General features: G+C 39.0%; 3 protein-coding genes, 1 long non-coding RNA gene and 1 other non-coding gene across 15 annotated transcripts; 3 read left to right on the plus strand and 2 right to left on the minus strand.

Annotated features, from left to right (window-relative positions):
- The first annotated feature begins 1223 nt into the window (after positions 1-1223).
- Positions 1224-34802, plus strand: SGCE (sarcoglycan epsilon). Of its 11 annotated transcripts, none has more exons than XM_032695022.1 (13): positions 1254-1423; positions 10090-10194; positions 14033-14155; positions 16681-16838; positions 19699-19771; positions 20589-20787; positions 22452-22614; positions 25885-26096; positions 26849-26875; positions 27589-27777; positions 29366-29409; positions 30249-30283; positions 32011-34801. In XM_032695022.1, exons 1-13 carry the CDS (start codon positions 1315-1317, stop codon positions 32059-32061), a joined length of 1488 nt encoding a protein of 495 aa, XP_032550913.1. In that variant the 5' UTR covers positions 1254-1314; the 3' UTR covers positions 32062-34801. The 11 variants fall into 11 exon arrangements, with proteins under 11 accessions (XP_032550996.1, XP_032550987.1, XP_032550935.1 ...); XM_032695028.1 differs by having other exon boundaries at positions 1256-1423; positions 33277-34802; XM_032695044.1 differs by lacking the exon at positions 30249-30283 and having other exon boundaries at positions 1253-1423; positions 33277-34802.
- A 728-nt stretch (positions 34803-35530) lies between these two features.
- Positions 35531-64306, minus strand: CASD1 (CAS1 domain containing 1). Its single transcript, XM_032695012.1, has 18 exons — positions 64071-64306; positions 59073-59169; positions 58262-58382; positions 56677-56721; positions 54395-54457; positions 53161-53205; positions 49981-50104; positions 48110-48324; positions 46719-47144; positions 46231-46320; positions 45542-45661; positions 44422-44578; positions 42814-42893; positions 41868-41969; positions 40443-40583; positions 39846-39923; positions 38781-38873; positions 35531-37928 (listed from the first exon to the last, which is right to left on the minus strand). Exons 1-18 carry the CDS (start codon positions 64201-64203, stop codon positions 37662-37664), a joined length of 2397 nt encoding a protein of 798 aa, XP_032550903.1. The 5' UTR covers positions 64204-64306; the 3' UTR covers positions 35531-37661.
- Positions 63366-86648, plus strand: LOC116790289. The gene is made up of 3 exons (XR_004358301.1): positions 63366-63627; positions 84929-85095; positions 85547-86648. It is a non-coding gene; the product is annotated as an uncharacterized LOC116790289 (long non-coding RNA).
- TRNAN-GUU lies at positions 69016-69089 on the plus strand. Its single transcript has one exon. It is a non-coding gene; the product is annotated as a tRNA-Asn (tRNA).
- COL1A2 (collagen type I alpha 2 chain) lies at positions 78077-117081 on the minus strand. Its single transcript, XM_032694999.1, has 52 exons — positions 116843-117081; positions 114679-114689; positions 114047-114064; positions 113338-113373; positions 111943-112026; positions 110583-110639; positions 108597-108641; positions 108447-108500; positions 108103-108156; positions 107665-107718; positions 107094-107147; positions 106764-106817; positions 105103-105147; positions 104845-104898; positions 104695-104739; positions 102635-102688; positions 101147-101245; positions 101017-101061; positions 100809-100907; positions 100222-100275; positions 100015-100122; positions 99120-99173; positions 98916-99014; positions 98008-98061; positions 97523-97621; positions 96684-96737; positions 95991-96044; positions 95811-95864; positions 95652-95705; positions 94784-94828; positions 92495-92593; positions 91671-91778; positions 90276-90329; positions 89643-89696; positions 89045-89098; positions 88883-88936; positions 88674-88781; positions 87619-87672; positions 87472-87525; positions 86392-86553; positions 85536-85643; positions 84971-85078; positions 83447-83500; positions 83236-83343; positions 82997-83050; positions 82588-82695; positions 81870-81923; positions 81630-81737; positions 81007-81253; positions 80431-80621; positions 79101-79343; positions 78077-78500 (listed from the first exon to the last, which is right to left on the minus strand). The coding sequence occupies exons 1-52, from the start codon at positions 116910-116912 to the stop codon at positions 78354-78356; spliced, it is 4092 nt and encodes a 1363-aa protein (XP_032550890.1). The 5' UTR covers positions 116913-117081; the 3' UTR covers positions 78077-78353.
- Between the last annotated feature and the right edge of the window lie 27098 nt (positions 117082-144179).

The raw sequence follows: 144179 nt of genomic DNA on the forward strand, positions 1-144179 counted from the left end.
ACAGTAAATGGCAGTCAAAAATCAGCAATTAGTCCAAAAAGCATAATGCAGACAGTGTGAAGTGAGGCAGCATGGAATGGTTGGACCTGACATAGGAAATTGGGTACAACGCATGGGGGAGCCTGGAGCTGACCCCCTGACCATTCCCTCCAGACACCTGACAACTCCACCAGCTGCAGGGGCTGCTGCTGAACCATGAAAAAACCAAACCACCTTGGATTTACATGTAGAATAGGGATCTAGGCTTAACATGGGGTGAGATATTCAGAAAAATGCTGTTGCAAGGGCTTTTGTCACAATGCCCTCCAAGAGCACACCCACATCTACACGCACCAGGCAAGCCTGCCAGGTGTCCTATCTTACTTTACTGCTGGTCTCACAGAATCACAGAATTGTTAGGGTTGGAAGGGACCTCTGGAGTTCATTTTATCCAACTGCCCTGCCAGGAGAAGGTCACCTAAAGCACGTTATATAGGAATGCGCCCAGGTGGATTTTTAATGTCTCCAGAGAGGCTGACTCCCCGACCTCCCTGGGCAGCCTGTTCCAGTCCTCTACCACTCCCAGTGTGATGTTCTTCATCAAGTAGAGGTGAAACTTCTTGTGGTTTAGTTTATGGCCATTGCTTCTTGTCCTGTCTCTGGGCACCACTGAAAAGAGGTGGGCACTGTCCTCTTACACCTGCCTTTGAGATATTTACATGCATTAATGAGATCCCCTCTCGGTCTTCTCTAGACTGAACAGACCCAGCTCCCACAGTCTCTCCTCATAAGAGATGCTCCAGACCTGTAATCATCTTGTGACCCTCCGCTGGACCCTTTCCAGTAAGATGGGGTAAGATGTTCAGAAACCTGATATTGCAAGAGCTTTCGCCACGACGTCCTCCCCTACTGCTGGTGTCGCGGCTCCAAGGGAGAGCATGGGGCCGGGCGAGGGGAGCAGCGAGGTGCCTCAGCCGCTGCCTTGCCTTGCCTTCCCCTTCCGACCCGGCGCACCACGGCTTCGTCCCGCCACATCTGCCCCGCGGGACGGGAGGGGACAGCCCCCAACCCCACTAGAAGCCCACGGGAGCACCGTGTCCCGCGAGCCCCGCTGCCCGGGAAGCCCTCACAAACCATCCCTCCTCCCGCGCCCACCCCTCCCCGGCGGCGGGCGGCTCCTCCCGGCATGCCCGGCACGTCCCGGCCGCGCTGCCAGGAGACGGCCGGAGGGGCGGGGCGGGGCGGAGCGGGGCGGGAGGGGGAGGATGCTGCGGCCGCCGCGGGGCGAGGCAGGGGTGGCAGTGGCGGCGGTGGTGGCACTTCGCGGCACGGAGGATGCGGCGGCGGTGGTGTCGGCAGCAGCAGGCGGAGGAGCGGGGAGCGATGCGGTGCTGCGCGGCGGGGCCGTGGCCGCACAGCGCCCTCACCACCCTCCTGCTGACAGGTCGGTCCCGGCGCGTCTCCCCGGGGCGAGCGGGATAGGGCCTCGCCGGCAGCCGCCGGCCTGCGCCGCGGTGCCCCCTCGCCCCGGGCTTCTCATCCCCTCCCGCCGGCGCCGCTGCCCCCCGCCTTGCCCTTCGGCTGCGGCTCGCTGCGCGCCCCATTCCCCCCGCCCTGTGCCTCCCGGCGGTGCGGGGTCCGAGCTGCCTCGGCACTCCCCATCCCGTGGCTCCCGGCTCCCGCGGGCGCTCTGCGGGCGGCGCAGGGATGGCGGCTTGCGCGCCCCCGCCTCTCACCCGCCGCAGCCCCTCCTGGCGCGGCGGCAGCGCCCGAGGCCGACGGGGCCCTGGGCTGAGGGAGCCCTGGGGCGGCCGGCCAGGGTGGAGCGGGATTGCCGGCAGGGCTTGGAAGCCAGGCCTGGCTCAGAGCCGCTGGGTGGCGCGGACGGCTGCGCTCCTGGGCACTGGGCCTGGCCCGCTGCGCTTCTCCGCTCCCTCGACCCGGTGCCTGACCTCAGGGATGGGCTGTTGTGGGTGCGGGGTTGGCTTTCATATTGCCCCTCTTCCCCCTCATGTCTCATCTGACCATTTAATCCAGCTGTGTCAGAATTACGACTGCAGAAAAAAGCCTGGATCTTGGTCCATAATGCATGTAAATAATGGCTTTCATGCGGTAGGCAGGTTTCACACCCACAAAGTTCTTTACGTTGAAATACAGATACGTCTGTCTTGAAATACAGCTGCAGAAGTGCCTTTGTGAGACTTGTTACACCAAGAGCAAGCCAACAGCAAGAAATCCTATTTCTTTTGCTTATTTTGACGTCTGAGAGGTTGGTGGTGTGTCATCTGCAAGCAGTCTGCTCCATATCCTCTCAAATACTGTCTGGGTACGCTTTTAGTGCTTCTTTAAGTGTATGGCCATGCTTGTCATAGGATATTGACATCAGAATTGACATGAAGCATTGGTTACGTTTAAGATGTGGTAAGAACCTAAGCGTGAAGTTGTTCAATGTGAGGATAAAACTTTGCATTTGTTAAATGCAAGGTACTGCTTACTCCTTAAGTGGAAATTATTCCTGCCTCTTCTGCCTCCCCCTCCATGGCTGGTTGTGGGATAGCAACCAAGAAAGAACTAGGAGAAGTTGATAAACTTTCTGTGTCAACTGAAATAATGGCTTTTAAAAAGTTCAACAGAAAGAAGCTGAGTTGTGAGCTTAATCCACATGTCCTTTCCAGGCTACATCAAAAGGGAAGAGTTCTTAAGGTTTTTTAGTGATAATTTTTCCACTTCAAATTCAGACCTTTCTAAGCTCGGTTCAGTTGGATTTCATTAGTTAAAACAGAAGAATACATGGTTTGAAACTGATGTAAAGAAGGAGGCATGAACTTTAGTTCTGCTACATTCTTTTAAGAGATATTTATACAAAATTTATTCTTCATCAAGGTGGAGATGTGTAGTATGTTCCTGATCTGAATGATGCAAAATGTCCCAGGAGCTCACCTGAGCTCCCCTCCATTCTCCTTAAGCAAAGAACTTCCAGCCTTGTCTGCTGGCTCTGGGATGAGCCATAGCCCAGCATTAAAATCTGTTCTTTTGAATCCTGGTCTTCAGTAGTCTACAGTACAGCAGCATTACTTAACGAGGCAAAAGACATCTTGCAGACAAAATGGAACATGAGAAGTAGCACAAGATTTGTAAATAGATTTTTTTTTTTTTAGTACTCCTCAACTAATACAGATTAGTTTTTCCCATTTCTTTTGTGCAACTTGATCTACAGAAGAAACTTATGCTTTTTACATTTCTTAAAAATACATGAAACATAAAGGCTTTTTGGAAGCAGGTAGCTGCTGTCAGAAGTCTGGGTTGTCCTCCCCTTAATGCTCCCCTATCCTCCTCGTAGCAAAACATTATTTCAAAATGCAGAGATTTCAAGATTTAACAGTTTAAGGGTGTAAGAGGATTTCAGAAGCTCAACAGTTGCTCCAAGGGGGCTAGTATAGTACTCAAATTGAAGATACTGACTCTCAAATGCTAGCTGATGATCATTTTCCTCCACTGCTAGGAAAAAATGGGACTTTGTTGTGGGAAGTGACATTTAGGATTAAGCATTTCTAATGCAAACTAGTTAGTTGTCTGGCTTCATAATAACAGACTCCATAGAAGTTTACTAGATTACACTAGTAGAGATGTCTGTCACATTAGTTTGGCAGAGCAATGAATTACCCTCATATTCTGCTTCCGCAGAGAGGGTGGTCATCAAAATGTTTGAAATTATTGTGGCCAGTGGTTTTGCCCTGTATTTCTGCACTTAAAGACTTAGTTGTCAGTGCCCATGTTGTCCCTGGAACCCCTCTTTCATCCCAGAAATAGGGAGTTTTAGAGTGATGGAGTCATCTTCCTTCTTCCCTGTTATAAAGGGGTCAAAAAGGGGAAGGATCTCATTAGTTCCCACCTTGGAAGCTGTGGTTATGTGGTCATGGTAATCTATCACAGCTGCATTGCTGCCAGAAAACATTCTTCTGCCCTTCCACGGCTAGGGATTTTCACTGCTTTCCTTGGCACTGAGTAACTTGTACACTGATAATGTGAATTGGGTCATCAGCTGAAAACTAATGCACTCACAAAATTTGTTCACTGAAATCTGTGTATCCCTACACTTGTCCCACTGTTGACAGGACAAGGGCTGTTGGCAACACTCTGCTGCTCAGCCACACCCTGCATGAGGAGGCAGAACATTTCACAGATGATGGGTGTTTTCAGACTAAAGCCATGGCAAACCTGCCCTTTTTGCTTTGGGGATGCAAACGTAAGGACAAAGAAAGAGGTTTCCTTCAGAGAACCTCTAGATGTCTGCCTGAGAAGATGTTGCCCGTCAAGTCTTTGTACTAATCTGACCCAGATCAATAAATAAAAGCTATTATCAGTGAGTACTTGCTCAAATAAGTAATTACACGAGGGGAAGGGTAGCCATTCCATTAGTGTGCTTTTCATTACAGAAGCACATTATTTATAGGCAGTATAGCTTACAGAGAGACATCTTAGAGGTCCCAAAGCCAGTAAGAAGTGAGCTTTATAGCAGAAATTCACGTCTAGATGTAACTGTTCAGTGTGTAGAGAGGCTTAGTTTTGCTCCATAGTGTTTTTAGATTTGGGTAGAAGTTCATTAAAGTACCTCAGAAGTTGCAGTCACCAAAGTAAAACCCTTTCTTTAGAAGAAAGATTGTTTCCAAGCAAACTAAGAAAAAATAATTTAAAACCTGGACAAGAATATCTATATTGGTGTAGCTGTTGAGCTCTTCTCGAATAGATACTGATAAATTTACAGCAGAAACTGTCAGTGTGAAGTGCCCTCCTTTGGCAGACCTATAGAGGAAAAGAGGGAGTTGCTAGTTTTGATTACTTCCGTAAGAATTTGAAGGAAACAGAGGAGAAGAGACAAGAAACCAGAGAATGCAAATATTAATCTCCCTCCTAATCAGCTGAACTGCTTTTCAAGCAAGTAGTAGCAAGAAGTAGTAGAACTAAGAAGTGCTCTAACCTGACAGGTATTTTTGCATAGGTATCTTGCTGAAGCATTTTCAGTAGGAAACAAAGTGCAACAGATTGAGAGCTGAAGGCATGGTGTCAGTATTCACTGGCAACTATCTTTGTGTTGAAATTAACGTGAACATATTACATAGGTTGAAATGATACACTGTTTTGTTAATAGCACTGTTATGGCGCTCATCATGTAAGGCCAAAAAAAGAAGGTTTATGTAAACATGATCTGTGACTAAATGTTGTAACAATTGCAACACAAACAGCCAAAATGCCTTTTAAATGTAGGTTATTTTTAGTGACAGTCCAAGCCATGAAGATGAGAAGTTAGAAAGAACAACCTACTGAGCAGACAGAAATCTTAGCGTCTTGAGATCGATGACTTTTCTGAATTCCTTAGTCTTTCAGATCAATTGCCACCTTAGAAATTTGGAATGTAATTGCAGGGATACTCTGATAATTCATATCAAAAGATGATAGAAATGTAGGAGGCATCCTGGAATAGCAGGCTTACAGGGTTGCTTGGTCATACTTCATGGTTACACCATGGGCCTCGGGCAGGAACCGCAGGAACTGACAGTGTTTTCCTCACCTTCATGGAAATGCTAACTCAGTTCAGTTCTCTTGTCAGGCCTGCAGTAGGAAGGAGAATGCTGGTGGGTAAATGCTTCTATTAGTAAATAATGAGGTTTTTGTTCTCCCAGTACTTAATTTGCAGCATTCCCAAGAATGCAAGTGCTGAAGTTTCACAGTGAGACTGGCAAAATGCTTTATTCAGTTACTTTTCTTGAATGGTTTTGGAGAAATTTTCAGATGTTACAGTAATCAACAAATAGCATAGGAACAGGTAGAAAACCATTGCCTACTGAACAAAGATAGTATAGAGCTGAGAAACGTATCTGGTGTTGATTTGGACTTTTACACGGTTCAAATAAATGGAGTGCAGAGGAACCTGAACAATCCGCAGTGGAGGACTAACACAAATTAATTCTTATTTCTTATGTAGTAGCTGTCATTGAAGAGGATTTTATCTGTTAGAAAATATCCACTCTCAATGTGAATTTCCACTGAGAGAATCCACTTTCATTCATAGTAAGTTTCTCCCATGTACTGTGTATTAGGTAAGAGGAAGGTGCATGGAGGTTGGAAGAGGAGGGAGAGTAGGTGGTGCTGCAACTTTGTGCCTCCTGTGATGGACAGTGTGACCTACTGGGCGAGTATCTCAGTGTGGACACCAGTGGATCCTCATGAACTGCCTGGGTACAGGCTCTGATTTGGACTGTGGGCCAAACACCTCGATGCAGAGAGTTCCCTCTTTCCAGATGTTTTGTTTCAACCCAGAGGTGTCAGTTTCTGAGTGTTCTGCTCCGTGGTTCTTGGCAGCCCATCAGAAATCTGTACTGTGGATAGACCTGTGCTTCCAGCTCAGGATGCAGGAAGGAAGACTGAGCCAGATGGGATATGCACTAGAGGAGTACAAAGGTAGTTTTTTGGAGCAGAGTTCTGCTGTAAAAGAGTAAGGGGCAGTGTAAGCATGGCCTGAGGTCCTTGTCTGTGGCATGAAAGTAGCAAGCACATGTTTATATCAGGTCCCAGGTGAAGGTGGAGGTGTAGGAGAGAAGGAAAGAGCCAGCTTTTGAGAGCTGGAGCAGCATGCTGCTTTAATAGTGGGAGAGATGGGCTTGAGATCCTACTTCAAAGAAGCAATAAGAGGATAGGTTAGGTGTAGGATGCTGTATGGATGTCAGAGTGCAGTAAAGAAATGGGGAAGGTGAAGTTGGTCCATGATACTTAGGTCCTTTTGTGCTTGTTAGCTGGGCAGAAATTGTTGTGGGTATCTTCTCTGTTAAATACTCTGTTGGTAAATATTAATACTTAAAACCTTTGTATAAACCATATGCAAATAAAATTAAAGGGAAAAATAGTATAAAGTGATATACTTTATATAATACTATAATTTATAGTTATAAATTGATGCAATTATAATTTAAGAAAAAAGGAAAATAAAATTAAAATATTAATTACAAAAAAATATAATTGAAGTAAAGAAAAATGAAAACACTGTGATGTGCTTCACCTGGGCTTGTTTGAGTACCAGGCACAGAGTTATTCCTGCTGTTAGAGACCGTGGTGGTTCTCCAGCAACCGTGGCAATGTGTGCAACAAACTGAAAAGCCTGACACTATTAACATTTTTTTAGGAGTGAGTACAAGGCTGATTAAATTAATTCTAAACTATCTCTTTGATAAAATGCATGGTTTGAATCCCTGCATTCTGTAGTATAAGGCCTCTTTTGTCATCCTTTAATCACATTCAGATCATCCCAGAGCCTTCGTGTTGTCACTGTGCTTCTTGAAGGCTCTGCTAGACAGAGTATTTGAACAGTGATCATATCTGTGTCAAGTACAAAAATAAAATTTCCCTGTTCCTCCTTGATGTTGCCGTTTATGTGTCAGCTGTTCTAACCAGTCTTCTGCTGAAAGCCTCTGTTCAACCAGTTACTTCCTGACTTACATCTCTAGGTTGTTGTCAAAGCTGAGCATCCCTGAATTGCGTGCTCTGTGGTGTGCATGGCATGCTGCTGCCTTTGTTCTTGGTGTGCAGTTACATTTTATTCTATTGAAGTGCACATCACTGATCACTTTTTTACCAGAGAATGCAGACTGTTCTCTGTTAGGAGCATGTCATCTCTATTATATGTCAGCCTCCTAACCTTTGTTTTTATCTGCAAATTCTGTTCAGTGTATTTTATACATTGAAGTCATTCTCTCTCTCCCCCACTCCTCCCCCCCACTCCAACTGCATAATGCTAATGCCAGAACCTTGTGAGGCCCACTAGAAATCTCATATAACAAATTAACTTTTTAGTAGCCGTGTTCTCTTGCTTCTCACACCTGTCATTTGAAATGAAATAGGTGGTGATATATGTGCAAATACCACATCGTAAACTGGCACACTGATTTGAAAACAGGCACACTGGCTGCTTTTCCAGTTCCTCTGTAAAATGCAGCATGACATGGAGAAGTAAACAGGTAACTTCTTCAATCCCCACAGGTAAACATAGCACAACTTCTGAACCCAAATCAAAGACACTTACTGATCATTTCTGTTTAAAAATACACGTGGAACTTGTCTTTCTTCTTTTTTTTCAATTCCATTTACATATGGTAAAATTATTTTGTATCTACTTTCTCAATCAAAATGTTAGGTGATTAGCTGCATAGCTAAGTGTAATGTGTCAATATTGCTATCTTTATCAGGAAAACCTTGTGGGCTCATCAAAAGCGTCTAAAAAGAGGCATAAAATCCTTAATAACAATTAAATAAGGATGGTGATAAGTATAATACTTTTGACAAGGACTGTGATGACTATAATACTATTTTTCATTTAGTAATTCAGTCATCTAATCTTGTATTAGTTGTTTTGTCTGGTATTGGTGCTGATTTGTAGCTGACAAGCCTCTGATTGCTCAGCTCATCCTGTTGAAATATTGGAACAGCTTTATTTTACCTTTTTTGGAATTTCCTTAGCGTTTCAAGAATTACTAACATTTACAATGAAGGTCCTATGCAGTACTGAATTTCATAATCCCTAGAATGGTATTATATTAAGATTTTCAGTATATGCGGATCAATTCAGTAGAGAAGTTGTCTGTCTTGCCAGACATATGTAAACCAGTGGACATAAATAATAGCTTTTTGTTAAATCAGATCCTTTGTGTATATTAAAAACCTAAAGAAATTTAACAGAAATGTATAATTTAGAAATGTTATTGTGTTGGTATGTTAATTATTGCATTAATTAAATTATTAAATTTAGTAAATAAATAAAATTAAAAATTCATTAAAAGTGCATTATTTTTTTATTAAACTTCATCCTCAGTTCAGTTTTTGGCGTTTTGTGTAACTTATCATTAATAAGTCTCTATCTTACATGCATAGATTAAGTATTGTATATCTTCATTACTTCTTACGCTGGATCTGTTTGGCTTCCTAAATTCTGTTTGGAGAATGCAATATCACTAATGTCATAGCTGACTGGTGTAGCAGGTCAGAAGTTTCCCCAGATGTTTAAGCTTCTAGTGTAAATGATATTCACATGCTTGGAGTATTTGCCAAGTATTTGCCAAGAAGTGTTCATTTCTTCCTGCAAACCAGTGTGTACACAAGTACTGCTACGTGATGTTTCTGGTATTGCTGTTTTTACAAGGAAATTAGGATGCTAATCCAATAACATCTTTGAACTGGGGTTTGACATGAGTTCTCACTCCCAAAATATTTGAAAATAAAGACTACTTACTATGGCTACTTTCCCTTTCCTGACTGCATTTCCTTCCCTCTGCATTTTCAGTTGGCCTGTAACTGTACAAACAGCTGATATATCTATTATTCATCACAGAATAACAGAAACAAAAAAGTGAGGAGGGAGCTTTCTCAGGCAGTTCTGCTACTGGCGAAATGGAGTCTTTTTGTCAGCTCCACAGCTGCTTGTTTTCTCCTGTAATCATTTGCTCCTCACCACATTCAGAACTTCTTCCTCCTTCAGCAGCACGGATCCAGCTGATTTCAGGCTGTGTTCTTACTATATGGAATATAGACAACCATTTTTAATGGGTCCTTTTTTCAAAATTGATTATTGGTTATGCCCACAAGGCAAGGCAATCAGCCCCATGTGTCTTTTGTATAAACATTGTTATACAAGCAAAGCTGTGCTCTTGGTTATATTACTTTCCCTTCTTTGGCCAAAATATACTGTGCCTGTGAAAGTTACTTTATATATGTTTTTGCCTCTATGTGAGATTTTGCCAGTGCAAATACATTTATCAGAGAATGCTCTTTGTCATCTTTATTAGTAGTACAATTATGTCAGCAGAAGCGTCTGCAGAGGTTTAAGCATTTAGTGTAAACTTATAGCTTATTTGGAAAAATGGGTGTCAAAAAGGTGACTGTCAGAAAGATTATTATATGTTTATATATTCAAATCAAACACCACCGTTTTTTTTAACCTGTGATTCCTAAACTCTGACTAAAACCAAAACGTGGTTTAGAAGGCATCTGATCCCATCTGATCAGATTGTTTATGGAATTCTGTTGATCTAATTTTATTTTTTGCATTTGTTTTATTCTGAAAAGCTTTTTTGCTAAGCTCTGCTGATGGCAATAATGGAACTGTTAACTGGACGACTAAGCGAGCCCACAGTTATATTATCAGCAGAATAAAGGCTGTTCAGAAGAATGGTGAGTTTAGGTTGAAAATTTAAATCCCATGTTGGTTCAGTCAAACCTGCTTTTAATATTACTCTTGTTTATTCAGTCATGTCCATGTTTTACGAATAGGGTGCTGTTTTAAGGTAAGTAGTTTGGAAAACTTAACATTTCCTCAATCTTCAAACGTTCACAGACCTCTGTGTCCTTGTGAGTCTTCTCTGACTTTTCCTGTTCCTGTAGCTTTGCTTGAAGTAATGGCAATGTGTATATCTAATACTGCACATTTTCTTATCATGGCTGGTTGCTTGGAGATACCTTTGCAGTTCGCTTAATACAATAACTTTTCTGTAACAATTTAAAAAAAATCTTCTCACATATAAATGTAAAAGATTTTACTGTCATTTATGCAAGTACACACAGAATATCGTAGCTGGTGCACGCTAGCTGAGAAAAAGCTTTGCACTGATTGCCCATCCAGGCAGACAGTCTGAATTGCCCTCCAGATCAAGTTATTTCTGGGATTATGCTTCATCTGCTAAATATCAATGGGGAGAGGACCCATTGAAATTCCCAGAAAAAAATTCCAGATGGATTTTTTTCTGAAGATTATCCACGTACAGGCTTCAAACAACATGGTGAACCTTCTGAAATTTCTGGAGATGGGGGTCTTCTGTATCTGATAACAGGCTCTGGGATGCAGGCTGATATAATCCTGGCTGAAGTCCTGGCTGTGCCCATGTTCAAGACCAACAAAAAAACCCTTGAGATCTACAGAAAGGCCTCCAAAGGGATTTGGAAACAAGAAAGAAGAAAACAGTGCTGTCAATGTAGCTGATACTGTCTTTTTTTCTAGCAGGGATCTGGTATGATCCTATGTAGTGGAGATTTTCAATTTCCCATATTAGTTTTACAGAAGCCTTTCACAATCTCACTGAGATTTTTGTCTACCACAGGGAATTTGCCCAGGCAATTCACAGCTGGCAGTCTGCTGTATTAGATTAGCATCTAGAAGTTGTTAAGCATAATCACTTTCATCCCAAGATCACCTAAGATGATTACACATTCATCTCCATTCTCAGGAAATCTTATGAAAAGACTTATGAAGAAAATAGCGTTTCACTTGTTTCATTATTGAAAAGCTGGAGTGATAGAGGTAGTGGGCTGAAGACTCATCATTTTCCTTCTAATTTTGAAGAAACTTCGTAGGGGAAAAAGAAGAGGGCTTCTCTTACAAGGGGAGCAAGAACTTTTGAATTCTTAATCTCTGTACTTGTGTCATTACAATGTGTTTGTCATTCCAAGATAAAATAGATCTGTGGGTTTTTCTCTTCTGAGAGATGTTCCTAGAATTCCACCAAGATCAGTGTTTTATATCTGCCTCAAATCCTTATTGGCATACTTAGTTCAGCAGCTGGGGATGTTTCATTGCTAGGGGTGGGTAGGCATTTATTGGTGGCAATAGGTTTCCTATAACAGACAAAATAAATGTTATATGAGGTTTTCCAGTAACTGCTATTATCCTTCCTTTTTTCTGAAACTATTCGTCATGGAGAAAATTATGCTTATGGTACATTACTTTTTCACTGTTCTTCCTGTTTGAAATGGATTTTCATTGTTGAGGCAAAGCATCAGAAATGGAAAAATAGATTTTTCTAGGTATATGATGCATTTTCAACCAGCCACCATGTTTTTGTCAGCTTTTCTGCTCTATTAATGTTATTGTACTTTTTCAGCTTTTCTTGAAAATACGTTAAAGGAAATTAATTAGTTTCCTTCTGTTTTTTACAGCTCATTTACATAATTGAATGAAAAGGTTTTTTGGATCATCATTTACTAATTTTAAGTAAATAAATCAAAGAGCAATGTTACTGTACTTAAGTTTATATAATGAAAATTATTAACCACACAGAATTGTAATAAATTTAAATTTCAGGATTGTTTTAATTTTATCACTAAGATAAAATTATTAGAAAAATGCTCTGTTCAGAACTATGTTAAAAGCAGTTTTCAAAAATGGGAAAAAGCAAATGCTGTGGAATTTGATGACTAGTATATCCAGAACTTGAGACTATTAATTCTGCAATATTAAGCTTGAAGAGCGGGAAGTATGTAACTAAATGTGGAGGTCTACATTACAGATGTCTGCATCTCCTCTCAGGTGCCTCTGCAGTCCATGGAGATCTGGTCACCATAACCTGGAATATAGGACATGATTAATCTCATTTTACAAGAGAAATCAAATTAATCAACCCCTAGAAGCGTCTGTGTCTTCTCCACTGACTATAAAAGGAGCCTGACTAACTCAGTGGTGGATGTTTTTTCTGTAGGCATCTAAAATTAGGTGAGATAGATTCCATACAGAGTACGTGGTGAGAGGGCTAGAATGCCTGTGATTAATGCCTAATTAGCTGTGTCTTTTTAAGCAAATCTCCAGTAAGAAGGTTGATATAAGGCTGGGGAAATTATACAAGGATTAAAAAATTACACCTGCATGAAAAAATTACATGAGCTTGATCCATATTTCAAATATGTCGTGCTTATTGATCGAAGTGTTGCAATTAGCCCTTTATCTTCTAGAACTTAGGAGTTTGTTCCTAGGAGTTTGTTGCAATAACTCTAAAGTCTCTTTTGGATTCACTCTTCCCAGTGACAGCATCTCCATGCTGTATGGCTTATAGTCTTTGTTCAGACATGTCATTTCTCATAAAGTTTCTTTCAGTTCAGCAAGCAAGGCAGGTAGCTGTGTGTGTCTTTCTGTGACTTACGATCTTTATTTACCACTTTTGTGGTCCTCATGTCCCTGGCAAAATTTATTAGCAATGATCGATTCTTTCAGGGCATTGACATAAAATTCAGTAGTAATAAAAATATTAATATTATATCTTATTAAGATAGTATGAGAAACACCTATTAGATCAGTATTCTCCATTTATACTTAAATTTTGAAACTTGTCATTAGTGGTTTCTTATCCAATTTATCATAATAATTTCTTTTTTCTTCTAATTCATTAAAATGTGTATGTAGTACAGCCTTGAATATGTTATACCTAAAAAAAAGGTATACCTTTATCAACTAATTTTGTACTAAATAAAAAATAACATATTGCTTTTACATATTCTGGTTGTTCTTAATTAATTTCCCTTTAGGCTTTTAATTCTTACTCTTGTAAAACAGGGCTTCATTTTTTTTGTTTGAAATTAGTTTCATCTGACTAGCCTATAATTATCCATGTCCTTCTATTTTATCCTTCAATACAAGCACAATATCTTCAGTAATGAACTCTCTAACCAAAGTTTTAGATGTATATTATCTGAACCTGCTGGTCTGAGAAATTCTAGCTTTAAGAACTCAGAGAAGTCAGCTGAAGTGAATTGCTTTGTCCTTTTCTGCATAAGAACTGAAAAATCTGCTGTTTCCAGTCAGTGGGGAATCAGTACCATGAATTGGTAAGGTTTCTGTGTATTCCTCATGTTCCTTTTTTATGTAAAACCCAAGGAAACATGTTTGTGTCATAATTTAATGTATTTTTATTCATGTAATACTACAAATAAACGAACTATAAAATTACAGTAGCCTTCCTCTTTTTTATAACAATAAAATTAAAGAGCTTGTATAACTTCTGAAATCTTAACATAGACAGGTTTATTTACTGCAGTCTTGGAAAGGATCCTGTTGGGCAAAGAAAAGGTTTGCTCTGCATTCTGTTCTTAAATCTCTGTAACCTTTTAAAAAACTAATAAACAGGTGTCTAATATTTGTTGCTTTCCTTTCCCAATGCCCGCATTGCTGTTGAAATGCATGGAGTTCCCTAGAGCATGTCTCATTTTTGCCTTTTTTCTGTCTCTTATCTCTCCTTCTGCTTTTCAGTGTACACGATTCTGTCTAGGGTGCACTCTGATCGGAATGTATACCCTTCTGCTGGAGTCCTGTTTGTTCATGTTTTGGAGAGAGAGTACTTTAAGGGGGAATTTCCTCCTTACCCAAAGCCTGGTATGGGATGCTAAGATCTTCTGTATTATATACAAATGTAGAAAAATTACTGTTTTAAGAAATTGAAGTCTACTTGGTGTACCTTAGAGTTCAACATATAACATAAAAAGGACAGGTTTTAGTTTCTATTGAAATATATTCAAATGAAATAAAATATGTGGTCCTACACTTTTAAAATATTCTGGTTTGTGATAATTTGTGAAAAGATGCATATAACTCTGTGTTGTGAAAAAATGTAGTTAATTTGGAAGGCGTAATAATACATTATATATATGTATGATATTAGGAAGTGTTCCTTTTATTCACTTTTGCATTAAATATGAAATTGTGGAAGTTTAATAATTATGTCTGTTAAAATTGCCATTTCTCTGATCACTGTCTCAGACATAGCATCCGTTAGTCTATATGAAGGCGGACTTTGAAAGCATATAGTAAACATGAGACAAAATAGGAGATTAAAACAAATGTGAGACTACATAGTAATGTTTAATTTAAAACAAATATTCCTTTGGATTCAGCCTTTTTCCTACATTTAGGAACATTTTAATGTTAGTAAGCGTTTGTTTTTAGAGAAGGACCTGTGATTTCTTAAGTATGGTATTTTGGTGTACACCAAAGCTAAAAGATTGATCATTGGCAGGTTAGAATATGTGTAAGCAATCTGGAGGGTGGGAAGAGAAAGAGAAACCATTCAGAAACCCTACATATTTATCTATGATAAAAAGGTATAATAAATATATAAATATATCCAATTTATATAAATGTGGCTACCGTATTTTCCTATAAAATGTGAAAAACCTGTGTTACATGTACAGTGCACACATGATCAAAACCTGTTTCATTAATAAGCTCTTGAATTGATTTGAGAGTGCTGTTATCAAGACTCACTTTAAAGAAAAAATAAGCTTCTGTTAGCATTGGTTAAATTTTGTCATGAATAAATCCAAATGTTTTAAAAATTTCTTCTCTTTGAAAAATTTATGTTTTTTCTGACATGAATATCTGAGTCTTCATTTATGTCATGGTGAATGGCAGAGTGAAGTTTGCCTCTGTCCCAGTTTCCTCCCAGATTGGGCACACAGATGGAAGGAACCTGGAAATTTTACTAATGATGGATTGCCCTTACAGCTGCAACCTCTCTCAACATTCCTGGCAATAGGAATCTGATTTCAGATCCTACTGAAATTGCTGTCCCCGTAGATGACTGTGATCATATCATTCACTGTAAGGCCAGATGTTACCATGGTCCTTTTATTTTTGGCTGCTGGATAATTAGCATAATTCCTTGATGAGGGAAGGGCTAACCAGAATGTCTCTCAGGTGGCTTTCAGAATTTTCCCTGAATCATTTGTGGTGCTGGGAATTTTGTTATGAATGCGATAGATTAGGTTACTGAGATGTCCTGAGGGAATTGCGAGGGAAGTTGTGTTACACACCCGGGTGCTGGTTTGGTCTGGTTCTGGTTAATTTTACTCATAACCAGATGTGTAAATGTGTACCTGAAGACTAATCTGGCACAGGTCTCAGTCTTCTTGTTCCTCTCTGGAGGAGATGACAGCTGTTCATTCCTCAGTGGGCTCAGTTTCTGCCTTCTGTGCCAGCCTGCTTGTTTTCTTCTCTCAAAATTTGTCCTACAGTGCCTGCTGTTGCCATCTGAAAGCTGAGTTGGAGCATGAGGCAGAGGTGTCTGCAGACTCAGAATGGATTTGACTGAGTTCTGTGCCTCAGCTGGATGCTGCCTCAGCAGTGAGGATCTGGTAGTGTTCAGCCATGCTTGATTTCATTTACAAAAGCTAAAATAAACAAGTCAAACTCAGGCATTTTTAAGAGTATCAATGAGAACCACAAGAATGGAGGTAGTGGTTTGACTTGAGGGACTTTTACAGATTGCAGCTGGACCATTGTATTTAGTAGCCATCAGTGGATCCATTTCACAGGAGTGTCTGGCCCTTCATTGAATCAATGTGTTTGCTGAAGAAAAATGACTACCAGGCTGTTGGTGCTGAAGACTCGTGTGTATGTCCTGATGCTAACAGAAGCTTTCAGGCATTGGTGATTACACAGCCACTCTTTACAGTAAGCCCTCCCAGGTACATTGAGTACCTGGAGCCATCATTAAAAACATAAAAGAAACGTGGGACAGGGAGAGAATTAAAGGACTGAAACCTTTGTGCTTTTGTCTGTGAGGAGGTGAGATGCTTCAATTCTACGTGAAACTGAGCTCTAAAAATCACACCCACTAGTTACTGAACACGAGCACTCAGTTGGCCAGGACTCTAGGAAGTGCCAGTATATTATCTCTGCAGTTGGTTACACTTTTCATGTGTGAATTTCTTAATACTTAAAAGTGCTAAGTTGGACTTCACATACTTCTGATATAGTAAAGGTTAGCAATTTTTTTTTTCATTTTGGAAAGGTTCAGAAAACATAACTGGAAGCCAGAATAAGACTTTCTAGTGGAAACATCAAAATCAAAGCATATAGCATTTTCTTGTAAATATTCTAATATAATTTTTCTTATCTAGGTGAAATAAGTAATGATCCTATAACATTTAATACCAATTTAATGGGTTACCCTGACAGACCTGGATGGCTCCGCTATATACAAAGGACACCATACAGTGATGGAGTGTTATATGGCTCACCAACTGTTGAAAATGTGGGCAAACCAACCATCATTGAGGTATTTTCTTTCAAATGTTCAAAAAATTTTAGAGTGTAGGATTCAGAACTGTCAACAAATATTGCCCCTTATTTTTGAAAAGTTAATTACAATAATTATATAGAAGATTGTAAGGCAGGGACAGACTTGTGACATTAACATTTTCTCTTAGGTACCATTTTATCCTCTTTTGAGAGAAAGACAGATTGTATGACGTTTTATAGTTTACTTTTAAGGTGTAACAAATAAGTAGCAATAACTAGTTAAGCTTAATACTTCTACATGCTATACTTTTTGATTTTTGTCTTTTTAACTTTCCAAGAGGCATTCAGTAAATGATGACTATATAAAAGTTTTATTTAAAATACAGGACAAAAAATCCTTGTAAACAACTGTACTTGAAGAATAACTGAATTCTGAACTTTGTAACATTCTAAATATGGGACAGACTTCTCCCCACTGGAAAATAGGTTTGAGTCAATAAACAGTTGTGGGGCTTTATGTTAGTTTTGGTTTGTTGGGTTTTTTTTAATTCCTTTTCATCAAGTATTCCCTTGTTCATTATTCATGTTTATTGTTACATTTTAGTTAGCACTTACATGTATAATTCTGTTCATAAAAGTGTTAACCATGCTAAAACTTTATTTTTGACAATTAGCTATCCAAATGTTTAAAAGTGCTACTTATTCATTGAGCAGCAATTGAAAGGGAAAAAGGAGTATATTTTCTGCCATGTATTTCATAGACAGCAGACTGAATCAGACACTGTGTGGTTCAGTGTTTAAGAAATCTGCACATTGTCTTGCTCCAGCCATTTTGCTGCAGCAGCAGTACGTTTGTCTTAGACCTTTAATGGTGGGGTTTTTTCTAAATTGCATTTGATATAGTTTTTCTTCCTCAAGAATGGCACCTCTGGATGTTAAGTTATAATGTAGATAATTTCACCCATGGTTAATTTTATATACATGATTCAGTTTTGATTTCAGCAGGACTAAAGACATCTGAGAATTAATCATGTGCAGAAGCTCTTACAGACTCTGCTTAGCTTTCTGTAGAGGAAGCCATTATTTAAAATTGCCAGTTTTTAAATGGCACGTGCTTTTAGATTCTAGGATCTATATCAAGACCTCCATTCTAAGCATGACCCCAAGCTTATATCTGAACTGAATGTTGCCTACCATACAAGTTAATTCTTTGCAGTCCTAGTGTCAGATGTGGCTTTTGAATTAATTCTATGGTACGTGAGGAGGGCAGATGGCATTTGATCCACTTCCTAGTGCCATCTGAGTGGTTGCATATTCCTGGCCTGAGTATAACTTCCATCGTGTCCTGAGGGGATGTCATGGGTAGGTCAATTAATTGGAGGAGACCTCATGATTAGAAGAGCCTAACATTATGCACAGCACTGCAGTACAGCAGGTAACATTCTTGAGCTCAGCTCCTATGAAAGCTGTGCAAAGACAGTTTGTGTTTGAATGAATATTCAGGACAGGGCAATCTCTGCTGCTGTTGCTAGTCCTTGGTGCTGGGGCATGGCCACACTGGCAGCTCCCACTGCTGGAATGCAGGCTCAAAGTGGGTACTGTTGTGCTCCTGTATAGAGCTTGTACAACCAGGGGATTTGTAACTTCTGTTACAACCCTTTGAAAAATTAACAGAATTGAGGATTGGAAAAATCTCAGAAATATATTTTCTGTTAATTTTGTAATGAAATTGTTACGTTACACAAGATCTAATTGTGTCAGGTAAGCTTTTCCCTCTCCACTTAAATGAACCTGCAGAAGATATTCCACAGCATTTTTCCTTTTCATTCAAATACCTTAAAAAAGTACAACATCTGCTACTTTGTTTAATAGTCAGTGTCACAATAGTTTGTAGCTGTTTGCTGAGAAGCAACATTGTTCTGTCACTATTATCACTCCTCTCCCTCTCCTTTGTCTCTGAAATGAGTGAAATAAAGTCTAAAATTAGAGTGAAGATTAGTTTTTGTAAGTTTGTTTCATAAAAGATTTATCAACTTTCAGGGGAAAAAAAGTAGAAAAAATAGTACATATTTACACTGATATCCCGCCTCATTCAGTGTTTCTTATGAATGAGCACTTGATATAGTACAACTTTGGAGTACAGTCACCACTGGGAGGTAACCACTTGCACACATTTCAGGCATCCTAGATATTTAAACTTTAAGATTGGTGTACTTGCATATTTTAATCATGAAAGTGTATGTTTCCAAAAATAAGATGCAAGAATGTTGCATCTACCCCCTAGTTTTCACTTCCCCTATAGTTACAGATTTCAAGATTTTTTTAAAACTACTTATGTTGGAGCAACATTTGTGAATCCGTTCATGGAGTATGACTTTACTGGGTCTAGAGCTAAAACTAAACCCCAGTCTCAGAGATGAGAATCCCAACACTTTTTCCTGTTAAAAAAAAAAAATCTCTATCTAGTTTAGTTCTCTAGGAGCTATTAATGAATGTAGATCTTACAGTATTGATGGAGGGGTTTGGAGGGAAAATGGTTGCTTATAGTTGTTCTTAAAGAAAACAGAAAAGAAAGAATACACGTGTGGTAGAACACTTCTGTCAGGGCCAAAATATTATTTTCACATACATTTCTTGGATAATTGTATTTGGCTACAGACTGGTCAAGAAAACTCTAGTATTCTGACTTGAAGGTAGTACTGCATTAAATAAATTGACCTTACCTTTCAAATTTTATTTTATATTAGCAAATGAATGTTCATACATTTCAAAATAAGGAGGCAAAGCATTTAAAAGGTGATAGGTATTTCTGAATTACCAGTTTAATTTTCACGGATGTTTCATTTACCTAATTTTTATTTTTGCATTGTTTTGCAATCATATCTTTTTCACTCCAGATCACTGCGTACAACAGGCGTACCTTTGAGACAGCAAGGCATAATTTGATCATTAATATAATGTCAGCAGAAGGTATGTACAGAAAATAGCTGCTTGTGTTTTGAACTGAATAAGCAAAGCCATCTCACAGGCTTTGGTTTTTCAAGATAAAAAATACTGTAAAATAGTTGTCTGGTGTTCAAGCCAAATGCTGGGACACAAGGGAGAAGTAAGAGAATTTTTCCTGCTTTAATTCATTTTGTTAATTTAATATGGATTATTTCTGTCGTACAGGACTGTTTTTCCTCACTTGTAAAAAAAAAAGTTAGCTTTTTTGTTTTTAATTAAACTGGTTTTAATTTTAAATTTCTCCCTGTCTTTTCAAATGGACTTTACTTGAAGGATTTCCCTCTCTTTCTGCATGTTATTTAGTTTTCTTAGTTCTGCATGTGCCTTATGCAAAGAACACTTATGTAGGCAGATTCAGAAAAAAACAGGTTAAGGCATATATACACATTTAGTCCTTAAAATTAGTTGTTTGCATCATATTTACCTATTTACATTATGGAGTGTTGTGGGTTGGAATCCATTGTTGCTGCAGATCAGTTTTGACCCCCAAATTAACATGAATGTAATTTTATCTGTTTCATGAGGTTTTACCAGCTGAGACTCTTTTCCTCCAGTCGACTTCTTCAGTCCCAGCTGCTTTATAAATAACTGAAGATTTTCAGCTCGAGTAACAGCTAATGGTACTCACTATTGAATTAAATATAATCACATTAGGTTCAAAATGAACTAATTCAAATACAAGACTTTTGGAAAGCTGTATAATCTTAAAGTAGTATTACATTAATCATTACTTCAGATATTGGAGCCTTTGTTTAATGCAACACTCTTTCATCACAACTAGATTTTCCTTTACCGTATCAAGCGGAATTCTTCATAAGGAATATGAATGTAGAAGAAATGTTAGCAAGTGAAGTTCTTGGTGACTTCCTCGGAGCAGTGAAAAATGTATGGCAGCCAGAGCGCTTGAATGCTATAAACATCACTTCAGCCCTTGACAGGGGAGGGAGAGTTCCACTTCCTATTAATGACATGAAAGAGGGGTAAGCACATGTGTCAGTCTGATGTTTTTGTTTTACACTTCGTTTTCTTACTGAAAAGCTTAATATTTTTTCAGGTTTTCTAGAAACTTTGCAATTGCTGTTTTATATTTTGGAATTAGATATAGTAAGTTTACTGGTGTTCTGAGCCCTAATTATAGTACAGGTTTACTATGATGGATACCATTACAACAGGTAACAGCTCCTGTTTGATGTTACAGTCCAAGGAATACTAACAAATTCCATTAATTATGAACCAGTTGGTAGTAAATATGCTTATTTTGTAATTCCAGTTTTACTTCTGAGCAGTCATTTGGCATGCTTTTCAAGATTTTAATGGTTTCCAATTCATGAAACTCAAAATTTTGAAGCAAGTTGTGATAGAGCATAGGTTACAGGGACACTTAAATTTCTAAAAGCATTTAACATGTAACGGTGTAATTTCTAGCTGTACTCTTACTTAATGTCAGTTAGTTATGTGATTCAGGAGCACTGTGGACTTTTTTTCTGAAAGTCATAAGCTGAGGTACCTGGGGAGCTCAGGTCACTTAGTGTAAACTTCAGGAATGCACTATTTCTAGTTCTGATTCGTAACCATAAATTCTGTTCTGAAATACTGTACTTCTCTTGGAAACTAATAAGGATTCAGTCTTTTCAAAGTCTGATTGTGATAGGGCTTTTCCAGGATGAAAATAAAGATGCCTATTTATTTTTAGATAATTTAGATATTTTGGTGTCAAATAATATCTGAGAAAGGGCTGAAGGTTCAAAATTTGAGATGGGTGCAGAAAATCTTGTTTCAGAGCCTTTTTGTGTATCTGGAGGTTTTAAGCACATTTAAAGGAGGGAATTAATTTCTATATTAGCCAGAGTAATAGCAGAACCACTTAATACAAGTGGCTGCACTTCAAATATTTAGTTAGATAATGCCTGATATACCAAGTGGCAACCAGGACCTAATTTCTGTTTCAGGGTCCATTGGTACATTATTATCCAGTGCAGCAGACTGTATTTTCCAGCACCATTCTATATATCTAAATATGACAATTAGTGTAGTAGCTCTTATTTTATGTATGGTAATGCTAAATTATTAAGTTTACATTCAGCTTTCAGTGTTCTGAAGCAAATTTTGTTGGCAGAGCATAGCTACAGTATGGAATCTTTTAGGAAAAGCTGGGGATTTGGCAGATTCATATTAGTATTAGGTTTAGAAATAACTAGTCATCGTGAATTTAGTTTGAAAACATGGGAGGAAACTCTTCAGAAGTACTATGATGAGCAAGACTAAAGATTTCCTTAAGATAAAATGACACTATTTTAATCCAATTTTCAAAAGTAGTACTGATTTACTTATATGAGGAAACTCCTCCTGGAGCTCTGTGCCTGCATGGAAATTGACACTTCTGCTGGTAAGCAAATATTTGCATTATGTGGGAAAACAGAGTATGTTGTAATGTGCAGCTAGAAAAATCCTTTTAATTTCAGTCAGTTTTTCGTATGCTTAGATAAAGTATACTATGAAGAAAAATAATTTTTAAAAGTAACTTCAGTCTTTAAAGAACAGCTGAATGTTGCTGTAAACAGCAGTAATGTTTGGAAGAGTATATAATTGTGCTTTGGGGATTTGTGAGACATCCTGCTGGTCTGTCACTCCTCTTTTTCTGCAGTGTGTATGTGATGGTTGGGGCAGATGTTCCATTCTCTTCCTGTTTACGAGAAGTGGAAAACCCACAAAATCAGCTGAGGTGCAGTCAAGAAATGGAGCCTGTAATAACCTGTGATAAAAAATTTCGTACTCAATTCCATATTGACTGGTGTAAAATCTCTCTGGTGAGTTATTTTATTATTGCATAAAAATGATGTTTATAGAAGTACAGGTGTGAGTTTTGCCAGCCTGGCCAGACAACTTTGCCAGTTGCACTTTATTGTGACTGACTTTTTTTTCCATCTACCAGACACGCTTAAGGTTATGAAAAGATTTTGCTATGTAGGCTAAATTCTATTAGGGGTGAGCCCCAGTGAAACCACCATATTTGTTTTCACTAGCAGTGAATGCTATAAATGGCCAGAGAACTCCAGGCCTTACAGAATAAAAGTAATGAGATAATTATTTAGGTACATGTAGTTCATTAATTTAGAATGCTAATACTGCTAGTTACACTTGCTTTCCTAAAAAAACGTGTGTGTCTATATATATGTATGTTTTCTCAGATATTGATTCTACAGCACTGACCAGTTAAATAGCATTTTTATGCTGTTAAAAAACTGTTTCTGGAAATGGTCTACAACATATTTCATGTTAAAAATGAAATTAAAAGAAAATAATGTTGATGAATTAAATGAAAATAAATGGGAACATTTTTCTCAAACACAAGAAAAATGATAACCAAACAGTAGACTATTTGCCATGGAAGGAGTATAACTCCTAAAGAGGCTTTTTAAGATAATTTTTTTTTAAGTTCCAGTAAGGAAAATCAAGAAATAATACAGTATTGGAAGAGAATGTTGCAAAGTTTGAACAATGATGGTGAAGGTACATAAAGTAAACTTAGATAATTGTTGAGCTGCTTCACACGTTACTGAGAAGGAAGCCGAAAGGGAGATATTAAATGCTTTTTATAGTGGGAAAAACATATTGAGTATGAGAAAAGGTATTCGTACACAAAATGGATTGAATAACTTCAAGTCGTTTCTTCCTATACACTATAAATTAGGAAAGCTGCTAGAAAACTCGGAAATACTTGTTTTCAAAAGAATATCCAGGTTATTTACATTTTATTGGCCTTCTGTTGAGAAATTGCAAAAGGCACAAGTGTACACAGCAATACTTACCAGCACCTGAAAAACAGCAGAAGGTTGCTAGTCTTTGTGAAGAGCAAACTATGTCAAGTTTTCAATTTCCTCCTACAAGAAAGTAGAACAGAGGTGCAGCAGCAGATGTCATTCCTTTATAGTAAGGTTTTTTAATAGTCTCACAAACAAGCTCAGGTACGTGGCCTAAGTGAAGCTAGGACCTAGTGAAGAGCTGACTGGTAGCCATAATCCTATAATAATTATTAATAATTCCTTGCTATTCTTCATTAATAGCTGAATGATGAAATGGGCTTATTAAATTAAATTTGCAGTCTCCATGAAACTGAAAGGATCTGCAGCTGCATTGAAGGACCAGATAGCATTCAGAAAGATCTTGAGAAGCTGGAGAAACAGCCTTAGGAAACAGGGTGAATTTTAAAAGGAGCAGCAGAGGTATAGTGCACACAGCAGTGTTCATGCAGAATGAAGAGTGGCTGGTTAGGTCTGATAGTAGCAGTGGCTCATAAAGTAATCATGAAGCAGCATTGCCATGCTGGTTTGATAAAAGTAGAGATCACCTTGGGATGTGTAACAGGAACAGGCTCTCAGAGAAGTCTAATTTTCTGCAGCAGCCTATAACTCGACCTTCTTGAATTCAACATTTGTTTTGGCGGCTTGCCACAATAACTGAATTTAAACAGTCTTAGGGGTGTTTACTGTTGCCAGCAGCATTGCTGCTGTAACCTGGCGCATCAAAGGGAAAAGGGAGGCGAGCTTCTCTCTATCTAATCACAGTCTACTTTTCACAAGGCAAGCCAAGGGGCAGGAATTCTCCTCTGCCATGGGCTGGGAGGGAGTTGAGCTCTGTTTCCCATAATCACAACGTAGATAAGTGATTAAAAATTCAGACATCATAACCTCTTCTTCTCATTTTTATGAGGTGACATAGGCAGTTAGCACCAAATCAAAGAGTGGATTCAAGTCTGGGGGTCCCAAATTCTGCAAAAAGGGACAATGTAATAAATGCTTCTTCTTAATGCTGCTTTTTGATAGCTTATTCTCACTTCGTGTGTGGGCTTTTGTCAGTCACATAAAAAGTACATCAATATTTTTTGTGCATTTGTTAGGGTTTGAGATTCAGCTAAGCAGCCAGGTGGAACTCAGGGTACCTAAAAGATACTGTGGAATTAATGAGTGGAGAATACATAAGTTAATTTTTGTTTTGCAAACTGTGTTGCACTAATAATATACATATATGTGTGCATTTGAGGCTCAGCAAAATTTCTGGCAATCCATGAAAATCTGTTCATCCATTGCATAAGTTGTTACTTAAAGTGTAAATTATAAAGAAATGACCATAAGTTGCAAGATTTCTCAGTGAACAGTCAGACAAAAGTTCAAGCATGTATGCAAATATATTTGATTTTTATTAATGATCTGAAGAGAGTCTTAAGCCAACACTGATAAAATTTAATAGTAATATCTAACTAAAGATAACAAGAAAACAGAGGCAGAAAGTTAAAAAGTCATCTGGGAAAGGCAGTCAAATGCAATAGGAAATTCAGTAGCAAAATAAGGTTGTATTTTGAGGAACATTAGGTATAGACATAAAAAAATATAAAACCAAAATTACTTGTGACCAGGAATGCAGCCTTCTGAAGGTTAGTTGAATTAAAAAAAAAACCCTTGAAACTCCGACTGATGAACTAAATGCTCGTCTCATGTTGTGGTGCCTCCTGCACTGGGTGTGTGGGGCAGGCGATGAGCTGCTCAGCCCTCAGCAGCTCAGTTGATGCCTCTTGCTTTTTTGAGCACTGGATGGAAAGCACTGAAGGCTAAGGAGGAGGAAGAAAGTCATAGGTATGTGACTCTCATCTCTGCCACACTCATACAAGAGAGGGCAGTATTGTTATTTAGGAAGACTAGTAAGAAATGGATTAATTCATCAAAAAGAAATCAGTACTAAAGAATTAGTTTGCACTAGGGATGTTTACTGAATTTTTACTCAACTACTGTTTGTGTGACGTGTGCCTGAAATTAATCTGTAAAAACTGTGGTATCTCTGGTAGGCACGAAACAGAGTCATATTATAACATTACTATCACATTGATCAGAAGCTTTCATAAAATGTAAGGTTCTATTGAGTAAAAAAAGTGATTGGATAAAATTGTCTAGAATTTGTCTAACATGTAATATGGATCCTTTTATATGTTATCGTTGGTTAGATACTGCCTGTTTTTACATTCTGTTACTTTGTTATTTGATCATCTTTTTTTTTCTTCTTTTTTTTTTCCCCCTGGGTATCAGGTTGACAACACAAAACAAGTTTCCACCTTTCAGGAAGTGATTCGTGGAGAGGGAATATTACCTGATGGTGGAGAATACAAGCCACCTTCTGACACACTGAAAAGCAGAGACTATTACTCGGATTTCCTAATTACACTGGCAGTGCCCTCGGCAATAGCACTGGTGCTTTTTCTAATCCTTGCCTATATCATGTGCTGCCGACGGGAAGGAGTGTGAGTACTTCAACACGCTAATAAGTAACTGTAGACTTTTCTAAGATTATAATGCATAGAGGACTATTTGTTAGAATAATTCCATTCGGTTCATTATAAACCTTTAAAACAGGCCAAAAGATATCTTCTTGAAATGCTGAACTCACCTAAGCACATGCACTAATTTCCAAGCAAGTGGACATAGGGCCTTTAGTTGTTCTAGCGGAAAGGTTTAAAATACTCAACATACGCACAAAACTCCCCAAAATCTCCACATGTGCACAGCTCTGCAAAGTGCCCCCAGCAAATAAAACACTAATAAAAGATCATTGGTTCAGGAGGATATTAAGTAATTTCTAAAATGCTAACCTTCATAACATAAACCTGGTTGAGATTAACTGAATTTAGACATACTATAAAAGAAAAACACATAAAAGGAAAGCAGCAAGTAACGTGATTCCTGCCATTTCTTACACAAACTACAATTTCATTTTGTCACAGAATTTATTTTAGCCAGAAGCTTGTTCTTTAACCTGCATTTTCATTTCCCTCTGTGTGCGTGTCTGTGTGTGTATGTCTGTCACCATTATCACATCTCTCTATGTCCATTCATCGAGGCCTCATCATAAACCCCGTTGCAAATGCTGCCAAGTTGCGTTTAGCAATAACCTTGTCAGCATTTCTACATCACGTACTATTTTCATCATCAGATAGATTTAATGTTCCAACTATCAATGCTATTATTTAATTCATAAATTTTGTTTTGTTTTTAGGGAAAAGAGAAACATGCAAACACCAGAGTAAGTGTCTTCTTTCCTGTTATTTTTCTTTTACCATTTAATTTTCATTCTCAGTAGCTCGTCATGCTTCATACATGTGTGTCATAATCTTCTTCCATTCTCTCTAAACCATGGTTTAATTCATAAATGTGAAAGCTGCTTTTAAATCAGAGTCCTGGCAAGGATAGAAGACCAGAATAAAAAGGGTTTGAAATTAACGACTCATAATTCAAAATAAAATAGTGCTGTTAGAATAAATATGTTAATATGCAACTTATACTCCTGGTTATTGGACTTCCCAGCCTGTCTCTTAAAGGCAGTGACCAGGAGAAGAAATATCCTGGAAGGTATCCAGGGTCTATACTATGGAGTGTTTTAAAATTAATTTATGAGCTTTTATGAATCTACCACAAGAATCAGGAGTTAACCAAAGCTTTCATTTTAACTGCAGGAAATAAATGGAACATTAGCCATAAATTGCACAGTCTTGGATCCTGTGAGAAATATCTATTCAGGCAGAAAAAATCTAATGGAATAATTACTGCCTTAAAAATTAAATAAAGGCAATATTTATTAATTTAACTATGTAAAGGTACAGTAATTGCTGCAGTGTAGAGTCTGTAGCATGCGTCAAAGTCCTTATATTTTTAAGAACAATAATAATTGTAAAAATCTATCCGTTTTGGTAGAGCACTTAAAATATGTATTCACTATTTTATTTCCTTTTGACGTAGCATCCAGTTGGTCCACCACAGTGCTATACAGAAATCAACCAAAGAGCTTCGTGACATGTCTAAAAACAGAGAGATCGCGTGGCCTCTTTCAACGCTCCCCGTGTTTCACCCTGTGACTGGGGAGATTGTCCCGCCCCTTCACACGGACAACTACGACAATACCAGCATGCCACTGATGCAAACACAGCAGTAAGTGTTTAGATTTTATTTCTTAATGCTCACTGTGTTGCACGATTTAACTGTAGATTCCAGTGCATGTCTTCTGAAATGTGTTTCTTATGGAGGTTTCAGTACTGACTCTCAGTTCAAGATTGCTCCGATGTTTGCATTTCCAGCAGCAAGAAAGGCCTTCTGTTATAAAATTGGATGGCTGGCTTTCAGTCTGAAATCTTAGCAAGAGGCTTTGCATGGAGCAGTTAGATGTGTGATAGAGGAATACTTTTGATAGAGGAATCAATTAAACTGTTCTATTTTAGACACCCTGTCTCTCAGGGTGTCTTTGGAGTTCTGGTATAAAACTACCACCAGGTTGGTGGTAGTTTCATACCAGAAAATCCAGACTTTGTAAATGGTTAGTCATGTACCTGTCACACATGGTTTGTGTTTGAAATGTTGATGTTGAACAGAAGAACATGTTCCAGTACACAGATTAAAAAATACAGACCCGTCGAGGAAAACACTCAGAGCTCTCACCCGTTTCCATTGTTGCCACCCTCTCTCCAAGACAGAAGCCAGAAAAATACTCATTCCTGTCCCTTAGAGTTCATTTACCAGCAACTTAATGAAGCTACTGAGACAGACACACCCAGTGCTTTGCACACGTTCTAGTTTAGACAAGTCCGTAGTGCTGTAGCAAAAAGGCATTTCTGGTAAGATTTGCTTGAGGTCCGTGGGGCTGAGCAGATCTGAGGCAGTGGTCTCAGGAGTGGTTGGTATTTTTCAATGCCATCTCTACAACACCATCTCTAGCTGGTAGCTCCTCTGCTGGCAGGCCTGCATGGTCCCAGTGGTCCAGTGGCAGCACTAACTAGGCCCTAATTTACACATGCTTGCCCTGAATTCCCTTCATAGTGTAGTTCCGTGTTTTCTTCTCCCTGTCCCAAAGCTAAATTCTCCAGGAAGTACAGCTGTATAAATTATTCCTTGTACAACTGCATCAAAGTGCTCTGCCCTGTCTTTTAGGGCTTCTTTATTCAGAATAGCAGTTTTTTATGACTGGGGTGCCAGATCTTGTACCAAAGGCTTTCCTGAGTTGTACATAAAGTATTTATCTGCTTCACCTATATTCCAACCCTTAATTCCTTTCTGTAAAAACACCTTAATATCTGGTAACTGTGAAAACAGACACTGAAGCAGGGCACAAAAATGTAACTTTGCCTTGATAAGTGAACTGGTCCAACCCATAAAACTGGCTGACTGTTCATTCATTCCACTGTCAATAACTAAGTGGCAAATGCTGTCACCTTTGCTGTACTCATCACTTACAGAAACCAAACTTTGCTTAACATCAGAAACCCGTGGTGACTCTTGTTACCTCTGGCATTTCACCAAGTCTGAGCCTTTGAACCTAGCTGATAAGTGAAATAATAGGAACTACTTTAGCAATAGTTTTCTTTGTTTCATGGACTTGGCTAACCTTTGGGCAACTGTATTTGCATTCTGAAAATAGATTATGGCTTCATAAGCAAAAAAAATGAAGTGTAAATACTCAGCTTTCATCATAAGACAGTTCAGACTTTGTATGGAAACATTAAAGATATTAAATGTTTTTTTATAGGAACCTGCCACATCAGACTCAGATTCCACAGCAGCAGAGTGCAGGTCAGTACTCAGAGAATACTGTAACTATTAAGTGACTAGTGTGGAGGAATCACTAGTCAAAATGTATACAGTCTATGGACAGTGGAAATAATTCTCAAATATAGTAAAGTATTACAGCATTGTCATTCCAAAATTTTGTTTTTGATACAGCACTGAAAATTCTGGGATGGGAATGATTGAACAGGTGGGAGAAATGCTACATTAGGACTCTGCATGAGACCCTGGAATCGGGTACAGCTAAGTTAGAAACCTTGTATAAATAATTTTCTGTTACAACATGAAGCTACAGCCAGATTCCCAAATGTAGTTACATGGTTGGGATTCTCTGATACTTGGTAGGAACCCCAAATTTCTAATTCCCACCAGTACTAGTTAAGCTCTGAAGAAGGAGCTCTTTAATTGCTGTTATTAGACATAAAGGGTCGATACTGGGGAATCTTTGGTGAGGCATATATCCATGCTTCAGGTTTCCCCTGTCTTAGTCATCACTTTTGTATCTTTTCACAAATGCTCATGCACTGATTGAGGTCAGGAATGCCTTGTCAGACTAAGGCTTGACTGGTCTCTCCACTTGCCATCTCAGGTTTGAGAAAAAGCTACAGCCGTAGCCATGTGAAAAGGGGTAAGAATCACACAGGGAACAGGTAGAGGCCAAAGCATGATTTTTAAATATTCAAAGAGGTATTTAAGCAAAACACTAGACAGATACATATGTATTGAACATAATATGGGAACTACAGCTCCAAGTGGAAGATTTCTTTTAACTTAGGAGTTACATAAGCAACTCTTTCTTTTCATTGAAAATCCTTCTTCTTCATTACTGCTTTCGGGGATTAAAGGAGAATTTCGTATGACAACATTTCAAAGATTTGAGGCAAGTATATAATAGATTTTTTTGCCCATGCGGGTTGTTTTGTTATCTGGAAATTAAAAACTGTTATAAAAAGCCTGACTGTAGTTCTGCTAGCTGTGCTATTTGTGTGCTTTATTGCACATATGCTGGAAATGGCTGATGACCCTAGAAGTCAAAGCCTTGATCCAAAGCCTTGATCCAAAGCCTCCAGCACTGGTTTGGGTTGACATTTAGCACAGCTCTTCACACTGACTAGTGCAGACATTTAGAAGGCAGAATAAAAATGTCACATAGTGCTACTCTTCTGCTATGACTGTTTTGTTACAAGAATTCCAGTCTGTCTTGCAGTAAAAAAAGATGCAAAATCACCTGGTAGTACTGTATGGTGACAGCAGAGAGAATTTTTGAAAAGGTATGAAATATAAGCTAGCATGGGTTTGGCACTTGTGAGTCGCACTGAAAAACTGCCTTAAAATAGATCTTAAAAATCCTCCTGTGTCTATATTTTCTGTAGCACATAATTTTGGTAGAATACAACTGTTCTTTCATATTCATCACAGACACTGCCTGTGACAAGCTCTCAGAAATCCGGGGTGGGAGGGGCAGGTGTTGGAATGTATTTGGGACAGACAGTGTTTCCTCCTCTCCTCTTAGTTTATAATGACACCTTGCTTTGTAACTCAGATGTGCAGGTGAACCTGCAAGCACTTCCATGACATGATGGCATGTGCCTCTTTCAGTTTATCTTCTGTGGTATCTTCAGGGTATCTATGACTCCTGTTGTCAGAAGGTTAGATTTTTAGAAAGTTATCATTTAAAACAAAATTCAGCTACCACTAAGTTTTTTTAGTAGCATGAGTACAAACTTAGCAATCAGTTTTATTCATCTGTTCAAGTAAGAAATTTACAGAAATAAAACACCTGAGGCCAAAAAAAACTATGGACTTTCATTGATAAATTTTCTTCCTTTTGTACAGAAAATTCAAATTCCCAGTAATATATTCAGGATTGTTAACATACTATCAGTCACTACTATGAATAAGAAATTTCTATTTTAAATCTTCAGTAGGCCATATTTAGTAATTTGAAGAGCAGACCATGGCTAATAACCACTGTCCTTTTCAGGAACTATTTGAATCCCCAATAAGAAATAGTTTTATTTTAACCTTAACTAAAAAGGCAGACTTAATAGGTGACATAATGCTTGGCTATTTCACAAGGTTAAAAGCTAACTGGGAAAGAATTGTGTGAAAGGTGACCACTCACATCTAACATTTATATTACACTGATGAAAATTGCTACTGGTCTCCAATATGAAAAGATACATTAAGTTTTGTAGTTGTCTCTCTGTCAGTAGTCGCAATTCATGAGGACTGTTTAAGGTGCTTAGATGAGAAAGTTTATAGGGTAAAATGCAAAAGACTAAAGATTGCATGTACACCGTGTACTGCCTTTTCTGGTTTGTGCTTCAGTCTGACTATGAGGCCTGTTAGATCCCAAACAGAAAGATAAACTCCCAGTTAAACAACCTTTTCCCAATGTTCTCCCCTCCCAGAAGAAAGCAAGCAAAGCTCTGTCATGTGTATATCGTCTCTTGGTCCAGGTTGTACTTGCAGTGTTTCTCCAATGTGGTTGTTGATAAAGGACTCATAAATACTATTTATGTGCTGTGCTCTCAATTGACAGTTCAGTATTGTTGAAGCATCATGTGCCACTGATGGATTATAAAGATTCTCATCTATTTGCAGGTAAATGGTATTCCTGAGGAAAGAAAACTAACAGAAGCAATGAATTTGTAATCAGAGAAGGCAGCAAATTGTCTTACTTCCTTATTTGTTCTGGTTGATGCATGAGTTTTTCTGGTGTATATTGTGCATGCCCACAGTATTACGATGCTTTCAGTGCCAGAGAGTACAATCACTTCCATATAACTAATGTACTGTATCCTTTTGTACTTTGGACATTTTTGACAATTTGTAAACACTGATAACTTTTTATATTTGTTACATTCAGATAATAATCTTTCATATCTATATCTATATGTATTAATAAATATCAAGCTTTATTCTGTCTTGTGATCTCTCCTGAAAGTTTTAACAGGGAAATCAAAACTTCAAAGGATTTCAGAGTGTTTAATGGGATGATAAAATTGCCTTATATTTGCACAGGAAAAGCAGTAGTGAATAAGCACAAAAACTTGTGCAATAAGACGAGGCTCAGAAATAGTACTGCACATTTATTAGGCATTAATTTTTTAGAGAATATCAAAGATAATGAGAAAAGTTATTTTTTGAAAAAAAAAAAAAAAGAAATAAAACCCCAAACAAAATAACTAAAACTACTCCTGATGAAAATTGGATTTCTGTTCTTTTACCAGATATTTACCGTATTTGAAAACTTGTAAGCAATAAAACATTTAAAATCTGTCCATTCATTCATCTGCTTATTTTACAAGAAACTGTTGCAAACTACTGTAGGCAGAAATTAATGTGTGCAAATAAGAAATGGTTAATTTTGTTACTGTATACTTGGACTAACTCTTCAAAAAAACTCTTCAAAATTTTTTGTGATGTTCGCAATGAAGGTAATTTTTTTGTATCCTCCACGTTCTTTGTTCTTTTTGGAGTACAAAGAGTTGTCGGAGAACAAGCTATCTAATAAACCATAAAAAGGAGTTGATTTAAGACATACTTTCCTGGGAGGTGGTTACTTTGAGAGGCATTTGTCCCTGCAGCTGAAAGCTTAAAAATATGGACTTTGGTAAAAGGATCTGTACTGAGGTTTCCATATTTTTCAATAGACAGTGATAATTTATCTCCTGACACTTTTCACAAGATTTTAAATGAGTTTCTGATGCTTCTTTAAATCTTCAAATACAGCATAACACAGGACTTCAGGGTCTGCAGCTGTAACAGCTCACACCAACATTTCTTGGGGTTTTACCTCAAAGCATTGTATTGTTTTAAGCTGACACTTACGCTTTGTCTTTTTTTCTGTAATATTTTCTCTTTCAGAAGCTGTATGCTCATCAGGACATTGCATTGTAAGCAGAAAACTGCGTCTGCTTTAAAATTACTAAATGCTGGCTACATTTCCTTAGCTGAGGTTTGTGGGGTCTCTGCTAAGAGAAATTTGAGTAATTCTGGAATTTAAAACTGAGGATAAAAGGAATTTGTAAAATGAGGTTATTAGAATTTGTAAAAAGTCCAAAGTAGTCACTTTTGGTTCTGCTTTTTTTTTCTTTTTACAGTTATGACCCTGTTCTGTCAAAACAAAAACTTATTTTAATTTTTAAGCAAATGTGTTTATAGGCTCGAACTTGAATGCAGCATCTCAGCAGATAGTTAGAACAAGTCCTGAGCTGCTTTTTAGACAAATTTTGTGCAACAAGTATGATAACTCTTGCAGCAAAGTATATAATCAGTGCTCAGTACATAGTACATACTTGTGTATTGTCAAACCTCCAATGTCAGTTTGCAAAGCTGCCCTGAATGCTCAGCACAGCCCACAGAACTTGGTAGCAAATGCATAGGAATTCCATAGGAATCCCGCTGGTGGTTGTTAGACCAGGAGAGGTAGCTCAAGCTACAGGCATTAAAGTTGAAAAATTAAGGCAGTTTCTGAAACAGTTGGAATAAAGAGCCATTCCTACTCACTTTCAAAGTGACATCCATCACACCTTGCTAACTCATCCAAAAGGTACCAGGGAAGACTTCCCCAGTCAATCAGCTTCTTCAGAGACAACCCCACCCCCAACTTCCTTTCCAGCAGCTTGCATGGTTAGCAGGGAAAAGTGAATCACAAAACTGCACACTGAGGCTTATAGTAAATTAGACATTTCCATCTTTTACTCAAGCTGTGAAAAAAAAAGAGTACAATCAGCATTTGGTTTCTGTTAGTGTATACTACTGTTTTCAAATGTATGAGCTGCCAGTGTTTTGAAACTGAAATGAATGGAATGGATTTTAAATAATGATTTTTAATGCAACCTAAGACTGAACTTTGTAAATAGTATTGGGTTTGGATCATAACGATTTCTGGTAACTCGAGGATGACATGACAATCAATAAACTAACAGTTGAGCTGCTCCCACATTATTTGTATTAATGTAACAGTGCCAATATATTTAAGGAAATGTCTCACACTGTTATGTACATGCATAAAAAATTAGTTTGTAGCAGTGGAGGTTCCACCTGTTTTGAAAAGAATCTGATGATGTAGGTGACTTGGGTATTAACCATACCTGACCTATTTTATGACTGAAAGCTTCATTTATCAGAGGTAAGTTTAATAACAAATTATTTATTTTTACTTATTAAAACAATTACTCTGAAAGCATAGATTTATAAAGCTGGTTAAAGACACTTAATGGCTAAAGAATTAATTAAGACAGTAAATTCACAGCCTCTTTTAACCTATGATGGCAGTATGAACTGATATTATATTGATTAAGTTGCAATCAAATTAAATAGAAAGCCCTGCCGCTGTCTTTGTACATATCTGAAATGTAAAATCTAATAAATAGGAAAACATGAAGGAGTGAAGTTGTTGCCTGGTTAATTTACAAAATGATGCCTAAAGAACACTGTGTTACAGCTGTTAACATTACTGAAACAATACTGGATGGTTGGTGTCTGAGAACTGGGGTGGAGCTGATGGTGCAGGGTTTGTTTAGCTGGGGGCGATGCCGAAGCAGGTGTCATGACTAGAAAGGATGGAGAGTGTTTGCAGCACTTAGTTCAGGTGCCTGTGTTAGATACTATCTCCCTGAATATACACGGAGCTCTGGGGATAGGAACGACCACTCTGAGTCCTTTCCTCAAGGAGCCCCTTCTATTTAGTATGGGATTTAAGTAGCTCAGTTAGAAGCTAAATTCCTTAACCCAAACAAATCTTAAAGATGGGTTTGGTTTCTTGATGTTGCCAGACCAAAGAAAACCCAAGTCAGTTCCTGTCCTTTCCTGCAGAGCTGTGCCTCAGAGTTCCTGCCTTGTAACCCAGGCAGAAAAGTATTCTCCGCCTCCACTGCAGAATTCTGCTGAGGACACCTGAGCTCCAGGGTGCTTTTGGCTACTGGAGCTGTAATTTCATCAGAGCAGGGACAGTGCCATTTACTGCAGAAGAATCTTTCTTCCTGTGTTGCATCGGACATAATTAGTGATACAGTGAATACCTCGAAGTAATGGTATCCAGAAGTACAGAGCTCTGGAGAAACTGCAGTACTAAACTGGGATTGCAGGCAGGCTGAACAGTGAACCGAAGCGCAGCTCGAGTCAAGCAATAAAAAGTTTTTACTTAATTCATGCTGCTCCCATTACAAAAATAAGCATCCACAGCACATTTATTTAATGTTTAAATTACTTCATATTTTTACATAACCTGAAAAGAAAATATATTTATCCCACATACAGTAATAGTAAACAAGTGCATTATTTCAAACATTAAAAATAAATCTTTTAACCAAGTCTGTACAACAGATAAATAGAATTATATCTACAATACTTAAGTTGTGAAGAACAAAACAAAAGTTATCCCTCAAACTCACAGTTCCTGTTGCTCAAAATACTGGCATAGATGAAGGTTATGCATGCTATCCCTGTCTACGGTGTTCACCTACACCCTTTCCTTCAGTCACTCACAGGTATTTTTTGAGGAGGTTTAACTTCCCAAACATCAGGAGTAATGCACACACAGAACAAACAGCTGAGTATCTTTCCAATAGCTTTAAAATAGCTGGCAGGCTTAGTAAAACTGCTGAATTTGGGGCAAGTGAATGATTGATTTTTAGTGTTTTTATGGTGAAAACTGTTAAAACAGTTTTAAAAGAAAACTGTTCTCCACTAAAAAAAGAAAAAAAAAAAGTTGAAGCCATTCTCACAAATTTTCTTTTGCACTCGTTCATGGCTGCAAGTTTGAATTCAATGTTTTACCTGGAATAAGATCAAGAACATGCATGGGATGGTAAATATGGTACAAATTAGGACTCATGTTGTTTATAATCATACATAATTGCACACATGCTTGGAAAATAATACTGTGGTCATGTTTTTTGACTGCTAACAAATAATCAGGAGAAGAATAAAATGAAAAACCAACTAAAGGTCAAACTATTACTTGAATCAAACCCACAAACAGGAAGAAATGTCCATAACTTCACTGATAAGTAGAATGTAAACAACAGCATGTCACTGCCACACTGAAGGACTATTTCTTTTAATTTTAGGTTTTTTTTCTAAAGGAAAGAGTTAATAAGAAAGATGGGCACTGCTAAAAGGGATGGGAAAAAAGGTTCCTCCAAACAGCTGCCATCTCATTTCAGTTGTAATTCTGAGATTCAACCATCTGCATGCAACAGAGATGACCACTCAGTACCTTCTCCTCATACCAACAGAGTGGCTTGCATCCTTGACTTACATCCTTTTAAATGAAAATATTATTACTGGATAGAATATGGCACCAGGTCCCTAATCAGACCTAGTTCAAGGTCACCTACAAACTCAGTGAAAGCTTCAATGATCACCATCTCCCTGTTCTCCAATTTCCTTAAGAACTGATAGAGTGGATATGATGTGATTTCAGTTGCAAAGGTGTTCCAAAAATTCTCAATCTTGACCTCAGTCTCTGAAAATTATTCATCTGTTTGTTCATGGGGATTGTAGAGGGAACTACACACAATTAGATGAATTAGTGGAAAATTTATGGATTATTAATTTTAGGGGGAAAAAATCAAATTTTCTTTATAAAAAAATTTCATCTCAGAATTTACCATATTTGTGAAAACATCTTAAATTTCTAAAAAAACTCCCATAAAATATTACGTAAACTCGTATATAATCTTCAATCACTCAACTGATGATTACTTCTTATTTCCATTTATAAAGGGTTGCACGTAATATGTACTATTTCCACCCAAAATACTGATTTCTAGACAAAAAATTACCCTTTCGTTCAGAAAAATGCCCTGGTTCCACATCAGCCAGAGGGGGCCATTCCGAAGGCTCACAGCTTTGCTCAGCTTTGTTCCTGCTGGGAATGACGGCAGCGTGTGTGACGTGTGGGCCGTGCGCCCGTAACACCCGCTCTTCGCTCGGCTCCCCCAGTGCCGGCTTAGTCCCGTGATACGCCCATGATGCTGCTAAACCACCTCACTCCTTCGTGTCACGTTTAAACAGATATGTAAACAGAAACATACATCCAGTAGAAAAGACTCATTTTCACATGCAGTTCTGTACAGTGCACTCTTGTTTCTCAGATTATTTGAGAAGGCTGTTTCCACACAAAATATGTACATTTGCGCTATATACATTTTCCACACGCTTAATTTAAATGTCTTCTTGTACCTCCAGTTGAGAATTTTTGTTCAGGCACACAAACAGTAAACCTGAAGAAAGTTTCCAAGTTAATGCCTTGACTGATCTTGAATTGCTGAGAAGAGGTGTAGTCCAGAAAAAAATCCAGCTATGCATAGCAACCTTTTCAGCAGAGTTGAGTTATCTTTAGGAACCACAATCTGTGCTAGATCATTAGTGATCTGAGAAATTTCATGTGCCACACACACAAATATAAAAGTGCTGACAAGAACATTAAACATTGGATATCCAGGAATGAGCACCAAGATCCCCTTTGTGTCTGCTGCCAGCCAAATATGGTATTGGCAAATGAAAAGCTAAAAGAAAAAAGAAGGTGTTTAATAATATTTATAAATATTTTTACTTACCTAAAGCCATATAATTATTACTGTTGCATCAACTGACATACTTCTGTTTAAATCAGAAGTTGCGTTCCACGTCTTCACTATAAGACAAAAACTATGAGCTTGTTAGAACACACAGTGAAATGGGTTTGCTTGGCCCTTAACCAAATAAGGCTCCGAGGAGCATGGGATACATTCCGTCAGAGCAGAGGAAGAATCCACCTCTGCTCAGTTACTGTCTCTCTGGTGAGGGTCTGAACTAACAAGCCTAGAAATAAGAGAGAATGCTTCAACTGATGAATGCACAGATCCCTGCAGCTGACCAGCACCTAAAATTCATCAGAAATTGGAAGAATGGAATATGATCCTTTAAAAAACCCCCACAAAATTATGTACTACATATACATTGTTTGTGAAGTTACATTTGTTAATTATTCACAAAAAGCTTTCTAGGGCAAGCACATTTATAAGTCTGCTTACACTAGTAAGTACAATTTGTGCTGATTCTTCAACTGGCTTAAATTTTTATCTTCCAATTCCATACATCTCACAGCACACTCCAGCATTAAATCCCCACCCTCACAACGTTAAATCACTCCGTCCCCCAAAACAGCACAAGAATTAACTTGCTACCGTGAGACTGCTATTTCATTTGTAATTTTTAAGTGTAACAGAAGCTATAATGCTAAAAGAGGTCAAACACCACAGCATGGCATTGAGTAAACCAATAAATGTTTTCACTATGTGTTATATGAAAATTTAGATAATAAAACATCCTTACATTTCTAAGTTTCAGTTCACTGTAGTTCTGGTCGTTCTACTTACCTCTAAAGAAATTTTGCCAAACCAGGCAAAGAACGAGCTATACACAGATCGGACATATCCAGGAATGTTCCTGATGAGGATGAAAGCTAAAATCTTTTTTTTTTAAAAAAAAGTAAAACAAAAAAAAGCAACTGTGGATGACAAGCCAATTACAAACACATAAAAGGTTTATTCATATTCACTGCCTGAAGTGAACTGCTTCATTCATTAAAATTTTTTTAATATCTAATATCTATCTAAACCAAACAAAAATCCATGCAGTTTATACTTAACAAAGTAGGCATTGAAACTGAAAAATCTCTTACACACATTCTTAAAGCATAGCAGGTCACATTTACATCTCCAGCAGAATCATGGCCCTGATGTTGACAGCTGTTACTATATGGTTACTAGGCATGGCCACAAAACGTGTTACACCATGCCAGCCTAAAATAAAAGTGGCCACAAATCTGAATTAACCCTCAATTTTTAAAGACAGGGTGTCAGGATGGACAAATTAATATTAAAAAATTAAGTCATGCGTGCTGCCTTTCAAGAGAGCAGGACAAACTACTAAGAAAAAGAAACAGAGGGCACAGAATCAGACAGCTGGTGCTTAGTGAGGCAGGGGACAAAGCAAGAGGAAAATCTAAATTTAAAAAAACCACATGCACGCCCCTGTGGCTCAGCTCTTCTCTGCCTAAAAGTGACTACAGGGTCCCATAGGTTGCTTCCTACAGTAACACCTCACAAACAGTCGTGCTTTCCTACAGCTGCCTTCTTTTCCACTGCTACTCAAATAGTCAAAAGTTGGGTGTGGACCGAAACGGTGCATATGAAACCTACGCTAGGGACATCCAGGTTAATCAAAAGCACAGTCACAGTGTCCAAATCCAGTGCTTAAAGGCAACGAAAAACTGAGCAATGTCGTTAAACCCTTTTTCACTTTCAGACATGAGAATGAAGTGCAATATCTGACATTCCATGCTAAGGCACAAATATATTTAAAAACAATTTAAAAACAAGACCAAATAAGAATAGACTAGGTTCTATCACTGTAATGAAAAGGACTATAATTAAAATTACCTGCACCACAGAAACAGAAGGATGTAGCTCATTGCACTCTGTCTTGTTTTTACAGCTACTAGCCCAAATAGAGTAGGTCTAAAAGATATAAAAAAAAAAAATCAGTCTGTGTAGCAATTGTATGTAACATTTAAAAATGAAACAAGAGTATGGTATTTTGAGTTGCTTTGGTGGTAATTTGTTCACTGAGATGTGGGATACTAGTAGAAAAAACCCCTACATTTGGCTTAGTTTTGTGTCTCTCTAAAATTCTTTGCAAATGGTGAATACTATACTTATTCATACAATTTTTTTCATCACAAATAAAGAAGCAATCAAGGGTGGAGATCAGAGCTGCATTAGCTACCATTTTATTTTTATGATCCAATTTTCTTGTAACCTTTGCAATTAACTGAACGAGTGCTGATGTTTTTATCTACAGTTGACTGAATAGAAAAATATTTTAATGAGCAGATAGGTAGGGCTGTACAGAAAAACACAGCTGGAATATCTCCAGATCAAGATTTCATTTCTTAAAGTATTTTCTAAACAAGAAATTCAGAAAACTTATTTAAATATTTACAAACCTGATTATACTAGGTTCTAGTTGGTACGTACCAAAAAGGAGACAACTGAAATAAATAATAAAACATTTGAAACTCTGTTGGAGAAAAGAGGATCTCCTTTTCCTTCTGATATCATCTGACGTTTCTGCAATGCCAGATAAATAAAAGCAAACAGCATCCCATGAAAAACCACCTGTAAAAGACAAATAGAATGCAAAGAGTATTTCATGGCCTTTACAAGTACTTAGGTACAAACACTTAATAGAAATGCTACAAGATAAACTATTTTTAAAGCTACATTTCAAAAGGTCCTTTCCCAGATTTACTGAAGCAAACAAAACCAGACTTTCTACACTAGGTAGTCATAAACTGCATTTTTAACTACAAAAACTACAAACTACAAAAAACCCCCAACTTTTACTAATGCTTCAGAGAGCATTAAAGACAAGACAATGCTTGTCAAGTCTTGACAAAGCTTGTCAAGAAGCTTTCAAGTACCTACTATCCTCTCTGCAATCGGTGCCAACACTGAAAAAGGCTTTCTCTGGGGAAAAACCACGAGTCTCTGGCTTTCTCCCAAGTTGGCAGGTGAAAACATTCAAGAAGCAGGACAAGTGCTTCCCTTTCTCACAGACAGAGTTCTTCAACAGAGTGTTCTGCGATCTTACGCCAAGTTCTCATTAGCTGTCAGCACGAGGCTGTTTCGGGCCCATGTGGTGCTTCTCTTCTGTGTTTATTTTAAGCCTTCCTGGGTCCACAGCAACAAGGCTCCGAGTCCAAAACAGCACGTGCTGCTGCTGGGGGCAGCCCAGGGGGTGACAACAGTGTGCTCCCCAAATTCCAGCTACTGAAGAGCTCCAGAGGGAAAAGCATGCAAGTGATCCCATTAAGTGTAAGTTTAGCAGATAAATGCTCCCATCTTAGAAACTGCATTTACCTTTATCAAGAAAGCAAAAGAAAAAAACCCAAATGTCTCCCTGTTCTATTCCCCCACACTGTAGGGTCAGTAACTGGGAATAAAAGCACTTTCCCCCTGGAAAACCATTAAAAAGTATGTGCAAGAATAGTCTGGTTTGGGCATCCAGACCCTGATTTTAAGGCTATCTTAAAAGAAATACATCCTTAATTGATACAACTTGCAAAAAGTATTACTAAGAAAGCTACCACAACAGTCTGAAGTGCTACAGGTGTTAAATTTTCACAGTAAAATTTCTGAGATAAGACAAATCTAGGACACTTTATGACTTTATTTTTTAAATCCAGAAGCAAATAAATCAACTTCCTTTTGCAACTTCTTTTAAGCAAGGCTTTGACAGACATTTGCAGAATTAAAATGAATGCAGCTTAGTCTTTTATTAAACACTGGCGTAAACTCCTGTTTTCTCTGGAGGAAAGGAAAACAACCCTCCCTCCGCTCTCCCCCCAATTAAAAAATACACTTAAAAGACCAGTATAAATTTATGCAAATGTTACATACATAGCGATCCAGCTTCCACCTAAACCACCATTCATAGACATTTCCATTCAGTTCAAAGCACTTGGACAATGGCCAAAATGAAAATATCTTCTCAAATGTACCCTGTAAAAGATAAACATGGCAAATGCTTTAACTTGGATGTCAACTGTATTTACTAAATTTAAATCAATACGCTGTCTTTACTATTATTCCGTCCCTATTTCAATGGCTATGTGGCATTAGCAAAATAACAGGGTTCCTTGGAAGTCTTTGCACACAAAAAAAAAAAAAAGAAAAAAGAAAACAAAAAAACTTCTTCACATGAGAGAGGGTTTCAGTTTTGCCTCCCATAAAGGTATTGGCACATCTTTCATTTTGTACTGCTGACTTAAAGGGAGAGATCCACTGACATGCTGTGATAACAAACACACTCTACAGACGAGTACAGTACAAAAGGCTTAAAACCAGTGAGGGATTAAAACCACACAAACTCCCCTGTAAGATCCTGGAGTGACAAACTCTGCCCTGATTTCTGCCAGCTGTACTGACTGCATGCAGTAAGTCCCTAATTTAGGCTGTGAACCAGGCTTTTGATGTGTCTCTCAGAGACACCATATCACCATACATATCACCATATGCTGCCAAATATCAGGAACTTTAAGCACATTAAAAAACCCCACCCCAAAACCAAAGCAAAGACCTTTGTTTTTATTACATTTGTAGTAGTAGTAGTACACAGAAAATGTGTCAAGATAACAAACCAATGAGAAAGATGCAGAATTGAGTTTTTTTCCAGCATCCAAACCAATTCAAATATGAAAAGAAACCAAAAGGTTCTTTTTTCTTTTTGATTCTGTATTTATGATACTGTAGCAAACATACAAGTTATGAGCACATTAAGAAGTAGAGACAGGCCATAATATACTCTAATATACTCTAAGGTCATTAATAGTCAAGATTTACAAACCTGAGAATATGACAGAAAATATATACATGTCAGTAAGCAAATCAGTTTCAGCACTAAACCAAAGTGCCATAGGCAGTTCCCTGAGGAAGAAATAAATTAATCATTATACTGTCATTAATTTTTCAATAGCAAAACCCAGGACACATTAAATAATAATTGCCAATTATTTAATGTAGCTGTGCTTTGTAACAGATCCATTCATAAATAAACGTTTAAATATTACCAGCAATATTTTATCGCTATTTGCATTTAAATTTTACTTTAACCAATTAACGTTCACAGCAATTAACAACCTATTAATCCTAAATTGAGTCTCATGTCTAAGACAAGGACAACATACATACAGAAAGATGAGAATTTAGGTGTTCAAACAGAAACTGTATTTTAAAACCTCTGCTTTCCCAAACACTCTGCACAGGCAGTCCTTACTCTAGGTGAATGTAAACAAATAAATATGTAAAAATACCCAACAGTTTTTGTCATATGAAACAAATAGAGAAAATATTAAATTTTGGGGTACTGGTTGTACTCCAAAGCTCAACTTCAAGTTAGTAAGGACAAGTATCTTGTTAAAAGAAGCCTGAGAAACTACTTCTCAAAGCTGTCGACTGATATTAAGCTCTACCTAAGCCTCAACACTACAACAGAGATCATCTCCCTCTCCTGCCATATAAATTGGCTGTAAACAGGGACATAAACAACTGAAAGCTGACACTGAAAGATTTTCTAGTTTCACAGTACACTATTGCTCCGAAGTACATACAAGTAATTTCTCTGTTTCTGGAACAGAAGTGCCTTTGTACTTAAAGAAAAATAAAATTGAAGCTATTTGCCTTTGAGATACCATGTAAAACTACTTTTAAGTGTATTTTTGCAGCATCTATTCCTAGTACATATTTGGTATAATTCACTGTCATATCTGCAGAATATCAAATGGAGATACTCCTCCATCCATAGGGAAAGAGGATTTAAGACTTCTAAGGTTGTAGTTCTAATTTAGGTGAATTAAATAATAAGCATTTATGACATAATGACAGCTTTTTCAATGAATAGCAACGCATAAAGTAAACTGAGATTTCACTTAAATTTTTATTTAAAATACTTGTATCACAAGACATAATAGCTGACTTAATCTAAGATACTAACACTACAAACCCCATGTTTTGGCCAGATATGGCAGAACTGGTGCTCAAGATGGATAAGACACATTGGTAAAGCAGAACAGGAAAGTCTAAACACTCCCTGTTCACATTAGTGAACCTATTAGTACCTATTAGCCCAGGACAGACACAGACTCAGCAAGCATAGACAGTGCAAACTATGGTTTTAATTTGCATTCAGTAATATTTCAATTCCTGATAAAACACATTTCTGATGATCAAAACATATTAAAAAGTATTATAATGTGACTGCAGCCAGAGGCAGAGTTTAGTTATCACCTGTTAACTTTTTCAACTCACATAATTCATCTGTGACAAACTATTTCTGTGAAGAGCTGTGCTGCGCTGCAAAGAGACTGAGATCTATTAATAATGCCATTTTCTCTATGATTATCATTGTAGTAACATGCAAATGTTTTACAGCAGAAAGAAAAGAAAAAAATCTTACCATTTGCTTTCTTCTGGACAATCTGAGGCCATATAGCTAAGGTGGCATAAATGATCATAAACCAAACAGTGACTAATGGCACAAAGTAGTAGAACTGGTAAGGTCGGTCCATCACTATGCACAGTACCACAACCAAGAAATTGAGACGAAATAAAACCTGAAGGGTGTCAGAGAAGAGAAGACAGAGGATATATAAACTGGGAGGCAAAGTGAGAGATGTAGGGGATATGTTTCTTTAGCACTGTACAAAAATATCTGCATATTTACATCTCACAGGGTGATTATATTTCTGTGGAAACATGGGCAAGTATCTCAGGGAAGATAAAAAATGCAATGTAAGACTGCAGGCTGATTATGTGGTTCTGGATCTGTCCTACACTGCTTGGGTAGAGATTGCAATGAAAATAAGGTTAACCAGACCTGACTATTTCCCAGGCTGAGGACCAAGTATTCCAGTTGCTGGATGCTGTTAATGTCTCTGTTTTCACTCCCACAGCTACCTGGGCTAGCTCAGTTAAAACGAGGTAATGCCATTATCAGCACTGCAATTAGGCTGTAGACATACATTTAATAAGCACAGTGACCTGAGTCACATGACAATGTAACACTTAACAGCAATAAAAGACACATACTAAAAAAAAAAATAAATGTAAACTGCTACAATACACGCTGTAAAAACGGGGAGGAAAGCCACGAAACCAGGTACGTTTCCCAGTATTGTTATGGTGTGAAAATTAGTTTTCTTTAGTAATAAATGTAGGCTCCAATACACTATCTTTGGAAGCCTGCCTGGATCATTAATTATATATTAATATATATTGTAAATTGATACTGCAATGGAACCTCCATTGCTATTTATTAGAAAATATTTGTCTTGAGATTTTAGAGTGTACATACTTACATTTTCTACATTGTAAGTACCATTGATATGATTTAGGTTTGTATTAGAGAAACACTACCAACTAAACAGATCAGATTACATAGACACAACAGCCATTTTTACTGTGCAAACCTTTTTTAAGTGATCTGATATCACATCATTTAGGGAGGATGGATATATTATGGATTTTTTGCTATCTGAACAAATTTCTTTATAAAAACAGTAAGTAGATATTCTTACCTGACACACTCTGTATACACCAAAGTCCCCTTTTATCCAAAAATATGAGAAGTGCCCATAACCTGTTTGGAACAGATATGCAGCAACCAGAACTCGAATGTGCATGTACACAGGCAAAAACTGTTGAGAAAAATAAAGTACCTTTTATTAATGGCCACGTAAATGTTTTGGATTTCCTTTCCTCACCTCTATTTTATGATTTTTCTGCACTGTAGTAAATCAGATTTAACTAAGGAAAGAAACCCTATGGTACATTTCCCTGTTTCTTACTATGCTCTTCTGGTGCCCTAACCTCTTTGATGTTAAAATCAATTTATCCTATTTATTGCTCTATACTTTCCATATTCTAACTACCAGTTAAGAAAGACTTAAGAAGGGTTCTTTGAAAGCTCACCTTCAGCAGTTCAATTCAGAACATAAAAAAGAATCTTGCTAGCAATTAAAAATAAATTAATGTAATATTCTACATAGAGGAAACAAGTACATTTTTTCACTGGTCAAGTAATGTATATAATGCTTTTATCAATCAAGTCTACACTTGAAATAGAGAGAAAAACTAATTCTCCTTATACCATGTTTAAAACTCCTGGAATTCAATTCTAACACACATTTACACTATCTTTCCTTTCAAATAACATATCCAAATTGCATTCCCAGCAGAAAAAAAAAATAAATTTCAAATCACTTACAGTGCTTGCTCCAGAGATATGATAAATCAAAATAACAAGTTGCATCCAGCCCTTCCATTCATCAGTCTGTTCTCTATTTAATACTTTAGTCTAATGCAAAACAAAACAAGAGTGTTGCTATTCCAAAAAGAACAAGGAACACATACAAAATTAGGAGAAAAGTTCAAAGCAATAAGCCACCTTAACTGTAAAAAACTTCTGCCTAGTGGACACAGGTCTACCAGATCTTAACATGATCTACACTGTCTTATAGCTGAGCTCTGCTTACTTCCAATTTGACTGTGTGAGAACAGCTAAAGTGCTCACAGACATATGGTTTCAAAAAGCTTTTGCATCCAATTCCATACAAACACTATATTGCTTGCAAAGGCATTTCTGCAGATGAGTTATACTGGCTTTGAAAAATTAACTTTCAATATTTAGCAATTGGTTATTTACACACAAATTAGGAAACAACATTATAAGCTGGATGTCAATGTGAACATTACCTCTTTGGTATTTTCAGTATAAAATACCCCCAAAACCAAGATATAGACGATTGGTATGAAGAAAGATGAATGTGTGTAAAATTTATTTTCCTTCATGAAAAGATTTGCTCTGTCACACAGATAAAAATAGGTCATGATTAGACCAAGTTTGCAAAAGCAGTGTAAAAGCATCTCTAAAGTAGAAACGTTAGGCGTGCTGATGGAAGGTTTCTTCTCCTCTCCGCTTTCCAAATCAGTGCATGATTTGTTCTTCCGATAATTATTCCGATGAATTAAACTGATAATTAAATATCCAATAATGGACAAAGTAAAAAAACAGAAAGCCATTTTCTGTATCAGAGTGAGAGGAGGCTGAGGCTGGCAGCAGGAGCCATCAATGGGTTTCATTATCTTATTGCAGTAGACATTCATAAGAATCATTGCATTCTGTCAAAAAAAAAAGCAGTTTTGTTAATTAGACTCCAATAATAAAGTTAATATTTACACAATAAAAAATTTTTTTCAAGCTCATGCGCTGACATAAAACAATTATCCCTTATCATACAAAGATAAAATCTCACAGTTCTGCCATATACCCACTTGCATTCAACAGTCCAGTCAAAATACCTCTTTCAAACAAAAAATGCTTGAGCTTCTAGAGGTAAGCAAAAACTCCTAATCTTAGAAGAGAAGTGTTTGCTCTACTCGCTGTAAGAAGAGCTATAAAGAGCTAAATGGACTGTAAATGAAAAACTGCTCACAAACTTGGGTCCTAAAGGGGCACAGTAATGCAAGTCTCTAAAACACGACAATGAGACTGAAACCTGCGGTGAGAGGATATTTAGTTCATCAAGTACTTTAAAGCAAGTGAAACCTGCAAAGGAGCAGAACCAAAAGTGACACAACAAGAGAGCTCTTTCACAAGAAGAGCAGACTGACAATGCTCGGAGAAGCTCACTTCATGCATATATGTATTGGTAAGTTAAAGAGAAGAAATGAAGTCAGAGGCACTCCATGCAACCAGGAAGGCGTATATTGTGTGTTTTCTTATCTTCTTCATTCTCCTTACCAACCAAAATTTTCTGGACAGACAGGTGAAAATGTAAGACTTACTTCTTAGCACTGCTTTATAAGTCATTATCACCTTAACTCATTTTTGTACATGAAGGCACAAAGTTTGCACTCAAGATGTAAAAGAACTAGTGGATTAACAGCTATTTTAAAATAGCTACACACTAATGTGCTTTTTAAAACTCCTGTAAAACTGCACTCCCACCTACTGGGATTTTCTGAACAAAATCTGATGAATGCAGTCCTTGTTACATTTATACACTGCCACTGAAGAACATTCACTTCAAATCTTGTTTTACTATCATTACTTTTTAATGTTGACCAGTTATAAAAACACTTACTGTATCTCTGCTTGATTCAGGGAGATGCAGGCCATCTGCAGACTTCATGATAGTTTCTTGTGCTATCAATTTTGATACACTGAACATTTTAACTTTAGCTTTGGAATTTCTGGAGCTGCTGTTTAGAATACGAACAGCTGCTTCATTATAAGCATCTATTTTCTCATTAGTGATCATTTTCCGACTTTCACTCAGCATATCTTCATAAACAGGATCTGAATTTCAAAGAACAAGGAATGAGTACATTAATCTTCAGCTTGTCAAAGACATTTGCTTAGGTCAAGTTGTACAGGCTACTTTCATTTAGGTGGTTACAATTGTTTAATCGTACAAAAAAATGTACACAAGGAATAAATTACTGCTACAGTTACTAGAGTTGTTTATGATTAAATGTTCTTATCACCATTCCCTAGTCATGCATATATATTTACAGATTAGAAAGCTCTGGCCAAACATGAATGCCTGTTTAATTTCCCCAAACCTATGAAAGGCATATAATGCTGGAGTGCAGAGCTGCTTATTCCTTCTCTCAGTAATGGAATCCCCCATGACAAGTCTCCAAAGGAAAGAGGACAGAAGACAAGCAGCTGAATAGACATACAGAAAAAAAATAAAAAACTCTCCCAAACCCTCTAGTTTCTGTGGAAAAAAAGAGCTTCTCATTTCTCTAAGTCACATATTCCCCTTGCTTCTGTTGATTCCAGTTTGATAGCAGAATCTCAGCTTTACAGAAAAATGGACAACTTAATTGCCTACAGGCTTCAGAAATTATATAAAGCTTAACACCAAAGCTATACAGGATTCTAGATCGAAAGGTCAGCTGGAGTTGCTGTGAAAAGCTGCTGATGTGACACACCCTATGAGATGCAAGTTGATTTACTTTAGCTAACTCATGTCTACTTTTGGACAATGTCTAGACAACTCTGTGTACAGGCTGCTTCTCCTCTCACTTGTGTCATTAAAGAGCTCACAGATTACTCAAATGGACTAGATCTTTAGCAACAGAATGGTGGGACATGTCTGACAGCTAATTGCATCTGTTATAAACATGGTTTTGAAAGGAATGCAAGAAGATTAATTTGTTGATTCAGATTTACCTGTAGAACCATCTTTGATAGGAACTTGGATGTGGCTGTAAGGGTACAACTGGGTAAATTGCTATCAGGGCTCAAAATGTGCCTACTTTTCTAACTGAGATGATAATATAAAATGCTGTGCTCTGTGACAAAGAAATCGGGTGCACATTGTCACTATGAGATCATTGTTCAGTGTCAGGGATATAATTTAGTTTTATTGAAGAAAAGCAAAAGAATGTAAGCTTGGTGCCATGCTAAAAATCTCACTGACTTATTGTGAACCATGATTTCTGATCTCGGTGCACAGAAGCAAGTTTCATTCTACACACCTAAATTCTCTGTATTCTCAAGAGCATGTCTATTTATTCTAGACACACATAGAGGATGCACTTGTTGAACCTCTCCTATTATTAATGTAATTCGAAAATTTAATAGAACAAAATCACAGGAATTCTGCTATTTCATTTGCTTGTGTTCTTGATTCCCAGGAGGCATGTATGGAGCACAGCACAGAGAGAATAGACCTGGCACATTGAGTCTGAGAGTAAGCTAACAAAGAATTAAGAGTTCATAAGGCAAAAGGTCTTCCTGAGAGAGCTTTGGAATCTCCATCACTAGTAGCAGCTAGTTAGGCATCAGCTAGTTAAGACTGCAAGAAAAGCCAGACTGAAACTTAACCAACACCCTTTTAAATCTGCAAGTAAGCAGTATGGACTAACTTTTCCATATCCTACAAGATAATGATTCAAACAGACAGTGACGGTACAAATTGTTACCTACTGTTCGCTACTTTACCTTGTAAGACCCAGTAAACATCACTACTTTTTGCTAATTTTTCCAAAAGAGGTGCAATTGAAGTGATATTGATTTTATATTGTGCAAGGGCTTCGTTGCTGCCATTGTGAATCTTGATAGACCACTGAAGAAATAAAGAAATAGATTGAGAACCTGTATGCCTGAAGACTCTTAATTCACTGATTCCCTTGCTCTGTTAGTAGCTATTTTTCATTATTTCTATATAGCTAGATTTCCTTAGTTTTCTATTCAAAAGTGCTAAAAAATTTCTTTCGGACCAAGCAGGTAATTACATTCAAACAGATCATTTAAATGCAGAGTATATAACATTCAACTTAGGTACATTTGACTTTTCATAAATTAAATTACACAAGGTGTTTTAATTCAAAGTCTCCTGACTTTAATCAACAATGAAGTAGCAAAGCCACTAAAAAGCATGTCCAATTCGGTCAATTCTACTCTAGGAAAACTGACCACAGCAAGAGATGCATGCAAACAAAACTTGATGGTTGTATCGAGTTTCAACATTTCCATCTGTTTTGCAGATACTCACAGAGGAAAAAAAAAAAAGAAAAAGAGTCATTTTAATTTGTGGTTTAATCTTCTAAATGAAATGACTGGGAGAATGATATAGCCACACTAGAATTTCTCCTAACTTCTGAAAAGAACTTCCCACACTGCAGAAAAAATGGATTTAGCAATTTTTTTAAAGTATTACTGTATCTATACTAATTTAGTACACAAATGGAAAAAAAAACCCAAAACAATTAGCCTGAATGTAGTAAACTCATAGTTATTTCTAAATATCTACATAAAAATTTTGATGTAAGCCACCAATTAATGCACTTCCTCAGAATATTACTGAATATAAATTAATACTTCATGAAACAAAATAACATGCAGCTGCTCTGAGAGCTCACACACATTAAAAAAAAAAAAAAGGCAGTTTTTTTCTCCCAGTAGCTAAATCTTTACTTGTGATTCACCTACAGTATTTAACAGACAGTTAAAACAGCATATTCCATTCAACAGGAAGTCAGGAATTAAGAAGCAGGACACTATAGTGACATTCTCTGAGCAGCTCCTTTTCCCAAAATAAGAAAGCAACTGAGTTTTGTACGAGCTGGAGTTTCTCCAGCTTGTAAGACTTTACTTCTATTTATAAACCGTCACGCAGTTGACATCTTAAGACAGACATGTCCAGGCCAAAGCAGCATGACCAAACTGAGAGCTAAGTTAAAAGATAAAAGGAAGTTTCAAAATGCTGACAAGTCCAAGAGCACACACCCGTTTAATCTAGTGGCAGGTTACCACACCAGTGTCAGCTGTGAGGAGGTTGCTGATGCATCTGGTTTTTGAACCTTTTATTTTTTCGCAAGATCCTTAAAATAGGGGATGTTTATCTATCTTTGTCCCACTCTAGATATCACTATTAATGTTTTGTGTAAATATACCAGTGTTAAGAAGAGCTGAGCCTCACTTGTATATTGTTAGTTTGTCTCTCCTGCTGTCCACAAAGGACAAGCAGCAATGGTTAATGTTTTACATATGAGCAAAGGACATTATTTAGCTAAGAGTCCTGTAGCTTTGCAACCTGACCTTCTGCATGCCAGAACACTATCCATATATAATGGCATTTCCTGTGTGAAATACAATGACTCGTGCTAGTAATACATGCTACATTCTCAGACTGAGAAGAGATATTCTAGGCTTACTATGAATCCTAGAGCTCAAATATTTATGTGAATCCTACAAAAGATAGGAATTTAGGGGTTCACCTAAAGGCAAAAGAGAATTCCTCATCCCTTGTCGCGACGAGGGAAGAGAGGGACCCTCAATATGAGAATCAGCAAACTTCGTTTATTGATAAGTGCTAACAGCTTAATATAGGCCTCATAATTAGCTCATGCATATTGCAAAAGCCGAGCTCACCATTGGCTCTGGCTCAAATGTTGATTCCACCTCTCACTCCCTTCTTATGTTGATACAGGTGGCTCTCAGTTGCTTTTGTTTTGTTCCTGTTTACCAGCCAAGTAGCAGGCACAAAGACACTGGAGCTTTGCTATCTCAGACTTTCTCATGGCCTAGTCAGGCCGTGTTCTATACTCCAACAGTTCATCCATAGCTCCAGCTACATCCATATGTCCCTGTCCTGCCAGCCAATCCTCCACAATCCCTCAAGAAATGTGTGGAGGTCTCCATACACACATGACATTCCCTTAAAATTGAGGGAATTCACCCTTAGATTGGCATGCCCAGAAGCTTCCAGACTGGTAGAATGCCTGAAGTGTCCCTAAACAAAACTTTTTTCAGAAGATTTTTTTTATAATGGAACACATTTTCCCCTCTTTACATTTCAGTCAGTATGAAAATATAACAGCTAATCCCTTTCAAATTCCAATTCCCAAATATTTGGAAGTAAGGGATATTAAACATGGAAATAATGAGACAGGCACTTGCTCAACTCAATTCCCAGTACCAGCGAACTACTAGAATAGAATATTTAGGAGGGGCTGTTGAATTCCATCCTTGGAAGTTTTAAAGAATTGGTTGACTATTTCAAAGTGCAACACAAGTATAACTGATCCTGCCTTGTGGCAAACTGATGGGTTAGGAGACCTCTTCTGGTCCTTGTCAGCTTTGTTTTCTGTGACACTGCAGCACACAGCAGTGGTGGAAACTTCCAGTGGAAGAAGACTCAGGAACCGCAATCTCTTTGGTGGTTGAATTATTCAATTTTACCCACATAAATCTAAAGGAAATATGTGTGGTCAAAAAGACCATTCCAAATTGGACCATGCTCAAAAGCAGTATTTTGTGACTGAAAACAGTTAATTAAAAATGCATCTTAGTTAGTATGCAAGTACTTTCATTTAAAATTTTAAATTAATAATCTGCTTTTAATTAAAGCTTCTTTATTAGCTAGATTAGAGCTAATCAATGCTTATTAACCAGTATTGCTGACAAAAAGCAAGTACTGTACCTTACACAGCTACAATAAAATACACCTTATATTTTAAAACTACTTGTAACAACAAATTCACTGAGAGTAGACTTTTTATTATAAATTGGGTTTAATGACTTCATCCTGTAACCAACTTGAGAGCATTAATATTCTCCTAAGAACATCTTACAAGAACTTCCTTCTTTACTAAAATGCCCCACATATGTCTAACTTACCGTGGCAGCTCCTACTACAATTATATGAGGTTTTGCCACAGAACCCTAAGACACAAAAGTAAAAAGGAATTAGTTTTAAAATATTCATAAATTATATCTATTATTACAATTCATATCTTAATTAACTGTGACTCACTTGTCCATCAGCTAATGGTTACAAAAATAGTAGACTGCAGACATATTACAGAAAACATCAACTTGTGATATACCTTGTGGATTTTCACAAAATAGCATCTGCAAAAGCATGAAGTATCAATAAGCACTTACAATCGTTATTAATTTAGTAGTCTATTTCCCTTTAAAAGCTATTTAAACTTCTTCTCCTAAGGTCAAGTAATTTGTAGATCACACTATTGAAATACTTTTTATCTCAGTCTCTCTCAGCATTGTCAAACATCTGTTGTATGACTGAGGTGACCAGTTGTTGCCCCAGAGGTCTGACAGTTCTATCCAGGACAAGGACCAGCACATGTAGTCAAACAGAAGAGCAGAAGGAAACAGTCCTAACCACCTCAGTATGGGTTCTGCTCTGGCACAGCAAGGGCTTAGCACCTCTCATTTTTTGTAGTAATCATAGAAAAAGAAAACCAAATGGTAACTTCAACTATCCTGATGGAAGGTGTTGCACAAGAATGACCTATAGGGTAGCAAAAGAATCATTCAGGGCTACTACTGATAATAACTCCAGGCTATTTAAAGGTTAACAATGGAAAAAAGAAAAAGAATTTAGTTGCCAATCTGCAAACATATGACTTCTTATCAGAATTACACACAAAATAACATGACAACCTGTATCATAATTGAAACATCTAAAATTAATAGTATGTTAATTGACGGAAATATTCAAAACAAATAAAATCAAGAAAACCTTGACTTTGCAGATCACCTTTGTCTTTCAATCTGAAACACTCAAATTAACATAAATATAAAATCAAGAATCATAATATATCTCAAGTTGGAATGGATCAAAGGATCGAAATATCTGGTCACATTAAAGTGGAGCTATTGCAGACACAGAGGAATTGAAACACCAGATCAGAGTGAAATCCTTTCAGCTTTTAACAGGGTGAATTAACCTGCTCCTAGGAAGTAGGGGTTTTCTGGTTTGCTTTGGGGTTTTTTGGTCCAAGTGAAGTCGTCCTTTGGAGACCAGAAGATACCCAGAAACATATAAGCTAGTAAATATCCCCTTTTCACTACTTTGACTTCAAATTTCAGATCTCTTAAGACAAACCTCAGTCCAAGATTTGATACGTTGCCTCATAGAGCCATTAACTTCTGGATACCATAGAAAATCCTGTAAGACAAAGGCAGAGTTACTCAAAAAGCAATCAGTAGACTAAAAACAAAAAATTCAAAAAACCAGACTAATGCCATCAACTCAACTGTAAAGGAAAACCATTCAGCCCCAAGTGAGATTTCCCTTATAGTTAGTATGAAAAGCCTGACACCTTGGTCTAGCGTGGAAAACAGAAAGCAAAGGCAAAAAAAGGTAGCAATCCCACAAAACTTTTCCCTCATAAAAAACCCCCAAATTTTCATTTCTGGTTCAGGAGTTGGGATTTCACCAAGAAGGTAATTTTTTAACAGTTGCCAAATTGGATGTCCTTGGGTTTCCTATGTGATCAGGGATAAATCTAAGGTCACATCTATAACTTATTCCTTAAAACTTGCTTTTCGTTCAATTTTCCACATTTACCAGCAGATTTTCTTTGCTCCAGAGCATAAAATAATTGATAGCATGAAATCACAATTTTTGAACAAAAATAAAACCTAACGATTTACCTTACAACTTCACAAATTATCAGCTGTTTAAATCTAACAGTGCCATGGCTATTAAGCACATTACCTACCGGCATTCTTTCAGATGCCAGGAGGAGTGCTCAACCTTCTAGAAGTCAGTCTAGACTTTGGCTAGTACTATTATGTCTCCCAGGCAAAGACATGACTTCCTAGCATCTAGTTACTCCTCAGGTGCAGCACTATCAAATGGTCTAAAAATACATATTAAAGTGAAATGGTAGGGATTACATATGCAGAAACTATTGTGAGAAAAGTTAGAATGCAGAAACATTACCAGCAGAGAGGAAGTCCTTATCTTCCATTTGCACAGACCTAAAGATTCTGGTACTTCACTTGAGTACTGTCAATTCATTATTTGGCAATAATGTTAATAACCATACAGTCCTCTGCTGAAGGACAGAAGGTCACTAGGATGACTAGAAAGGGCAAAATTAAACTCTCTGCTTGTTCACAGTAATTTTCTCTTTTGTTGGTCAAGTATTTTCCACATTTAGATTATTGGGTCACAGCCATTCTGAATGTGGAAATTCAGCTACCATACCAATAATGCCAAGAACAATACTGTGTCAAAACAAGGAAGCAGCAGACTCCAAATACATTCTTAACTACCCAGACATCTCCTAAAAGCCCAGACCTGCCATCTAAAATCTTGGTTGTTAGGCACCTACCAAGGTTTAAGGAGTTTTGAAGATGTAATCCTGTGTCAGGTCAGGCCAACGCAAATCACACTGCACTGGCCCGTCTGTCCTGCCTTGAGTTCTGTCCTGCCTTTTCCAGCATTCAGATAACCATATGATGAGCCACATCAGACCTGATCAAAAAGGAATCCTACAAGGTAACTTTTTGGCTGAATTGACTCCTAAAACAGCCCATTCCACAGCTGTATCAGGACTAGTTACAGCACAAACACAGGAACGTACTGTGAAGGGAAAGAGACTGGAACAGCACAGGCTTGAATTGCCATGGCCTTACACCCTAAAACGTTATTCTATACCCTAAATCTTAACCATGTACACAAACAGGTACTGAAAACTCACTTGCAGACAACTCAGCAAATACACTGCTTCTTTGGTTTTCATGAATAGAGAATGAGTTGTCTCCAAGGCATAAACAAATATATGACTAGCAGAATCCCTGCACTGCTGACAGCTGTCATGGGAAGCAAAGAAAGCTATTGAGAACAGCCTTTCCATTGCCAGGGCAGAGGAGAACAGAGTCCTTCAGAAAACCTACCCTCAAGCATTTTGTTTGTTTCTTTTTTTTAAATATCCACATTATAATCAACATTGTGTTTATTTCTTCATGCAAAAACAGTGGAAGGAATACTTGTTCAGATAGCATAGAAAGCTCAACAGCAATTACCATTACCAATCCAAGGAAGTTAGCCCCACATACATATTCTTACAGCAGTGAAAGAGTACACTTCCTGGCAAAAGCTATTCTTGGGAAGGTCAAATTATAAGATCTGACAAAAAGAAAAATTATACACATTTCCAGAGCTTATGCCCCAAACTAACATAGAATACAAGCATTCAATGCCAAAGTCTCTCAAAATACAGTATATGAAGATACACTCTGAAATATTTGTGAAATATTTATAAAGAATGTTGATGGTCTAAACCTTCTTTTAATTTTTCAGCTCTGACTGCAAATTCATTGTATGAAATAATAACATGCTTCTGGCTTGCAATTTAACGCTAGATAAAAACTTACCACTTTAATTGAAGCAGATTTATCTTCAAATGGGATATTTCCATGCTGTCAAAAAAACCCCGAAACAATAAAAACAAAGTAAGAAAAACTTTCAGAATGAAAACAAAATATTTACATTCCTATGCTAACTTGCTCTCACCCAAAAGTTTATCTTCAGTGGAAAGGATTTTTCTTGTATAAACTTGTCACTGTACTCACACAAAATGTTGATGTTACTTTCTTGATAAAACAAGCTACTCAAATAAACGATTATTCTTCCTGGAAGAAATCTAGCCAACAAAGTCTGAAATGCTTTCTGTTCACTCTGTTACAAATGTATCAAATATTTTTCTAAATTTAGCCTGCCAACACAAGAAAACCTTAAGACCTTTTCCCTCTTTCTTTTCTTACACTGCCTTTCCCCAGCCTTTTCATCTGCCCATCTCCTTCACACAAAACAACCAACAGTTTTAATTAAAAAATAAAAGAAAATAATCTTAGGTAGAAATAAAATCTGGAACACATTATTAAATTTGCTGAGTGAAACTGTAAGAAAACAGAAAGGAAGGACTCAGATATGCATACACAATCCTCCTTTAAAATATACTAAACACAGAATTAGTTTCAATCATGGTCCAAAAGAACAAGTTTACATCTCTTCCACAAACTGAGATACTGATTTCAATAACACTTGACAAATAATACTTTTGACTCAAAATCAATTATAGCACTCTATCATCTCAGCATCACTTTCGGGAAGCAACTGTGACCTAACCAACTGACTAGGAAAACCTGGGTTCTTGGATCAATCAAGCATCTTGTTTTGACAAGTGAAAGCGGCTTCATGCTGTGTGCTGGACAAGCCACCAGCCTGAACTTCTAAATGACAGAATTACTAAATAATTGACAAATCTGATGCACTGTTGAAAGTGAAATGTGTCTTTTCCCTCACATATGTACATACATCTATGAAACTATGTGCCTAAGAAGTACAATATAGCAAAAGAAATCAATATTCTGTTCAACAAATGATAGAGCTAAATCCTTTCTTACTGTTTCCCCCCAGCAAGCTGCTGTTTACATTCTTTACCTTATAAAATTCAGACAGCTCTTCATCAGTGATCAAAAGGAAGGTAAGACCAGAAGCTATTTTTAGTTTCAGCTTCGAGTTAAACCTGGAAATCTGTCATTGCCCCACAGATTTGTATGAACAGATTAGATCAGCAATTTAACTGACATTTTAAATGACAAATCATAAGACACAAACTACTATTATTTAAAAATACACAAAGGAACAACCATTTTCTCATCAAGAAAGCAAATGTGAAACATAAGTGGCTATGGGACAAGTCAGTTTCATTTATTTATTCCCAGACTGCTGTAAGCTTTCTCTTGAGCTTCCTAGTTCCCTTCTCAGATTTACAATCTGTATCCAAACAATTATTTTGGTCTAATCTTGTTATTCTTCCAAAGATCTTTCTGTGCTTCCCTTCCTGAGGGCTAGGTCAGCAAACAATATAATTTCTTGATTTTCTGAAGTTTGGAAAAGAGTTATAAGGTAAATTAGGAAGAAACAAAAAAAAAAAATCAAAATAAACTATCTCACCTTATTTCCCTCTTCTTTGACTTGAGGATTTATGAGTTTTATAAATGAATAGAACAACTGTCGAATTCTAGAATCTCCTATGAACACAATATGTTTGTCTATGAGGCAACTTTTTGCTTCACTGTAAAACAAAACAGCAACATTCGTGTTACAAGAAATTTATATGTCAGAAAAAAAGTATTTTGAAAATCTACAGAGCAATATAGATAACTAAGGTATGATAAATCTTTTTCTAAACTTGCTGCATCAATAAAAACTTCAGTGCAATTTGCACAGAAATGAAAATGAATGTGCACGATATGATTAGGCAAAGAACCAAGCAGGCTTTCCTATTCTGTGGTGTTAAAAATACAGTTGTTTCAAATAGTAGTTTCAAAATGGTAATGTACAGTATAATTAAAAAAAAAAAATAAAAATTCTCTTACCAGTAGGTAAAAGAAAGCGATTAGTAATTTTATTTGGGATATTTTTACTTGCAATTTGACACATAAGGTCAGCATTTTCCCTTTCAGCAATCTGAGAGTGACATACGAAGCTATGCAGTCTCATGTGGATCTCCATAACTTATGCCAGTACCTCTATCACCAATATTTATTTATATTTTTATATAGAAATACAACTACGGTAAGCACTGTAGACATACACATAATGTGCAAAGAAAAGATTTCTTTCTCATATATACTGTATATTTTTGAAAGCCTAGAGAATCAGCTATGAAGTGAACAATAAAAGACACTGCAATTACTACAGCTGCAGTCAAACAACGACTCTTCTTTCTATGCAGATGAACAGAAGACATGAGTTTCCTTACCTATTTTTATACTTATGCATCATACAACTGTGAGGTTGCCATACTTTTTCTCCAAGAAATCTCCCACTGGACAGAAGATACTCACATGTATCGCCACCTTGAAAATGTTATATTACAATTAGAATTCAGCTGCGTGAAATGTAAAACATAGTTCCACTGCTATTATAAAAAATAATTTGACAATATTTGAAACACAAGAATTGGAACAATCAATGGCAATAAACAAATATAACTTATCATAAAAACATCTTGCACAAGTTTCTGCAAGTTGCCTTCTTGTTTATTATACCGCACTGTTCTGTAAATCACAACTCTCTACCCAAAATGTTAGTGATCCCACTTCTGTTATCAGAAAGATGTTGTGACCCAGAATGGCATTTCCTTTAAAAGATGCCAATTCACTGTGCTATCTACTATCCAGAGTACACTGGAATATGAAATTAAAGAATACAATTGTTCAATATAATAATCTTCTACACAGAATCATCATGCACAGCATCTTGCATAGAACATGAATCTCAACATGAGATTGGGAAGAAAGTCTATTACATCTCTCTGCTTAAGACTTAGCAGTCACCTTAGAACAGGTGGGTTAACCTGCTGGGTTAAAATGCAGAAAAACCCCAAAACATTTACACAAGAATTTGCTGATCATTAAGGACTTCAGGTACCTTTTCCACTCACTAAATTTTACAGTAATTAAGATTAATCACTTTACAGGTGATGATCTTTCAATCATGTTAAGTTCTTATTTATAAAGTTTTGTAATCAGTGACTGTTCTCTTCCCAACTCCACATCAGAATCTGCTGCCTTGTAACTGAATGCAACAGAACACCATTCACTGCAAGAGAAGTTGCCGTCCAACATTTTTGTCATACTTGGCATTTCCAAGCACTGACAACCAGGGAAATGGTGGTGAATGAAATGGTAGGGACTTGTGCTGCTTGTGCAGAAACAGTGTACTGCTGCCCCTACTTCACACTTTCTGTGAAACCTTGACTTCATTAAACTCAACTTATATTTTGGCTTTCAAGCAACACAATTTCTCTAATTCTCAAACCTGCACACTTATGTAAACTATCATTTTGAGTAAGTTGCAGAATAATGAAACGGTCAGGAATAATAAAAAACCAATCTAATCAAAAGCAACATGAGACATTCTCACTGATAATGAGAATAGGTGACTCAGAGTTATTACTGCTACAAAGTCCTCCACTTTGCAGATGATGAAAACTAGGAGATGTATCAAAGTGATATGTGTGAACCATATAAAAGAATATCTATCACTAATCAGATTCCCTCTGAAATCCATTAACTTGCTGAAAAAGATGCATAAGAAAATAAGAACAATTATTCATGGTCAGACCAATGGTCAGTCTAGCCTGGTATTCTGCCTTCAACAGGGGCCATAAACAGATGCTCAGAGATGATCTTGTCTAATATTCTTCCAACTATGTTTAGTCCAGGGACTTCCTGAACTGGACACGCAGTCCTCAGGTTTTGGCATCCAGAGCATCCTTCTAAAAGAGTTTTCCATACCCACAGCTGATGCTTGAAGAATCACCTGCCTTTATTTTAAATGCGGTTTCTACTACACTTACTTGGCATTCCCTTGTTCTTCCATAGGAAAAGGCAGTCTGGACTCATGTCTATTATGATCTGTAGAGCACTATCAATCCTTCCTCATTTAGGTTTTCAAGACAGGAGAATATCTGTATCTTGAGTTCATGACCCAAGCTTGGTTCCTCAGTACTCCATAATTACCCACAAATGAAACAATCCTCCATCTACGGTATGTTCACTGATGTAACATTTCAAACATCACACATTGTATACATTTTAAACAGAGAGACAATATTTCAGGTCAAGAAGTTACACCTTCCCTCCCAACTCCAGGTACTGAATATCTTACTGTTGCACTGAGCAATATTAGAAAGCTCCTGAAACTCGTTAGGAGAGTTACTGATGTCTGAAATCTTCCTTTAAACATAACAGTAGAAGTCATGGTGAGAAGATGAGGGAGGGGAATAAAACCAGACTGGAACAGCAGCCAAGAAAGTAAACTGGAGGTTACAGACCAGACAATTCCTCCAGAAATGCCCAAGTCTGGCTTAGGAACTGAAATATCAGCTGAAGAACAATTCTTATATTAATATACCACACCCTCTTCTTAGCCAGTAATGAGATGTTAAAAGAAAAAAAACCAAAACACAACAACAAAAACCCCAACCTAAAACCTGAGAAAAAGAATTCCAAGAGCCATTCTACACACAAAACACAGAACATTCTTCTTAAACTCTTCCTTTGTGTAAGTTATTCTTCCAACATATTACCTTTTATGTTGGTATAGGTACACTACCGTATAGTTATACAAAGTGTATAATTCCTCTGAATTTTATTATGCTCATTATTCTAATTTATCATTCCTCAAAATCATGGTTATTCCACTGAAATTGTGAAATCTCTAAGTCTTCATTCAGCGCCAGAACAGACCAAGTTTCACAATGCTTTCTCTAAAAGGCACACTCTTTGTTTCAAAAAACTGGAAATTCAATTGTTCTCTATCATTCAAAATAAAAAAAATGTAGTTTTAAAGAGAATCTGCTAGTGCTGCCGGTGACCCCTAACTATAAGTTTCCCTGACCTTCCATAACCCCAGACCAGCATTTTTTCATACAATTAACTTTAATACAGGCAAGTTTGACTGGGAATTGCACTGGGCAGCTCCTATCTATAATATGTACTTGCATGACTGAGGCCAAAATTAGCTGAAACCTTTACAGGTAATGACAATCAGACAAAAGAAAAAGTATAAAAGCATGAAAAACATAGCAATCCCTTCCCTGGCATGGCCCAGCTTTCACAGCCTGGTAACTTTGAGCCTGTTTGCAGGCCCACCTCATCCACCCTCTGCAAATCAGAATAACCTTTTTTGGGAGTATTTTTGGTATAAAATCTTGGTACAGAATGTCTTGTGTAGAAAAAAAGTGCTTTCTTCTGATAATTTAAAATATATTGCCTGCTAATTTCATTTTTCAGTTGATACTTTTTGTGTTATGACACAATCACAATGAATTTACCTTTCCCCAATAATTTGTAATATTTGAGACCATTAACAAGCTACTAAGTTTCTGTCCAGGCTACAGAATTTCGTTCTATCTCATTACTTCTGGTAGAGAAGCTGTTTGATTCTTCTGCTGTTTGTGTTACTCTTTTGTTCATGCTTTTCAAGTTCTATTATACCACTGCTAAGAGGAGGTGACCAACACCACTAAGTGAGGTGCCAGTTCGCTTTAGTTGTGCAGTATCACAGCAAAATCTGCTTTTTTCATTAGTTGCCAAGAGTATTGTGACATTTGCTGGACTTCAGATGTCTGATATCACCGCAGGGTTGCAGAATGATTTCTCAAGCACCTCTGCTTTTATCTATCCTAAAAACTCTCGTCTGCTACAAATCTTCCACCCTCCTTTCCTAAACCACTCATTCTTCTGAACGTTACTTGTTCAAAGCAGCCGAAACTGGTGACTCTCTATTCTCTCTGACTTCCATGTCCTCCTACCTTTTAAACAATTACAGGAAAACCTCTCACCCTCTAATTGCTTCAAAAAACTAAAAGACTTAGGCAAAAAAAACTTGCTGAAAGGTTTGTAACAATCCATACAGACCATATCAACTCACATAAAGTCCAGTAGACTCTCGTCATTTTGAATCTGTGACTCACCTCTCTAATTAACTCTCCCAAAATATATTGAAATTATGCATATTTTAGTTTCCCTGTAACCTGCTTGACATGGCAGTCCCTATTTTCTTAGGATGGTCTTGCCACCCTCCTCCTGTCTAGTTTTGTGACTCTCTTGTGCCTTAAGAACAGTGCACAACAGGCAAGTTTAATTACCTCATGCTTGAGCTCCTCTAGAATTTAGTAAATGCTTCTGTGTCTTCCAACTTGACACTAGTCAGTTTATCAGACTTACTGACATGCCAGCCAGAGGGTGAGCCTGGGGAATTGTATTCATTAAGATCCCTACCCCCTTTCCCATTTCCACAGCGAACAGCCTCAGCCTTGCCTTCCACGGATGCTGGCAGCAGGTGTTAGAACCCGACACCATTTGTCCTACAACAAGCAGAGCCGCAGTGATCTCTCTATGGATCAACTTTCTGATTTGCCCACAGAAACATACCACATTTTTTAGCGTGACAAGGAAACAAGAAAATATTTCCTTCAGCATTTCCATTTGAATTTACGGATCACGCCAAGATTCGCTGCACCGAGGCCAAAACAATCCCGGAGAAGCGGAGCCGGCGGAGCTCCCAGCGCCCCGTGACCGCGGCGCCCCGTGCACAGGCGGGCACGGTCACGGCTGCGGTCGGTCCCGGAGCTCGGTCACCGCCTGCTCCACGGCCACTGACAACGCGTGAAACCGAACAGCTCCTCGGCTCGCTTCATCCGCCAGCGCGGCCGGACTCTGTTATGTTCGAGGCGATGGTTCAAGGAGTGAAATTACATACACCAAGTCTCATACCAATTAAGACTTTAACCACTAATTGCCAAGGTAATTAATCATCCCGTAAGGGAACAAGTGACAGGGAAGAAGCCACTCTCTAGCCCCGCAGCTTCACCTGCCGCAGGCCGGGCCCCGGGAGCTGCGCTGCGCTCTGCTCTCGGTGCAAACACTGCATCGCCACGGCCCCGCCAGCCCCGCTCACCCCCCTCGCCCCGCGGGGCCTCGCCCGGATGGCGGGAGCTGCGGTGACCCCCCGGTCGGGCCCCGCCGTCCGGGTCCCCGCTGTCCCCGCTCGTCTCCCGCCGACCTGCCCCGCCGCCCCGGCCCGCCGGGGAAGGGCCGCGCTTGCCACCCCCGCCGCCCCCCGGCCCGCCACGGCTGCCCCGGGCGGGGGACCCGCCGCCCTCCCCGCACGGCCGCGGTCCCGGGGCTCCGCCTCCCCTGCCCGGCAGCCGCGGCCCCCCGCGGCGCGCCCGCGGCCGCCCCCTCACCTCGATAGCGGCGGGAGGCGGCGTGGCAGGCGGTGAGGAGCAGGACGGCGCCCAGCGCCAGCGCCTTGGCGCTCCTCACACTGAAGTAGTAGTTGATCTCCCGCTTGCCCCCGGTGTAGGCCAGCGCCGCCATCTTGGCTCCTCCATGACAACAGCGTGCGATGGGGCGGGCGGGCGCGGCGGGGCAGCACTGGGTCCCCGCCGGCGGCCAACGCGGACCCCGCCGGCTGCCGCCGTCCCCGCCGCCGCGGCCGAGAGCAGCCCCACGCCCCGCTGCAGCCGGGGCGGAGCCACCGCCGCCCTCCTGGCGCTGACGGTTCCCCTCGGCCGCCAGCGGGCGGCCCCAACGCTCGACTCCCCGCCCCGCGGCCGCCGTGGGGCTGCGGTGGGTCCCGGTGGGTCCCGCCCTGCTCGGTCCGGGCCCCGCGGCTAAGGGGGAGGTGGTGGGGACCTCGTTGGGACCGTGATCCGTGAAGGAGTACCCTATGCGTGACGGCTGGCACTGGACAGTGAGGGCTTCTTGTTAAATAATGCGATTTTAAGCACTTGTCACTCTTCTGTTGACAAGGGAGCGGTCATTCCAGGCTGGGAGACGCTCACTCCCTCTGAACGCGGGTAAGTCTACAAGGAAGTTGACACAATCACAGAATCAATAAGGTTGGAAAAGATGTCTGAGATCGAGTCCAACCTATGACCCAACACCATCATGTAAACTAAACCATGGCACTAAGTGCCACATCCAGCCTTTCCTTAAACACCTCCAGGGATGGTGATTCCACCACCCCCTGGGCAGCCCGTTTCAATATCTAACCATCCCTTCTGTGAAGAAACTCTTCCTAATGTCCAACATAAGCCTCCCCTGGTGCAGTTTAAGACTAAGTCTTCTTGTCCTATCAATAGTTGCCTGGGAGAAGAGGCCAATCCTCATGGATTTAGCTGGATTTGAGGGGATGCATGAAATGATTGCTGAAATCTTACAAAAGGGAAATCCTGTTCCTCCACAAGCAGCTACCTGAGTCATACCTGGGAAAAGATACAGGGCAGCAAATCTGGGCTCTGAGTCCAGTCCCTCAACAGCAGGGGAGTTGGGAAGCAGCCACTGAACCCGCCAGGCCCAGAGCAGGACAAGCTGTCACAGGAAAGACATTTCCACAAAATAAAGTAACCACATATAAACTGTATAAACAAATATAGAACTTAGGAAACATGTGCAGTATGCAGCCAGATAAATATGGGAAACAAATATGGGAAATAAACAGTGAGCAGTTGCCAAGCCTTGGGTGCATGATGAAGTATGTACTGTGCTAGACAGATTCCCTCAGACCCAGCAGAATTCTTTTCATTAGGATTGGTCAAAAAAAATGAACAGAAAAAATGTTGTTTATTTTGGGATTTTTTTAACCTAACAGGTAAACAATAATAATGAACGATTTGGATTCTGAACACACAAAAAGTTCTGTTTTCATTTCACCAACCTTCCATTTCTCTGTCATTCAAGAAACACTACTCTGGAAGTTCAGAAAATCATTGAATTTGATTATTCATTTAATAATAGATGAAAAAAATAACTGTGTGTGTGGGAAAAAACAGTGAAATATTTGAAACAAAAAACGGGAAGTCTATCCACTCAAGCAATGTTTTATTTTGAAATATTACCTGAAAACCAGAAGAATTTAAAGTATTATGCAAACACAATGTAATGTGCATGCAAAATTTGAGTTCAGGTATTCCTCTGTTACTATATGTTCAATGTATTGATATTGATATGTTCATTTCCATCCAACCAATGTCTTTACTATCTGCCAACATGTAATCTATATTTTTTTCTATTCAAGTCTGCCTGTTAATCACTTTCTCAGCATTGTTTTTAAATTATAAAAACGCTATATTAAAATGCTTAGGTTTATTCTCTCGGGGATAGAGGGAGAAAAGTTATCCCTTAAACTCCCGAGTATACTGATGGGTGGTTACTGGGTTATGTTTTCCTTAAAAAAAAAAAAAAAAAAAAAAAGCAACAAAACCAAACTAAAATAACAACAAAAATCCAAACAAACCAACCACCCCAATTCTGGTTATAGTATGGGTTACTTTACTCCATAAATGAAAAATTCCCATTGATGCATAATTTTTGTCTCATGTATCGTTCAAAAAGCCAAGAACTTTCGATGCCTTCATACTGTGAACAAACTTGATTGTTTGTTAAAATATTTCTGTTAGTGCTTAGCTTTCTTTGTCCTCATTTCACATGCATTTTACACTTTAAGGAGCAATTTAAATATTTTTTAACACCCCTAACTGAAAACATTCACTAGAATGCTGGTAATTTACTCGTAAGTTAGAATAAGGTGAATGCAGAGGAATGGCAACTTTCTATTCAATTCAGAAAAAAAGTTTAAATTGGATAGATGTAATTTACACAGGTATAATTTAGATGAGATAGTTCTTCCTTTAATGCTTCCTGACTTCATTTGGCAGGCTCAGTGTAGGTAGAAGGAGAACTTTGTGCCATGGGTCAGACCTGACATGCACATACAATTTTGCTGATAAGCTTCGTTCATGGTAGATCTTCAGCATTACAGCATTGCTCCATGTTCTGGAGTTGGAGCTGCTGTCCTCAGTCAAAGGCACAAGGCAGTCACAAGAACTGAAAACATGTAAGAAGATAAAATGGCTACTATAGTATAAAGTCAGCTATTATAGAGAACTGGTATTTAAACATTTTCAGTCAGAGGAATAGTAGGGCATTCTCATATGATATTTTCCCTTTAGAGTTTTTATATGTTTATAAGAGTGTAATTAATTTTTCACAAGTATATATAGCAAGGAATATAAGCACCAATGATGGAAGAAAAATTAAATTACCTTTAATCTATAAGTTTCATGAGGAAAATATTCATGTGTTCATAAGGAACATACTATTTGTTGTATAACAATCCTAAACATTCACTGGTCAGATTATGTGACCAATACGTCTGTTCTAGAACAAGCAGCAGTCACAAGTATTGAGGCCATGTTGCTGAGAACACAGCTGCGATGGGCAGGGCACATCTCAAGGATGAAGGACCACCACCTCCCTAAGATCCTGCTTTATGGTGAACTTGCCACTGGCTGCCACTTGAGAGGAGCCCCGAAGAAAAGATACAAAGACTCCCTGAAACAACATCTCAGCCTTGGCCGCATTGATCAACATAACTGGTCTACTCTGGCCTCCAATCGGGAGGGCTGGAGGCACACTATCTATAACACTGCTACTTCTTTTCAAAAGGCAGGGTCGCTCTCAGGGAGAAAAGACAACACAGAAAGAATCGTGTCTTGCCAAATATACCATCTAAGGAGTCTTTCTGCTGTGCCTTTTGCAACCGGACTTGTCTATCTCGTGTTGGCCTTTTTAGCCAAGCGCGCTTGTAACAAACGTGGGTAGAGCCCTTCCCAAATCTTTGTTCACGAAGCCTAGACATGATGACGATTTGTTGTATACTATAACTGGAATATTCCCTACATTAACTTACAGGTTAAGTGTTGAAAAATTAATTAGTAGGATTTGCCATACCCCAAACCATATCACTTCTCAATTTGAATGGAGAAGCATTGCTGGATTGTGCTGGTCATATTGCAATTCCAGAAATAAAACTGCATTTCCAACGTGTTCCTGGACAGTGTATTATTTTCAGTAGTGCAGCTTTTGCTTTGGCAGCTTTTGTGTACTCGCCAAATGATGGCATCAGACATTTTAACTGCTGAGTTTTCAGCCTCATAATGGCAGTCAATTTTTCCCTAAGCGTCAAGTTTCCATGCGGTGTGTGCATGCATGGTAGTCACCTATTGCAAATATTTAATTAAATTAATGAAGAGGGAGTACAGATAGTAAGAAGGTTTTTTCTCAATGGACTTGTTCAATGAAGCAGTGTAGCCTGTGTACTGTTGCAGCCAAATGCTAAAACAAATATGCCCCCAAACCTGTAAGATCTTGGAAATTCTATCACAAATTACTGCTTTTACAGATTTCTAATTTTGTAAAAATTATAAAAATGGTTCCTCAATAGTCTGTACTAAAGTCAAGCTGATATTAAGTGAAGTAGTTATGAAATCACACATATGAAGGCCATACTTTATCCCTAATAGATAAATACATCTGCAGTTCTATAACATGAAACTTAATAGTGTTTTTGTTTAGGGTTTCTGTGGGTCCGAAACAGATGTGGATTGGAGGGATGAAGACAGGAAAAGGAAATAGGCAGACTGCAAATGCTTATGTCATCTGTCCCCTTTCATTAAGGACAGTCAAGGGACTACACCTCTCTGCATTGTGGGTTGTGTCTTCTCTGTGCATCTACACAGTTCTGAGTCCAGGCTGGGACTCTGCTCAGCTCACTAATGCAAATCTATTTTTCTTCAGCTGCTTAGATTCTTATCCTCAAAGCTTTGTATCCATCAGGGTTATGGGTTAAGAATTTTCAATTTAGATGAGTTTTTTTGGTATTCGGATACAATTTTTTTCTGTTTCCCCCCTCTCTTTTCTTGACTCCTGGTTGAGGGAAAATGGCAGTCACTGTTAGTTCCTTGTCAAATTGAGTCATTCTTTTTTAATCAACAATTTGTTTTCATATTGTTCCTCTTCCTGGTTTCCCCTTATGCTCCCAGATGTGCCTCCTTAACATTCAGAATTCTTTATATTTATGGGGCAACCCATAAATATAAATTCTTTATATTTATGGGGCTGGTTGGAAGCCAACCCAGCCACTGTCCAAGCTGTGTTGCATTCGTGGAAGATTAGAAGCCTTCTATTCTGGCTGCCAGCAATACCGATGCCATAGGATTACCATGTTCTCTTTTAGCACCTCTGCACTAAATGCCTGTTACTTGAAATCATTGTTTGTAGGGAGGTAAATTTATTTTGGAAGTGGAAATTATATTTTATTATTATGAAAGTTACAGGAACCAGGGAGTCTCTGTGGCGCAATTGGTAAGCGCGTTCGGCTGTTAACCGAAAGGTTGGTGGTTCAAGCCCACCCAGGGACGTGTTCTTCCCTTTCCTCTGCCATGGCGGGGGCTTGGAATCAGATGATCCTAACTATTCTACAAAATTTTGGACATTTAGAATTCTTTGTTAGCCTCGGGTTCATTGAAACCCTAGTTTGCTGAAGTATCAGCAGTGGATTAACAGACTAAAATATTTCCATGTGTCATTATTCTAAAATGAAATTGCATAGAAATGGTTTCATTTAAGAAGAATATTGCAGTGTTCCTAGTTCTGTCATATTTGTTTTTCTGTATGGTGCTCTGTTGTGTTGCTGTGAGCTCCAAAGTGTATGTGTTTTATTTTATTATGTTGAAATGTAAACATATTTATACAAAATATCAACGTGGACTACTGTGCCCCTCAGGCTTAGCAAAGATTTGTCATTTAGGAATTAACAGATAACTGAGTAGTTGTGTCACTTCCAGGAATTTTGTGTAAAAGCCTGGTGAGTTGGAATCTACAGGACAGCTGTTATTGTTTGCTTCTAGCTTTAAATGTCCTGTGCATGGCACACTTTAATAATTACTCACATGACAGTCATATGGATCTTAATTCTTTCATGTGATGTTTTTGCTTATGCTATAAAAACACTTGTACCGAGATAGTACAAGTGTAGTCATATACTAACAGTATATGACTTTCTCTAAAGCCTAAACCCAGAACAAATCCATATGCAGTGAAACCACTGAAGCCCATTATCCTTCAGCAGCTCTCTTGTGGACTCTTTGCAGGAACTTCAGTGATAGGACAAGCAGTAATGGGTACAAATTGAAAGAGAGGAAATGTAGGTTAGACATTAGGAAGAAATTTTTACTGTGAGGATGGTTAGACCCTGGACAGGTTGCCCAGGGAAGTTGTGGATGCCCTGACACTTTGAGCACTGTCCTCCACAGAATGTTCAAAGCCAGATTGGATAAGGCCTTGAGCAACCTGGTCTAGTGTGCATGGCAGGGGGATTGGAATTAGATGATCTTTAAGGTCCATTGCAACCCCTAAACATTCTGTGATGCTGTGATTCTATTGAATAAGGCAACCCTTCTCTCACAGAGCTCTCTCTCCACAGTCCTGTTTTCATGGTATGTGCAAGAATTCAGTCTTTCTGAGATGTCTTCATTTCCTAGTGCTGGAGCGTAAGTATCTAAGTACTAGGAAAGAGACAATCAAAATGCTGCTTTCAAAGCTGAAGGCAAAAACTCCAGCATTCAATCAACTTGGGAGCAGAAAGCTGACAATTACATGGTGAAGAGATGAGCCGATAGCCAAGAAAAAATTCTGGCCTTCATCTAGGTGCAATACAGCTGCTAATAAAACCAGATGAGATCTTTGATATTGTCTGTTGGCTTTGACAGAGTGCTTCTACTCTTCAAATAAGGAGCAAGAAAAGTAGCTTCTAGTTTTCAGAAGGTGCCTCTGTGCCCTCCAGGTGGCAGAAGAGTGCAAAGCAACTTGGAAACGGAATACAAATTCCGGTTGGTTTTCAACACGCTAGATTCAGATCGTATCAGATAATGAGTTTAAAATTAATATTTTTTTAGAACTTCATGCTATCCTAAATTTCAGAGCTTCAGATAGTAAAAGGCTACAAGTTTAACTGAAAAATTATTACACTTCATAACCATGCTAAGAAACAGATGAAGGGGTCAGTAGGAACCAATGCAAATAGTCTTCATATTGTGTTTGGGCAGTGCATTGTCATGTGTGTGGCAAGGAGATAGAAGAGTTGTTCAGGCAAAACCCACAGAAAACAGCTGCTGAGTTGTTGCATATGAAATTTCCACAGTATTTATGTAGGGTTAACATAGAGAACAGATTTTTAGACCAAAAAATCCTTCTGGAGCAGAGGATAAGGAAAATATAAGAACACTGCTATGGACCTAAAAGGAAAGTGAGAGAGCAACTCAATCCAAAGGTCATTCCTTGGCCAACAATTTTATTAACAGAGTGGTCACATCTGGAATGGTGTACTGGGTTTCTGTGGCTAGGTTTTCGTAGCAGGGGGGCAACAGGGGTGGCTTCTGTTAGAAACTGCTAGAAGCTTCCCCTGTCTGGTGGAGCCAATACCTGTCAGCTCCAGGGTGGGCTTCTTGCTGCCGGCCAAGGCTGAGCCAATTAGGAGTGATAGTAATGTCTCTGTGGTAACATATTTAAGCACCAAAAGTTGTTGCACAGATGAGAATTCAAGCCAGGGAAGAGCAGAGTGAGAATATGGGAACAGTGTAGACACCAAGGTCAGTGCAGAAGGAGGGGGAGAAGGTGCTCCAGGCGCTGGAGCTGAGGCCCTGCAGCCTGTGGTGCAGCCCATGGTGGAGCAGCTGTGCCCCTGCAGCCCATGGAGGACCATCGGGGTGCAGAGACCCACCTGCAGCTCATGGAGGAGCCCATGCTGGAGCAGGTGGATGCATGAAGGAGTCTGTGACCCCTTGGGAGGCCCAAGATGGAGCAGGGTCCTGCTGGAGACCTGCAGCCCATGGAGATGGAAGCCCAAACTGGAGCAGGTTTTTCCCGGGTAGGACTTGTGGCTCCTGTGGGGGATCCACATCAGTACAGCTCATTTATGAAGGACTGCACCCCATGGAGAAGTGACCCACAGAACAGCAGTTTGGGAATAACTATTGCCCGAGGGATTGATTCATGGTGGAGAGGTCCATCAAGGACTGTCTCCTGTGGGAGGGACCCCACAGGAGCAGGGGAAGGACTCCTCTCTCTGAGCAGCTGTAGAAACAACAACTGACCATAAGCCCCATTCCTCATCCCCCTGCACCGCTGAGGGGGAGGAAGGAGAACATGGAAGGAAGGAGGGATGGAGGGAAGGTGTTTAAGATTATTTTACTTCTCACTCTTTTGCTCTGGTCCTGTTAGTAATAAATTTAAGTACTATCCCCACTTTGAGTCTGTTTCACCCGTGAAGGTAATCAGTAAGTGACCTCTTCCAGCTGTTATCTCAATTCATGAATCCCTCACTGTTTTCTCTTTTTCTCTCCTCTGCCCAGTTGCAGAGGGAGAATGAGAGAGCAGCTGTAATGAGTACCTGGAGTCCAACCAGGATTAACGCACTACAAATGGATACCCAAGTGCTGATATACAGACAACAGTAAAGGCTATGGAGATGGCAATATCATTGTATACAGGGCCAGAGAAACACTGCCCTAAACATGAGCAAAGTCTTAGAAACAGCACCGTTTACCTGCCTATAAATGGTTAATCTGTGGGACATATGTAGGTGGGGGGTAGAAATGTAGCTCCTGAATCTCCAGGAGTGACAAAGAGCTCATACTCCCAAAGCAGTTGAGGTCATCCCAACTCAGGAAGAGGGACATGAAATGCTGATTCCTCTCACCTGGGGACAGCCAAGGACATTTTCGTCTGCAGGCACTAACCACCAGCTTGTCTTGCACAGGGAAGAAATTATTAACATTAACTCTTAAGCTATTCAGCAGATTGGATGCTACTAGTAAAACAACAGTTTCAAAAGCTACAGGAACTATTTGAAACAAAGTATTTGAAGTCTATACCCTAGAACCATCTATGAAACTGAAAAAAGTTCAAAGGACCTATTGTATCTATTTGTATCTATTGTGTCTATTTGTATCTATTGTATCTATCTTGTTTCTCTTGTATCTATAGCATATTAAAGTAGCTGAGAGAAACTACGGAGAACTCTAGTTCGACTCTATGTGTGTTGTGAGGCAGGCGGTCTGCATGGATGCGGTTTGCCCTCTTTGCTCCTCCTCAGAAGAATAACCAGAGGTCTTTAGGATATCATTGGAGAATCTGGGGAACCAATAATTTTGGGTATGCGCAGTTTCTGCAGGAATTGAAATTTCAGATGACTGTGGTAAACCAAACATGGTATAGAGGCAGGTATAGCCATAACAGCAATGGATGTTCTTTCGAACTGAGGAATTAGTCTTATTCCCTGTTAAATGCTGAAAGATAAAAATAAACAAGAAGGTAAAAAAGACTATTAACCAGAAAAATTGTGAAAAACATTTTTCCCAAATTAAGGCAGGCTCTGTTTGGGTGACTCTTCTTGCCACACATTCTAGGCACTGTTGTAGAGAATTTACTGGGAATGGGGAGTAGTCTCTAACACCTCAAGATGTTAAATACCAAATGTTACCAAAAGGTAGTGGTAAACCCTTTTGGATAAAATTACCCAGAAGAACTAATTATGGAGGAAGGATCTCAGCTCTGAGATTAGCTTAATTGGTTAGAGCATGGTGCAACTAATACCAAGGTTGTGGGTTTGATCCTTGTATGGACCATTTGCTTAAGAGTCGGACTTGATGATTCTTGTGAGTCCCTTCCGACTCAGAAGATTCTGTGATTCCATTAAGAAAAAAACCTTTCCTTTAGACCAACACAGAGAGAAGATAATTTCAGATTCACAGAACTCGACAAATGAAAGACTAAATTATTATTGTATTTTTTCCACCCTGAGTGAGCATGCAGTTTGCTATTAGAAGGTTTCCTGGTTTGGATGGGTGTTGTTCTGATGTGTTGATATATTTTCAGGGTGAGTTCTGAGTCTGATGTTTTGGAGAAACAGCCACAGGCCATTCAGAATATTTGGACAGTAAAAATGCCTGTGAATTCAGGAAAAAAAAACCCTAGAGAAATATTCTTCAGGGGCCAGTAATTAGCATGTGAGTCAGTAGGTGGTGCACAACGCCGGTGGAAATACCGAAGAACTGCTCTGCTGTTTCACTAAGGGTCTTCAGAAACAGCATTTGGGAAAAGTTGTTTCATTTCACCCGAAGAACCAATTTCGGTAGCTAGAAAGCAATACAATATTGACAATAATTATTGGAATGAATTATATTTCAAATGCTTGTGTTCAACATAGCATTCAAATATATTTGTTTTGATAGATGTATTTGTTTGTTTTGATAGTTATATTTGTCTTAATGAGAACCATAATTTCTTTAATAGTTGGAGAGTATACATAAGCATGGAATCATGTTTAGGAAATTTTGCACATGTAATTTTGGTCATGTGATACCTGTATTCCACCACCTGTTTTCCAGGAAAGGACAAATTTATTCCGTCCTTAGAATATAGACATACAGTGTTTTCTTTGTTTATACACCATAGATTGCATTCATTACACATCTGAGATTCATGGGAGAGCTCTATAGAAATTTAGTGGATTTTTAATGAGCTCAGAATGACGTGTGATTTAAACTAGATGAATTAAGGATTACTTCTGTTTGCATGTCTATGAATTGTTTTATTTCAGTTTATTGTTATCTCATTTTCTGGAATTGTATACATGATCCTAATACTGTAAAACACTGTATCAAGTGGGTGATGGGAAAGCAGGTTCTAGGAGATCCTGTCTGAAACCACTACAGGAAAACTAATCAAAAGTCACATCAAAAGCTGCAACTTAGACCTGTGTGGTGGAAGTGTAGATCCATTAATCTGTTAATGCTGTTTTGTCAGTCATTTGTCTTACAGGAAATTCGTCTGATCATAGTCTTTAGCACAGTATTCATACTTTAAACTGACAAACACTGATCTTTAAGATAACTGTCAGTAGCTCATGATTCTCTTCCTGGTGAAGTAGGCTGCACAGTTACAACTGTCCCTTCTACAACCACTTTCTGGATTATGAGTTTCTTTTCACTTTGTGATGGTCAGATTTATGGGTTCTTGTTGCCTCTGTTTTTTGCCTATTTAGGCCATATTCATGCAAAAGCACCTGCTATAGAGAACCCAATGTGCTGCCAGCTAAGCCTGCTGCAGTGGCAAACAGGGCCCAGGCAAGCAAGTTATGCTCAGGAGAAGCAAGGAAAAGGGAGACTGAATTCATCATCCCCTGGAAACTGCTGTTCTGTTTGATTCGTTTTCACTTGAGTGATTCCCCTTTATCCAAATGATTACCCTGTTTATTGGGATCACAGACTGACTGACTGAGATAGAGTTGTTTTTATGGAAATATATGCTTATAAAAGTGTAAACCAGCCTCAAGGTCTGTTGCCCATCACAGCTAGTAAAATTCAAGTGTCAAGAGGACAATGTAGCAAGCCCCGTTCATACATGCAGAGGCACTTTAAACACTTCTGAAGACTTTTTATTAAGATTTATGGATACAATAAGGAATATTTGCACCAGAGACATCAGGCTTCAGCTTAGATATGATTCAAAGGACCTACTGGCAGGAGTCCTTTAACCTCTGTTCTTCTCCTGGGGAGATGGAGTAAGAGGAGCTCACTGAGAGAATGCATTTATTGATCACATGGGTGGAGGTGATCGGTCCCACAGATTCCTGGGACAAGAAAGATCTGAAAGCTGCAGTACTTTCATTTGCACAACTGTATCTCAACCAACCACTGTGCATGTCAGCTGTCTCTCTACCCAGCTCCACACAGCTTCTCCAGCAATTCTCTTCTGATGCACTACAGCCAGGGCTTCCTGCAAACTTCGTCTTTCACTTACTTACTCCAGCTGTTTTCCTTTCCTTCCAGGTTTCTTTTTTTTGTTACAAATGTAAACTTTAACCTATTTTATCCTTATTGTCTTAGCTAATTTATGCAAATGGCCTAGATATATTGCTGTTGATAATTAAGTTCTCCAGAGATAATCCATATAGGTAGGCAGACCACTCCCAAAGATAATTAAGCTCACTTTACCAGTTTATTCAACATTTTATATTCCCAAAATTAGACAATATGAAGGCTCCCTGCCTTGTCTGCCATTCACCTCTCTTATTTTCAGCTATGATCCTTGAAAGACAGTTTCTTCAATATTGTACACAGCATAAGCAAAATGCTTGACCATGCAATAAGTTTTGATGAGCTCAAAACCTGCAGGCCAAACTTGGTGCTAATAAGGCTGGAAGTTGTGTGGTAGGCACTGTGTATTTTTTTATTTAATTTCCAGATGAGGCTGCTTTTGTGGCAAAAGCCTGAAAACAGAGAAGAATTTGGATGTTATCAATGAGCTGATAGAAAGGAAGTGTTTTCTGCCTAGCAGGACATGACATGGAATAGAAGATAGAGGAGAAATCAGAAGATGATAAAAAAGACACTGTTTGCCCTTTATAGTCTCATATCTAAGCCTCAAGTGTTCCTTTAACTGTGGTTTGGTTTTTTTTCCCTCCCCAGGCAGCAAAGGTCCACCTCTCAGTCCTAGCAATAGCCTTCGCATACATCCTAGCAGATTACATACACTGACAGATGAAATTTTATCTTTTCAGTCCTTGTAGGAATTTTCTGGTTTGCAGTTAATCTACACAAGAAAAGAAACTCTTATATTTTAAAACACTGAATTATTTTCTTTGTATAACAACAACAAATTTTATTTTGAAATAGTAAAATAATATTTGAAATATGAACTCTTGAAGAATCATCATCATCCAATGAGTGAAGGCAGGTATTTACCTGTAGTATGTTTAACTTAGTGAAGAAAAAATGGGCTATATTTTATCACAGAAATCCCCCTTTTTACTAATGCCACACACAGCTGCAGACACGTAGCAGCTGCACTTAAGGTCATGTTTTGATATTTGCCCTTTTTTCTTAATAAATTCATTGCAACCAAGACAAAAAAATGTCTTTAGAAACAGTTTTGAGTGCTTATTCCTCCTTGCGACATTTGGAGCTGCCTTCAGTCTCTCCACTGTTAACCTTTGGAGTGGTGCTTTCTTCAGGTTACAGGGACTTTATTCTGGATATTTTCTTCATGCTTCCCTTTGGGAGTTCCCGCTGACTAAGCCTGTCTCATCTCTCCCCTTACCTGCTTTTGCTGTTGTCTTCATGGGCCTCTCTGCGTTGTCCCAAGCATGTTCTCAATTCCAAAAACATGGCAGATTGCAGATCATTTAGTGCTTTTAGCACTCTCTTAAAAGGTCTCAGAGAAGAACAGTCTTTGCTTCTCATGGTGTCTCTTGTGAAGGTAAATTATTAAGGTTAGCAACAGCAGGTAGTTCTGTGTCTCATACAGAACCGAATAAGGACCTAACAAACCCTGAGCTTCCTGACAAGACAACTAAATTCGAGATTCCTTTCACAGACTTCTGCACATCTTTTCTAAAGCACACAGGCACAGTTCTGCTGATTACAGCACAGCACCAGCCAGCACAGCTCTCTCAAGAGCCAGGAGCTTTCTCTCTCCAAGTGTAAGACAGAAGCTTCATTTTCCTTCTACCTTTAAGTGAGATCATGATCTGTCTTTCAGCCATTAGTCCTGCTTAACTTTTGGAAAAAAGGAAGGAATTATTTCTGCTTCTGACCTTCTCATACTATGAGGCACAGAGTTACTGAGTGAGTTTCTTGGGATCTTTTCAAAAGATGCTGTTGAAATGAAGAGTCAAGTAGACAATCACACCCTTAAGAAAGTTGTAAGCAGCCTCCCAAGACTTTAAGCAAATGTTTTACAGCAATGGGCTAACAGAGTTGCAGCAATGTAAATGTATTGTAAAATCTGGGTGTGAGCATCTGCCACTCCATCTAAGCAAGTAACTTAACTCATTAAATACTTTCTTTTGGAACACTGGACATGCTTTATTTCATTACTTTTTTCACAATTTATTTAAACATCTCACATATACAAAATACATTTTCTTTCTTTTTTTGAGAAATGATTATTTTTTTTTTTTTACCCTTTGTAGAAGATGGAAATGAGATTTGAAAGCAGGAGCAACCTGATTTTGGAGGAAGAGGACAAAGATGAGGAAAAATGATCCACATGCTTAAGCTGTGGGTGAGACAGGACATTCTAAGTTTTAAGACAGACTTCAAAGAAACAAGAAGCAATACTTTAAATGTCATTAGCACCATTGAAGTTCAAGTATTGGAAAGATACTCTGTAATTACGCAATTAGCACCACTGTATTTTGAGTGGAACTGAAAGTACCCCAGATTGTATGGAGAAGTTCCTACAAAAGATGTGGATCACACTTGATTTAGTGTATGAGGTAGTTTAAACCTTTGGAAGTTGTGGATTTAAACTTCCTCTGTGGAAGATATTCAAAGGCCACAAATGGTGCAAACTTTCATGACTTTTTATTTTGGTTTTTTTTTTTCTTTACAAAGGTTGACATTTCCCAAAACAAGGTGTTAAATCTTGAATGACTTCCAAGTCCATTTGGGGCTGTATTAAATTTCATTGCACAATTCTCCAATCAGTTCTTCTCCTTCTCTTTCGCCCAGAGTTTAAGCAAGTAGATGAACAGAAGAAATGGAAGGAGTCAGCTTTCATTATAAAAAGAAATGACAAGAGAATAATTTGGGAGAGGCTTTAAGTTAATTTTAGTTCATTCATTTAAAACAGACTGGGCCAACGTCCACACTGAATTCTTGATCAGCGCTGCCAATATCCAAAGGTGCAATGTCAAGAATGGGCAAGCGGGATGGTTTATTTGTTCTGTATTCAATGATCGTTTTGCCCCATTGGTTGTTCTTTCTCTGTAAGACAAGATTCATTACAATTGTTATTGCATTGTTCATAGTATTAAGTAATTGTTTCACCTGAAAGGATAATTTCTGAAAGAATTTTGTATTAATTTGCTTCCATTGTTCGCAAATCAGATACCCAATATCCAACAATTTAGATCTCTGACACAGATAAAATATTTACTTGAACCTTCTGAAGTTGTATATGTGATGCTCTACATAAACTGCTATTATTAATTAATTTACACTGATGTTAAATCCACAAAGAACCCTGCCTGAGAGTTTCAGGACTTAAAGATCCTGCCCCTTCTACAGCTTGTGCACTGTTTTGTCATCAGTCTTCTGCTTACACAGAATTTGGATCTTGTCCCTATGAGAAGCTTTTTTTTTTTTCTGCCACACTGCACAGTACAAGGTAGGATTTGTTTGTAGCCCAGTCCTTTCCACTTGTTAAGGATCTGGACCAGCTGGGTTTGTAGGCTATTTGTCTTCATTGGGTAAAATTTTGCTGGTCTGACTGATTATTTAATTCTAAATCAAAGCACGACACTGTCCCCAATCACGTGCTTAAGCGTGGACAGTCATTGTGCCCATGGTTTCTGCATTACTTACAGAGCATCCATCCTCGAGAACACTGAAAGTGAATCTGCTGTTGCCTTCAGCTCGTAGTTCAACATCATTGGATCCCTGCAGCATTACAGCCTTTTTAAGGTTGCCAGTTTCTGCATCCATGTAGGCAATGCTGTTCTTGCAGTGGTAGGTGATGTTCTGGGAGGCATGGTTGGCCAGTAGACGCATGAAGGCAAGTTGGGTGGCCATATCCTTTGAGGTCACTCCTTCACTATTGTATTCAAACTGAAAAACAGAGAGGAACCCAGTCAGTTGTATTGCTGGGGAAAGAAGGATGTTTGTAATGCAAGTGTGTGATAGTCGCTCTACAAACATTAAAAAAAAAGAATCACCTAAGTCTGCAGTCACTTGTCTATTGCAATTTCAGAGCTAAAGAATATCAAATAAAACTAGTAGAGTGGAGGTAGTTAAATTGTAGAACTCTGTTCCGAGATATGGTGTTAACAGTTTACGTGGATTCAGAGACAAGAGCAAATAAGCTCAAGGAAGACAATTTACTGTTTCCACAGATACACAGAAACATTGCCTGTCTCAAGAAAACCCTGAATCTTATTATTTTTTGAATCTAATAGAATAGTGTCTGTGGATATTACAAATGTTTACCTCATTCCTAAATTCTTTTTACAGCATCTACTTTTAGCAACTGTAAGAAACGGGACCCTAGATTGTTTTGACCCAGTGGGATCAATCTAATCTTCTAATATTAAAGATCTTGGACACTTCGATTTCATCAAAAGATCAACTCAATTTAATTTAAGAATTATGTAATTAGACCTCCTTAGCTGTACAAAAGTGATTTATTTGCAACTGGCTGGGACAGTGTTTAATGTGCAAGAAGACATTTCTTGGTTTTGTTTACACTGATAATTCTGAATGTTACGGTGGCATACAGTGTGGATCTGTGATGTGTAATATAAATGTCTCTCCATGAATAGTGTAGTATGTAAAAAAATCTCCATTAAAAGAGTAAGCAAATTTGGGTTTCTTACTTTTTCAGAACTTCTGGACTGTCTTTATACTAATGTACCATATTCCAGTCCAGGCTTCCCTCAGCAATAGCAATTAGTCATGTTGAATTGATCATCAGTAGACATCAAGAAATGTTAGAACAATACTGAGAAATACTTTTAGCAAACTGTGCCCTAAACCAGAACCAGAGCTCTGTGCCCTTAAGATAAAAGGTAGTTCCCTTTTCCATATTTCTCCCTAAGAGAGTTTAATTTATCTGCTTGCTTGCTTGCTGAGAGTCAGTGAATTGGGAACTCTTCAGACAGCGTTACAGAAAATAATCATCCTCCCATACATCACTTACCTGGCTGCCACCATTGATAGTTTCACCAAACCATACGTGCTTCTTGTCCCTGGCATTCTTGTTGATATACCAGTTCTTAGCGGGAATATGGTCAGGGTTGGCGTGGATGCAAGTCTCACCAGTGGCAAAGTCACAGTATACTCTAATGGCATCTGCAGAGCAGCCTTGGTTGGGATCAATCCAGTAGAAGCCTGCCATTGAGGAAAGAAATGTGGACAATAGTTCACTCAGCTTAACCTTTGCTCATATTCACTTGTCTGATATAGGAACTCAGAGAGAGGCCATAAATATCACAGCTAGGAACAATATTAAGGTGATAAGCGGGATGCATAGATATTTTGGATTGTTAATGTATAAGCAACTGTATTTGAAATCTAGGGTTAAGTATTTTTGCATTATTTTGAAAAATTTTTAGAATAATGTGCAGCAATAGCAATAAAGAGCTTTTCAGAATGTATCTATTTTCAGTGGAGACAGCAATAACTTCTTCTTTGTCACCTAGTATTTTTGCCAGGTGGCCAAGGATGCCATTCAAAGAAATGAGCCAGAAAGGGCAAATATCTGGCACCAACATACCACTGCTCCATTCTGGGTGGCTAAGTCTTAGGTCACGACAAGTGCGAGCTGGGTTCTTTTTGGAGCCTTCTGGGGTCAGCAGGGTCTCAATTTGGTTGTTCAGCGTTTTCAGAGTGGCATCGACTTCATAATCCTTGGGTCTGAGAGAAGGCTGATCAGCCCGGTAGTATTCTGCATCAAAGCCAACTTCATATCCACCACCATTGGGACCAGGGGGACCAGGGGGACCAGGAGGTCCAGGAGGACCCTAAAGTTTTTCAAAAGCAAAAGACAAGAGGCATTCTGTTAGACATATTTTTCTTTCCATTAAATACTTCCACACACGCATAGTCCTACTTAACTCCTGGCACCCTTAGCTCTAATAGGAGGCAGCATATATGGACTTGCCCTGGGGTGACTGCTATGGGCTGAAGCAGTGGAAGATGAACAGTGTAGGACTACCACACCTCTTTTGTGTATTTGCTGTCTGGCTGTAAGGAGTGAATAAGGACTTCAAGTTTAAACCTAATAGGGAAATGCTTCAATATTTTTTTAAAATAAATAAACCCACATATATTCCTACACTGCTAGGCTTCTAGTGTGACATAAATGTATTAAATCAGAAAAATGAGAGTTATACTCACAGCAGGACCTTGGCTACCATGAGAGCCACGCACACCAGCAGGGCCAATAGGCCCAGGGAGACCATTACGACCATCTTTACCAGGAGGACCAGAGGGACCAGGTGGACCCTAAAAGGAAATTTGAACAGTTTAATGACAGTAAAAACACTGCAAATAGAGATTCATATAAATTGGAGTGTACATATATATTGCACAAAAGTAATGGGAGAATTATTAGAATATGCTCTGAAATTCACATACCCTTGGGCCAGCAGGGCCATTGTTACCAGGAGGACCTTGATCACCGTGTTGTCCCTATTGGGAAAGATATATGCATAGTCATTAAAAAGTGCAGTGGCACATGTTTGTATTTGCATGGTTCAAGAAGAAGCTATAGTTAGAGAATGGTATTCTAGGGCTAATTACATTTATTAGTGGAGTTGGGATACAAAATGCTTGTTTTGGGAGGGAAGGAGAAAGGGCGTAAAGAGGTATTTAATGGGATAACCTATAAAATTCTCTATATTGTTTCTTCAGGTTTTCAGAATTCCCGAAAGGTAATACCTCAATTTAAAAGGGAAGAAAATTCATAAATTACTTCTGCTTCTCTAATACAGAGGCTTTACAACTTCTGGCCAAAATAAGAAATAAGACTAAAACAAAGACAGAGTTTTTTTTAATTCTGTGCTAGCCAAATGCAGTTAAGTTTCAAGGCAACTAATAATACTCATAGTTCTAAAGCCATTAAAATAATTAATTATTAAAATTATTAATAAAAGCCTATTAAAATTTGCCATTTTATATGAAGAGCATTGAGTGTTAAAGAGACTCTTAATGGCCTTTGAAAGATGATGCAGAATGGAGTAAGTGGTATCAATCTGCTGGGTTGTGCATATATAATTCCACCCTAGGGTGACCTTATTTCCTCTTTTTTTTTTTCAACTCTTTATATTCAAAATCCTAAAAATCAATTACTTACAGCCAGACCAGGAAGACCCTGTAATCCGTTGTGTCCCTTCAAGCCAGGTAGACCTCTAGGACCCTTATCACCAGGTAGACCTTTCTCACCACGTGGACCTTGTGGGCCCTAGGAAGGAACACAGTTGTCAGAGGAATAAGCATAAGCACTCTATATTATGCCATAGGTTGCCCCACTATGTATAAATTGCATCCTGTTAACACAACCAGGAAAAGTGCCAATCCCAAAAGTTTCAGGACCGGTCCCATAAAAGAGAATGCTGATTGAGATTCTAGATCCATAAATATTTACAGGTCCTTAAGCACTACTTTTTGGGCCAGTATCTTGAGCAGAGTCACGAGTCCTTATTAATAAAGTATGTTTTCTCTTCTTGCATCAATGTGGTAATGTATTTAAAAATCAGACTTACAGCAAGACCTCTTGGACCAAAAGCACCAGCAGGACCGACAACACCAGCAGGACCCTGAAACAAGAATAGAAAATGCATGGTACTGCTGTATACTATTCTAATGAAGGTTCCATGCTCAACACATTTCTGCAGAAAGTAATTATCCACACACTGTAGAGGTGTGAGGTATTTTATATCTGATGGACAAATCTTAGTCTTCTTAGACCTTAATAAAAAAAATTAAGGTTTCATCAACTTACGGGTTCACCACGGTTTCCAGGCTTTCCAGAAGGACCAACTTGGCCATGGGGACCAGGAGCACCCAGAGCACCACTGGGACCAGGACTACCAGGAGCTCCGCGCTCACCCTGGGAACAAAGGAACACAACAGGAGAGACAGTGTGTTACTACTGACTTACACTTATTGGAATATTTCTTCCATGATAATGAAATAAAATAAAAAAAAATTACCTTGAAACCAGGAGCACCATCACGGCCTGGAGGACCATCATTTCCAGGATTGCCCTGTTAAAACACCACGAAAAAAATATCAAATTCCATCACCTTTCATCTTACATGGAACCGTGTGTCAGACTAATTGCTTCCAATGACAGTAAGAAGACATTGAATGGGATAGTATTAAACTTGAAGACAAAAAGGTCTTCCTTATAGATACTATTCTCAAATCCCTTGCATATATTAATTTTCTCAGAAAACTAAATTACTTCGCTGTAGTACTTCACAAGGTTAAATGGCTTCCTTTGTGAATGTTAACCTCACTTCACCTGTTTCACTGTGTACAAAAGCAAACCTTTTCCCTCAGAAAGTTCAAATAGAAGAGAAATTTTGTTTCTTTTTAATTATTATTTTCTGTTCTCTTTGAGATCCTGCAAGTTTCAGGACTTGCGGGTGCCCTGTATTAAAAATACTTCAGGTTATCAAATATGCTTCCCTTCCCTTTCCCCTTCAGGGAAAGCTTTATATAGTTCTCCTAACAGGAAACAAGGCAATGTGTTAGTATTTTACTTGAACTGTTCTCAAAGTATAAGTCATGTATAGCCACTGTATGGATTCCCTGCTTTAAGGTGAACTACTAACTTGGATGGTTAAATTAAATGGATAAGTTTATTTGCTACTCTATGAAGGTGTTGGAGCAGGACTCTGTCCTTCAAGTAATCACCCACAAGGCAGGATGTTAGAGGGAACAATTTGTTCCACTCCAGTGTTCCTACATTCCCCCTTCTGCACAGGGATCACATCACCATTGTGCCTTAACCTGCAGTTCAGCAGTACCTGCCACACAGGCCAGAGTTGGCTCGGTAGTGTTTTTACTCTGCAGACTTACTTTACGTTTTGTGGAGAGGGAATGCACACTGGGAAACACTGTGTAGCTCAGCCACAATGTTTAAGTGTGTCTGTTTTGTGAGGACTCCAAAACAGTGCTGAGTGTTGCACAACACCAAAAACTGAATTACAACATTTTGTGTAATGTGCTTCATAGGCCTTCTGAGTGGGTCTTAATTTTAAAAACCTCTGTCTTTAATACCATGAATCACTAGATACCTCAAGTAAAAGTGACTGCAATTTTTATACTTCCCTGAAAGATATGTATAATGTGTCTTACATGATGTTTAAGAAAATTTGTTGATAAACAAGGCTTTTGTGATATATTCTTTTCTATAGCCAAGGTACATCCCCTGGAATGTACTATTTGTTCTCAGTTCCAACAATGAAGTAATCTTTTCCCCACTCCAAAAGATTGTGATAGTGACTCCAGAATGTATTTCAGACATAACTTGTGCCTTGAAGAATTTGTCACCTAATTGGGGATGGGAATCTATGCCTATAAAAATCCTGATATAATTTTCTCTGAAGACATTGCAAGGTACAAGTTTGCTAGCAGAACAATCTCCAGTTCCATCCACTTTTTCTGTGTATTTGTCTTTGCCTCAGAATAAAATAAAAGCAATCTGAAGTGGAAATAAGACAGCTTACATCACGTCCAGCTTCACCAGGAGCACCATTTGGACCAGGAGAACCCACAGGACCAGAGGGACCACGGGCACCAGGAGGACCAGAAACACCCAGGGGACCAGGTTCACCCTAATATAGGAACAGTGGTAACAAAATGTGACATTATAATACAACACAAACCAGTCTTACAGAACTTTTGTCCTTTATCTAAGAGAAACATTTCTCTGCAACCAGTTCAGGAAGTGAAAAAGAATCAAGACACGTGAAACATATATAACTATATCAAATATTATCTTCATTCTAAATTTTACTATCAGAAACCTCTGATGACAGTGAGAAATATGCTCACTTACTGACACAAGTCTTTTTTGTCTGCAACAAGTCATAATTTCTTCCATTGCTCTAAGTCTGGTTCATATCTTCTGTCTCCAGCAGCAATGGAAGGAGGAGAATCTACATCTCTTTTTCCCTGGCTTCCCATAAGAGTGGACCTCAAGTGGTTTGGTTTTTTTTGTTTGTTTTGGTTTAGTTTTGGGTTTTTTTAACACATTATCTGTTTAAAGCAGTTTACTAATCATATACTCACTGTTGCTCCAGAGATGCCTGGAAGACCACGTTCTCCCCGAGAACCAGGCAGACCAAGAATACCAGGAGCACCAAGAATACCCTGAGGACCTGGGGTACCAGGAGGACCCTGTGATGTGAAGAGAATAATTTTTATATTACAAGACAATAATAAATTTAACATACATATCTGTCAATGATACTGAAGATTTCATTCTCAGCTGTAACTTCTGCAGATCACAGAAGACATTTCTACAATTTTTTTGTTGAGAAACAATGGGAGTATTTCACAGAGGTGCTCACTTCAATAAGACAGAAATGTGTATGACCTTAAAAAAAGCCAGTAATTCAGATGTGTAAGCTTAAAGATACTCAAAATTAATCAATTTATTTGCATAGTTCTAAGTCAACCTGGGGGAAGACAACTTTAACATCATGATCCCCACAAATCAGAGTTTCTGATGCAGATATGAATTGAGATTGTTCTAAATGGATGTTCACATGTTCCCTTTTCCATCCATGATGATCAATTTCAGAACAGGAGACTCTGCTCCCCTTTCTCAGACTAAGTATCAAATTTTTTCTCAAATTAGTCATATTGCTTTCATTTGCTCTACTTACAGAGAAAGATACAACTCGCCACAAGAAAAACGAAGAGCAAAAAAAACCCGATCCAGGGATCAGGTTCACTTTTTAATGGCATGTTTGTCAAACACACCTATAAACAATTTCTTGTGTCTCAGTGGAACTATTTAAAAGCTTTGCTAAATTTGTGGGTAAAACAGAAAAGCCCTTCACAAACATCAAAAGTATCTTAGAAGCCATAACATTTACGTAAGAGAAACACCTTTAACGAGCTGTTATACTCAGTAACTTACAGCAGCACCGGCCTCTCCAGATGGACCTTTCTCACCAGCAAAGCCAGGTGGGCCAGCAATACCTTGTTCACCAGTGCGGCCAACTGGTCCAACATCACCACGCAGACCTCTAGGACCATCTTTGCCAGCTGGGCCAGGAGGACCAGGGGGACCAGTGATGCCCTAGGATTGAGTATGAATATGACACCATTACAATATAGACCCATTAACTGGGGATATCAGAGATAAACTTCACTTTAAGTTCATGTAAAAAAAAATGTGCTTTGCAATAAACATATTATCAGCTACTCTGATGCAGCAACTTCTATTGCTTTGTCAGCAGAGGACAGCTAGAATCTGTAGAGTTATTGAACTGAGTTTTTTTTTAATCAGGGTAGGTGAAAGTGGCATAATTTGGTGGGAAAATATAGATTTAGCTCTCTCTGGAGACATTAATTGCAATTATAAAATCTATGAGAAAAAACCCCAACCTCTTCCAATTCAACAGGATTATTTTCTTTAGCTACTGGGATTTAAAATTTATTTATATCTAGGGTATCTAGGGAAAGAATTGCCTTTTGGTAAAGGGTGGAAACATCTTTGAAAAGAAAAATTTCAAATGTCAATGTGGAATGAGATTTTCTGGCTGAAAAATAAATAAGCAGGGATTCACATTCTAGAACATGAGACATTTCCGTAATCAAGACAGGGGCTGGAACTGTGAATAGTTTAGAAAATGTGGATACAAGATAACCTTAACATGCTTTTGCACATTGGACATGATGTCCTTATTCCCATCCACCAGGAATAACTGTGTAGCCATTGATTTGAACAAAAGCAAATAAATACAGATTTTGCAAATGATTGGGTACTTCAAGATGAATAAGAATGCTTGACAGACTGTAAAAAACCCCCAAGAATTAAATGCATAGCTCCTACTCTGGGAGTCTGAACAGTTAGGTTTTTTTTCTTATCCAATCCTATAGGGATCTGAGATATCTAGTGCAATTAGAATTTGTGTCAATGAAACAAAATTTAGGATTATCCCTAACCAAAGCAACTTCTTATTTATCTCCCATTAGAACTTCATTAGTTACTTACAGCAGGGCCAGGAGGACCAACTCTTCCAGCAGCACCAGGGAAACCAGTCATGCCCTAAAAATGATAGTGAAAAGGAAGATTAATTTTAAAAGCAACAATCACTTCATGAAAAGCAACAATGTCAGTACCAAAAGCTTGAAGACTTACAGGAGGACCAGCATCACCACGAGGGCCAGCAGGACCAGCAGCACCAGCAGGACCCTAGGTATGAAGGATTGAAAAAGAGAGATGGATTAAGCAAAGGCAGTTAATGTTCCCTATTTACAATAAGGGCTCAGTGTCTCTCTCATGATAGCTAAGGGTAATTTTTACTCCAGCAGGAGGATAACTGGGCCCAAAACCACACTGCCTATCCTGGTACTAGGGTATTAAATTCTCACAGACATTTAAAGTCAGCATCATAAGGCCTAGGAAGAGTTGCATATAAGGCATTTATGAATCAAATGAATTTCCTTGCAAACGTTATGTGCATCTAAACAAATCTGGAAGTCAAAATGTGAAAGTAGGGCAAAACCAGTAAGTCTCCCTTTTGCACTGTGTGACTTATACATCCACATCATGCAAAAGTCTGGTGTTGGTCTATTAAAATTATACAGTAAGTACCCCAAGCCACGTTATCTTGCAACACTTTATGGTATTTGAACTACCTGGGTCTGACTTTCTGCATGATTCAACCAGTTTCTCAGTAATGGGCTGCATGCATGTGAAGCAGAATATAGCTTTGGGCTATAAAGCTGGTAGCACATGAAAAGCCTGTGTGCAAGTGGGTGCATGAACAAATTTCCACATGCACTTCTGGATGACTGAGTCTGAAAACTAATCTGTGACAGCACATCCTGACTTTGAGAGAAAGGTATCAACATCCTCAGCTCAGCTTATCCTCAGCTTATCCACAATCTCTCCCTGGATGGTCCAAGATAGAATGATTTTGCTGATCTTCAGAGCAAGGTGAAAAGTAGGTGGTTTTTTTTTTTTTCCTTATTTCAGTTCCAGACTCACAATCTGAGCCCACATAAATAGATTGACAAAGTTTATATAATGCGTGAAAAATCAGTATGGTGACTTTCCACACAGCCTAATTTGTTTTGAAGTTTTGTTTCTTTTTTTAATTACTTTTTCAAAATTCAAGGCCTTCAGATTAGTGTATTCCTTGCACAGCACAGTTAAGAACTGTGCATTTTAACAAGACACAGTTCACTTACTGGTGGTCCAGAAGCACCGATTGGGCCAATAGCACCTGTTGGTCCAACTTCACCCTTAGGTCCTTTAGGCCCACGCTCGCCTTTAGCACCAGGCTGACCAGCTGCACCCTACAGGCAGAAAAACAGACAGAATGAGGAGCTAGAACTCTTGTAAAGGAAAGAGAGGAATGGCATGGCATCAATATCAGGAAAGCACAAACAGAACTCACAGGGGGTCCAGCAAATCCACTTGGACCTACGGGACCAGGCTCACCACGTTCACCCTAAAGAGAGAACAAAGAAGAGAGGACTGGTTGGATTGGGCTTTAAAAGGGCAGTTTTCTGAACATCATGTCTTTGACACAAGAATAGTTGCAGAAATTGTTACTTACAGGGATACCACGGGCACCAGCAGGACCAGCAGGACCAGCAGGACCTCCTTCACCCTTAAACAGATAGCAGAAAACATTATGACACTGTGGGGAAAGGCCTTGCTGTAACCAGAATAGGGGTGACCTTGTGGTACTGGTGCATGTAGTGAGTCCCCTGTGTCTCCACTGGAGGAGATGTTGCTGAAAATGCTTCTTTTTTTGACCCACCCTGTATTAATAATTTCTAACAATTCTCAGACAAGATCATTCTGAGATAATGTGTGGTTATTCATCACTATATCAAAACCCCTTCTCACAGTGTAAGAAGGGTTGTGGAGCTTAACTTTGACTGGGAAGAATTCAGCTGAAGCCTGAATCAGAATCTTCTCCCCATATAACAGAGTACCATGTAGATGTGCATCACTTCCCCGCCCTTTTAGGAAAAGGTTTGGGGTCCTATGGCAAACTTTGCTGAATAGTCCCAATAAACTTGCCTCCCAAGTCTGAAAAATGTACTGAACTTGTACACATTAGAAAGATGGAAATCATCTTTAATATTCCTGCGTGGGCAAACTGCATAAACAAACAAGACACTTTTTAATTCAAAGAGTAGACTTACCCGATCACCAGCACCACCAGCAGGGCCAGGAGCACCAATAGCACCAGGGAGACCCTGTAGGTCAAGAGACAGGACACCATTTCTAACAAAATTTGAGTAGGAGCAAGTACTTTGAATAATTTTTCTCTTTCCTCCTAGAGAAAGGTGTGTAACTTTCTTCCAGGTGTTTTCAAGATAAAAGGACACGTGATCTATTCCGTTATTTTCCTTCCCAATTATTATTATTGTTATTATTGTTATTTCCTTCCCAAGTATTAATTCTAGGATGGGCACCTTAAATCTCAAATTAATGATAATTTTTGTGTAGCTTTGCAGGCTGCCTTTAGAATTAGTTGTCTGGGCTGAGCCCACGAAATTAAAGAAGATAATGTCACAGTGAACAGCTGTGCAATACAAGGTTCTCTGCTCATGTAATTTCTCTGCTTGGATGCATGAGAAGTAAACACTTTTCTCTCTTTCTCCCCCTTGTCCATCCCTGGACAAGGGGCAACAAAATCACATTGATTTGTATTAAAATAAGCAGAAAGAAGCTTTACACAGTAAGGGGGAAACTTAAGTCCTGAACATCCTTTTCAGTCACTTAAGTTCCAAGGTGCAGCAAGGTAAACTCAAGTAGAACCAAAAGATACTCACACGAGCACCATCTCTTCCTGTTGCACCCATATCACCTCTCAGACCTGGGGCACCCTAGAATACACAGAGGGGAGAAAAGCATTATATTGGTAACGAACACAGTAGTTTGTATAAAATAAGTCTTGAACTGTTTGCTGGGTATCTGTGTGTTACTTGCACATCATACAAGATGCTCGTAATACTAGGGTATTTTTTGGGAATGGACTTTGATTATTATTTCATTGTTATTTCTGAGTATGTACTGACTGGAAAAGTAAAAATTTGCAAAGAGGATTGACACGCTTTTCAGAATTATAAGTCTGATTCTTTCATGGGAAGCCTATTTAGTTTCTCCGAGATACCAAGAATTTTGGATGGAATTAAAAATTCAGAACCAAGTTGAGGTATATTACCAATTATGAATATAAATCCCCTGTCAAAACCCCTTTACTTTTGGTCAAGAAATAGCTATCTGTAAAAAATTATTCTAGGTATTCATGTTATACTTTCTAATTGAAGTAGGAAAACAGCTGTTACAAACAATGATGTCATATGGGTGGTCACGTAAAATGCCATATGTTTCATATAACAAAAACTTATATCCACGCTACCACTACAGTCAAGAAATCAGACCAGCACTCTGTTCTGTGTCTTTTTTTCCCCTAAATACAGCCTAGACTTCTGCATTAATTTGCATGTCAATACATAGTGTTTTTTAAAAAGTTTGCAAGGAATTTTTAAAAATTTCCTTACAACTTCATTTATGATAAATGACTATGGATTTTTAGTCAAATAATGCAGTTCTAAAAATCTCAGTTTAGATTTTAAATAATGAACAGGAGAGAATATGGAATGAAAGGTACACAGCAAGATAAAAATCAATTCTATAGATAATTATATGGCAAAGCAGAAGTAGCAACAGAACTTGCAACCAGAGTTTACAGTTTTATATAAGAGTTTAAATTGGCTAAAATACCTTCTGATTTTATAGAAAACTGATACAATCCAAAACTTTCTGCAACTGATTTACTTATATTGTCACTACACCTAGAGCAGTCATGGATCTGATCCAGAGACTTAGTCCTTTGTGATTGATAGGCCCATTCCTACTATAAAGTCTGTACTCAAAGACAGCTTTAGTATTTCTCTGGTAAAGAAAAGCTCATTGTTACCCAATCCTGTGAAGAACCAATTGCCACTTAAGCCAATCCCAAATGCTGAGCAAAGATAAGAATAAAACCTTAAAAAAGACTGCCAGTCTGTTAGACCAACAAAACCTCTACTTGCTCACTAAGTAATACAGTTTCACAGTAAATAAAAGTTCCATTGGGGTAACCTTCAGGTTTTTTCAAGTTAATGAAATTCAGGCATCTCCCAAACCTGTGCATGCAGTGACAAAGCAGTTGTCCACCTTACCTTTTCACCCTTGCCTCCTGGAACACCAGCAACACCTCTCTCTCCTGGGATTCCACCAGGGCCAGCAGGACCAGGAGCACCAGCAGCACCAACATTGCCAGGCTCACCCTAGCAGCAACAGCATATCATGTAAGTCAGGGTCAAATCATTCACACAGTTTGGAACAAAATCATCATTAGTGCTTTGCCCATCATTCTGCTTGGTTGTAAACAGTGTGAATAGTAGCATTTTGTCTTAAGCTATTGTACGTATTTTACTTTTTTAGCTAACTAAGATGCTACATGTGAACACTGATTCTGTGGGTTCCTGAGGTTTTAGGGTGTCCCATGTTCCCAACTAAACTTCTGTGGAAAGATTCGCCATGAAAATCCTGAAAACTAAGACCCAGATTCAGTTATCATCAAACCAACATAATTTGTTAAATAACTATTTATTATTGCCCTGATGTTCGGGGGAGAATATTGCTTACTAGACACAAGAACTTCCAGTGTACAAGTAGATGTGGGTATAAATAGAAGTCAGCATGGATTTCAGTCAAAATCTCAGATCCTATCTCAAAACAGAATAATAGCATACCCAGCTGACAAGCTGTATTCAAACTGAGTTCCCCTCCCATCATCTACAGTACTACCCATTTAATATTAGCATGGACTAGCTGGGATGGAGCTTTACCACTTGAAGAGATGACCCAGGGGCTACAGTGTATTGGTAACTACCTGTTAGCAGTTATCACCTATGCTCTCAGGAAACCAGGTTTTGGATTGTGTCCAAATTCAATCATCAGGAATTCAACAGCAAGGCAGTGGCAGCTGGGAAAGGTATACCTTGTTACCATCAGGGCCTGGTGGGCCAGCAGGACCACGGCTTCCAATGGAACCGGCGGGACCAACAGCACCGCTTTCACCAGGAGGACCACGTTCACCCTACAGGAGACAGTCTGATTTAAGTTTTCCCTTGAATTTCTCTGTAGCTGAGAAGTTTTAAAGCACTGGCTAGTAGCATTTTAATCTGAATAAACCACTAAGAACTGTGTAAGAATTGTATAGCCACTAACTAAACTGGTCATAAGAACTGGCTCCAGTTTTGACACAAATACAGGAAAATGAGGTAATAAAGTCTTGCATCATGGTAACAGCTGACAATTAGGTTACAAATACTTTTTGAACATGGTTTTTGGCTACTGTGCTCATTCTGGTAACAGTGTCTTGCATTCTACTGCCAAATGGAGATTCTGTTTTAGAAAAAATAATGGACGCTAGCGAAATTAAAGCAATAATTAATGGCAAACAATTATTTTTACAGTGTCAAATGCCTGGTGAATATTGGAGAATAAAGGTGACAGCTAAAGCCTATTAATGTGACCTGTACATTATAACAGGTATAAGGATAAATTCTGAAATAGAGCTCATCCGAAGATGTGGAAGTAGCTGGAAACTGGGTTTAAATGCACAACAGATCTGTCAAAGGTCTTTAGTAAAACTGATATTTCTATATTTCAAATTATCTCAGTGTGATCAGTGTATTCTCTGGACATCAGGGAATAATCTGATAAGGTATAATAGAGATTTTTCGTTATACTGGATTTTGTACAGTATTATGTATAATATGTTGAATTTTGCATAACAGTATTATAGTTATTATGCAAAATCTGGGATTTTTCATGAGAAGTATAATGTGGTCAAAGAACTGACTCAAGGAGACATAGCACACTGCTAGAAGCACCAGTGATGTGGAAGATTAAATTATATTTTAGAAATTAATATTTCTTCTACATACATTTTTTAATGACAGAGAGGCTGAAAAGGAAGATAGATATTTATGAAATATGCAGATATCACAAAGGTGGAAGTTTTTGTCAACAGGAAGAAGGGTTGGCATATTACGCAGGAAGAAGTGAATAACCTGCTAGATGGCTGTCACAGAAAAAGTGGGATAAAATTCAAGAATGCAAATTATCAGGCCATTTATGTAGGCACTAAAAATGAGAATTTCTGCTGTAAATGGAAGTTTCATTGGTGAAAATGACAGAAAGGGAAAAGTGATAGCCAGTAGCCAACAACATGACGCAGACATGAGAAAGGCAAATGTGATCTGGCACAAGAAGTGAGGTATTTTTAGTTAGTGTTAGTTTTGTGTACAAAGCATCAGTAAGACATAATTTTAAATACTGAATGAAATACACCCTGGGCTGGGTTTGAGATACTTAAGGCAAGCTAGAGCAGAGGCAAGTAACTGCTACTAATATGACAAAGGCTTGGATAGATCAGCAAAGTCTAGAGAGGACATGGTTATTGATATTGATGCCTTAAGATTCAGTCTCAGGGTACGAAATACAGGGAGGGAAAGTGCTGTTTAAACTGATCAACATAACTTATAAGAGTGAATGGGAATATTTGTCATTGGATACATTCAGGCTCGAAGTCAGAAGAAAGGAAGAAGTAACAGAAGTAGGTTAAATATCAATCTCTTCATAGACGAATTTGGAGAGCAAATAATTAATCGAGCATTTTATAAATCACTCATTGCCCTACATAAGTGGGATCTTCTTGCCATGCAGGAAGGCCTCCACACAAAGCTCGTTAAAGATGTTCATTGACAGTGCAGGAATAAAGGGAAGTGAAAGGCAACACCCTCCAATGGCTATTCCAGGCTTTGAACTCAGCTCACTATCACAAAGAGGTTACCTGGGAGGTAGGAGCTGGCAAGCAAGGGATAGTACAACTGAAGTGGTCAGGCTAAGAAGGTCTGCACACAGGCACTGTACTTGAAAATTCTCATATGCATCAGGCCTCAGTGTAACACTGTAGGATTAGTCTTTTGTCATCCACAGTCTCACTGTGAGGTTAATACAGGGTATCGTTATTTGGGTAATAGTCATACTGCTTATCCAGAAGTTTACTAACACTGGCAACTGTTGTATTACATAATCATATACCCTGACATGTGCAAAGAGCAGAGATAATTCTCTTTCATTCCTGGGAATATGCTCTGCAATACACTGTATTCTATAACAAGGCTTTTTGCCTTGAGGAACTTGGAAATGTATATAGCTACAACTATCATTGAACACATTCTTAAGACAGTCTGTGCCAGATTTCAAATGAGTTACTTACTCTTGGGCCAGCAGGACCAGGGACACCAAATTCACCATGAAGACCCTAGAAGAGAGTAGATATACTGGTAAAGCTTATTTCTAAAGCAAACTTGTTTGCTCAAATTGTACTTTGTTTCTTAGCAGTAAACAGAAACGCTTCTCAAATTGCAACAGCATATTGAAAATTTTCAGGCAAATAGCCATCTTTTAGATACGTGAAAATAAGCCCTTTTCATCTAGCTGCACAGTATCTCAAGGCACACATGAGATAATTTTTCATCTGAAGAGTTACCTATTAAATTACAAGCTCTTTTTTTCAGGTATATGCATTGTATGTTATTTTATAGGGACACAGAGAGATGTTAAAGGTAGTTATGACACCTAGGATAAACAATTTGCAGATTTCATCACACACTAACTGTGCAGCAGTCAGAGAATGAATTACGCCTAAGCTACCTCAGTTGTACATCATTGTAAATTCACTGAAATCAACAGAGCTGCAAAAGAACATAATTGGAGTAATGCAGGTTAGACTTAACCTTAAAGATTTCAAAAGAAATGTGAAGTAAAATATTTTTCATATACTGTGTCCTCCTCTGGGAGAGGAGGCATACTTTATTACTGTTTAAGGCCCAAAAAGCAAAGGACTGTCTTGGCTCAGTTTCATACCAAAACTTAGAAAAAGAAGTATGATGCAAGTTCCAAAGAACTTCTTCATTTGTGGTTAGCTTTAACAAAAGGGACTATTAAACTTTGCATATAACACAGATTGCTTTTTTTTTGGCAAATAGATCCAACAGGCTCTTTCTTCACCACATGTGCAATTGCAAATGCAGCACTTATGCAATGCCTGCCCCCGCTCGTGGAGTACTGTGTGTGCCACTCACCCTTTCGCCTGGTTTACCGGCTTCACCAGCTGGACCCGAGGGACCTGGCAGACCCTAAGTATAAAGAAACAAGAATGCACATAAAGTTAAGGTTAAGGCAGAAGCACTTCATGCTTTGGAAACCATGGATAATACTGAGCAGAGCACATGGTTACTTACCTGGAAGCCAGGAGGGCCAGCAGGACCTGTTTCACCCTTTGCACCTTGATTCCCCTGGATGGAACGAAAAGCAACTGATTAACTTGGAAGGAGAAATACAGGAAAATGGATTTAAAAATGGGAAGTCCCACAAATGAAAAGTAAATCACAAATTGGACCTGTGTAAAAGCTGTTACTTACAGTGACTCCAGGAGGACCTTGAGCACCGTTGTTTCCCTCTGGACCAGGAGCACCCTATATATATGTTCAAGTAGAAAGCTGTTATCAAAGTTTGGATTTTTTATGAGTAATACATTTAAATTATTATGTGCCAAAAACAAAGGTCTCTTCCTGTGCATTTTGAACTTAACCACAGGAACTTCACTGTCAAAGTTTGCTAAAGATTCTCACAATTTTAAATTCTGGTGATTCAATTATTGCAGCACATTCATCCTTAAAAAAGCTTATTTTGGAATTACAGAGTATAGGAACCTTGCTGATAGCATTTTTCCCACAACAGACTGATTCTTTGGTCCCTCTGCATGGAAGAATTAGTAAGTTTCAGCTATCAATAAGAAGTTGAAAATTTACAGGATAAATTACAAACCATACACTGTCCTCAAAGAATTGAGGACAGGGAGTGCTATTTTTTCTTCTTCATAAGATAATAATACTGCAAAATTAATTACCCAATTAACACCCAAGAAGAGGAGTTTTCATTTATCCATTAAGTAACAGCCCCCACTGACATGAGGCTAGATGAATGTATTCCCAAGTACTTTTCTATTTCATCATCTATTCATGCTTGCACAGGCCAATGGTATCTCATTACAGAGGTTTTGAAAATCTACTTCTTTCTCTCTGGAGGGTGCTAAAGCAATTATATCCACATACCCGTGGGCCAGCAAGACCAACATTGCCTCTTTCACCAGGTTTGCCAGGTTCACCCTGAAGTCAAAAGAAAAAAAGATATAAAAGTTAACCAAGACTTTGTATTAGACTCAATTTATACTACTAAGCAGACACTTACACTCTCCTTGCCAGAAGATTTATTGCAATAATTCTTTAACCCCAATTAAAACACCCACAAGCTCCATCTGACTTTTTGGATCACTTTGAATATCTCAAAAATAAACGTCTTGTCTTTTCAGAACTCCATTTCCTTATTTTTTGAGATCATAACTCATGACTCTCTGCATAGTATCCTATGCAATACACTCTACTTATGTATGTATGTGTGTGTATGTATAGCAGCACCCAAATCCAGGAGGTTATTATTGTTATCTGTGGCCTCTGTGGGATATATTAAGAGGCCCATTGAAGTCACGGGTAACTTGTCTTCTAAACTGAGTGATCTTTGGATAGTGCTCCATAAATAAGAGTACTCTGGAACTGAACCTTAGATTTAATGGCCAACTTTTACAGAACTGTTACTGAAGCGTATATACAGAAATGATAAAATGGAGATGCAGAAATTATAAAATAGACGTGTATTATCCTAATCACTTCAGTGTCCAATTATTCCTAAGCTAATTACATTGTTTTTCAGTTGTTTAATCATATTTTGGATAACTGAAAAATAATTTAAAACAAAAATCTTGAACATAAATGGATGCTACAATAAGCAGTACAGGAAGATACAGGGAGATGTGTTTGATTAATGTCAGAGCTGGGGACCTAAAGATGTCTGAAAATACCTTCATAGTAGTAGAAAGCTTCTGTACTGTACTTACAGTGGGACCTTTTGGTCCAGGGAATCCAATGTTGCCAGGCTCACCTCTATTACCAGCTGGACCAATTGGCCCAACCCTACCATCTGCTCCAGGGAAACCCTAGAAAGAGAAATCATACTATTAAATGGCTGGGGTAATTTAATTAGAGTTCAGCTTTAGGAGAAATGTGTACTGACAGGAAGCAAACGCCATTTAACTTTTAAACATTGCTGATACACTGCACGCTCACGCATCCCTCCATTTTTCTCTCTTCTCATAGAACTGTGTATTTCTTCTTCCCCTTCCAGGACACAGGCCTAATCTGAGACCCACAGAAATGAATGGAAAGTTTCACACTGTTCTTCTGAGTAATATGGTAGTAAAATTTTGCTGGTTCTATGTAGTTGTGTGAGGGCTCGGCACCGAGACCTCTGCTTTTTAAAATCTCACTTTATGTGCGTGTTTCACATGCAATGGGGGAACAGAATGGAAAGCAAAGTACTTACAACAGGACCCTCCTTGCCAGCAGGGCCTGGGCTTCCAGGCTGACCTGGGAGACCCTGAAAAAGGAAAATGTTGACGTTTTTAGAAGGAAACCAACTCACCCAACAGTTAACCAACATTTTTTCCTACGTGCATGCATACACGCAGAGAGATTCCAAGTTATCAATATACACTGAGGAAACAGGACTGTCTGCCTTATCAAGTTTACATCTAAAGGACACTGAAGTTTAATTTGGTGGTGTGTTCCCTTGCCAGTTGAAAATCACCATAGGTAAGTACCTGTTTCACTCAGATAAACTTATTTAGGCTCTGCTTTGGAGGAGAGTGTGTTTCAATGTTTGTAGATGCCTAATAGTTTCACATGTGCATTGAAAACCTTTTCACTTCATAGGGTAGGGTAGGAAGAGTAAAGAGAATTAAGGACCATGACAAGGACATAATCTGACTGCAGCCAACACCACTAAAAGTGAATGGCTTCTTTCAGTGAAATAATTTCCAAAATAAAATAGAAATAATTGAGATCAGCCATCTAATCGTTTTAGTAGGGTTTGCTTTTCTTTTAGTTCATTAAAGAGGACACACACACCACAGTTGTGATCTTAATGATCATATTCTGTAAATAATCACAAGCAGAAACTCCTTTCAGAAGTCAATGCAGTATCCAGTACAAAGTGACAGTGTTCCATGACAAGGCAATCAAATGCTACCATACCAAAAGGAACTAATTTCAATAAATATTTTGATGCTTCTTAATCATTCCTCACGGATTTTTTTTCAATAGAGTGGTGGAAGTGCCCTAATTGTGGTTAGCTGAATTTTTGCATTTGGATTTCTGAATAATTTTATCCCTTAATTGTAAGTAATTTTCTTTTTACGTAGTTCAAACTTACACCACAGAGTTCAAACTTACTCTTGGACCCATAAGACCAGGCTCACCAGGACGGCCAGCATCACCATGAGGACCCTTAGCACCAACAGGACCACTAGCACCACGGTTACCAGCAGGTCCCTACCATAAGAAAGAAACAAAATAAGGCAGAGGTAGGAAAAAGCATCACATATCTGCGTATAAAAGAAGATGGTTCAGAAATAGCGGCCCAGACAAAAGTCTTACCATGACACCAGCTCTGCCATCAGCTCCAGGAAGACCACGAGATCCAGGCACACCCTGCAAGTCAACACAAAACAAATCAAGAAACGGAAAGAAATAAATCTTTGCTGCTTGCTAAATTTCAGCCTTCCAAGCAGGTCTGCTGAATTTGAGGTAAGTGCAGCTCTAAGCTCACACACCTCAGTGTAAATGGATATTGTGAAAGAAATCTCTTTCACTTCCTATAGATTTCCTTAAATTTTCGTTTGTATCAGAGCATTTTCAGTGCTCATTGTAACTAATAGTGGCTCTACCCAGTGGCTAGGATCCCACAACCTGGCCCACACAGTTCCACATTCCCTTCTCCATAGAGAGTTACTGATTTCTCTGTGACTCCCTACCCAAAGTGCAACACTAAATCTTTATCCCTGCCCAAAAAATATCTGGTGGAAACACTGCCATTTTTCGTATTATTTTCCTATGAATTGTTTTCCTGCATGCTTCCTGAAGTTCATGGGGTCGTTTTCTCACCCAGTGAAAAGGGTACTAGGCATCCTTGAAGACACTGAATTGAAAGCTTTTGCCTCCTATGATGTGTGAGCCACTTCTCTGTTTTGAGCAGTTAAATTCCATCACTACCTTTAAGAGTAATTAAAAGATAATTCACTAAATATTACACAATGGATGAATCAAAACAACCTCTAATTGCTTCAGGGATAAGACTGTAAACATGCATTAACACAAAGCAAAAATAGGTTTGGTCCCAACTAATCAAAACGCTTAGAATTGAAAATGATCTTTGTGTAGAAGCATTAATGTAAATTTAATTACTCATAATTATTTAATTTGCCTTTGTGACTCTTGATTGATTTCCTCTTTCCTTTTACTTCTAATTCTGGAACACAAAAAGAAAACCTACTCTCAGACCAGCAGGGCCTGGGGGACCAGCAGAGCCAGGTTCTCCAGTGCTTCCTCTCTTGCCTTCCTCACCACTGGGACCAGGAGGGCCAGGAGGTCCAGCAGCACCCTATGTCAGACAAATAGAGAAAAAGAAGAAATCAGGTGCTGTGTTGCAGTTATAAGGAGGCTTTTGATTGAAAAAACCTTCACATTTTGCCATACTTACAGGCTCACCCTTGGCACCACTTTCTCCCTTGGGACCGGCAGGGCCTGGTTCACCCTAGAGTCCAAAACAAAAAGTGATCATAGAATTAGGCATCATTCAAAAAAATATCTCTTCTACCTGGAGAGATTTCTCATGAATCAAAACAGTTTTTGATCATCTCTGCCTCTGTTGTGAATAACAGTCAACGAGTACAATTGTATTTTTGGCTTAACGGCCATGAAAACAAACATGTTCGAGATGCTTAGAAATTACATATATTGAACTATGACACATTCAGGGCTGATTCCTCTGCTGAGGATACCCACTGAGGGCCTAGCTGTGAGATTGCTGCCACATCTCTCTTGATACTATCAGCATGGACAGAGCTTAACAGTCCTTGCACTTGAAGGGAGTGCAAAGTGAACCTCTTGAGTCTTGGCATCTGAAGCAAGTAGTGAGACACAGAACTGAACTACAATGTTCAATTACAGTGCAGCAAGAAAAAATGTCTGCATTATAACAAAAATGTATCCAGAGGGAATCTTTTACTACTGTGGACACTGTGTCCAATTTTCAAACGAAGACACATAATATACAAGGTCACTTACAACAAGTCCTCTTGCACCACTAGGACCAGCAGGGCCAGGAGGACCAAGAATACCACGGGGACCAGGCAGACCAGGAGCACCAGCAACACCAGGAAGACCCTGTAGAGCAGAAGGGAAAAAAGGTAATATGAACCTATTATCTTTTCTGCTGCATTAACTGAATTTGGGTTTTTTTAAAGCAAACAAGTGTGAGTATAGTGGTACTTACAGCTGCACCTTTAGCTCCTGGAAGACCATTAGCACCAGGGTTGCCCTGTTAAGGAAGATAACAATGCTGGTTCATTCAGAATCAAAAGTACACCCATCCAACAATAGATAAAGTCTGGCAAGTTACTTACTGGTGGGCCAACAGGACCACTAGAACCAGGAAGTCCAATCTCTCCTCTTGGACCAGCAGGACCAGTAGGACCAACATGACCAGCAGGTCCGATTTCACCCTGTTTGAGAGAAGAATAGAACTCTCTATCAGTGTTATGGCAATAGTGAATCAATCCTATATTAGCCTGGCATTAAGAAGACAATCAGCAACTGAGAGCTTTTAATGGATTTTAAAGGCACTGAAGCTGGAATGCCTAGTTAGGCTCCAGCTGATAGCTGGAGCTATCAGCTCTAAGCTGATAGCTAAAACAACAGATGCTCAGCAGACCTGAAAAGTTACATTATCACCTAGGATTAACCAGAAGGTTGATCTGAAAAAAATCAGTATTACAATTCCAGTCTTATCTGCAGCCATGTGCCTCCAGCATTGGCCTGAGGTGCCACAGTGTATGAGACCTAATTGACCATTGTCTTGCACTTTCAGATGCCATTCACACTGATGCAAAACACACAATGATGCCTGATCAGAGTGCTGTGGGATAGTATTCACAGTGGAGTAAATGACAGGAAGAAAGGTCCTTGTTTTTATTTTCGGAAGCTTGTATTCCACTACAAAAAACTGAATATAATGACAATTTCTCTCCAACAATTCTCTAAGCAGCCAGCATTCACCCTGGACATGTAAACAGTCTTCTCTTGAAATTACATGCTGTAACCACACTAACATCTGCATCAGAGAAGACTTCATGGTTTTCAAAGACTTGCATTTTGATAATAACCAAAATGGGATCTCAATTTTTTCCTCATCTTCCCTGCAGTTAATATTAAAGGGTCCAGCAAACAATACTTCATTTTCTTCTAAGGATGGATTAAGATAAGTTTTGGTTGTGACATGGATTTTGTGGCAAAAGGTCAGCAAAATTAGTAAATGTAGTATATGTGATACTCTTGGCTTCCTTGGGCACTCAGGATATTGAGACTCTTACCCAGGTAAAAATGCTAAGATCTGAGCAATAAGTGAATCATTTAAGTTATAGTCTGCAAGAGCAAAATGGTAGTGTCCTGAACCTGAAAAGTTTAAATGCAATTTCTGCATTGTAATTTCAAGGACTTAGGCTGGAAAGAGCCCAATACTCAACCACAGCTTCTTGGTCCTCCACTACTTCTGTAAAGTGATGTTATTTGCTGCTTTGCTTATTTAGCATGATCCACATCACCCTTTGAAGGTATATTCTACTGCATCACACAGGAAGCAGTAAAAAGGTTATGTGTCTTCCTAAATCTGCCCAGCATCCATCTTCAGCTGTGAAGTAACTGCTGTGTTTTAAATTAGCATTCATATGTGATGCTCTCCAAATACTCTAGGAATTCATCCTCATCCTGATCCGTAACTGATAAGAAAGGATTCCTATTTCATTGAGAGTGGGGGTTTTTTTGCTGCCTAGTAACTCTTTATAGTACATTTCATCTTCACTATCAAATGTACCAGGAGAAGCAGATGTTCATACCTTAGCACCAGGAGCACCTGGGAAGCCTGGAGGACCAGCAGCACCAATAGGGCCCTGGAAAATGAAAGGGAAGCAGTTGTGTAAAGGTATTCTGTGACGACAGAAACATCTTTCTTGCTTTAAACAGATTAAAAAAAATGCACATTTACTTATTCCTCATGTTACCACCTCAGAATACCAGTTGCCTTTTGCAACTCCAAACTGACAGATTTGGTTTACTACAAACAGTTAAGAGCAAGGTCAATGCTTAAAAAGCATTTGCAGCGCAAATTTAGCAAGAACTGGTAAAACCTTGCCTTGAGGCTAAATACCTGAGAAAGAACAGAGGATGGGCAGAGGCAGGCATCTGCAAGGCAAGGTGGCTGATTCTACTACATCTACTTATGGTTGTGAGATTTCTAACTACATTGGGACAAAATTCCTAATGTACCCAGACATATATTCATAGTATGTATTCATAGCCTTTATTTTTCAGTGCATGCAAATACAAAGGATAGTTTTTCTTCAATTATTAACAAAATATCCAACTCACTCATTGCTATTGGGAACTGATATCTACATTTTTGTTGAGCTAAGATCTTTCAATTATAAATACTTATTATAAAACTGCCTCAAAAATCCAAGGGAATTTGTCAGCTGGTATGACAAAAAGGAGTTGGCTTCCAACATTTTATAACCTACTGTGTTATAAATGGGGTACCTTGAATTCTCACTGGTTTTGCATAAGCAAAGAAAAAAAGAACAAAACCCTTTAAGATGTGTTTGAAAACAGAAATTTACAGAATTTTCATTGCAGTGACTTTTTTACATTTTAAATTCCAAGTAGCAAGAAGAATAAAAGGTTATTTCTGTTTTAGTTCTAAAAAATTAGTGGTAATAAGTGCTATGCAGAATATTTACAGCATCATAACCTAAGTATGTGTAAAATAACTTCAGCCTGGAATAGACACTGAAACACAATGCAATGCTGTGCTGCTGCCCATTCTGAGTAACACCTCTGCAATCAGCAGCTTCAGAATATTTTTCATATAGTAACTTCATGTGAAACGTCTTCAGCTAAAATATTTTGATTCTACTACATCAGGTCTTAGCTGTAAGATCTCTATTTGCCTGCAATTTAAATGCCCAATCACAGACATTTGTTGAATACTCTACTTGGGAGAACTGAAGAGAAATTCACAGCTCTACTAACATTCTGCTCTGTTAAAGCACAAGAGGTGTTTGAAGTGACAAGGAGCATTAAAATCAACTTTAAAAAAACAGAATCAAGTACAGGTTCATCACTGACTCAAATTCTGAAGGTAGGAAGAAAAAAACTATTCTAGGCTATTCTTGATTTTTTTTACAGTTTCAAAACTATGTCCTTGTACACATACTTATTTCACTGAGATAAATGAGGTTTACTGAAGTCAGTGGTATATTATGGTAACACTAACTCCTTTTGAATGGAAAATTTGCATTGTGTTAGTTCTTATTAGAATAGTTATTGTTTACTAGTCAGACCAGGGCAGTTGGATCTCACTGACCTTTCACATTAGCTCACATAATGCAGGTATCAGGGGTAAACGTAAAAGGTTAATGTCTGATAGCACAATGCTGCAGGTGCGAAGCTGTGTTCTGGTGTGCGTGCATTATTTACAGTTTATATATAATTACAGTCATCTGCAACATGTGCATGGTATATATATGTGAAAAAAGTCTCTTTAGTTTTGGGATGAGAACTATTCTTTTAGACTGCTGGAAATGAGAATTCTGTTCATTGGGTGTTTCTCAGTGAAATCTGCTGGGAAAGTTTCCCATGAAATCACCTGTGCAAATGAGAGAATATTTGGTTCCTTTGATATAGATGTGTTAAAGATAAATTCTGAGGCTCTCAGGATATTGTCTACAAAGGTTTTATGTTTCACTAATTCTTTTTGTGATGGTCTGATAAGCAACAAAGGATATGTTAAAAACATGAACACAATCAACTTCTCAGAAGCCCAAGAAATCCTCTAAAAACAGGATTAGGAGCACAAGGTCTAATGGAACCATACTGTCAAAGAGCAAGACAAACTTACAGCAGGTCCAGTGGGTCCAGCACTGCCATCACTTCCACGAGCACCCTGTGAGGAAAGAACATGATAAATAGTTTGAAAAGAGAACTGAATATCAGAGAAAGCCACAGTAAGTGGCTGGTCATGATGACAGACAGATGGGAAGCTACTTACAGCTGGTCCAGGGGCACCTACTCTTCCTCTCTCACCAGGGAGACCACGAGCACCCTAAAAGAAAAAAATTAAATTAACTCATTTATATCTCTTCATTGAACATAGATATATAGAATTTTTTCCCTCTGCTAAGTCATATTACTATTACATAAGAGTATCTAGCTAGCTGGAGTGTTGCAGATGACAAATATTGAAGAAAATGCTAGCTGAACAAAATCTATCAGATTATAATTTCCCACAGTAGCACTGAATACTTACAGGTTGCCCTGGGGTACCATTTTCACCAGGGGCACCAGGTTCTCCCTGTGAAGAAGAAAGTTTGGAGGCTTGAATTAATTAAAGGATGCTTTGGACAGACAGTACAGCACCTTCAGAGAGATTTTCAACTGCTGGATCCTACTCTCTTTGTCTTCTGTAGCACTTGCATCACAGTATACAATAGTATAGTCCTGAGGATGCAGAGACTGCAATTGTCCCTACATATACTGGAACACAGTCAAATGGAATCCTTTTAGAAGAGGAGGGACAGAGAAAGTTGCTTGACTTACCTAGCTCAGCTTTCCTTATCCTCTTTCTTTATTCTGATATTTACTCTGTAGTACGCATTTAAAAGATTGGGTCTGGATAGTCAACTACTAATTCAGATTAATCAGCAGCTGTTTTTTAGCTAGAGCAGAACCAGAATGATGCTTTCCTTTGCCTTATGTTAAGGTGACACAGTTCCTGTCAAATGACTGAAAATAAGGATCTGCCTCAGTTATTTTTAACTTAAGACCAACACTACTGATTATTTGAGATCTAGGTTGATCTGCAGTAACAAGGTTTGTCCTAGAGCACTTGTATCCTGATATACCTGAATGCACCCAATCTTAAATGCTGCAAAGAATGCAAGTTTTTGCCTTCCTCAACTGCACAGTTATATTGTGACTGACCTTAATTTATTATGCTGGTGTTTTCCAGCCAGAGAAGCACTCTTACTAGTAACTCTTCTATCCTTTACTTAATTGCTTTATCTGCTTTTAATATCCAATAACTGGGTAGACTGTTTGCTATCTCTTTACCATACTTTGTTATGGAGGTAAACTTCTTACAGTGATACTGGAGAATGGTATGTTACAGTTAATAACTCTATAACAAAGTGGTGCTAAGCTCTTAGAAACAAACAAGAGTCAGAATTAGCATTTGAGTTTTTCATTGTTATATTAAGAATTCTTGAATACAAATCTTCTGTGAATCACTCAGCTGCATTTAAATTTCCTACAACCCCATATTCCAGTATTTTTCAAGAACACTGGGGCACTGAGGTGGAATGGAAGAAGAAGAAGCTAAAAGAGAAAGAGTTTGCCAGAGATATTTCTGGACTATATTTAAGAACATATTTTTAAGGATTTTTTTTTTAAGTATAGTGTTCAAATATGTACTAATCTGAAGATGGTAAAAAAGAAAAAGACTGAAGATCAAAATAACCTCAACTCAGAAAAGTGCTTCATCTACCCAAATTTTTAGCAGAAAGCCTTACATTGAACATGTATCTCACACAACAGAATTTTGCAGAAGAACGAGATGTTTTCATTTTAGCCTGCTTTAAAAAAATCCACCAAAATCCAATCCACAGAAGAGCAGAGATAGCAAAAGCAGTCTGAAGTGCTAGTGAATAGTCAATCACAAGAAGCCCAGTTCTGCAGCTCTTACTTACTGTAAGCACTAACTTGACTAAGGGCTCAAGGATAAGGCCCCAGGAAAGCTCCCATGATAAGGTGCTTTACATGTGTTTGTTTTACATGGATCCACTGACTTCTAGATTATTGCAGCTGAGCAATGTTTATTGGCAACATGGAAGACTGATTAGAGGAGACTTCACATGGCTTTTGCTAAAAAGATCTATAAATGCATCCTACATTTTCAGATTTCATGTTTACCTTGGTGCCAGGAGTACCAGGTTGTCCCTTTTGACCATCCAGACCATTGTGTCCCTATATTGAGTAGAAAAATAAATACTGATACATATTTTCTCACAAATGGCTATACACAAACTCTTAGTCTTGTAACATAAATCCCTCCTCCCACACAAAATTATTTCCTAATATAATCTTCTTATTTTTCCAAAATAACCAGTCTTTCATATCAGGCAATATAAAAAACTTCAAGGAGGTTCATGCACTCTTGACTTTCAGAGCATTTCCAGGGGTTTTCAGTATGCTGCACTGTTATCAGTCTTAAATATTCAGGGAAAATATGTATATACTCACCCTAATTCCCTTAAAGCCAGGCAGACCAGGAGTTCCAGGGAAACCACGAGCACCCTAAAAAACCACAGTGCACAAATGATTGTCTGCCATATTATACACTGCTGTTAAAAAGAAAGAAATTGGATAAGTCTTTCAATAAAATTACTACATAGATTTGGGTCATGATCATTCAAGTGAGGAATACAGTTCAGACCCTAATCTCTCAGGATCAGACTTGATTATTGATTAACAATAATCAACCTGATTTTTCCAGTTCTGAATCTCAGAAATTTCATGCATTACCACATGATAGCACAGCTGTCTTAACTTCCTGTGCCAAGGTGCCTGCTCACCTGCTTCTGTATAACTCCTCACAGTGGCATTTCTGTTACTCAGTACATTTGCTTTATTGGATATGGGGTGGGGAAACAAAAACCAAAACTATATGATATCCCTGAAGGTAAGGACTGACATTGGATTAATCCATATAAGGAATATTACTAGACTGTTAATGTGATGAAATTCTGAAAGGTTGTTAGGTGTCATTGATCAGTGAATTGTTTTGTATTGTACACAGTGGATCACTACATACCTGAGGGCCAGCAACACCTCTCTCACCAGGTCTTCCAGGTTTGCCAGGGTGACCCTAAAAAATCCAGCAAAGATGCACTAAGAAGGAAAGCTCCTTTTATAAAATAACAACATAAACCATTTAAAAAAAATACACTGGCAAAGCTTCTCCTTTTCAATAAATACAGGGAGCCTATTAGTTTTCAGGTTTTCTTCTTCCTGTATTCAGGAAGCTAAATAATATTTTTGGAGATGTTTTGGAGTTATCCAATTTTCTGTACCTTTTCAGCATACTGCATCTCTTGTACTGTAAAATAATTATTTCAGGGGCTTATTTATTCTATATATTATAGAAGAATGTAAAAATTATGACAAATAGAATGCTTATCTTAATGATAACCTGATTGTTAGAGTTGAATCACCACCCCAAATAGACGAAAAACATTTAATAACCACTTACATCTTCACCAGCCTTTCCTGGAGGACCAGGGGGACCACGAGGACCCTGGGGACCCTGTTAAAAATAGATTGAGGATTACTTAAAGCATCATTCTTCATCTAAGTCTTTCCACTGGCTTCTGACTTGAGTCGGGGTATAGCTGAAGCCTAATTGACTTTATGATTCCAATTTGAAAGAGCCCGAGTCTGAGTGTTCAGCTCTGTTTCAGTAACAGGATCAAGCAGGAGTATCCAAACATTCAGAGATGTGCAGATGGACAGGAGAAATGGGCCTAAGTATTACAAGCCTACTTTGGTGTGCTATTTCTAATGTTAACAGTGTCTGCATGTGAAACCTGTACTTACTGTTTGACCAGGTTCACCAGGCTCACCGGGAACGCCTTGAAAACCGGGAGGACCCTAGAAGATGAGGGAGATATTGTTAGTTTTCAAACAAGCTAATTTCTCATTTTTTAGGTATGTCAATGTCAGTAGAAGAGATGAGACTGTACTTACAGGGGGTCCAGATGCTCCAGGTGGGCCTCTAGGCCCCATTAAACCCTAAGGGAGAAAAATTGCAAAATCTCTTTTAAAAACCACTATTGAATAAACTCATCTATAACACCAATTCCTGGTATTCCTAAAATATTGTAAGCATCACAGTTTTCAGTGTGCAATGTCCAGGTCAAACTACACAAAGTTAAGAGATCTGCATGAATTTGCATAGGCAGTCCAAGTGCAAACACATCTTCTAAGGGTAGTGAACCATCAGAGAATCCAGTAGGATGATTAGGAATGTACCATTATGGCTCTGAACCTTGTAATTAGTCTTCTTAATCTATTCTGGCTTATTAGCAAGTCCACTGGCTCATTCTACTATGTACCCTCTACCTCCCTGTGCAGAAAATTCCAGAATTTAAAGATGAGGGTCATAACAAAACACTGTGAAAGGCTCTTATACAAATTATGTATACATCTATTTCAAATAATAATCTACTTCTATTTAAATATTTAATTGCTTTCTAGTTTTGATTAAATTCTCTTCATTTCACTGCAAAATAAGTCACTAACATACTTTTGAAAAGGAAATTTCCCCAGATTAGTGCACTTTCATAACGGTTATCTTAAGCCTTACTAAGCAAGAAAACAATTTTGAACTGAAATTTAATTTAGACTTCTATTGTCCAAAATGATTAAGGATATGTTTCAACAGAAATCATTATGCTTTAAATTGGTTTTAAAACTTTCTTAGGAACTCTTGTAAACTTGTAAAACTCACAACAAGATTAAAATCATATGCAAACTTTTCAATGGCTTATGTAGCATTCCTATAAAACTGAATACTTTTCATTAAGAGGAATAAATACATATTAATTACAGGCATTTACTTATGAAAGTTAAAGCAATGTTGTGGATATAAAAATATGCAGTAATTCTAGAAAAAACAACTGTTTCTGAACAGGCTGAATCATATATGCTGCATAAACCCCGTGAACTTGTTCACAAATTATATTACATAATTATTTTTCCCTCCCTTTCTAACTTCCCAATCTATTATGTTTTCTTCATGAAACTGAAAACTTCCTCACAGAAAGTAGATTCTACTGCTGTTGCTGTCAGAGGAACCCTAATTGACTCAAAAATTGGAACTCAGAAAATTGTGACACCCCAAGTAAATCCTCATCTACATTTTCTGATTTATTGTCAGACATTGAGGGCAGAGCTTGATTAAAAGTACTCCTATTTTCCTATATTTAGTATCTAAATGGACACCAAAAGATTTCCCAGAATTAATTTAATATACAGTATTTTTAGAAATGGAGACAAGCATTTGACCCAGAATAATCTTGGGCAGCCTTCATCCTGCTGCTCACCCATCAGATGCACTGGCCAGGATGTCAGTGTGTTTGGTGAATTTAACCCCTATATTACTATCTGTGTGCACTGAAAATATCTGCTAACATCAGAAAGCATTAGAAATTCATGCGGAGCAGCAATAAACTCCTTAAATTCCATTTGGACATAGTATAGAGTAAACAAGGATATCAAATGAGTTGTATAGCCATGGGGGACAAATGGTCACCAACTGGAGCTGAGATGCTGAGTTACATTCTAGACCTACGTCTGCCTTAGAGAGCAGCTTTACAATCATTCTTCCTAAAACACGATCTTCTCTCTCAATATGGGTAAAGTAAAACTACATAAAAGTACACATGTTATCTGACATCAAATTATGAGATTCACTGCTTCATAAAAGTGTTAAACATATTGAAGATGAAATATGGTCTTGGGACTGTATATTTAAGTCGTAAGACTATTTTAAACACATACATTTCAAAACATATATTGTCCTACATCAAAGGATCAGTTCACAGCCTGACTCAAAATATGATCAAAACACTAACTTTATACTATGTTTTGCATTAATACTGCTGGATTAGACTCAAAGGAAAATACTAAACACACCCATGCCAGTTACCAAGTGCTCTATCATACACCTACCATAGGTCCTGGGCCAAAATCGGCTGCTTTAGATGGATCATATTGAGCAGCAAAGTTCTGTAGGTGATAAAAAGTTTAAAATTAAAATACTAAAAATTTTGCCTTAAAAATATTTCTTATCAATATTCTACATCTAAACATCATCCGACTTGTTACACTTGCTACATGATTTGTTAAAGCAAAATACATACAACTCAGTAAACATAGCCCTATTATAATTACATTTCTATTCACGTTTTCAAAAAGACTTGATTTTACTGGAAAGGCTCCTTCAAACAGTGGCCTTAAATATCTGTGCAGAAGTGCTAAAGAAGCATTGCAACAGCGTGAACTGAAAATTAAGAATGTAAACTCAGTGGTCACTTAAAGTTGCAAACTTTCTTTAAACTCTCAAATTGCTCTGCATAATTTTCAATAAGGGAACTCATGCATATTTTTCACTGCTTTGCTTAAGTAAAATTCATGTACCAGCCCTGACAGATGAGGTAGGCCCTTCAGCTTCAAAAAGAATTGAGGAGCTGCAGACTCAGAGACTGCAGTGGATTGTTGATATTTTATCAAAATGGAAAGAAGTTCTACATGGCACAACTGAAAATCCTTCACTTCCTTGTTTTTGTTTGATTGTTTTATTAGCATATTAAAATAAGAAAAAAATAACAAAAGCAGTTGGAGATTTGCAAATGGGAAAATAAACTACTTTTATCCATACTGAAGGCAAAAGAGTATTTTTCCATGCAGAAGAATTTACCAAACTTGATCAATACAACACCATCTTTGTCTTCATGCTGCCTATGCAAACCAATGTCAAGCAAAGAGTTAAATTCTGCAGAGAATACGTCATGGACCCTTGTGCAGAAAGTGTGTATGTGACAGTCCATTTACGTTCTGCAGCATGAATACAGATAGAAATGAAAAATTCTAAAAAATATACCCTAAAATTCTACAGGACTTTTAAGTATTGATTTTTAGCCTAAGGGGTAGTCTTCTTCAGCTTATTCCAACACAGCTGCTGTCTGTTGAATCCAGCTGTGAAGGTTTCTTTTCACCATCTGCTTAAAAGCACTGGTTTCATTTAGTTGAATCCTAACCCACACACATTATGGCTGTGTAAATTTAATGCTAAATAACAGGGTTGCTTTGCTCCTCTGCATAAGTCCCTGTTGAATACAGAATCCAAATTTTCCATGGAACATTTACACCCCAAGGAAAGTTTAATTGGAACTGGGACCATGAATGTCTTAAGGCTCACAAGAGAATGTGTGTTCTACTTTCCAACGCAACATCAGTATTTTCCAGCTGATATGTGTTTTGCCTTAGTCAAAAAGCACAGTTTTGGTAATAGGAAGTTTGGATGCCTTACTCCGCCAAGACCTGGAGGACCAGGGAGCCCTGGAGGACCTGGTAGTCCATCTTCACCATCTCTGCCTGGTGGACCTGGTGGACCCTAGAGTCAAAAAGGGGATTACAAAGTGAACATTAGAAGTGGCTGAAGAAATCTCTGATGTGATAACTTCATTAACAGCCAGGGACCTACAGCACACTCTACAGCAATGCTATACATGAAGTTTCAATAAATGCCTAACTTGAGAAAATAAGTATAGTCTGATTTTATGTTGATTCCCCATAACTTAAATCAGATATGTACAGACCTTCATATTTGAGAAGATTTATGGGGGAGATATTTCATTTATGCTACCAAAGCATAATCTCCAAATTAGGAAGTTTCATTTTAAGCAAAAAAATTTTGGACCTATACATTTCTAGTGATCCATGTGGACCCACAAAGGTGCTCAAGTTTTGTCATTGTGGTGGTTAAGGTGAGGTATTTACTTTGTTTAGTATTTTGGATCCAGTTCAGTGTTAAATGAAATCCATAAGAAAAGGATTTCTAAAGGAGCAGGATTAGACTTCCTACATTCAGGACAAAGTCTGTATCTCATTTCATTAAATGAATTTAGTTAGTGGTAGCCTAAATCAAATATCCAGTTGACCATACAGACAGAGTCTTCCTAATAGTTCCTTTCACATTTGTCAGCATACTACAATCTCAAAACCTCAAGAGCTCCCTATCAGTACTATGGCATTTTCATTTTCAGAAGACACTAGAAAGACACACAACTACAAGCTACACAGATAAGTATGTGAATTTCAGAATGCCACTTTACAAAGAGCAGCAGTGATGCAGAAGCAAAACAGAAAAGCAAATATCAGCAATACGAATGAACAGTACAATTAACTTATTCAACTGTCCTCATTTATGGTTACTTTTACAGTAGCCTTTAATAGTACAATGTCTGCTTTGGCTAGTAGAAGGTAGATGACAAATGCCTAGCTGCCAAGAAGAGAGTTTTTCCAAGCCATCTTCAGAGGCACAGATAATAAATCATCCTCAAAACTGGCTTTGTCTATTCAGGGCTTATCCACAAAGGACCACATCTTTATGTGTCAACTTTTCCCTCTACACTTCCGTGCACTATTTCCACGGTGAGCAACTGGAAAAACATTTTTCAAGTCATCACTTGGATTGCTAGGCTGCTATATGATCTCAATCACATCTGCTCAGGCACAGTGACCATAATTAGGTCGCTGAGGTATTGGTACATAGGTAACTTGGTTTCTTTTTCGATGAAATTGTACATGCAAGCTTCTACAGCTACATTCATTTAATATCACAACGATGCCTAAACTTATTTTTTACCCTACTGTTCTTTCAACGGCTGCTGTTCAAAGTTCATAAACAAATGAACGGCCTTACCCTTTCTCCCTGCGGCCCTTTGTCTCCTCTAGGGCCCTGTAGGAAAGAATAATGCTTAATGAGTTACCGCGGAAATTTTCCAGGAGGATACAGGGAAACAGATACATGAAGAATAATTAGTGTACATGAAAAAGTGAAAGATGACTGCACATACAGGTCCAATAGCTATTTTCCACAGACAGGTAATTCTTTTTCCCCAATAAGCTACTGGAAATAGACCCTGTCACTACTGTGTGAGTTAAAATTATCACTGCACAGACCACAGAAGAAATTCAAAAGTTGATTTTGATCTCTACTAAATAGCTAGTTCTAATTTAAAGTAGGGACTCTTATAAATAAAATAGAATCTATTTAGCTTTTACGATCTGTATAGATACTGCTGTACCATTCAATTCACGTAAATCTTTCTGAAGGAACTCTGACGAAGAATGCTACTTTGAAGAAGTTTAGTTCTTACTAGGCTTAGTTCTGCTCATGGATAAAGCACCTTTATTTTGAATTATTTAAATTCACCCTGGTGTTAAGATGTTGCACTGATTGTTCCCTCCTTTTTACTGCCTATTCATCTCAGTGCTAGTGCTATTTTCAGAGAACATGGAAAATAATGAATGTAGTCAGTTTTCCTTTCATCCAATATTCAACAAAATATTAATCTCTTGAAGATTATTTGATACCATCTCCATTTCCACCCAAGAAAAAAATTGCTTACCTTACGCCCTGCAGGTGCCTGGAAAAAATAAAGAAGAGAATTAAAAAAGTTAAAATTTCTTCCAGTATTTTAGACTAAAATAGTGTATAAACTTAGACTCATCTTCTTACATAACTATACTTTTCCTCAGTACAGTATATTTAAGTACGCCCAAAGGTTTTAAATTACTATGAAGGCTACAAGTTTATATATAGCAAAGATGCATGTAACTACATGAAAACATTCTGTTGAAGACTGACCATTTTGCAGCTATTACAGCCTAAAAAACTAGCATTAAAAAAAAAAGTCACACCTGAGCTCTTCCATAATCTTTCTGTGCAATGAAATTTAGACTGTAGAACTGGCTTTAAAGTAGAGTCTTCTCTAATCCAAACTGCCAGGTGCAGTATCCAAACACCACTGCTCTGTTACTTCCTCCTCATGGTCTCTACACCTATGAAGGCAGTCTCTTAAAAAGTCCGTCCCACTTGTGAAATCGGGGTGGGTACCTTTCCAGGCAGTCCCTTCAGGATTTAATCACCATTTTTCCATGACCATCTTGAAATGAACTTTAGAAAATTATACTGCCACAAGAAAAGAAGCCTAGCCTGTTAATTGGAGTGCTACATATTAGATAAAGAAATTATACTGACCTCACTCACATCTGCAAAAAGAAGGGAAAGAAAAAAAAGAGAGATAATTAGACTGTGGATTCAGTTATTTTGCAAGTTTTACATTTCATTGCTTTTAATTCAAAATGCAATTTTCTTTATTTTCTTAATGCAATAAACATTTTCTTTATGTAATTTCTTACTTTTAAGATGATTATCTTAGACTGGAAAGACTTGCAGGTGAAATTGCCATGTATTCCAAATTCAAAACAGACTTGCTAATGAAACTAAAACAAGTAATATGATTGATGCAGATATCATCTATAAGCCTGCTCTAAATATTCTTAAACGTACCTCCCTAGAAATAAAAGCATCAATCTATTTTCACATGTGTGTGTGCAACAGATTAATAAGCCCAGACAGGCTGATACATTGTAAAGATGTTGTATTTTAGGAGTAATCTTATATTTTAATGTAAATAGCCCCATCACACTTTTTATGGGGAACGGTTCTAGCCACACATACCTATTTCCACAATTTCCTGTAAAAGCGTGTAACAGGTAACACCTTGAAGCTATTAAACACCAAATGGCAAATAATTATATGTTATGTACTACTAAGTATGCTATTATTCATTCGTTGGAAATACAAATTTTCTGAATTTCTTAATTTACAATTAAAAATCGATTTTGGCTTAAACTCATTATAGTAAAAGGGTCTCATATCACACTTGAATGCCACCAATTTGACCTTATCCCTCAGTAGCAGGTTGTTGGAGATTTTTCCACAACATGTTACTTTGTCAATGTACGATCACACTAAATTCAGATGATTCGTACAGTCCAGCAAAAGGTAACACTGTTGAAATGCTGAAAGCACTGAAATACCGCAGCAGCACACACCGATTGCCGGTGCTAACCTAACATAAAATTAAAGCCATTACTGCCCCCAGGTGATGTGACACTGGCAACTACCCAAACTCACTGCGGGCAGCGCGGGGGCGCTCGGTTCGGGGTCCCCTACAAGAACCGCTCCGTCTCCTTGGCGAAGGAGCTGCTACCGCCCGTCACCGGGGGTGGGTGCTGGGATGTCCCCAGAATGCCCCGCCAGAACGGCCCTCCCGCCGCCCCTCGGGCATCCCCCGGGCCACGGCCACCGCGCTGCCCACTCCCCCGGCCCCTCGCCCCCCCTCCCGGGCTGGCAGCGGCAGGGACACAGCCGAGGCATGTTCCCGGGGGCTCCCAGCGCCCTGAGCGGGCAGCGCACGGCTGCTCCAACCCTCCTCCGCCTGGAAGGCGGCCAAAGCCCAGTGCAGAGGCACGACGGCCAGGGGCTCAGGGGGCCACTTCCCAGGGCGCTGTCACGCAGAGAGGCGGGGAAGGGCTCAGCTTCGGCCCCAGCCGAGTGAGCGGGGCGCGTTTCTCTCCCACCACAGTACGTGTGCGCGTGTGGGTGCCCTTTTCCCTCTGCGATGGGGGGCACTACATCCTCTCTCAGCGAAGGGAGCCGCGCTCCCTTTTCTCACTAGAGCGGAGCAATATTGCTTCCCTGCCTCCTTTCTTCCTCCCCTCCCCGGAGAGCCCTTGGGGCGGGCTCAGCGCGCGGGGATCTCCGCGGGAACACGAGAGCAGCCCCGTCCCGTCGCGCTGGGCCGCAGGGCCGGGAGGCGCCGCAGGGCTCCGAGCCGCCCGCAGGAGGCGCTGCCGCGGGCGGGGAGCAGGACGGCGGGTCCCGCACGGAGCCCCGGAGGGAGGGAAGGGATGAACCGCCGCTCTCCCGCTCCTCCGCTTCGGAAAGCGCGCCTGAAGTCTCACGAAAGTGCAGCCTGGGTTCTTCCACTCTCCTCCCAGCCTGTATCCATATCTCCTTCCCAGCATCTGCGCTGGAGATAGGGCTTTGCGTTCTCCTTTGGGTACGAGCCTGTCTGGGGGGAGGGGGTTATTCTGGTTTTCTCTTTTTTTCTTTTCTTTTCTTTTTTTTTTTTTTTTTTTAATCGTTGGCCTTTTGCCATCTTTTTCTGAGGGGAAGAAAGAAGCTAGATTCTGATCTGGGACGGGAGGTGGCAGTTTATGAGCTGGTCTCTATCGTTTGGGAAGAGGCAGCTCCCCGCAGACTGCCGTCCGTGGGGAGGGCGTCGGGACAGAGCGCAGAGCCGGACAGCCACCCCTGCCACCACCCCTGCCACAAACAAGCGGAAAGCACTTACGTTGGCCTGTTGTTAGGTATGAAGTTACTGCGAGCAGCAACCAAATCCGTGTATCCACAAAGCTGAGCATGTCTAGTTGCAAGACATGCAGACTCCTTGTGGTGCCGAGTCGGTTGGTTAGCTATCGCCTGTGGGACGCAGGCATACAGTCTTGAGGAGTAACTCCAACCTTAGCAGAAACCTGCTGCCCGGGACGCTAAATTAACCCAGCCCCGGTCCGTTCTACTTATACCGCAGGAGGGTCCCGGCACCGCCCAGCCCGTCACGTGCCCGTGTCTCCGGCCCGGCGCGGCAGCCTTGGCAGCGGGAGCGGGGGGGGGGCGGCGACGGTAAATTGGTTCCATGCTTTGAGGACGTGGACACTTTGAGGCTTTCGGAAGGAAAATCTGACTCGTCGTCTGATTTTTTTTTTTTCCTTTTCATTCTCTCTTTTTTTTTTTCTTCTTTCTCCTCAGCCGTCCCCCGCCCCTCTCGCCTCGCTTTTCTGGGAGCGCGGCCGGGAGCCTCGCCGGGCAGCCGGCTGGCAGCGCCCCGACGGCGTTCAAAGCGGGAGCTGTCCAGGGCCTACGGAGCCTCGTGCCCTGCGGGAAAGCGACCGGGGGAGCCGGGACGAGGCTGGATCCCCTATTCAGCCTCTCCTCGTCGTCCCACTGCGACCAAGGACAAAAGGCGACCCTCCCCACATTCCCGGACCCTCTAGCGCGAGGCCACTAGCACAGTCACCCCGGTCCCGCGCCCCTCGCCTTTCCCTGCGGACAGCGGGTGCCGGGGCACCGACAGCCCCTCAGCCCTCTCGCAGCGGCCGCCGTGTCCCGGCCGTTCACTCTCCCCGGGGAAGCGTCTCGGGCCAGGACGCGGGCAGAGAGCCGCCAGTCTCCTCTCCCAGCTTCGCGGCCGCTCGGGCAGTGTGTGTGTGCGGGGGGAGCCCGGAGTGCCCCGCAGCCGCCGTGCCGAGCGCTCCCCGCCTCCCGGCCCGCCGTACGGGGCTCTCCCGGCGCAGGGAGGAGGATGGGCGCTCCCGGCAGCTCCCCTTCCCGACGGCCACCCGCCCACCCAGATGAGGGAAAGCTGGCGGGGTTGTTTGCCACGTCTGCCCGGCCGCCGGCTTCTCGCTTCCCGGGGGAGGTGGCCGAAGGGGGTGTGAGAGGAGCTGCCCACGCTGTGCCCCGGGGGCTGGCGGCGACAGGCGGCCCCTCGCGGCGGGCAGCGGGACCGTATCGTTCCTCCCCGGGGGCCTCTGCCCCCCGTGACTGGGGGCGGGGGGCTGCAGTCACTCGGGGTCGCCCATCTCGGTCCTCGCGGCTGCGGGGAGCTGACGTGGTCCCTCCGGCCAGGCCAAGCGGCGGCCGTGGCCAGCCCCCTCCCCGCCCACGGGCTCTTCCAAGGCGGGCAGCTGGCCCCCTCCCAAGCCCCCTCTGCTAGCCGATGGGAGTCCCGGGCAGAGGTAACGACGAAAGCAAATAGAAGCCCCGGTTCAGCGGGGTGGGGGGCCCTCTCCGGGGCGGAAAAGGCGAGGACAGCGTCCGTCCTCGCTCCCCTTCCCTCCCCCAGCCCAGGCTGTGAGTCGCGAAGCAGGCGGATCCTGCTCTGGCACACCAGGGAGCAGCGACAGCCTCCGAGCTGGCGAGAGAGCCCCGGCGGATAGAGCGGGAGGGCTCCCGGCAGCGGGACGGCAACGCCCCCTGACCACCCCTGAGCCAAGCGGCTCTTCTCCTCCTCAGCCTGTCCCAGAGGAGGTGCCGGGAGTGTATCCAGCCCCATTTATCAGCTGCCTCCGGGGGAACATGTACAGAGAGCATGGGAAAGATGGGGGCATGGCTGTCCACCTGAGAGGGGACTCTACAGAGGTTGTGCCCCAGGGGCACTGCCAGCACCGGGCACAGCCGAAAGCAGCATCCACGTGTCGGGGAGAGCCAGCCGTACCCAGTCGAACTGCCTGCCTGTAGCCGCCTCCGCGGACGGGACGGTTCCTGGCTATCTAGAGTGCCGATGGAATGGAAAAGCCTGCAGTTTGGATAGAAAAAACATAGCATTAGGAAAATGTAGTTCATCCAACGAAGTACGTCTGGCCACAAAATAGGAGCAAAAAAAATGATGACAGATATAAACATTGTAATAAAAGTATATGGTATAAACGGTATATGAGTATTCTTTCAGATTATCTTTCATGTGAATGGTATCACTTTAGATCAAGTAGGATTTTAAATTAACCTGGGCAGCGAAGATAACTGCTTGAAAGTTTATACTAGCATGATCCTAAAGTAGCTCAGTGAGCTTTAAACAAGATAAAATAATAAATGAAATTTAACTCAAAACACTGAGGCTCAATTGAGTTCGAGTATTTTCTGACAACACTTCCAGTGAACAGTGTTTTGTTTTTTTCAAACTTGTTCCTTGAAATCAGCCATTGACTGTACAGCCAGAGTTTTTCTTCATTTTGACTCTGCTGCATCAGCAGAACAGTTATTGACTGATTATAATAATAATTTGATTCGAGACAAAACCTATTCTAACTACACATGTATAAACCTACTTTATGCATGTTTTCATGAAATGATAGCTCTTTTCTACTGATGGAACACTCTGATGGTGCAGGAATGCAGACACATGTATCCTGACCAAATCAAACTAAACCTCCATCCTGCCCATGAAGTTTCACACAGGAAAGACAAGCCCCCATCCCAATGAAGGGGAAAACCCTGCAAAGATGTGGATGTTCAACTACCATGTCTACCATAAAGCAGATGGCTGAGGGAGACACATAGCTAGAAGCTCAGCAACGCACAAAAGCAGTTGAGATGATATGAAACTCTTTAAACTTCTAAAGAGATGAATTCTTGGTATGCTTCAGCTATTTTAGGATTGGTCCATATGGATAGGAAAAAGAAAAGAGAGATACAAAAGAGTAATTTATTGGTATGGCTCACTCCCCAGGCCTAATAGTCTCTTTTCAGCAATCCACTATGCTGAAAAAAGGGAGTACTTAGTGACTTTGGTTCTGTGGTGTGAAATCAGAAATATTTTTTTCCTTAAAATGCAATTAGTATGAATGGTTGCTAATATGCAAATATCACTATTAATATTTTGACTCCTGAAGCAACACAAGTAACATGACAGCTTTTGGAGCCATTAGCATGCCAGAAGTGATTTGATCAGCCGACTTCAGCAAGTAAACATCTAAGAACTCTTTTTCCCTTTGGATCATACTTGTTTAAAGGAACTATTTCACATCGAAGCCAGTAATTAATGCCTATGGCACAATTTAAATTGAAACTGACGATAATAAAAATATCCTCTGCAAAATTTGCTGTTAGGGCAAGTTTTAAAAGAGAGAAGTTTCCAGGTGATGTCAAACCACTTTTATTTCTCATTACTTTGAACAAATCTTTAGAATATAGACCAAAAATTACAAAAACTATAGCTTTTTAATACATACATTGGAAAGTATTTTCCATGCATGCTCTTTCAAAACTTATCAGTCAACTATTGAGCCATTATCATAGAATCATATAACCATAGAATCATAGAATAGCTTTGGTTGGAAGGGACCTTAGAGATCATCTGGTTCCAACCCTCTTGCCATGGGCAGACACCTTTCACTATACCTGGCTGGATGTCCAACCTGGCCATGAACACTTCCAGGGATGGGGCATCCACAGCTTCTCTACATAACCTGTTCCAGTGCCTCACCACGTTCATAGTAAATAATTTTTTCCTAATATCCAATCTAAACTTACTCTCTTTCAGTTTGAGACCATTCCCACCTGTCCTATCCCTTCATGCTTTTGTAAATTTTCTCTCTCCATCTTTCTTAGAGGCTCCCTTCAGGTGCTGGAAAGCCTCAATTAGGTCACCCCAAAGCCTTCTCTTTCTCTTTTCCAGGCTGAACAATCCCAATTCTTTTAGCCTTTCTGCATAGGAAATGTGCTCCATCCCTCTAATCAACTTGGTGGCCCTGCTCTGGACTCATCCGAACAGGTTGATGTCCTTCCTGTGCTGGGAACCCCAGAGCTAGTTACAGTACTCAAGGCAGAGTCTCACCAGAGTGGATTAGATGGGCCAAACAATTATCTAGCCAAAAATTTAATACTGTCTGACCAGCATCATATTACAAGAAATCACAGAACAATGCTAGAGTTTGGAGAAAGATCTCCGTCTTTTTTGACCGTCCCTAAACCTCATACCCCATGCTGGATAACAGGGTTTGGTGTGCTCTCAGATTCAAGTTCTCCTCCAGCTGATGTGAATGGGAGAGCCACAGTGTTTGTGGTTGGTGCAAATAGTTATTAATTTCTTAACATCTCTTTCAACACACAGTTTCGCACATTTGTTCAGATAATGGATGTGTGCCCAACAATATAGCAGTAATGAGTGAGCAATGAAGATGTCTAAGGGAAGTAGTTTCTCAATGGGACTCCTTTGAGTACTGGGGCTGGTCCAATGACACAATCTGGCTTCAGCCTTCCTTTTGTAGTATATATAGATATATGAGGGACTATATCATTTAATGCAGCATTAAGCTGAACCTTTGGGTAGTGTCTGCTGTGTAGGCATATCAGCTTCATTAGAGCTATCTTTAATAACATTGTTTATGATTCTGGACTTCACGTCTTAGCTTGGTTATAGCCAAGTATCTTGCTTTGAATAACAAGGAGGCTTGTACTTTGTCAGTGGAGAAAACGTGGAAGCAGGACCATGTATCCCCATCACCACAATTCATTGTTTAAAAAAAACCCCACAAACAAAACAAACAACCAAACAAAACAACAAAAAAGTTGTGCTATGCTCTTATAGGAAAGTCCTGAGGAGAGATAAGATAGTGCAAGGAATTTCTACCAGTCCTCTGCACCCTGTGTTGAAGGGACAGGTATGCTGAAGGCTCCTGTAGTCAGGACACTGTTCCCATGTAGGACTAAAGAGATCAAAGAGCATAGCACAGATACATAGAGCCACAACTTGACTGTTCTGTGGATCATCATTTAGAGGGAGTCCATAAGGTGCTAGTAAATGGTAAGGAAGCAGGAACATTGTTCTTTGTGCAAACAGCTCATAGCCATTGACTTCTAATACTTCTTTGGTATTTTAAGACAGTTATTTCAGAATAATTTAAAGTGGTTTTGGAGAAGTAGTCCAGCAAATGGACTTCTAATGGGAAATAAACAGGTTCTATGTGAACAGTTATGGCAGCTGCTTCATTTTGTTTCTGTTCCACAGTACCTGCCACAGTGGCTGTCTATAGCTGAAATAAATCATCATCTGTTATTCTCAGCAGGAATAATGGTCATGGATTCTCAAAAAAGAACAACTGATAGGCAGAGATCAACTCAGCAGCCCCGGGGGGGGGAGTGCTGTTGAAGGGATCAGTAGACAAAGGTAATGGAAAATTTTCTTCAATTATACATAAGTAAAGGCAAAACAGAAGATGACTCAATGCTGCTTCACTGAACTTGAGATGTCTAGTTATCCTTCTCAAAAGGGGTAAACCTCCACAGCAGCAGTCAGTGAGCTTTCTGGGAGGTGTTTGCTTATTTAAAGTATAAACCGCTTTTCCTCTTTTTTTTTTTCTATTTTTCTTATTTGTTCCTCAAAGGTTACATTTTTAGGAATCGAGGAGGTCAAAACAGAGACTTGGTTCATATATTGATGGAAGGCTCGGTTGATTGTTACTGAAGTCAAACCAATTTCTCTCATTTAAATAAATTCAGCACACATAGACCTCTCTTCAGGTCACTATCAACTCAATCTATTGCTCTATGACACTGATGCAATTATTACACAATCATAATGCAATTATTAATTATGATAATTTACTATATTTTTGAAGTCCATTTGGACTACACTTATAGTATTTAATAAAGCTGCATGGCTGTTATAAACATTCTTCTACATTGGCTCTGATTCTTTTCACAGTCAGATAATATGACAGAAACTCACACTGACTTCAGTAATATTAGAACCAGGCCCATATTCAGTATAGTTATATATCTCTTAAGTATTTAAGCTTCATCACAGAATTCTTTACTTTTTTTTTTAAAACTTTCATCTTTAGTTGCCTAATTATGGTTTTTCTGCCTTTTTGCCAGTCGCAGAATTTTTACTTAAGGCAATCAAAATTCTCAACAAAAGTAGGAGGCAAGATAAAATTAAGGCAGGTGGTCCTTTTAAGATGATCATCAGACTCTGTAAGGATAGTGATGCTTTTGGAAGAATTTGTAATGGGAAGCTAGAACCCATTTCTCGCTTAGAAAGCCTTTTTCCCTTTCCTTTCGGCATTTCAGAGAAAGTTGCAGAGAGAGCTGTGTTATCTCTCTCTGCTATGCTGGAGAGAAATAACCCTAGCAGACACGCACAGAGGCCTTGGGAAGGCATAGCATAGAGAGCATACTAAAGGCCCTGGAGTGGGTGGGAACTTGCTTTTTCTCCCTGGGGCCCGGTGCTTCTACAGCACTGTGAGGTTTTTGTAAGCTTTTCATGTTCTGGCCTTCTAAATGAATTTTTTTTTAATTCTTTTCACTGCCTGGGCATTTCTGGGGGATACCTGTGTATCTTACTTTACAGACTCAGTAAATTCTAGCAAAAGCAAATTAATGAAATGCTGGTGAGAATGCTTTCTCTGTATCAACACACACATTAATGGATGTGTGTAGACAGACTATAAATAAGTTGGAGATGTGGTAATAAGTTCTGGTATACCAAGCTTGTACCACTGTTAATCAGCATATTGCTAAAGTGGGGATCAAATCACAGTATTAAAAAATTTCCATTGCATCTTTATGGCATAGCACTGTGAACAGATATAGAGCTTCAGCTCCTGTGGACTTTCAGAACTTTCTTTATGAGAGAAGAGAAAACAAAAATGCAATGAACACCACTTGAAGCGGGTCTGTATAGATCCGTTCCTACAAATTCTCCACAGGCTTGGGGGTGATAAGGTCAAGGACTCAGAACTATATGAATCAAATATGCACTGGAAAATTGAAGAGGTAGAGATCAGTGGGGCAATTGAAAGTTAGCAAAGAAGATCATGAGCTCTATTTGTGTGAAAATGTATTTGCATGGAATATTGTGGATGATATAATATAAAACTCTAATTATTGATTGATACAATTATTATAGCGATCAAAATCACAGATGAAATGTAAAAGGAGTCTGCCAAATCACTGATACCTTGCCTTGAAATTAACTAGTGAAAAAGTTTGTTGCACAAGTAAAGTAAAATAACAATATAAAACAAACCATCAAAGGCACCCTGAACCATAACTGTTCATAGCAGGTGGGAAAAGAATCAGTCTTTTTATCTTCAAGTCCTGAGTTTCAATTAGCATAATAATAAAAGGAAGTTTTTCATATCAAGTGATAAATTTCAGCTATAACAAAGAGTACATAACTCACAATTTAAAGGAAAGAAATATGTCTCAATAAAGGAAGTACCTTCAACTTGATCCTTCATTACATGGATACCACTTGTTATGCATACTGACAGTCAAAAATAAGCAGCAGTGCAAGTAAAGGCTTGTTTCAGACAGTGCACATCAATGAAGTCAGCTTCTGAAGCTAAATTCCCACAGGCCATGGGTATAGTTTTCAAGTGCATTTAAATCCTACTTTGAAAATTGAGGCAGCATGCAGATGTAAGTCATATTCGGCAACAACACTACCCAGTCAGTCCAGGCTTTTCCATGACGGAAACTTTTCACCTCATGTCATCCTGAAATGCTTTCATCTCCTACAGAAGCTATGGACAGATCTCTATTCTGCTTCATGTGGAGTTAGAATCCCTCAGTCTGGAAGGAGGATGCAGATGAAATAATATGTGTTAATTACTTTTGGATGTCCTTCTCACAACTTCCTACTTCCTATTCACTGAAAAGATAAATAAGATATCCTGCTGCAGACTAGAGAAAAATCCTAGAGTATCTGAGTACAAGGACATGAGCATATACTCATGTCACACAGAGGCAAATTTGAAATCTCTTTGTATATTCTGTATCATCAGCTTGGGGCAAGATTTGTATGGTCATCCCATGCAAACTCCAATCTCACTGTACAGACACTTGATCATTAGAGGAATCTGAGTGGGAACAAAGGGAAAAGGAAACTGCAGCGGAGAATGTGTATCTTTTTTTCTTTGCTGTGAGTTAATTTAATTTTCCTTAGCTACTTCCAAATCCATAACTTAGCCTGCAACTTAGTGTTGCCACATTCCAGCTGATTTCTGGCTGGGGTTGCCCAGCTGAACTCTCATTACTTTGTTTCTGGACTCTCATATTTCTCAGTTCTTTCCACATTGCTGGAACTGCTGCCCTTATTGTAGGGAAGAGCTCTGCTGAAGGGAAACACACAGTCTTGTCCCTTTTTCAGGCACAACCGCGAGTTTGGGACAAGAGGAATGACATTCTTGATATTTATGCTGAATTTAGTTTTGCTCTCTGTTCTTTCAACTAAGGTTGTAACAATATCTCAAGAATAGGAGAAGTATACCTTGATGTCAAACATTTCAGGTTCTGATAAGTTCTGTATCAAAAGCTTCAAAGCAAGCATCTTATCACTGAAAGGTTGCCAAAAAGTAGACCACATTTAAAGGGGTATCTCATATACAATGGATGCAATTCTGTCTCTTTATTGCTGGCCTTTGTTCCTGACTGAGGGGGATATCTCAAAGATGGTGAGGTGGGAAATCCCTTCCTCCAGGACTGGCAGTGAAGATGCCAAACAGGCATCAGCCTGCCTATGAAACCCATCAGGACACTAAAAAGAGGTAGCAAGTATGTGTGGTAAAAACAGGAATATGTGAGAGTGAAAAACTATCTCCAACTACATCCTCATCTGATTTCCTTCTCTAGACTGATGACTGAAAACTATTTTTACTTAATAATTCTTATCTTTAATATCTTAATTGTTTCCTCATGATTAGTCTTTTTCTCTACATCCATCATCCTCTTTCAGCCAGTATTGTATTCTGAGCTCTGTTTCCTCTAAGTAAGAAAAAAACCCAAATTCCAACCAAACAAAACCAAAACCAAAACCCTGTACCCAAAAACCCCCCCAAACTCTAGCTTCCAGCTTATTTGTTTGTATACATAGTTGCATTTGACTGTTAAAAAATTGTTAATTAAAAATAAAACCGTACCAAGTTTTATACAGATTTCAGGTTCTCAGTTCTTATTCCACCAAAGTAAGAATTGCTCCTAAATTAATTCAGAGCAGGAATGGGGGATCACTTATTAGAGATTCAGAACTAAAGAATGATTGCATTCACACCTGGCAGAATCTAGTGCAGCACACCAGAGAATTTTGCTGGTGCATGAATCACACTGCTAAAAGTGACAGCACTTTGGCTCTGATTCTCAATATCCTTGCCAAAATTAGGCTGATAAAAAGTGAAGAATACCTTTCCATTCACTTGCTGCAGTATAAGATTCAAAGTTTTCTTCTTTTGGTTTTTAACTTCTTTTGCTCTTTTACTTCCCATGCTCCATCTTACCAGTTAAACCAAATTTTATTTAGAAATCTAACTAATGAGTTATATGATAAACATGTTGCATACATCAATATTCAGTTTTCAGGCTATTAATGTGGTCAACAAATTCAAACAGGTCAGTTAGAGACACTATTTGCCAGTTTAACAGACATTAGAATCCCATAATTTCAAGGGGTCATAAAGATTCCGTATGATTTCCTTATTTCCTGCAACAAATGGAATGTTTCTATACAGTTTCCATGAAAAGCCACTGTGATGGTATTTGCCATGGGACCAGAAGTCAAGCATTTATCAACATCTGAAGGTACTGATTTACTATTAACCTCTGACAGTTTACCTCCTGGGTCCTTGTTTCTCCCCCTGCATAATGCATACAAGAGCCTTCATTTACATGATTTACAGAGATGTAATGCAGCTAATAATTTCATGCTGGTGCAGGCCTTTGAAGATATGCAGTTCAACAATAGTGCTAAATATTCTTCTTAGTCAACCCTGCCTTAATTTCAAGTGACACAGAAATGTTAATGTTTTGGCACAAGCAGACCTTGCATCTGAGCTCTAATACCAGTCAGAACCTTTAGTGTTGTGTTCACTCAGCCCTACCTACACCTGGGCATTACATCTCTCCAAGTAATTAATACGTCAAGAGCTATCTTTCAGTCATCACCTGTACACTCCTGTTACTCTGCTTACCACTATTGTATGTGATCCTTGAATATTTATACTTCCACAAAGCAGAATATTAATTACTGAGTTGGTGTAAAAATAAGGTTGGGAAATGGCATTCTCATTATCTGAATTCAATAATGGATATAATTCGGCTTTTCAATTGTCTTCACACTACAAAGGTATTTGCAGAGGTTGTCTGGCCATTAAAATGCCACTTAGATGATGTCTTGAAGACCTGCTCTTTATTTGTCAGTTCTGAAGAAATTTGTGGCTTACTATGGTTCTGAAGGCTTGAGGTGCTCAGTTTGGACCACAGCAAGGTGGTTGTGCTCTAGCTATTATTTTTATTTCTTACGTATACTTCTTAATGAGTTTGCCAGAAATGGATTATATTGTCCCTTGCAGAGGATTTACTCATCAAGTAAGGCTGTAAAAGAATCAGAGCAAACAGGAAGACCTTGTCTTCAAGCCCTAATTTGAACAATATGTGTGTTTACAGAGAGCTAGCTCACCACTATTTTGCTATATGATCATGCTGATCAGAGATTTGCAGAAGTCTCTTGAGTAGGCAGAATGTAAACATATCTCGCATTTTAATGCAGGAATAGAAAACAAAACCCAGGAAAAAGATGCAGAGAGGGACTTAGATAAGTTGTGGCCAAGGTCAGGAGATGTCTTAAGGCAGTCTTTCTGCCTACCAAGTATGCCTGTATATGTATGTATGTATATGTGATATAATCTGTTCTTGAGGTTCAGTCCTACTCACACTACCACCTTTCAAAGAAAGCAGCACTTTAGAAGTGTCCATAGTTCCTGGTCTTGGCACATTAAAAAAAAAAAAAAAAAAAAAAAAAACAAACCAAAAACCAAAAACAAAAAACCTCCGGGACTTGTTCCTTAATTAACTGACCTGGATTCTTGTATACTTCCTCTACTTCAAGTGAGTGTGTAATAAACTGGGTGCTATGTGGTGGGAAAACAGCTAGGCTCCCTTGGATAGCATGGAAAAGAGAGAGAGGGAAGGTGAAGAGCTTTGTACCAAACATCTACCTCTCTCCTGATAGGCTGGGAGCTACAGCTATGAGGGAAGCAGGAGCAGATTGCTGTGTGGGAGACAGCAGGAGGGCATGAGAGGAGGTGCATCAGCAGACAAAGATGGCCTTGCGGGGGTTGGTGCAAGCACTGTAGAGCAATAAGCATCACTTTCTACTTTAGTTCTGGGTTATTCTCTATGAAGTAGTTAACACAACTGGGTCTAAAGAGTTAGTAATGGAGAGCTGCAGGTCCTGGACATGACATGGATTGGTTTGCTCCAGCTCGTACAGAATTCTTCACCTGCTCTTCTATAAGCTCCTGTTTTTCAATGCTACGAGGTATTAAAATAGTTTCTTTGTCATACTGTGTGCCCTTTGATGGCAGATGAAGCATATGCCACTCCTTGGAATAAAATACTCTGTAGCTGCACTAACTGGAAAAAGAAACCCAGAGCCCTATCAGTCTTCGCAAGTCTTTATACACAATGTAAGCATGAAGATGTAAACTGCTGCCTACAGGTGATATAACAAATAATCTGTCACCAACTGTGCTGTGATCAGGTTCTCTGAGCATGATGAATAATCTGTGAGAAACGTGGGAAAATGAAATTATTTTATCCCTATTCCCTTAAGGACTAAGATAAATTGCATTAGTTTGCAGTTTACATGGACTGAGTGTGTGTACATAGGTAGTAACATAAACAGTCGATACGTAAACATATCTTAATTTTATTGTTTGTATGGGTCTATACCTGTGTTCATCTGAAACAGTGTAATTGTGGGAGTTTGTTGTGCTCTTTAGAAGAGGGAGGACCTAAATCTCTACTTGTTTAGTAAGTAAACACGTTAACAAAATCATGATTTTGCTGTGGTGTCAATACCAGAAACACTCTCCCTGTTACATTAAAAGTTTTCAGTTGGTGCTTATATGGAGTGGTCAGCCTTATTTCTGAACTGATTGAAAGTTACTTTTTGATGGACTGGTCCCAAAACTTGTTTTTAAAAAAGGAAAAAAAAAAACAACTCGAAAGTAAAAGTAAGAGTTTTTCATAGCCAGCACTGCATCAGCTCGTGTACCTCTGAGAGTGTAGTTAGGAAATCTAGGAAAGCGCCTATATTCTCTCTTCACATGTCATGCAACAGGCATCACCCAAAGTGGTGACTTTGGACTGAGATCCCTGCACTCAAGGAACTGGAAAGCTGCATTTTTTTTCCCCAGCAGATGAGGTAGAGTGAAACTTTTGCCTACTTGCCTGGTGTTTTAAAGCAGCAGAGAAATCATGAGTCAGATTAGACTCAAGGAATGTTTTCCAAGCCAAATAGTTTATTTAAGTAAAGTGCAGAATGGGGGCAGGGAGGGAGACGGGACTTCAGCTCAGACATTCTTATGATTTCAGCTGAAGTTTTTCATGTCCTGGGAGGAGTTAGTTTTCTTAACCCTCTCATTAGAAGTATCTGAACAGCTATAGCCAGTGCCTAAGACAATCAATACATCTTCTTCTTATGACAACAGGGTCTGTATTTTTGTGGAGAGTCAGAGGAGGAGAATAAAGACACAACAAGAATATCTGACATTTATACTAGTTTTAATCTGGTGTAACTAGTAAATTAAATGAAATTTCTTCAGAGTTTGAGAATCAAAATTATCTACATCCTTAGACATTCCTTTATGTTTGCTGCTGTCTGTATTAGTAGATTAATACTGCAACTGATTACTCCACAAATTCTACCCTAAAAACTCTGCATGGAAATAACAACAAATGGGTAACACCTGACAATATGCAGTGTTGCCAGCTACCTATAAATATACAGATGCATATACATAATGTTAGACCGGCAAAATTTTTCTTTCTCTTACTTTCTCCCTCCTGTCCTCTACCATCAAAAAAACCCCAACACCCAAACCAGCCTTGTCTGACTTCTGTTTCCACTGTGCTCTGGGGAGCTGCTGCAAAACTATTTTGTGGTTTGCCTTGATGCAGTGCAGCTGTTGGGAAAACAGCATCTCTCCAGCCCTCCGAATGTTCTTTTATAGCTGCAGCCATTTCCCCTTCCTTCCTCCCACTAAAACTGCTTGCAACTCCTGAATTTCCGTATTCAGGCAGAGTTTCATGCCGAGTATTCTCCTTATTCTGAGGTGTAGTAAGAGAGGAGGGGGACAGAAGCCACTAAGAACCTCTTGGCATTATGAAAAATTAAGAGACAGTGATCACTGCAAATAACAGTATTTAAACCACTCTTTTTTTTCAAGCAGCCCTTCAAAGGAAAAGGAATGCTAGTCTCAGAGGAAGTCTCAGCAGAAATGGTCAGCAATATGTTTGAGCTTACCTGAAAAGAAGGGGGCTTAAAATAACGCAGAGATGTTAGAACCCACTTTTTTTTTTGTTAGAACCCACTTTTGACAATAAAACCTTTCAATTTGTCTGCTCCTCTCATTCTCATCAATGCTGTGAAGCATTTCACAGTCAGTTCACTTGCAGCATATGAACGTGGACCCCAAAGTTGAAAGCTCAGAGGACACACCCTTTGGTCAGTGTAATAACCATTTATCTTTCAGCAAAATCCACATGAGTCATAGTTTTTTAACCACACACATTAAGGAACTAAATATATCTCTTACTCTGAGATATATATGAAAGGCAGCAGGGAAGGACTGGTTCAACAGTACTCCCTATCTGGTTGTGGCATCTAGCAGTCCTCTCTTATTTAAACATAATGTCAAATGAAACTCAGATTTTAGCCTTCAGAGGCAATTTATTCAGAGTAATTGTTTTGTGTGCACCACACTTCTTGAACATTTATTCACCTGACTCCATGACCTGCAACTAAAGAAAAATACAAAATGTTTTTAAAATTAGGATTAAATTAGGAAATTGTGAAGTGCTTGGGTGTAGGTTTACTGAGAGCATTCAATGTGACTGAAACTCACAGGCAATTCATATTACTTTGATTCCTATAGTTTGGGATGTGGTCACTCCTAGAGAGATGTTAACTTTACTGGCTTGCTGTTCTCAGAAAGATATAACCTCTGTGTGCCAGTTGGCCAAATGACTTTGGTTGATAACAAACTCTTCGTAAAAAATATATCCTATTTTGATCACCCCAATCAACTTCTGCATATAAAAAAATCCAAACAAACCAATCATCTATATATTTTATATAGTAAAATATCAGAAATGCTTAGTTCTCCAGCAAATTGCATTCAACACTGTGATAAGGCTGGAAACAGCTTTATTTCTTGAAGACTGACTTTTAACACAGATGAGGGTTTATTGCTGAAATGTGAACTGTTGGAAATTGCTTCACATAACTGCTTGAATGGGCCTCCCCCTTTAATTGCATTCCATATCAGATAATGCTTTTTCCTTTTCACTCCTTATTAGTCTGGAGTAAACAGATTGTGACTGCTACCAAACAGTCTGAAAAACAAAGAATGCTTCAATTTCTAAGGAAGAGCATGGTCAGAAGCACCTGTCTGGCCCATGGTCCTGGTGGCACAGGTGCTGAAGAGAAATAAGTCTTGAAAAGATTGTTCTGATTCCTATCAGCATGATCCTAGAGTGCCTTGGCAGGCAGTGCCTCAGAAAGGGATTTGCAAGTGTAAAGATGGGGGAGAAAGAAGACCAGGAAATACTTTGATAAGAAAGCCTAGTAGTCCTAGGCTGTTTCCTTGAAATCCCTCCATCTGAGAACTGGAGCCCTTGTTTGGAGAACTTGCTGCTGAGCCACGTTTGCTTGTGTCTCAAGGAGAAGGCGGGAGAGCAGTGGTGTGATTTGTTCCAGCTAGTTAGCCATGTGGCAGTGCTGCTCTTGCTGCAATGGGATTCCATTATCATTACGTTTCTTTTGGGCTCCATGGGCAGTTCAGCCCTCAGAATCTACACTTAAAATTATGAGGCTTTGAATAAAGGAGAAAAGCCTCATTCTGCCCTCCCCTCCATAGTTTGAACATGAAGTATTTGCAGCGGTCACACAGTTCCCATTGAGCAGGTGGGAGAGTGTTACATTAAATTAAGCACAGAGCAGTCTCTGCCTGTCCCCACAAAGTGCTACAGGCACTGTGATGTTGTGCCTGCAATACCTAGAAAGCACATAGCCAGCTCTGTGTTTGACCTGGAAAGTGAACTCCCCTGGGGACCTGGGGAGAACTGAGTTCTGGAGAAGATTCACAAATGATGAGTGGGGGTTTCCTGCTCAGGTTAGTAAGGGAAAAGCTGGAGAAAAGCTTGACTGATTTTAATTATTTTATTTTATTTTTTTTTTATCTCCCATGTGGTAGGAGGATTCATGGACTGAAATCACATCCTGGACTTAACCTGCTATGACTGTCTCCTTGGGAATGAGTAGTCAACTTGTGCTTTTTTTTTTTTTCTGACATGGGAGTTGCTGATGGATGTGAAGATTGACCCTAGCCATTCCTGCTTATTCCTGGGCAGTGGTGATGCCTGGGAAGGGCCAGCCTATGCTTTATCATGTGTCATATATATGTAGAAGCAAAGCTGTATTTTAATCTGTGCATATGAAAAGCAAACTAAACATAAACAATAAATCTGTCAGAATTTTCTTGTTTTCTCTATATGCTATAGTTTGGTAAAAACCTTTAAATGACTACATGCAGAACTATCCTAAATGTGCAAAAGCTAGTTGTTCATATGATGTTGAAGTACTTGTAGAGCAACGATATCTTCCTAAGATTCTTTTCAAAAGGAAGGAAGAAAAGTTTTTTTTCTCTGCATATCCTTTTGACTGGCAGGATGGAATTACAAAAAAATAAAAAGAAGTATATTATCCCTCTGATTCTGATGAATATTTAAATGGGTCACTAATGACTCAAGGTTATGTGTTTGCTCTGTACTTAGCTACTCCAGCAGCACATATTCAGAGAATACATGAAAATACACTACAGAAAGTCTTTACAGATTACCAAATTAAAAATCTAAAGTTATGAAACAACTAAGATCTAAAGTTTATTCACATAATTAAAAAAAAAGAGGGGGGGATATTTTTGTAATTTTTTTCCAAAATGTTTTCTTTGGTTTAGAGATGATACCAGGAATAATTGATGCAACATGTTGCTACTTTCACATGTAGGTGCCCATGTAATCTATCTGGATAAGCAATATGAGCTTTACTGCTTTCAGTGAGCTAGTGTTTACAGAATTTCTCTATTATTAGGATGGGTGAAACAGTTGGAATAAATGGCTAAAAAATCTTGAGCTAAAAAAGTTTCTGTAGTACCTGTGTATTCCTCTTTTTATGGGATCTGTCTCCTTTTCATGTGGCATCTGTACCTGTGTATTTAAAATGTGAAGTATGGCAGGTTTAGTGGATTTAAAGACAAAGTATTTAGAGCACCCAGTGTTATTCCTACTTATGGTACAGTTGCATTTGATGGACTGACATCTCAACAGCTGCCAAAAAAGTTGGTTCCATTCCCATGTGGTCCTGGATGTGCCATCTCTCTTTTGCCAGGCTGAGCTCTCATCTAACTCTTGGTGAACAAGCTCCATTCACTAAACCAGCCGAAAACTAATGATTTTTATTTTTATACTTGTTTTCTGGCAGTTTAGTAAGCTGAATTGCCTCACAAAATCATCAGGCAAACTTTGTACTGCAAAACGTCCCCTTTCAAGCTTTAGCTTCTCACTTCAATCAGTTCACCATTTAAATATTCATCTTTTTCACATTACTTAATTTACATTTATAAATTATTAAATAATAGTCTGGGATTTCTTACTGGAATCCCTATTTATAAACTTCCCACATCTCATTTTACATATCCAAAAATCTTCTACTGAATGTGTCACCTTCCTATTGCTTTGCTGCTTCAGTTATATTAGAATTACTCAAAGCTATCCTGTATTAAGGTCTTCTCTTTTAAGAAAAATTATATTATTGAGAACTTTTCCTTTCCATCTTCCCCAAACGTAGTATCTCTCCACCATTCTTTCTAGGACATATGAAAATTTCTCTTGTTCAGTGTTCACTCATTTTCATTCCTTTTCACTTCCTCCTGGATGCATTGAAAGTCAGTTACAAACAAAGAAAAAAAAACCAAAGAGAAGATCATGAATCCACCAGTGAAATACATTATGCTGTGTTGGACTTAAAATGAAACTTACTGAAGAGTTCCCTAAGCAGGTTGCCATAGGTCTAATCTTTACTGTTTGTACCTTCGTCTTAGTTGATGGTGAACATAAAAATGGAAGCAATATTTTTCCAAATAGTTCCCAATCTGCTTTGACTAGTCATTTAGGTAGCAAATTTAGGAAGAGGAAGAATTACCCTGTAGTTACCAACCAGTGAGATGTGGGTCATATTCCTGGGTCACTATGGATTTCTTGACTAGGTGTGCAGCTTCACTTATGAAAAAACCTGTAGTTATTTCATTTGTATTCCTGGCTGTAGCTTCTCCCTCCCAAAAGCTACAGCTCCTCTATGTAAGAGCCAGCCACTGCTGGGCTGAGTTGCAGTGTGTTTTCACTTCACCCCACACCATCTGCCCCAAATCATAAAGGAAGGGCTTAGTTTCCGTTTAGGTGCAGAGGGTTTAGCTACATGGGTATGAGATCTGTTGTGCCAGAGGTCCACAGGCCCAGGCAATAGACCTTGCTCCTTATATCTACTAGTATAGTTGCTACTACGGACAATAAGTAGGAAACATAGGACATTGGAATATGACCTAAATCTTGCCTCTCTTCTAAAAGAAAGGATATCCCATGGTGCTTTAGTTAGGAGCCTGCATGAAACTGGGATTTCCAGGCCAAAGCTGCTCCCTGTATGACGGCACTTTAGTGTATCTTCAGTATCATTTCGTCATTCCTACATGCAAAATATGTGAGGAATTGCTGAAGCAGGTGCCAGAACCCAGTATTTGGCTGATAATTCCGTATAACAGCTTGAGTTCTGTGCTCCTGCATCTCTATGTGAAGACTGTGACTTCTGCACCTTGAACTGAGCAAATACTAGTTCAATTAGTGGAGACAAGGAGGATTTAATGAAACCTCTTTAATTTGTGCCCATCTAGCGCTTAGATATAGGTATGCATGTGAGTGAAGTCCTACAACAATGTGGATACTTAGACTTTTACATTAGCTGAGCTATACCTCTGTCACCTAAATTACTTTTCTTTGGAGAAAGCCTGGCAACATAAGGATGCTCATGGGCATATTTGACTGGGCAAGTTCTTTCTGGTGGTCTAGGATATGAGTGCTTAATTTGAATTTTAAAAATTTTGGTGGATCTCATATTTAATTTCTCTGCCTCAGTTCCTCAAGGATTAATTACAAGCAGCAACAGGTCCTTGTACTGAAATCATACTGTAAGAATAAATTCAATAGAATTGTTGTGAAGCACTAAGAGGCTTTGAAAATTTGAGAATGTTTTTGCTACTAGAAATTAATTTTTGGAAGTTAAATAAAAGACCAAGTTTTACTTATAAAACATGGAAATATGCAAAAGTTAGGCTATATACTTAGGCTATAAAAGAATATTTGCATTGGCTTTCTTTCCATAAATTATTACTGTTTGAAAAATCCTTCTCACAGGAAGTCCTGGGTCCTTCAAAAACTTTTTAAAATAAAAATAATGTAGAGTTTAACTCTGGATAAAATTATGTGAATTGGAGGCAATTCACTACTAAAACCTGAGGAATGGTGTGAAAAATTTACAGAAACACTTCAGTCTTGTGAGATAAAATGCTGAAGGAACCTAAGAGATGATTTTCTCCACTTTTCAGCTTATTCATGTTGCAGTATGAGAAGTTACCTACTTAACTGGGAAAGTGTAGCTTATTCTGGTACAGGAGAGTTTTTACAAGGGCATTTGCTGCTAACTGAGTTACTTTAATTTAAATGCTTTTTATACATACAAACACACTATGCACATATATGTACAAACACATATACACATCACATGGTATTCTCAGCTTCTGTACCTATAAATATATGAACGATCCACTTAAATGCAAAAATCAAAAATCTGATAGGAACATTTACTGTTTTCCAAATAGAATAATGTTTAAGCTCTCTTCTTTTGGCATCACACAGAAGTTCACATACAGTTATAGGACTGAATCCTATGGCTAAGGTGTGGACACTATTTTTCCTGTGCAGAAGAGTTGATTGGACATAGAAGAAGTGAAAGGGAGAAAAACTCCAGAAACACGTATCTCTAGAAATGTAACACCACTCTATTAGCTGACTTAGCTGCAGTTCTCTCAGTGGAGCTGCATCCGTTTACCCCAGTCCGGTCCCAGACCCAGACTCACTTCCACTGCTGCTCTTTGAATCCATGCCAGAACGAGGTATAGGTTAAACCAGAAACAGATGTGGATGGCTGTAGCTGAGCTGCAGAATATGTATAGGCTCTATACGTGTTAATTTTCCATACATTTCTAAGAGGGTTGCTGAAATAACTCTAAAATCTTGTAGCTAATGGACTCTGAATGGTGAGAAAGGCTTCTCCTTCATTTGCTGCAAATTATCTTTCATTTCTGCTTTCCCTGTTTAGATCCCACTACATTTATTTTGAATTGTTTTCAGACTTTTCTGCTGAGGATCATGGGAGCCCACGCTTAAGTGTTTGCAAATGTTTCTGCTGTAATCATTTCCACTGGAGACGCCAGCTGGATCGTCCCCCATTAACTAGCTGAAACTCCTGTCCTTTGCTTTTCAAAAAAATAAAAACACAGTGGGATAAATATTTTAAATTTTTATAAATATGGTCCCAAAAATGTAGGGTGCAAGTATACAGGAATGTATAAAGTGAGCATTCCTTGAAGCAGAGAAGCACTATAGTAAAAATTCTTTTTCGGTGCACCGTGGTTTTGGAAGGCAGACTAAAAGAAAAATGAGAGGTTTCCAGAAAAAACAGGATTATGAGCCAAACTAAGCAAAATACTTAAAGTGAGCAAAGCAAAGCAAGAGTCTGTTAACAGTTTGTAGCAAGAGATTGTATTTTCTTTTCCAGCCTCCTACCCCAGGAACTTTGTCTTAACATCAAACAAAAAACACAATAGGAATAAACAGATTGCTGGAGATGCATTGGTTGTGCAAAAAGGCTATTCTAAGCTAAAATAATGACTGGCTTTGGATGTGATTTAATTTTTGTATGAGAGGTTCACTCCTGTTATTCTCTTAAAAATGAAGACTAGATCACTCTACATTGCCTTGCCTTAACTCTGCAACTGTACCTTTTAATTTTCTGTGATTTTTTTCAAAAGAAAGAACCTTTCGTTAAAAAGAAGGGATACAGTTGCATTTACCCCTTGAATTTCAGGAGCAAGAAGAAGGTTTAGGAAGATTTAAAAGTCCTCATTTATTTTTTTTTCCTGTGATGTTTGTGCAGTCTGAAACGAAGGTGGAGAAGGAGAGTCCAGTTTTCCCACTGCAAGAATTTCCATGGCTGCATTTCCTGCTGAGTAAGTCTTCACACTCCACAGTGCCTTATGCAGCTCTAATACTAAAATCTTGAGTAGCATATCTGTCGACTTTTTCATTATTCCGTTTTTCCTCGCCGTGACAGAACAGTTCTGCAGGGGATGTTAAATGGACTAAGCTTGCAACCAAGGCTTCCAGCCTCTGCAGTTACTGATCGATCTTTTATGTTGAAATTCACTTCCTGGGCAGGGTAGCAGCACAGGACCCAACTTGCCACGTATGTCCCACGTCTGAGAGGATCATAGGAATGCAAAGAAGTTTTGTTGGCTCCTTGTGCTTGTGGGAGTGTAAAAATGTTGCTGGTGGTTTGCAGACTGGTTTTCCATCAGAAAAGAGCATTCATCTCTCTATGTTTATAGCAAAAGAAAAAGGGAATACCTACAAATTTCAGAAAAATCACCTGAGGAATGTACCATTCTGCAGAGGTGACAGGTACAGTGCATGTTGTGGGAAGGCTGAGATATTTCTCTATTCCTGTTCAGTTTGAACATTTTTGACTGTTCAAAGCAATAGTTAATGAGACAGATGGGGTATGTTCCCAACAGAAATGTCCCACTGCACTTTCATAGTATGAATGTCTAATGCAGCAAAATGGTGAAAATTATATCAGACAATGGACCATTGCAGATAAAGTGAGGAGAAGCACTCTGTACTGTCATGCATCTGGAGATGTCTAGACTGAAACAGAAAAGCTTTGAACAGTAGCATTCTCCATGCTATTCTCCCCAACTCAGAAGATATCACACCTAAAGAAGATATTTGTCAGGACTCTGAGGCCGCTAATAGGCCTTACTGGTGACCAACCTCACCCTGGGGCCTTCACCCTCACATGTAGTCCCAGGACCCCCATTCCAGCACAGCCTGCAGTCATCAGTCCTTCCCTGAGTTATGTTGTAGATGTTCTCTCTTCAGCCCTTTTTCTGGTCCTGCTTCCTGGTTGGACTTGGGCCCTGTGCAGTGGATAAGTTGTGTCTCACATGGACTTTTGACCTACAATGTAGTCTTGTCTCTGTCCTGTCTCCTATTGCTTGTGACTGGACTCCAGGGAAGGATGCTGGACCTCATTCTATGCAAGCTGAACCTCTGACTTGTGATGGACCTCACTGCCAGCACCTGGATCAACCTGCTGTGTTGCAGTCATCCACTCCTACCTTTCTGGAAACTGTTATTAGACAAGCTTTAAAACATTTGTGATTTATATTTGAATGTGGAATTAAAAAAAAAGTAAAAGAAGCCTGAGTGGCAGATTTGTGAGTAGTTCCAGGCTTAAACCCAGGAGAGTTATCATATTGTGATGTTTTAAAACATTTTACTTTAGTTAGCTAAGGAAGCGAGGAGGTTTCTGTAAGTAAAGTGGTCATAAATTATTTAGGGGAAGATATAGAATTCCTTTACTGAGGTACTGCATCTCAGACAGGATCTAGAAATGAACACATATACACACACACACTAAACATTCCTGTGGTACCCTGCATTGTAAAGAAACCGTCATCCTTCGTATTCTGGTGAAATTCATTACTGTGCAATTGTATTCACGTTAGTTAAGTTGCGCTGTATTTCTGTTTGTTTTGGAACCTATGTCATCATATTACACATACACCTGTGTTCGTACCCATAACTTCAGTATGGGCACAAATTCAGTATTATTCAGTATCCTGCTTCAATGAGAAGTATAGAAACTCCTAAAGCAGCCAAGTACTTTAGAAGAATGTCATTACACCTATTTATCATTCTGCTACTTACTAGACTTTTTTGAAATAATTGGATAAAATCAGAAATGTAAGAAATATATTTTTTTTAATCATGAAAATGGTTACTTTTTTTTTTTTCTCAGTGTGAATTCTGGCTGGTCATCAGTTGTTCTAACACTGATATGAAAAATAAGCTAAAAAGAGTGCTGTTTGGGTGAGTTCATTTTCCTTACCAACCTGTAGCTGATCATTGAGGACATCAGTGTGTCTGGATTACAAGAGGAAGTGTGAATGAAAAGTGTTTAAGGATGTGCTACTAAAATTGAAGGGACAAGGTCTCAGGTAAGTGCAATTCAATGCCAGTAGCTTTGTACAACTATGTCAATTGAGCCCCTCACAACCTCCAGAAACTTTACCTGCAGAGCAAAGCTAAAGACTGAAATAAAGAATCCTCTGCAATGGTGAGGGTTCACTCCAGGCAAATCCCCATCCACAGAGAAATAAAAATTCATGATGCTTTGCAGTACACTTGGCTCCCTGGTTATAAGTGGCTTCACTTTATGGATTAATGGCACTTTAGAACCTCTAGCTGAGAAAAGTAAATATAAATGTGGGACACCCCCCCTCCTCCATTTCATAGCCATAAAAGCAGCAGTCACGTGTTAGAGCTGGAATTTGTGCAAGGCCTTTCTCATTAACCTAGAAACTGTAGCCAACTGAATGCCACAGCCTGAGAGATATGCTTCCATGTATAAACAAAAACCTATGGAAAGAATGCCCATGCTTCAGTCTGCTTAGTTTAGTATGCCTTCTCAAAGTGTTTGTTTTGGTTTTTTGTTTTGTTTTTTTTTTTAATATTCCCTCTTTTATGAAAGTCCTTATGCTACTAATATCTTCTCTGCCTTAGATAGAGAGAAAGAAAAATATTTAAGCTGCATTTACTGTTATTTTTGCTAGTTTGCACTAGAGAGAAAAAGACCAAGCTGGAAACTATAGGAAAACACTTTATGCTGGCAACTGAAGAGTGAACTAGGATATCAGTGATAGCCAAGTTCTGGCCTCCTTGGACAAACTGTGTCTGCAGGAAAGCAGAGCAAATGCCACCGCTCTGCCACCCTGCAAGGACTCTGAGCCCTCCAGTCTCGGGCTTGTTTTTTTGACAAACGTGAAAATCAGTGATTCCCTTCCCTGGAGTTCCAACTACACTGACCCTGGTTCCAGCAGTGCAGAGACCTCTCCCGTCAGCTGACTGAGAAGATGCCCAGAGAGGAGGTGCTGAGAGGACAATCGAGCTCTTGACTCGATTGCCAGATAGGTCTGAAATAATAGGAATTGAAACAGATTTTACACTGAAAAAGGCAGGCCTATATTGATGGCTTTTGTTCAGACAGAATAAGAGCTTTCAGGGCCTGGCCCCCTGTGAATTTTTGCTGAAACCATCCTGCATGAAGCAGTTGCCATACGCTGTATTCCTCAATAGACAAGTGTGTTGAGATCAGATGAAAAGCGTGAAAGCTGAGGCTGTTGAAGGCTTATCTTAGCTGCAAAATTCCAAAAGATGGATGTTTATTGAAATGATATTTCAGATCTAGAAGTCTTTTGCACCTGACTCCAGCCCTTTTTTTCGGAAATGCCTTCCCCTTCTCTTGCAGGCAGAATGCAGCACGGATTTGGCATGTGACAGAGAAATTAAACCATATGGATATCACAGAAGGCTTTCAGAAGATTCAGTTTAGACTTTGAGAACTAATTTACTGAAGTCACCAAGTGATAAACCCACTGTGCAAGCCCTTATCCAAAAAACCAGTATGAATCTTATTAGGACAGTATCACATATTACCAAACCCAACCTATAGTCGTTTAGGGTAGTATGCCTTCTATTTTTTATATCTTTGTATCTCCAAAGAGATTCTACACCTTGATCAGGACAGAGATCCAGCACATTTTCCTCCAGATTAGACATGGTATTTAGTAGCTGACCTCTTGGAACTGATGAAATAGCTCATTAGTAGCTCTAAGGGGTTGAATTTTCAAGTCCACTGATTTCTTTGGAATGGTCATAGGCTCCTTCCTTATAGCAAAAATAGGTTTTCAAAGGAGGAGGCTGAAATCAACTGCCTGTTGCTGGAGGCATGCTGTGGGATTATGGCTGCTGCCAAACCCTTGTTAGCCCAGGTGGTCTCACTGATTCTGATAGGACCCATAGCTACATTCACCTTTTGGGCATTTCATCCCAACGTGTCCCTCAGTTAACCAAATTACCTAGTGATTTAGGTATGTAATTGTGAAATATCTACACTACTGTCATAATTTATTAAAGACAGTCCTATCTAGGACTTCTGTCACAAGGACTTGTCATGAAAATTTATTTATTTATTTATTACTCAATGTGATTGAGTAAAATATTTTTGTTGTGTTTGTACACTGCAACTGTGCTTTATATGAACAGCTGTAATTAGGAAACCTCCTGTATTGTTAAGCCATTAATTTAGTTTCCAAATTAATCGAGCTAAAATGAGATATTTGCATAACATGAAATATGATTTCCTGACATTAATAGTTACTGAAATAATATCTTCAAAGAGTTAAGTGTTATGGATACTTGGGAACAGGTGAAATAAATGGATAAAATGATGGAGAAATTTTAATGTTTTAATTCATCTTTATTGTTGAGTTGAAAATATCTTTCCCTGCCCCCCAAAGAAAAATGGTTTTATTTTGTCAGAGAGTCACTAAAATAGTTTTGGTTGGATAATGTCTAGTTTACAATAGAAACAAAGGCATGAAAATTCTGTGTATATGGTGTAGAACTTTAACTATAGCATTTAAAAAGAAAGAAAACATACTGCAAAAATTAGATAAATGAATTGTATTAAAGTCACACAATCATGAATTAAACTGTAAGGAAAATACAGGTGAAGAAGGCTACTTGAGAAACCTGTACAGAATATTGTGCACATTGATTAGAATGAGTGGAAATGTAAACAATTGCATCTTACATTTGTCAAGTAAACTAAAAAATAAATTTTATTAACACCTAATGTCCAGCCTGAGTATGGTGCACACAAGGAATTGGTGTTCTTCATAGGTTAGTGTGAAAAGGACATGCTTGTGAGGTGGTAGACTTGAACACTTCCTCTGTTTGTTTTTTTTTCTCAATCTCTCAGAAGGAAACTCTCCTTTCAGAAGAAATGGTTTCCATGTTCATGGTTTATTCTTAGGAGGTAATTCATTCTGGGTAGTTTTTGTTAATCAGAGCCATAATTCAGAAAACAGATATCCATCCTTCATTTTCTTTCCCTACCACAACATTAGAAAGCCACTTGCTTTATGCAAGTGCAGGTGGGTTTGCAGCTCCATTGGACAGGGGAAGAAAAGCACAGGGAGGATTCACAGCTGTGCAGAAACATCCTACCATATAGCATTTCATGCTTCACATCCAGAGGCTAGTGATTGACCCTGAGATTAGCTCAGTTGGTTAGAGAAGGGTGCAAATAATGCCAAGGTCATGGGATCAATGTCTGCACAAGCCTATTCACTTAAGAGTTAGACTTGATGGTCCTTGTGATTTCTGTGATCCTCCGTATTCAATCACCCAACCCATTCCAAGTCCAGGGCTTTTCTTCATCATTTTCAGACTGAAAGACTGCATGTATTTCTTCCATGTGTCACTCCCCAGCAGAAGGAATCCCAGTCCCAGAGGACTGCAGAGATGGGTAGTCATTGCCTTCAGCTGGCACTGGCACTGGCACATGACTTGAATCTAGCCTGATTCAGCACTGAGCATTCAAAAGTCTGGTTACAGCACTGCCCCAGCGAAGAAGGAAAATAACTTGGTCTGAAAGAGAGATAAACACTCCAAAAGAACATCCCTACACCTGAGGAACTTTCAGGATTTCATAAAACGAATCAGAAGTGTACAGTAATGTTCCCCTTATCCTAGATTAAGCCTGAGCTGGAGGTTCTACATCCTACTCTGGGAAAGTGATGCTTGAGAGCACAGTGGTGCTATTGGACACCAGGTAATTCAGAAGAGACGGATGAAACCAGGCTTCATTTCTTTGCTGCTTAGGAAGCTCCTTGGTTTTTCTTCTTATTTCTGTCTTTGTTCGTTTGAGAGATTTGTTAGTTTGTTTAGGTTTTTTGTTTGTTTGTTTTGTTTTGTTTAAGCAACTGAACTCCAAGTTCCTAGGAGGCTGGGATCTGGCATAGGTTTGAACCAGCTCCACAACTTACACTTCCAAGGAGTTCTCTATTGGCATGAAATCTCCCAGTAGCTGCCTCTCTGAACTTTTTGACCAATTTAACTGGCCCAAATTGAACAATAAATGGAATAAACCCCTGGTTCTTGGATCTCTGCTATCTCGGTGTAGTTATTAATGCCCTTTATCTTCCTCACTGTATAGGTAAAAAGTTGGAAAGCAATGAGAAGCTAAGGTTGTTTTTTTTTTGGTACCAAACGTTTTCATATCTCCAGTGGGAAAAATCAGAAAGCGTGAAGAAATGCATGAAAAGTGTTGCTAACAATGGGCTATTATGAGGGGAGCACTAAAAATGGTGTGAGGCAATATTGTGCTAGTGAATCAAAACCTTCAGTTTCCTAGAGAAAATTACAGCCACTCTAAAACAATCTATCCGAAAGCTTTGTCAAGTATCCAAAAACATTTCTAAAAAGAAAAGAATACTAGTTTGTTTGACTCTGAACATTTTCCTCACAGTTTTAATTCTTCCAGTGTTTTGAATTAGGGTCCTTAACTCTACAGACTTAAAATATTCCTTTAATTTAGGTGTATAATATGTTTAATTTCCTTATTAAAAACCAAAAATATTATAACTTTGATAAACAGTTTCAGAAAGACTGGTCAGATGGTAGCTTGCCTGTGCTAAACTTCACGCACACAAACATATCATCCCTTTTTCCGGTCTGAACTGTAGATGCCTTTAAACACCTACTTCAGGAGAGGCTTTGGTGAGGTTGCACAGAGCCCACAGTATCACTAAGTCCAACGAAAATAGTTCAGG

Source organism: Chiroxiphia lanceolata, chromosome 1, assembly GCF_009829145.1.
Source record: "Chiroxiphia lanceolata isolate bChiLan1 chromosome 1, bChiLan1.pri, whole genome shotgun sequence".
Taxonomy (NCBI): Eukaryota; Metazoa; Chordata; class Aves; order Passeriformes; family Pipridae; genus Chiroxiphia; species Chiroxiphia lanceolata.

What these genes read in the sequence shown, in the direction of transcription:
- COL1A2 (XM_032694999.1), bottom strand. Translation starts at nt 116,912, where the DNA reads ATGCTCAGCTTTGTGGATACACGGATTTGGTTGCTGCTCGCAGTAACT. An exon ending in GTGGTGCCAAGGGTGAGCCT is followed by an intron (nt 100,123 to 100,221) that starts GTAAGTATGGCA and finishes TGTCTGACATAG; the next exon opens with GGTGCTGCTGGACCTCCTGG. An exon ending in CTGGTCCTGCTGGCCCAAGA is followed by an intron (nt 92,594 to 94,783) that starts GTAAGTAACTCA and finishes TGTCTCCTGTAG; the next exon opens with GGTGAACGTGGTCCTCCTGG.
- SGCE (XM_032695022.1), top strand. Translation starts at nt 1,315, where the DNA reads ATGCGGCGGCGGTGGTGTCGGCAGCAGCAGGCGGAGGAGCGGGGAGCG. An exon ending in AAAGGCTGTTCAGAAGAATG is followed by an intron (nt 10,195 to 14,032) that starts GTGAGTTTAGGT and finishes TCTGCTTTTCAG; the next exon opens with TGTACACGATTCTGTCTAGG. An exon ending in GCAAACCAACCATCATTGAG is followed by an intron (nt 16,839 to 19,698) that starts GTATTTTCTTTC and finishes TTTTCACTCCAG; the next exon opens with ATCACTGCGTACAACAGGCG.
- CASD1 (XM_032695012.1), bottom strand. Translation starts at nt 64,203, where the DNA reads ATGGCGGCGCTGGCCTACACCGGGGGCAAGCGGGAGATCAACTACTAC. An exon ending in AATCTGCTTCAATTAAAGTG is followed by an intron (nt 54,458 to 56,676) that starts GTAAGTTTTTAT and finishes TTTGTCTTACAG; the next exon opens with GATTTTCTATGGTATCCAGA. An exon ending in TTTCAGTTGTCTCCTTTTTG is followed by an intron (nt 39,924 to 40,442) that starts GTACGTACCAAC and finishes TATATCTTTTAG; the next exon opens with ACCTACTCTATTTGGGCTAG.